Genomic DNA, 126,000 nt, shown 5'->3' with positions numbered 1-126,000 from the left:
CCCTTCTTTTACACATGCACAAATGATAAGTATTTAAGAAAGATATCATATGCAAGATCATCATATAAGTCAATATAGTGTGAACAATAACTTGGAGCAATTTGACCTTCTTCTTTAGTTCATTCCTTCAAACCACTGTGTCATTAATATCCGTCTTCCCCATTGTTGTAGTTTTTACTGGACAGGAAATATTTCCTGCAGTTCAAAGAGTTCACAAGTTCCATTCACATATTATTTCTGGCATCTGATGTTAGATTTCCACAGTTCACCACATGTTCTCACATTAAATCTGGAACAACTGATACGGGGACTGGAAACCGGCATTTATCTTACTGGTTCCCAGGATTTATCAGGCTGCTGTATTCTAGCTCTCTGACCTATTTCTAAGGGCTCTAATGGTTTTGACTGTCTGTCATAACATGACTTGTCTTTTTCTTTGCACAGCCTTATGTTTTCCTTGACCAAGTTATTGGGTATTAGTGTTGGCTGCAATTTCTCTCTAGAGGTTGGGAGGAATGAGCGCAGTTGCCGTCCTGTTGCCAACTGTGCAGGGGAGTAACCGTACTCCAAGGGGGGAATTTCGGTATTCAAGAATCCCAATTAATGGATCACTTTTGCTCTCTTTGGACTTAGTAGTATTCTCTTGCAAACTGAGACATACTTCTCTGCAAGGCCATTGGACTGGCTGTGGTAAGGACTAATGGTTTCATGTTTGAAATCCCAGTTTTTGGCAAACTCAGCAAATTCTTGGGACCTGTAACAAGGCCCATTGTCTGAAATGACCTTTTCACTTATTCCCCATCTGGCCAGTTACCCTTTTATCTCATTATTGACTGCTGTACTGTTCATGCTATTGATTTGTTTGGCCTCAAAATACTTGCCTTAGTAATCAACTACAATCAAGTAATTCTTGTTTTCCCAGGTGAATAAATCAGTGCCTATAATTTGCCATGGATAATCAGGAATCTCTATGAGGATTAATGGTTCTTTTGGGTTGGAGTATCTGTGATTTAAACAGATTTCACAATTTGTGACCATGTCTTTGATACTGCCTGATATGTTGGGCCAAAACATTACATCTTTGGCTCTGCGGAGGCATAAACCCTCAACAATAGTGAGCTCATCCCTAAAATTCCAGTAGGGAAGAATGTGGTCAGAACATTTGTTTTTCACATCAGGCCAACCATGAAGAATTGTTTCTTTCAACAGCACTAATTCTTCATCTTTTTCAGTAAGGGATTGGATGTCCTGCATTTTCCTGTCAGATATGGGTAGACTTGAGATGACCAAATGCACTTGCATGACCATCCCAGCAGAAAGGCCAGGAAATGTAGCTTTCAGGAATTTCCTACTGAGAGTGTCTGCGACTGGGACCTGTTTTGAAGGGTAATGTTTAATGTCTGTCAAGGTCATTCCTTTGTAACCGAAGAGCCATTCTTTTGAGTCTTGCAGGAATGGCACTGATGGGCTTCCTGAATATGGAAATTAATGGGAGGTGGTCTGACTGCACAAGAACCTTTCGGCCATAAACAGACTGATGAAATCTCCTGGCCCCAAACACTATCGTAAACATTTCTTTTTCGATTTGTGCAAAATTAACCTCCTGTGGGGTTAATGACTTGGACGCATATGCCACCGGCTTATCCTCTTGTATAAGCGCGGCTCCTAGTCCATACTTGCTCGGTAAGGTTCTTACTGGGATCATAGTATGCAAGTACCAGACCAGGTGTAGTGATTATTTGTTTCATAGTTTTGAATGCGTCACTTTGTGGCTTTTGCCAGCAGAACTCTACATTTTTTGATAATAATTGCTCTTTGGAGCGGTGACCTGAGAAAGGTTGGGAGCAAATCGGGACAAATAATTCACCACGCGTAATATGGTCTCAAGTTCTGCCTTATTCGAAGGTGGCTGCATGCTTTCTACTGCTATGACCTTGGCCGGGTCGGGTTTCAATCCATGTGTAGTCAACAAGTGACCGAAATACCCTACTTCGGAAAGGCCAACCTCAAGTTTGCTTTCATTAAATCTGATGCCATTCTCTAAGGACCTTTGTAAGCCTGCTTTAAGATTTTCACCGTGTTCGAGTCTTGTTTTTCCGTAACAAAGGATGTCGTTTACTATCAGAACTACGCCCGGTAAATCTGCATACAGTTCATCCATTCTACGGACGAACAAGTCCCCACTAAGTTTGAGGCCAAAGGGTACCCTGAGATATCTATACCGACCGAATATGGAATTGAAGCATGTGAGCAGGGAGGACTCATGGTCAAGATTCAAGGCCCAGTATCCAGATCTGGCATCTAGTTTTGTAAAATATCTGGCACCTGACAACTGTGTCAATATGCCATCAAGTGTCCTTAATGGATAACGAGGGCGTAAAATGGCTTTATTAAGGTCCCGGGGGTCCAAACAAATTCTTATGTTCCCATTGCTTTTCTCTGTGACAACCATGGAGCTGACCCACTCTGTTGGTTCAGTTACCTTGCAAATGACACCTAGCTCTTCCATTCTCGATAGTTCAGCTTTAATCTTGTCATGAAGTGCAAGTGGTATTTTACGGGGAGGGTGTATGACAGGGGGGACTGATGGGTCAGCATGGATTTTACATTCACCAGGGAGGTTGCCGATACCCTTAAACACTCGAGGATATTGTTTCGTGACTAATTTTTTTGTGAGATGTAGCTCAGACTGGTTTACCTGGGTTCCACTGAGTAAGTGAGCTTGATCAAATTGAATTCAATACATGACTGGAGCCCTAATAATTAGGGTGACCTTGTATCGACAACATGAAACAGCACATCACTGCTTGAACCAGTGACAGGGTGATTGCATTGTAGCTTAATGCATCCCATAAAATATAACTCATTTCCATTGTAAGCAGACAATTTGATTTTGTATTTTTCAAGGACAGTGCTTATTCCAAGATTCTGAAATACCCTGTGTGGTAACACATTTACCTGGCTACCTGTGTCAAGTTTAAACCTAACAAATGTTCTTGAAGGACCTACCTCAAATTCTGCAAATACCTGCCCATTTATCACACTTGATTCTACACAATCAATAAACATATCATGAGTATTGTCATTATCCAAGCTATATTTTTCTGACATGAGAATTTCATTAACACTGGATTTACATACAGATCCAAAATGGTTCCACTTTTTACATTTAAAACATTTTTTCCCTTTAGCAGGGCAAATTTTATCATGTGTTTTTCCACAATTGTAGCAGTTTTTCCTGGCGTTGTTTTGCTGCGTGTTTGGTCGGTATCCTTTCCTCTCCTGGCCTGAGGCATTGTGACCAGGCTGGTCTGAGGTGTTATGACCATATTGGACCGGACTGCATCCACCGATTGGCTTGGTGACTGTGCCATTGTTTGATACAGGCTCATTTCCTTGAGTTGTTCCTGAGCGTACTCAAATGACTGACAGACCTGTGTAGCTTTGTCTAAGGTGAGTTTCTCACCTTAACTTATTAGTTTTTCTCTTATTTTTTTGTAAATTGACTCCAAAAACGATCCTGTCTCTGATCATTTGATCCCTGTCCGCATAGTCGCAGTCATTAGCTAACATTTTAAGCTTGGTTAGAAACTGTTCAAATGTCTTTTCACCCTGAACTTCGTTATTGAAACGATATCTTGCAAATACTGGATTGATTGGTGGCTGTAAGTGTTTTTTCACTGCATCACATGTAGGCTTTAACTTTTTCCTGTTGGCTTTTGAGATGGTTAATGTTCCCACAATGTACCCTTTTCACCAACCCACAATAACAGATATGTCACTTTGACTTCTTCATCTGTGTCTTTCATGGGCCTCTTAAAAATGAGGTCACAATGTTCTACAACTTTGCGCCATCTTTCAGCCAAGTTTGTACTCCTCCAATCCATGCAAGGAGTTGGGACCCCAGTTAAGTTTTTTTATAGCTGGAGTTGTGGCTTCCCTTGACATTGTGAAATTCACTCATAAATCCATAATTATAAATCCATTAGAAAATTAAATGAAATTATTCTAGTTGAATGTTCACAATTAAATGGTGTGCAAGTTCATCAGTCTTTCTTACACCATGTAATGATATGATGTAGGACTTAATATAGAATGACAACACTTGTATTCTAACTACTTTATTTACTATGACTGATGCCTACTGACTGAGCTGCAGTGAGCCAGTGCCTGGGTATTATATACAAGATAAGAGAGGCTACCTCTGTAGAAATGCTACCTAAGCATATCATGTTACAGGTTAGAAGTAAGTTTTGCAAAGCAACTTCTAGCAAAATTATAAATTGATCAAATTATAAATGTTTTTTTTCTGATGCAGCTGACCACTTTTGAAGTGATCTGAATTTGCATAACGTTTGTTGACGTCGCTAGGAGCATAGCTTAGCAAGATTTCGCTAGGGGACAGGCTCGGGCCCGTGCTCCCCCTCCCCACCAGACCCCTCCACTTGGCTGAGAAGTGACCTATACTCATCAAAGTCGCACCCAACTAATTAGGCAAAGGAATAATATTTCCTTAAAGTTTAGACCCAAAAAGGACGAAATTGCACATTTGTCGTGTGTTCGTGTCGGCGGGTCGAAGTAACGAAACGAAAGAAGGGCGACAACACGAAGTTTTGATACCCGCCGACACGAAAAGTGATAAATACAAACGTTCGTGTGTTCGCCTCTGAAATTTCGTTATTTCGCCTTCAATGTTTCGTTACTTCGTGTATTCGCCTCGAATGTCGAAAGGCTAACACACGACAAATAAGCAATTTTCGACCTTTCGTGTCTTCGACATTTCGACCCGCCGACACGAACACATATGCATTATTTAGACCTTTCGTGTTTTCGTTACTTCGACATTTCGCCTCGCCGACACGAACACACGAAATGGCAGAAATCAGCCACCATATGATAAGAATTAGGCAATTTTAGACATAACATTTTGCAAAACTATTTGTGATTTATGTTGCAAATCTGGAAAGTACACCGCATCCACGAGATGAACATTTGGGATTGTTTGTCTGAAGAAAACAACGGCTAACTTCAACATTTTTAAGTCATGGCACCTAAGTAAGTACGATTTGATTTCATTTCAAGAATTCGTTCTAGTCATTAGTACCGTCAAATATCTCCATCATAAATGAATAGGAACACTACAGTTTTAAGACGTCTTTATCGACGTCTAAAATAATTGATTTCTGCTACATTTTCTCTCATCCAGAGCAAGCTCTTTCAAACAAACAAATTAATAAGATGTTCTGATCACAATTAAAAAAAAAAAAACCTATTTGTGGTAGTTAAAGAAGCACGTCGGATTGGGGAACAAATTTCGTCGAGACTTTAAAGAACTTTTTTTTCAAATGTCAAATTAATGCTTTAACAGCAACTGTATTCACGAAGTATCTTGGAAATTTTCTTAGATTTCACTAAGAAATTTCTTAAGTTAAATACTTTAACTTAGTAAAGAAATTTTATTAAATTTGTATTCACAAAGCAACTTAGAAAACACGCTTTGGGAAACCAGATCAATAACGTATGATCTCGGATCAAATGAACCGGTTTTGGTGGTTTAATTAAAGTTAAATGTCCCATCCCTTCGTGCGCATTTAAGACAGATGATCTTGCGCAGCAATACTGACAGCACATGCAATGGTGCATGACACACCGCCTATCACGTCAAATAATGTAGAAAAGTAAAACTACCTACAGTGTTGTCTCTAGATACGAGTGAACAATGGACATACTTTCTGGAAAAAAATACAAGGACGCCACATAAATTGCGGGAAAATAACTTCTTATCCAACTTGAATGGTGTGTTGATACATTACATAGAAAAATACATAAGACGATCAGCTGGTGGTTTTCTTGCTGACAAGTTAGAAGATGATGTGCTCAAAACTATTCGGGCTGCGAGAGAGGGAAACACAATGGTGGATCGGGTCACTTCTTGACTTAGGATCGTGATAAAACTGTCCGTTAATTTGGCGCTAGAATACGTGGACAGGCAATCCGTTGTTGACGCTGACGGAAGTAACGATACAGCAAAGTAATATTTTACACTGTCCAGGTAAAAGGTATAACGTTAGAATACAAATATTCTATTGACCTATTTGTGGTCTGGTGTTAGCTAAAAACTTATTTCCACATATTATTTTAACTTTGAATTAGGAATGTAGGTTGATTTCGGAATCCGTGTTTGACGCTGACGGAACTAGCTCTACAGTAAATTTAAATTATACACTGTCATGGGCATTGGTGTTCAGTAGACGTACTTACGATAGGATGTTTAGAAACAATTGTTTCTTCATGTGACACCCTTTGGACTATAGTTTGGTTCCGGAATCCGTGGTTGACGCTGACGACAGTAACGATACAGCAAAGTAAGATTTTACAATATCCAGGTCAAAGTTATAACGTTAGTGTAAAAGTTTTCTTTTGACCTATTTACAGTGGTGTGTAAGCAAATAACTGTATTTCCGTATGTTTTACCCTTTAATTTGGACTGTAGCTTGATTTCGGAATCCGTGGTAGATGCAGACAGAAGTAGCTATACAGTAGAGTAAAATTATACACTCTCCATAAATATGTCAAAAGTATTTTACTGACCTATTTACGGAAGGGTGTTAGGAAACAACTGTATTTTCATCGTGTACCCTGCACATTTGACTACAGTTTGATTTCGGAATCCATGGTTGACGCTGACGGTAGTAGCTATATACAGCAAAGTAAATTTTGATACTGTCAGGGATAAGCTATAACGTTAGTGTAAAAGTATTCTATTGACTTATTTACGTTGGGTGTTTGTGTCTTTATGTGTCTTTAATTTGGACTATAGTTTGATTTCGGAATCCGTGGTTGACGCCTACGAAAGTAGCTATACAGCAAAGTAAAATCTTACAATATGTAAGTAAAAGTTATGACGTTAGAGTAAAAGTATTTTTGACCTAATTTCGATGTGGTGTTTGCAAATAGCTTTTATTAATATGTTTAACCCTTTAAATTGGACTGTAGCTTGATTTCGGAATCCGTGGTTGACACTGACGATAGTAGCTATACAGCAAAGGAAAACTTTACAATGTGTAGGTATTCTTTTGACCTATCTACAGTGGAGTGTTTGCAAATAACTGTGTTTCCATATGTTTTACCCTTTAATTTGGACTATAGCTTGAGTTCGGAATGCGTGGTTGACGCACACGATAGTAGCTATACAGCAAAGTAAAATTTTATAATGTCTAAGTAAAAGTTATAACGTTATAATAGTGTAATTTAAGTATTTTTACCTATTCACGGTTGGGTGTTTGCAAATAGCTTTTATTAATAAGTTTAGCCCTTTAAATTGGACTGTAGCTTGATTTTGGAATACATGGTTGACGCTGACGGTAGTAGCTATACAGCAGAGAAAAAGTTTATAATGTCTAAGTAAAAGTTTTAACGTTAGTTTCAATGTATTCTATTGACCTATTTACGGTGGGGTGTTTGCAAATAGCTTTTATTCATATGTTTTACCCTTTAATTTGGACTGTAGATTGATTCTGGTATCCGTGGTTGACGCTGACAGTAGTAGCTATTCAGCAAATCAAAATTTTACAATGTGTAAATAAAAGTTATAACGTTAGTGTAAAAGTATTCTGTTGACCATTTTAAGATTGGGTGTTTGCAAATAACTTTAATTCATACGTTTTATTCGTTAATTTTGACTGTAGCTGACGGTAGTAACTATACAGCAAATTAGAATTTTACAATGTCTAGGTAGAAATTATAACGTTAGTTAAAGGAGTTCTATTGGCCTATTTACGGTGGAATGTTTGCAAATAGCTTTTATTCATATGTTTTACCCTTTAGTTTGAACTGTAGCTTGATTTCGGAATCCGTTGTTGACGCTGACGGTAGTAGCTATACAGCAAAGCAAATTTTTACAATTCTTTTGGTAAAAGTTAAAACGTTATTGTAAAAGTATTCTTTTGACCTGTTTACGGTTGGGTGTTTGCAATTGCAAATAACTGTGTTTTCACATGTTTTATCCTTTAATTTGGTCTGTAGCTTGATTTCGGAATCCGTGGTTGACGCTGGTGGTAGTAACTATACAGCAAAGGAAAATTTTACAATGTGTATAGGTAAAAGTTATAATGTTAGTTTAAAGGTATTCTGTTGACCTATTTACGGTGGGGTGTTTGCAAATAACTTTTATTCATACGTTTCACTTTTTATCCCCCGACGAAAGTCGGTGGGATATAGTTTTGGCGTTGTCCGTCCGTCCGTCCGTCTTTTCCGTTCGTCCATCCATCCGTCCGTCCGTCCGTCCGTCCGGAGCTATATCTAGGAAATGGTTGGGAATATTTATTTAAAACTTCATTTACGTGTTCACCACTATGAGTTCTTGCGGCCCGTCAAGTTTCAGTCAGATTGCCCAAGTAACACCACAGTTATAGCCCTTAGAAGTTTCTAGTGTTAACTACATAGGGTACTATAAATATGGCAATTTCTGCATCATAACTTTTGATATATTTGACCTTGAACTATGAAACTTTAACAGAATTAAAGCACTAAAATGTGGTTGTGCACACACAATTTCGTATGGATTTCTTTTGTAACTGCAGAGTTATTGCCCTTTAATTGTCTAAAAATCAACATATTTGTACATAACAAACTTGCCATTTGGCAGAATTTCATTAAATTTCTTTCATTTTTTTTCTGTGAACATTTATTATAAACATGTGAAGTTGCGCAGCCCTAGAGCTTAGATATTTGATTTGTAGCATTGCCTAGTGGACCTCTACTAAAGTTGTTCAAATCATGACCCCAGGGTCAAAATTGACCCCGCCCCATGGATCACTTGATTTTACATAAGAAAATCTTCAAAATTTTTCTAAAAATAAACCAGAAGACCTAGAGCTTAGATATTTCACATGTAGCATTACCTAGTAGACCTCTACAAAAATTGTTCAAATCATGACCCCAGGGTCAAAATTGACCCTGCCCTAGGGGTCACTTGATTTTACATAGGAAAATCTTCAAAAAAATTCTGAAAATAAACCAGAAGGCCTAGAGCTTAGATATTTCACATGTAGCATTGCCTAATGGACCTCTACAAAATTTGTTCAAATCATGACCCCCAGGTTCAAAATGACCCCCGCCCCATGGGTTACTTCATTGTACATAGAAAAATCTTCAAAAATTTTTAAAAATAAACCAGAAGGCCTAGAGCTTAGATATTTGACATGTAGCATTGCCTAGTAGACCTCTACAAAATTTGTTCAAATCATGACCCATGGGTTCAAAATTGACCCCGACCCAGGGGTCACTTGATTTTACTTAGGAAAATCATTAAAAATGTTCTTGAAATAAACCAGAAGGTCTAGAGCTTAGATATTTCACATGTAGCATTGCCTAGTGGACCTCTACAAAATTTGTTCAAATCATGACCCCAGGGTCAAAATTGACCCTGCCCTAGGGATCACTTGATTTTACATAGGAAAATCTTCAAAAAAATTCTAAAAATAAACTAGAAGGCCTAGATCTTAGATATTTGACATGTAGCATTGCCTAGTAGACGTCTACAAACTTTGTTCAAATCATGACCCCCGGGGTCAAATTGACCCCGCCCCATGGGGTTACTTGATTGTACATAGAAAAATCTTCAAAATTTTCTAAAAATAAACCAGAAGGCCTAGAGCTTAGATATTTGACATGTAGCATTGCCTAGTAGACCTCTACAAAATTGGTTCAAATCTTGACCCCCAGGGTCAAATTGACCCAGCCCCAGGGGTTACTTGATTGTACATAGGGAAATCTTCATTAATTTGCTAAAAATAAACCAGAAGGCCTAGATCTTAGATATTTGATATGTAAAATTTGCTAGTAGACTTCTACAAACTTTGTTCAAATCATGACCCCCGGGGTAAAATTGGCCCCGCCCCAGGGGTTACTTGATTGTACATCGGAAAATCTTCAGAATTTTCTAAAAATAAACCAGAAGGCCTAGAGCTCAGATATTTGACATGTAGCATTGCCTAGTGGACCTCTACAAAACTGGTTCAAATCTTGACCCCCCAGGGTCAAATTGACCCAGCCCCAGGGGTTACTTGATTGTACATAGGGAAATCTTCATAAATTTGCTAAAAATAAACCAGAAGGCCTAGATCTTAGATATTTGATATGTAAAATTTGCTAGTAGACTTCTACAAACTTTGTTCAAATCATGACTCCCGGGGTAAAATTGGCCCCGCTCCAGGGGTTACTTGATTGTACATCGGAAAATCTTCAAAAAAAATTCTAAAAATCATCAGTTTGACATTAGAAACATGTAGCTCATATTACTCAGGTGAGCGATCCAGGGTCATCATGACCCTCTTGTTTTTCATTTTTAATTTTCCATCAATATTTATAATCAACATGTGAAATTTTGTTTCCTCTCCCGTTTCCCCGCACCCCAACACCCTTAAAAAATAAATATATATACATAATTATATATATTTCCATTCCTTCTTTTTTTAAAAAAAAAATGTTCAAACCTTCAACATGTTAAGTTGTGACTGCACAAGCCTTGCCCTCAGTCATATTCAAGATATCTTACCAGTGTTCTCATAAGGACATCTGTTTTTTTTAAGTTCAAATGTACATGTTAAACAACAACACCTGGTGCCAAACCACTCAAAGACAATATTTCGTTCCAGTTAAACTTCAAGCTCATATTTCAATTAACTGCATTTAATTTTAAAAGCTAAGCTTATTACAGTAAGCATATCCCATTCAAAATAAATTCTTTAGCCAGGATCAAAGTATCATACATTTATTATGTACTCTTTAATTAAATATTTGTTTTCTGTTAAATTGATTTTGACTAATGAAATTATTTGCTTCTTAACATCCTTAACTTTTTGCCGGATATATTTTTTTGCCATTCCTCACCACAAACCCTTTCGGCGGGGGATACCAATTCATCGAATTTGCTTGTTTTATTTGGTCTGTGGCTTGATTTCAGAATCCGTGGTTGACTCTCACGAAAGTAGCTATACGGCACAGTAAAATTTTACGATGTGTAAGTAATCGTTATAACGTTAGGATTAAAGTCTTTTTTGACCTATTTACGATGGGGCGTTTGCAAACAACTGTGTTTTCATATGTTATACCCTTTAATTTGGACTGTATCTTGATTTCGAAATCCGTGGTTCACGCTGACCATAGTAGCTATACAGCAAATGAAGATTTTACAATGTCTAGGTAAAAGTTATAACGTTAGTTTAAAGGTGTTCTATTGACCTACTTACGGTAGGGTGTTTGCAAATAGCTGTTATTCATATGTTTTACCCTTTAATTTGGACTGTAGCTTGAGTTCGGAATCCATGGTTGACGCTGACGGTAGTAGCTATACAACGAAGTAAAACTTTACAATTCGTATTGTAAAAGTTATTACGTTATTGTAAAAGTATTCTTTTGACCTATTTACGATGGGATGATTGCAAATAACCATGTTTTCATGTTTTATCCTTTAATTCGGACTGTAGCTTGAGTTTGGAATCCATGGTTGACGCTGACGGTAGTAACTATACAGCAAAGTAGAATTTTACAATGTCAAGGTAGAAGTTATAACGTTAGTTCAAAGGTGTTCTGTTGTCCTATTTACGGCGGGATGTTTGCAATTAGCCTTTATTCATATGTTTTACCCTTTAATTTAGACCGTAGCTTGATTTCGGAAACCGTGGTTGACGCGTATAGTAGTAATATGTTTACCTTACCATTTAATTTGGACTGTAGCTTGATTTCGGAATCCGTTCATTGACGCTCACGAAAGTAATTATACGGCAACATAAGATTTTACGATGTCTGGGTAAAAGTTATAACGTTAATGTTAAAGTAATTTTTTGACCTATTTACGATGTGGCGTTTGCAAACAACTGTGTTTTCATATGTTATACCCTTTAATTTGGACTGTATCTTGGTTTCGAAACCATAGTAGCTGTACAGCAAAGGAAGATTTTACAATGTCTGGGTAAAGGTTATAACGTTAGATTAAAGGTATTCTATTGACCTGTTTACGTTGGTTGTTTGCAAATAGCTTTTATTCATATGTTTTACCCTTTAATTTGGACTGTAGCTTGATTCTGGAATCCGTGGTTGACGCTGACAGTAGTAGCTACACAGCAAATTAGAATTTTACAATGTGTAGATAAAAGGTGTAACGTTAGCGTAAAAGTATTCAGTTGACCTATTAAAGATTGGGTGCTTGCAAATAACTTTCATTCATATGTTTTACCCTTTAATTTGGACTATAGCTTGATTTCGGAATCCGTGGTTGACGCTGACGGTAGTAGCTGTACAGCAGAGAAAAAATTATAATTTGACATATTTACGGTGGGATGTTTTCAAATAGCTTTTATACATACCTTTTACCCTTTAATTTGGACTGTAGCTTGAGTTCGGAATCCATGGTTGACGCTGAAGCTAGTAGCTATACAGCAAAGTAAAATTTTACAATTATTTTGGTAAAAGTTATAACGTTATTGTAAAAGTATTCTTTTGACCTATTTACGGTGGAGTCTTTGCAAATAACTGTTTTCATATGTTTTACCCTTTAATTTGGACTGTAGCTTGATTTCGGAAACTGTGGTTGACGCTGACAGTAGTAGCTATACAGCAAATGAAGATTATAGAATGTCTAGGTAAATGTTGTAACGATAGCTTAAAGGTATTCTATTGACCTATTTATGATGGGGTCTTTGCAAAAAGCATTTATTGATATGTTTTATCCTTTAATTTTGACTGTAGCTTGAATTCGGAATTCGTGGTTGATGCTGACGGTAGTAGCTATACAGCAGAAAAATTTATAATGTCTAAGTAAAAGTTATGACGTTAGTTTAAAGGTTTTGTATTGACCTATGTACGGTAGGGTGTTTGCAAAAAACAATTATCTATATGTTTTACCCTTTAATTTGGAATGCAGCTTGAGTTCGGAATCTGTAGTTGACGCTGAAGGTAGTAGCTATACAACAAAGTAAAATTTTACAATTCTTTTGGTAAAAGTCATTACATTATTGTAAAAGTATTCTTTTGACCTATTTACGGTTGGTGTTTGCAAATAAGCGTGTTTTCATATGTTTTATCCTTAAATTTGGTCTATAGCTTGATTTCGGAATCCTTGGTTGATCCTGACGGTAGTAACTATACAGCAAAGTAGAATTTTACAATGTCTAAGTAGAAGCTATAACGTTAGTTAAAAGATGCTGTATTGACCCATTTACGATGGGATGTTTGCAAATAACTTTTATTCATATGTTTTACCCTTTTATTTAGACTGTAGCTTGAGTTCGGAATCCGTGGTTGACGCTAACGGTAGTAGCTATACAGTAAAGGAAAGATTTGCAATGTCTTGGTAAATGCTATAACCTTAGATTAAAGGTATTCTATTGACCTTCTTACGGTGGGATGTTTGCAAAAGCCTTTATTCATACGTTTTACCCCTTAATTTGGACTGTAACCTGAGTTCGAAATCCGTGGTTGACGCTGACGGTAGTAGCTATAAAGCAAAGTAAAATTTTACAATTATTTTGGTAAAAGTTTTAACGTTATTGTAAAACTATTCTTTTGACCTATTTACGGTGGAGTGTTTGCAAATAACTGTGTTTTCATACGTTTTACTCTTTAATTTGGACTGTAGCTTGATTTCGGAAACTGTGGTTGACGCTGACAGTAGTAGCTATACAGCAATGAAGATTATAGAATGTCTAGGTTTTACCCTTTAATTTGGACTGTAGCTTGATTTCGGAAACTGTGGTTGACGCTGACAGTAGTAACTATACAGCAATGAAGATTATAGAATGTCTAGGTTTTACCCTTTAATTTGGACTGTAGCTTGATTTCGGAAACTGTGGTTGACGCTGACAGTAGTAGCTAATCAGCAATGAAGATTATAGAGTGTCTAGGTTTTACCCTTTAATTTGGACTGTAGCTTGATTTCGGAAACTGTGGTTGACGCTGACAGTAGTAGCTATACAGCAATGAAGATTATAGAATGTCTAGGTAAATGTTGTAACGATAGCTTAAAGGTATTTTATTTACCTATTTATGTGCATCTGTTCACAACGAAGCACTGCAGACCCTGAGGACTATGTATTGGAAAATATAAGAGTGAACTAAGTGTTGACTGAAAAAGGGCAATATTTATTTTGCCGAACAATACCTTAACAAATATATATTTTCACATATCAGGGCGAAAAATACCGCCTTTGCCGAACAATACCTTTACAAATATATATTTTCACATATCTGGGCGAAAAATACCCGAACAATACCTTACCAAATATATATTTTCACATATCTGGGCGAAAAATACCGCCGAAAAATACCTTAACAAATTCATATTTTCACATATCTGGGCGAAAAATACCGCCCTTAACAAATAGATATGTTCTCATATCTGGATGAAATTACAGCCCAATACCATAACAAATATATATATTCACATATTAGCGCGGATAAAACCGCCGAAAGCATATCAAGGAAAGTAGATGAATTTACACAAATCTTTCAGAGTTAGAAAATTGTCACTTGAAAGAGGAGGTGGAATGGGAGGTGGTGGTAAGATAAAACCAGAAATTAGCCAAAATAAAATTAAAGAAAGAAGCGTGCTATTCACTCTTGAATGTTGACGAAGAAGGAAGATGCCGTTTCCTGATTGGTCCAACGGTATCACGTGATAAAAGGAATTCCCTGATTGGCTTTTACCGTAGTACATAAATTAACATAATTCAGAATGGGACCGATTCGCCCAAATGTACAACAATGACATAAATAATTTTATCTACCTATACAATTCATTTATGTGCATCTGTTCACAACGAAGCACTGACCCTGAGGACTATGTATGGGAAAATATAAGAGTGAACTAGTTGACTGAAAAAGGGCAATATTTATTTTGCCGAACAATACCTTAACAAATATATATTTTCACATATCTGGGCGAAAAATACCGCCACGAAAGACCAGGCAACAAGTAACCTGGGATGCCAACCAGAGACACAGTGACAGATGCTTGAGTGTAACAATTATTAATAGCTTAAAGGTATTCTATTGACCTATTTATGATGCGGTGTTTGCAAAAAGCATTTATTGATATGTTTTACCCTTTAATTTTGACTGCAGCTTGAATTCGGAATCCGTGGTTGACGCTGACGGTAGTAGCTATACAGCAGAGAAAATAATTATAATGTCTAAGTAAAAGTTATAACGTTAGTTTAAAGGTTTTTGTATTGACCTATGTACGGTGCAATGTTTGCAAATAACTTTTATTCATAAGTTTTACCCTTTAATTTAGACTGTAGCTTGAGCTCGGATTCCGTGGTTGACGCTGACGGTAGTAGCTATACAGCAAATGAAAAATTTACAATGTCTAGGTAAATGCTATAACGTTATATTAAAGGTATTCTTTTGACCTATTTACGGTGGGATGTTTGCAAATAGCTTTTATTCATTCGTTTTACCCTTTCATTTGGATTGTAACTTGAGTTCGGATTCCGTGGTTGACGCTGACGGTAGTAGCTATAAAGCAAAGTAAAATTTTACAATTATTTTGGTAAAAGTTATAACGTTATTTTAAAACTATTCATTTGACCTATTTCCGGTGGAGTGTCTGCAAATAACTGTGTTTTCATATGTTTTACCCTATAATTTGGACTGTAGCTTGATTTCGGAAACCGTTTTTGACGCTGACAGTAGTAGCTATACAGCAATGAAGATTATAGAATGTCTAGGTAAATGTTGTAACGATAGCTTAAAGGTATTCTATTGACCTATCTATGATGGGGTCTTTGCAAAAAGCATTTATTGATATGTTCTACCCTTCAATTTTGACTGTAGCTTGATTTCGGAATCCGTGGTTGACGCTGACGGTAGTAGCTATACAACAAAGTAAAATTTTACAATTCTTTTTGGTAAAAGTCATTACGTTATTGCAAAAGTATTCTTTTGACCTATTTACGGCGGGGTGTTTGCAAATAACCATGTTTTGATATGTTTTCCCTTTAATTTCGACTGTAGCTTGAATTCGGAATCCATGATTGACGCTGACGGTAGTAACTATAAAGCAACGTAGAATTTTACAATGTCAAGTGAGTTATAACTTAGTTTATAAGATTCTTTGCTATTTAGGATTTGAATAGCTTATATATGTTTCTATTTGGCGTACTGATTCGGAACCGGTTGACCTGACTTATGTATAGCAGAAAAAATTTATATGCGAATTATACGCTCTTAAGTATTTGACAAGTAGAGGTATATAAATGCTTTATTCATAGTTTTACCCTTTAATTTAGACTGTAGCTTGATTTCGGAAACCGTGGTTGACGCTGACGTGTAATATACGCAGAGAAATATAATAGCTAGTAAGTATACGGAGCTAGGTATCTGACATAGTAGACGGTATTATAAATAGCTTTTGTAGTTTTGCCTTTAATTGATGTACTGTTCGAACGGTTACGCGACGCTGTTATACAGCAGAGAAAAATTAAATAGGATTATACGCTGCTTAAGTACTACATAGTTATGACGGGGTATTTATAAATAGCTTTTATTGATATGTTTTGCCCTTTAATTTGGACTGTAGCTTGATTTCGGAATCCCTGGTTGACGCTGACGATAGTAACTATACAGCAAATGAAAATTTTACAATGTGTAGGTTAAAGCTATAACGTTAGTTTAAAGGTATTCTATTGACCTGTTTACGGTGGGGTGTTCGCAAATAACTTTTATTCTTATGTTTTACTTTTTACTTTGGACTGTAGCTTGCATTCGGAATCCGTGGTTGACACTGACGGTAGTAACTATACAGGAAAGGAAAATTTTACGATGTGTAGTTAAAAGTTATAACGTTAGTTTAAAAGTATCCTATTTATGATGTGGTGTTTGCAAAAAGTAACTTTTATTCATATGTTTTACCATTTAATTTGGACTATATCTTGGTTTCGAAATCCGTGGTTGACGCTAACCATAGTAGCTATACAGCAAATGAAGATTTTACAATGTCTAGGTAAAAGTTATAACGTCAGATTAAAGGTATTCTATTGACCTATTTACGTTGGTTGTTTGCAAATAGCTTTTATTCATCTGTTTTCCCCTTTAATTCTGGAATCCGTGGTTGACGCTGACAGTAGTAGCTGCACAGAAAATTAAAATTTTACAATGTGTAGATAAAAGTTGTAACGTTAGTTTAAAGGTATTCTGTTGACATATTCAAAACCAGTTTCGGGGACTATAGGAATGCGCTTTTCCGCCCGTCCGTCATTCCGTCTGTCTTTCCGTCCGTCCGCAATTTCGTGTCCGGTCCATAACTCTGTCACCCATGAAGGGATTTTAATATTACTTGGCACAAATGTTCCCCATGATGAGACGACATGTCATGCGCAAAACCCGGACCCCTAGCTTAAAGGTCAAGTCACAATTGGAGGTCAAAGGTCAACAGGGATTTTTTCCTGCCCGGTCCATAACTCTGCCATCCATGGATGGATTTGAATATTACTTGGCACAAATGTACCTCATAAAAAGACAATGTGTCATGTACCTAGCTCTAAGGTCAAGGTCACACTTGGCAGTCAAATGTTAACGTGGCATGAACAGGGTCTGTTTCGTGCCAGTCCATAACTCTGCCATCTATGAAGGTATTTTAATATTACTTGGTAAAAATGTTCCCCATGATGAGACGACGTGTCATGCGCAACACCCAGAACCCTAGCTTAAAGGTCAAGGCACAGCCGCTTGAAGCTCTATCAATAGATATATGCATTACCATACCCCACCCACCTAATATACTCAAAAGATCTAACCTGCTTATATTTTTTATTGATTGAGCTTCAGACACCTGTGGTCAAGGTCACACTTGGAGATCAAAGGTCAGTGGGACATTTTTCCTGTCCGGTGTATAACTTTGTCATGCAAAATAGGATTTGAATATTACTTGACACAAATGTTCACCACTAAGGGACGGAGTGTCATGAGGAAGAACCTTGTCCCTAGGTCAAAGGTCAAGGTCACACATAGACGCCAAAGATCAGATACAAGAATGACTGTAACTTGGACTATAGATTGATTTCGGAATCCGTCGAATCCGTCGTTAACGCTGACGGAAGTAGCTATACAGTAGAGTCAGAGTCAAATGTTACACTGTCCTTGGATATGTTATAACGTTTGTGTCAAAAATATTCTATTCACCTACATGTATTTAAGTATTTCATGTTAATAATAGCGAACGAAAATCAGTCACGGTCAAGGTCACAGTCACCAAACGTTGGGATTTAAATATATGTCATTATCAGTCTAGTTTCGTCACGATGGAAATATCCTACATAAATGTGCTAATAACGCGTGATTAACAATGGAAACAGTCCAGTACGTTTACCCACTTTCCACTTGTAAAAATTATAGCAGGAGCTAAAATGGATAATTGCATAACTTTAGGTATAATTTACACTTTAATCCGTATGTATGACGCTGTTGTCTAGTGTGTGCAAAATAAAACGTTGAACATTTATTTTATATTAGTATTGATGGCTGTTCACATAACATGCAGTCGAGCGAGGTAAAGGGGGTAACTGCAACTTACCTTATAATATAATCGTATTAACCGACAATTAGGGTCATTCTTACCGACATACGTTTTGGCTTAGTTTAAGTTTAACGCCGTGTTTCAACACTATTTCAGTCATATACATTACCTTACCATCTCTCTATGAAAGGACCGATACTAGACTCGCAACTTTCTTACATAAAGATTCATGGTCGGGTGTGAACACAAAGCCCTTTTCAAACGTCAGTCAAATAGTGTTCGCTATAGAAATTGTGTTCGTTATACAAACCTCGGTTACAAGGAACTAGTTCGCTATACCACGCCATGAACCCGGATAATCTTAACTCTGTTCAGCGACCCTAACTCAGTGCCAAAATGGCTGGCAGAAAGACGATGTATACAGTTAATTTCCTTGTCTTTTTTCATGTTTTTATGTCAGTATGCAATGTTAGCGTAAAACTTTTGATAGTCATAATATCCTGTATTGATAACACGTGTTGTGTACTTAATATTTCAATCGAAATGTCACATTATGTGGCTGGAATTCATTTAAAATGTACTCAAAAATGTCTTCAAAATGAACATGTTTTATGTTTCTAACTATTTTAAAGTACCAGAAATTGCAGTAAGACCTTACTTATTAAACGTATTAGTTCCATAAATTTCTCTTTGACAATGTTTAACAGTATCAAAGTTTGAAATTGATTTTTAGAGCTTAAAAATTGTATTGATTATGAGGTAAGTTTAAATTTGGGGATAATTCCTAACTGGTATAGGAAACAGTGCTGGATAAATACAAACTTAGAACGGAGAAACACCTAACCAAACGAAAACGGCTGTTCGTCTGTGCTTTTTTATGGACTGTTGATGCTCGAAGTTCTTTGATCTGCCCACCCCTGCAGGGATGTGGGATTCCTATGTCCAACTTATCCGACTCGTGATTTTTTGCCGGCGGACAAGTGAATTTTTCATTCTGCGTGTCCGCGGACAAGCATACTTTTTCAGGTATAAAATGAGAAAACATAAAATATCATTTAGGTTGTGTGTTGCTTCAAGTGTATGGAGGTGATAAAGATAATGGATTCTTTGACTAGGTCTCGCGCACGCTGTAACTTGGTGACTATGATAAAATATCAGAGAAGATTTAGATACAAGAAGATTTATTTAACGTCGGATAAGTATAAACATATAACACTAGCTTAAAGCTATTTTCCGACAAACACATGTAAATAAGCTCAACATAAGTAAAACAGCTGTAATAAATTGCAAATATGTTAAAGCTCATTAAAGCAAATAAAGCATCTGGCTCTAAGTAGATAAGAAACAAATCACAAATTATCACATACATGTTACAGCGCATTAAAACAAAATAGCACATAGGTACTTGCAATTAAAAGGAAAAAGTAATTTACCACATACAGATTTAGCACTTTTAAAGCAACATAAAAAAAGATTAGCTGACACTACACAAAAATAAGAAGAGTCACATTTTACAACATGCATTTAAAAAAAAACATAAAAGAAGAAATCATATACATGCTCAAGGGAACATAAGAACTACTTAAAGTAGCTGAAGAAAAATATTTGCATCATCAGCATATAGCATTCTGTAACTAAAACTAAAAAAGTAAAACAAGGGTTACACAGAGAACTAAAAGGACAATTAAAGACATCAGAAACGTAAACAACTTAAAAAGGTATTATGACAAGTTTGTAAGTAGAATTCCAACTGCTGAGACAATAAGTCACTGTCAAAGGAAATATTTGAGCCAGTAGTCAGCCAAATTAAAATCAAAAGCACACAGAGATCGCAAGTAGGACTAAAATAAGTTGGAACGTTTCAAGAGTCTTTCTCTGAATTCATCTGGCTTTGCACCATTGCGTGGGCAGTGTTTCGGGCATGACCTCAAAAGATCCCGAACACTGCTTACGCGATTTCAGACTTTTATAAACGTTAAAAGGCAAATATTTCAACAGCTTATTTTTACCACAGTTACTGTGATATGCTTTTCTATTTTATTGTCCTAAATAAAGGACTCGATCTCCAGTCTATTTGCGCTTTCACGAAGGTTTAATATTACAAATCAGAGCAAGTGAAATTTGACTATGGACAAGTGGATTTTTAAGTGTCCGTGGACAAGTGAAAAATGTAAGAATACCCACACCCCTGTCCCGTCAGTCCATGCATCACTCCCCCACCCCACCCCACCCCCGCCACACCACACACACACACACACACACACACACACACTTTTCTTCCATATTTACCGTCTGAAAAATATCATATTTAATAATTAATCATAAATCTAATCCAATTTAAACAATATCAAAAATATTCCATTAGCACCTCTATAAAAATCTCTTACACTATACGATATACAAGATTTGAAACAAACACAATTCTTCTGAAACAGTGTGTGTGTGCGCGCGCGCGTGTGTGAGAGAGAAATGGAGGGAGAGAGGCTTGGGGACTACAGAACTTCGAACATCGGTGGAATTAAATAATTATTTATATAAATATAATAATTTTGACTTTTATACTGAGGTATTTTTGAGGGTTTATCCAGATTTTTCCAAACATTGCTATTTGCATAATATTAAAATTATGAAAAAATATTTGACTGTAGTGGGCATACATATAACATCTTGTAAAATTAATGACAAAGTTTGAAGACAATACCGCTTATAAAGTAATGTTTACAATAATCAGACCATGTACATGTCAACTCATTCATTTCTATAGAATACTAGTCAGTTAGGTGTTTATCCGTCACGCAATTTCGTGTAAGTTAGGTTTTTATCCATTCCTCATGTAAACTGAGTTCGGTTTTTATCAAATCAAAGTTAGGTTTTTATCCCTTTTCTCACTGTAAGTACATTTGAATATGTTTGTGTCAACATGTAGTGGGTTAACAACATAGTGTAAACGGGCCTATAAAGCAGTATATCTTTGCTTTCAAACAACAAATAGTCGAGGTATCAAAAAGCATAGAAGTATTTTTAAAGATTTTTTGTTAAAAGTTTTCATTGAAAAAGTTGCCTTGTTCGTCGTTTTTCAACCTGAAAACACAAGGATTGATATATTTAACATGATACATTTTGAAATAAATATACACTTGATCAATGGAGATAGATATAACAACAGAAAATTCCTTTATACATCGTAATTACACAGAAAACAAAGTTGTATCGGCTTTACATCCGCCATGTTGGCACTGAGTAAGAGTCGCTGAACAGAGTTACGATTATTCGGGTACATGGCGTGTATACGGATATAAGGAACCTCGGTTATAAGGAACACTTTTTAGAGGTCCCAAGCTGTTCCTTATAAGCGAAGTTTACTGTATTTATTGTTCGGTGTTAGCAAACAACTGTATTTTAATTTGGAACAGACTGTGTGTCGAATTCGGGATCCGTGGTTGACACAGGCTGAAATGTTTCAACGACTTTTCACAGTTGATAACCATATTCTGAAATGGCTTTTAAACGTAAACGGGCTGGGTTTAGTTTACTGTGCAATATACTTATTTACTTATGAAAGAAGGGTGGGATGCATCTAAATATAATGTCATGTTGGCAATACAAGCAAGTCAGAATCCGTAACTGACGCCGATAGAAGTAGTCCTTCAGTAAAGTAAAATAGTAAAGAGTCCTGTGACAATTTTTGACTTATTAACGGTTGGGACTGTATGTTCGTATGTTTTATCCTGTAATTCGGACAATAGTTTGATTTCGGATATCCGTAGTTGACGCTGACGTAAGTAGCTCTAAAGTAAAGTAAAAATATACACTGTCCAGGGATAAGTTATAACATTGGTTTAAAAGTATTCTGTTGACCTGTTTACGGTAGGGTGAAACTGTGTCTTCATGTGTTACCCTTTAATTTGGACTATACAGTAAACTTCGCTTATAAGGAACAGCTTGGGACCTCTAAAAAGTTTGATTTCGGAATCCGTGGTTGATGCTGACGGAAGTAGCTAAACAGTAAAGCAAAATTTTACAATGTCCAGATAAGAGTTTTACATGTAATGTTAGTGTAAAGTATTCTGTTGACCTATTTACGTTTGGGCGTTAGCAAATAACTGTGTTTTTGTTTGTTTTGCCCTTTAATTTGGACTATACCTAGATTTTGGAATACGTGGTTGATGCTGACGGTAGTAGCTATACAGCAAAGTAAAATGATACACTGTCCACGTAAAAGTTATAACAGTAGTGTCAAAAGTACTGTATTGAGCTTTCTACGTTCGGGTGTTGGCAAACAACTGTATTTTCATATGTTTTAACCTGCCATCTTGACTAAATCTTTGGTTTACCCTGATGGATGCAAAGGGGTCCGACACGTGTGGGTCACCTTAATATGGCATAATAAATAGTCCTATGGTATTGGGGGCAAAAACATTGGTCAATAGATATATAACTGTGACCAGGGAAATTGCTCTCTATGGGCCCTTCAACTACCTCACTCTACAAAACCCCCAAAATTTTTAACACGCTTCGTTGCATCAATTGTTTCTCTCTGTGAATTACAGGGCTATGCAGTGCCACTCATGAAAACACACAATTTAATCCATGCCTTAAACGATGTTCATTTTGTCAAGCTTTGTATGTCACAATAACGAATAAATTTCGATCCATTTACACGCGTTCGTACACACGGAATGCATCAGTAAAATGACTCTTGAATGCAAATTGTCGGTAAAAAATTGCTACAGTCCGATAAAACAAACATATTTACTAAAACTCACCACTAATGTTATATTTATATTTCACTTAACACAGACGAAAATCAGTTTCAAGTAAATTTTAAGAATATTTCCCCCATCATCCTCCATCTTTACTGGCGCGTGCTATTTGACAGAACGGGTGATGTAGCAAGTGATTTTAAAGCGCTTAGCCAGTCAAATCATTTGTTACATCACCGGTTCTGTCAATAGCATGCGACATGGAAAATGGAGTATGTTGGCGAAAATGTTTTGAAATTTACTTGGAACTGATTTTTGTCTATGTTAAGTGAAACAGAAACATTTCAACAGTGGTGAGTGTTAGTAAAATATGTTTGTTTATCGATCTGTAGCTCTTACTCGCCGATAATTTGAATTTAAGATTCATTTTACTGATGAATTCCGTGTGTACGAACGCGTGTAAATGAATCGAAATTTATTCGTAATTGTGACATACAAAGCTTGACAAAATCAGGACGTCAAGTTACCTATATTTACCTATATTTTCCTATATTTTAGCCCTCTACCTGTAATAACCTATAAAATCCTATATTTTGCCAAAATACCTATAAATACCTATAATCTGGAAGTTTTGTGGTAAGCAAGGAATACAAAGGTCGTTCAAACCATTAAAAAAGAAGTAATTCTATGATAATTGAGTTCAAAATATGCTGTTACCTTTTAGGCATTGAAATTTGTATTCCTTTCAGGTGTAGCGACCCTGCCCAGCCCAGCTTTAGGAAAGCTTTAAGTAATGGAAGTTCTTTTTTCAGTTGGAATATTTTCCATTTCTTAAAGCTTTCATGTATAAAAATGTGAATAGGAAATGCATTTTGATGAAAATATGACTGTTAATATTGTGGATGAATGGAAGGTATATCAAACAGAAGATGATTTGAAAGAAGAAGATAGAATTGACCATTATTGGAGACAAGTGTTTGTGAAGAAGCTTGATAGTGGGCAGCTCAAGTACAGATTTTTACCCCAACTTGTCAAGAAAGCTCTGGTATTACCACATGGAAATTCAGAGGTTGAGAGAAGTTTGTCAGTGAACACTAGTGTAGTGACTAAGGACAGAGTTGCCATGGGTGAGAAAACTGTTACTGCCATCAGAACTGTGAAGGACATAGTTAAGTTCAGTGATCCTGTAGATGAGCAACCTCACAAAATACCATTAAACAGTGAAATACTTCTGGCAGCAAAAATGGCCCATAACAAGTATAAACAGAGGATTGAGACAGAAAAGAAGAAAGAGAGAAAAAGAAACAGGAGAGAGAGAAAGAAAGGCTTGAAAGAAAAAGACTGGAAGAACTTGCAACAGAAGAGAAGAATAAGACCTCCTCCATACTTGAAAAAGAAAAAGCACTGCTTAAAAAAGAAATGAAGATTCAGACAAGGTTGACTGTAGCAGAGGAACTGTTAAAAGATGGGAACAAAAAGCTTTCTAAAGCTGTTGAAAGTAGTGACATGAAAGGTGCTTCTGTAGCACAAATGATGATAGCAACAGCCACATCAAAGATAGAGGGTATAAGAAAGGAAATGGACAGGGTACGTGAAAACCAAAGGGAAGTTGAGCAGCAAAAGAGACAGTTACTGGTTAACAGACTAGATAAGTGCAGTTCTAAATCATCAAGCAAAGGAAAGAAACAAGAATCAGCCATATCAAGTTCCAAAAGCTCTGCCACTGCTTCAACAAGAACTTCAAAATCTGAACCAGACAAGCAAGCTGCCTGTTCTTCCAAGTCAGTCATGTGTTATCATGTTTACAGAGATCATGGTATTCATAAGTATGAAACTGTTGTAATTTTGTTCTGTAGATGGTTTGATTATAATTGTTTTCTTTTTCATTCATGTACAAATGCAGGCCCAACACAATATTTTATACTTGTATTAACAATGTACTGATATATGTTGTAAGCAATATGGCTTGGTTTGCCTAATTCCCTGTTAAACTGATTTGAGTACCAGTATTGGTAAAGTTTTGTCTGTTGGTGAATTAATAGTTTATTATGAAAGTAAGATATATATGTTAAAATGTTATTTGTTTAAAATCATAAAAGTAGCCACTTTTTCTGTTCCTTTGTATTTTATGTTTAATAAAAGAGAGTGCTGGTAGGTGGTGAAGGAGGATAAAACACTTGTCTGACTTGTTTTCTTCATTATAAGCAACCTATATAATCCTATATTTCTGGCCCCCAAATACCTATATTTCAGGATCCTACCTATATTTTTGACTCCCAAAAGCACTTGACGCCCTGCAAAATGAACATCATTTAAGGCATGAATTAAAGTTGTGTGTTTTCATGGATGGCAATGCATAGCCCTGTAATTCACAGAGAGAAACAATGGATGCAGAGAAAATACATGTACAAAGATTCATTTAAAACTTAATAAAAACCGCAATGACATCACATTGCTTTATTTTAAAATCGCATTTCTATTTACGTTCACGAGGTCACGTAACCTATTCTGCCGCACTAACAGAAATCTGTTTGCCAAAAATCGTTTTACTCTATGTATTGTAATTGCTGCCGCTTTTTCATTATTTAAGATTTTTTTTATTCTGTTTTTTGTTCTTTCTGGTCAAAAGTCTGAATTTTATGCCCAGAGTATTCATCATTTATTTACTTTTCGAAAGAAATAAGTAACTAAGATCGCGCTGTTTGAATTTATACAAATGATTATATGAAAATTCGACCGTTTTTATAGAAATTTGCCTACATTTCTGTCGATATCTTATTAAAATCATTATAGAATCAAATAGTATTATTTCTCAAGAGGTGTTGAAAACTTGAAGCGAAAATGTTAAAAAATGAATGCACTACGCACGGTTTTTGTGTACGTGTCGATGTAAATTAGATATTTAATACGACAGGTCGCACGTGCTTGTGGAATGGAAAATTACAGGCATGACGTTTTGATATCTTTACGATTCGCGGGTAAATTCCAGTCAATCCAGGTAGCGACTGAACCATCACAAAGTTTGTTGAGGTTTTGGAGTTGTAATTTCTGAATTTTGGCCCGATCGGTCGAGTATACAGCGAGGTCCACTCGTCCTACTCAGACTTTAACTCGCCAATGCGAGCGGGCGAGTGGAATTTTACACCCTGTCAGTAAAACGTTAAATTGTTACCTTTGAAAAAGAGGCCATTGTCCGTTCTACATTTTTTATCCACAGTGGTGACTAAAGGAGTTTACATGCAACATAAATATGGAGTCTTAAAGAAAAAATTTGTTTACGTTATTACTTTTCTGTATGTTTTCCGTCACTGGTCCAATATAAAAATTTGGCCTTTCAGTGGAACATTTACATAAACTGATATTTCTTTATAAATTAGATCTGGGTCCTAAATATAACTAAAAAATACAGAAATGTTAACAAAATTATTTAGGAAAACCCAATATTTCTATTTCTAAACGGTCAAGATAGTTTTTGTAACTATGAACGTATTTCAACGCAAATATTTCGAGTAGTAGACATCTAACCATTTTATGTTTAAAACATTTTTTTTTCCTTGTCCTGTCCGTTCAGATTTAATGTGACGTGATTGAAAGGGAATATCCTGACGGACTGCGAAGTTTAGTTTCCACTTTTATTAATTAAATCCATAAAAATACTTCCGGGAGGTAATATCTATCTAGGTCACATCCACAGAAGTCAAGTTATATTATAATTTTCCGGTCTAACAACAGAAAACATAATATAAGAAGAATACCCATGTGTTATTAAAATATCGAGACGCTCGCACGCACATTTGTTTTTAGAATGCCATTGATTTTTGTGTTTGTTTCTTTCTATTTTCTTATTTATTTATTTATTTATTCATGTTGAGGTGGCCTGACATGAATTCCCCAAGAATTAGCATAATACGATAACAAACACAGTATTTTCAAATATTAACTCGGGCGTTTTAATTTTGAGTTGACCCCTAGTTTGTTGCGCTACGGACGCCGCCATATTGGAAAGTCGACGTAACGTCATATAGCATTACGGCCTATGGGGAAAAAAGAAAAATCCAAGATTATATCTTTAAAATACACTTTATTGAAAAAATGAAAAAAAGGTCTAGAGATATTGATGAATGGTATATAAATATGTTTTTTGGACGATTTTATCGATACTGATAATTCAGAAACGAGGTAAACGTAATAGGTGGAACAGACTTTAGTTCCATAAATTTCTCTTTGACAATGTTTAACAGTATCAAAGTTTGAAATTGATTTTTAGAGCTTAAAAATTGTATTGATTATGAGGTAAGTTTAAATTTGGGGATAATTCCTAACTGGTATAGGAAACAGTGCTGGATAAATACAAACTTAGAACGGAGAAACACCTAACCAAACGAAAACGGCTGTTCGTCTGTGCTTTTTTATGGACTGTTGATGCTCGAAGTTCTTTGATCTGCCCACCCCTGCAGGGATGTGGGATTCCTATGTCCAACTTATCCGACTCGTGATTTTTTGCCGGCGGACAAGTGAATTTTTCATTCTGCGTGTCCGCGGACAAGCATACTTTTTCAGGTATAAAATGAGAAAACATAAAATATCATTTAGGTTGTGTGTTGCTTCAAGTGTATGGAGGTGATAAAGATAATGGATTCTTTGACTAGGTCTCGCGCACGCTGTAACTTGGTGACTATGATAAAATATCAGAGAAGATTTAGATACAAGAAGATTTATTTAACGTCGGATAAGTATAAACATATAACACTAGCTTAAAGCTATTTTCCGACAAACACATGTAAATAAGCTCAACATAAGTAAAACAGCTGTAATAAATTGCAAATATGTTAAAGCTCATTAAAGCAAATAAAGCATCTGGCTCTAAGTAGATAAGAAACAAATCACAAATTATCACATACATGTTACAGCGCATTAAAACAAAATAGCACATAGGTACTTGCAATTAAAAGGAAAAAGTAATTTACCACATACAGATTTAGCACATTTAAAGCAACATAAAAAAAGATTAGCTGACACTACACAAAAATAAGAACCCAGTAGGCATTTGACGTCGGTTAGACGTCGTATAGACGTCGGACCCCGACGTCGGATTAACGTTGGATTTTGGTTGGATTTGCAAACCGTTTAGACGTCGGATCCTGACGTTGGCTAGACGTCGCAATCCGACCCTTTTCCAACCTAAATCTAACCGCTTTTCAACCAAAATCTGATCAAATTTTCAACGTAATTTGCAATCAAACAAGTAACCAACACATGTATTTTATCATCTTTATTTCATATTATGGCGACGTAAGTCTAATACAATAAGTCCAAAAAGTAATGCAGTAATTGAAACTTTCAAGTTTCGTCATTTTTGTATGATTCTTCAACTCCGCCAACATTTCCACCTGAAATGTATAAAATTTGACAGTTTCATTATTTAACATATACAAATATACTAGTGCTATTACTAAGAACATAATTAATACGTGCCAAACAAATATGTAATATTTTAAATTCTATGAATAAAATATTCTATAACTTCGTAAAATGTAATTAAATGCAATTGCTTTTTTAAGGTAACACACAAAAATAAGTCATCTTTTTTTTTAAAAAAAAAAACGGAATAAAAACAGTATAACTTTCAAAATAAGTATAATTTTTAAAAATCTGTCACTCACGTTGCGGATCCTTCTCTTTGTGTAAAGTATTTATAAACTTGCTCTATCTTATCCCAATAAATATCAAATTACAGGAAGACTGTGTAAACCGATGCAGGCTTATCTCGCGAATGTGTGACTGGTAGACAGCACGTGTAGAAGAGAAGATCTTTGTGAATTTAGAATAATCTATACATGTGTATAGAATGCATATTTATCTTGAACAGTTTAAAGTTCGTGAAAAGAATCCGACTCCGAAAGCAGACAATCTCAAGCGATATTGTAACATTTATATTAATTAAATTAATATAATGTTTGTTGTGAGAATGAACTATTATTAATAAGTGCATGTCCAGGCCTTTATGAAAAAAAGTAAATATCTTTAAACTATACTAGCAAAAATTATACCAGTTAGTTTTATAACTAAAAACATTTATCAGACTTTCTATCCAACCTTATTCCAACGTCTTCTAGACGTCTAAGTCTGACGTCTATTAGACGTCGTGGATATGACGTTGGTTAGACGTTGGATCCAAGTCGCCGACGTCGCGACCAAAATCCAACGTCTAACCAACGTCGGTACGACGTCAGGTGTTTACTGGGAAGAGTCACATTTTACAACATGCATTTAAAAAAAACATAAAAGAAGAAATCATATACATGCTCAAGGGAACATAAGAACTACTTAAAGTAGCTGAAGAAAAATATTTGCATCATCAGCATATAGCATTCTGTAACTAAAACTAAAAAAGGAAAACAAGGGTTACACACAGAGAACTAAAAGGACAATTAAAGACATCAGAAACGTAAACAACTTAAAAAAGTATTATGACAAGTTTGTAAGTAGAATTCCAACTGCTGAGACAATAAGTCACTGTCAAAGGAAATATTTGAGCCAGTAGTCAGCCAAATTAAAATCAAAAGCACACAGAGATCGCAAGTATGACTAAAATAAGTTGGAACGTTTCAAGAGTCTTTCTCTGAATTCATCTGGCTTTGCACCATTGCGTGGGCAGTGTTTCGGGCATGACCTCAAAAGATCCCGAACACTGCTTACGCGATTTCAGACTTTTATAAACGTTAAAAGGCAAATATTTCAACAGCTTATTTTTACCACAGTTACTGTGATATGCTTTTCTATTTTATTGTCCTAAATAAAGGACTCGATCTCCAGTCTATTTGCGCTTTCACGAAGGTTTAATATTACAAATCAGAGCAAGTGAAATTTGACTATGGACAAGTGGATTTTTAAGTGTCCGTGGACAAGTGAAAAATGTAAGAATACCCACACCCCTGTCCGTCAGTCCATGCATCACTCCCCACCCCACCCCACCCCCGCCACACCCACACACACACACACACCACACACACACACTTTTCTTCCATATTTACCGTCTGAAAAATATCATATTTAATAATTAATCATAAATCTAATCCAATTTAAACAATATCAAAAATATTCCATTAGCACCTCTATAAAAATCTCTTACACTATACGATATACAAGATTTGAAACAAACACAATTCTTCTGAAACAGTGTGTGTGTGTGCGCGCGCGTGTGTGAGAGAGAAATGGAGGGAGAGAGGCTTGGGGACTACAGAACTTCGAACATCGGTGGAATTAAATAATTATTTATATAAATATAATAATTTTGACTTTTATACTGAGGTATTTTTGAGGGTTTATCCAGATTTTTCCAAACATTGCTATTTGCATAATATTAAAATTATGAAAAAATATTTGACTGTAGTGGGCATACATATAACATCTTGTAAAATTAATGACAAAGTTTGAAGACAATACCGCTTATAAAGTAATGTTTACAATAATCAGACCATGTACATGTCAACTCATTCATTTCTATAGAATACTAGTCAGTTAGGTGTTTATCCGTCACGCAATTTCGTGTAAGTTAGGTTTTTATCCATTCCTCATGTAAACTGAGTTCGGTTTTTATCAAATCAAAGTTAGGTTTTTATCCCTTTTCTCACTGTAAGTACATTTGAATATGTATTGTGTCAACATGTAGTGGGTTAACAACATAGTGTAAACGGGCCTATAAAGCAGTATATCTTTGCTTTCAAACAACAAAATAGTCGAGGTATCAAAAGCATAGAAGTATTTTTAAAGATTTTTTGTAAAAGTTTTCATTGAAAAAGTTGCCTTGTTCGTCGTTTTTCAACCTGAAAACACAAGGATTGATATATTTAACATGATACATTTTGAAATAAATATACACTTGATCAATGGAGATAGATATAACAACAGAAAATTCCTTTATACATCGTAATTACACAGAAAACAAAGTTGTATCGGCTTTACATCCGCCATGTTGGCACTGAGTAAGAGTCGCTGAAGAGAGTTACGATTATTCGGGTACATGGCGTGTATACGGATATAAGGAACCTCGGTTATAAGGAACACTTTTTAGAGGTCCCAAGCTGTTCCTTATAAGCGAAGTTTACTGTATTTATTGTTCGGTGTTAGCAAACAACTGTATTTTAATTTGGAACAGACTGTGTGTCGAATTCGGGATCCGTGGTTGACACAGGCTGAAATGTTTCAACGATTTTTCACAGTTGATAACCATATTCTGAAATGGCTTTTAAACGTAAACGGGCTGGTTTAGTTTACTGTGCAATATACTTATTTACTTATGAAAGAAGGGGATGGGATGCATCTAAATATAATGTCATGTTGGCAATACAAGCAAGTCAGAATCCGTAACTGACGCCGATAGAAGTAGTCCTTCAGTAAAGTAAAATAGTAAAGAGTCCTGTGACAATTTTTGACTTATTAACGGTTGGGACTGTATGTTCGTATGTTTTATCCTGTAATTCGGACAATAGTTTGATTTCGGATATCCGTAGTTGACGCTGACGTAAGTAGCTCTAAAGTAAAGTAAAAATATACACTGTCCAGGGATAAGTTATAACATTGGTTTAAAAGTATTCTGTTGACCTGTTTACGGTAGGGTGAAACTGTGTCTTCATGTGTTACCCTTTAATTTGGACTATACAGTAAACTTCGCTTATAAGGAACAGCTTGGGACCTCTAAAAAGTTTGATTTCGGAATCCGTGGTTGATGCTGACGGAAGTAGCTAAACAGTAAAGCAAAATTTTACAATGTCCAGATAAGAGTTTTACATGTAATGTTAGTGTAAAGTATTCTGTTGACCTATTTACGTTTGGGCGTTAGCAAATAACTGTGTTTTTGTTTGTTTTGCCCTTTAATTTGGACTATAGCTAGATTTTGGAATACGTGGTTGATGCTGACGGTAGTAGCTATACAGCAAAGTAAAATGATACACTGTCCACGTAAAAGTTATAACAGTAGTGTCAAAAGTACTGTATTGAGCTTTCTACGTTCGGGTGTTGGCAAACAACTGTATTTTCATATGTTTTAACCTGCCATCTTGACTAAATCTTTGGTTTACCCTGATGAATGCAAAGGGGTCCGACACGTGTGGGTCACCTTAATATGGCATAATAAATAGTCCTAAGGTATTGGGGGCAAAAACATTGGTCAATAGATATATAACTGTGACCAGGGAAATTGCTCTCTATGGGCCCTTCAACTACCTCACTCTACAAAACCCCCAAAATTTTTAACACGCTTCGTTGCATCAATTGTTTCTCTCTGTGAATTACAGGGCTATGCAGTGCCACTCATGAAAACACACAATTTAATCCATGCCTTAAACGATGTTCATTTTGTCAAGCTTTGTATGTCACAATAACGAATAAATTTCGATCCATTTACACGCGTTCGTACACACGGAATGCATCAGTAAAATGACTCTTGAATGCAAATTGTCGGTAAAAAATTGCTACAGTCCGATAAACAAACATATTTACTAAAACTCACCACTAATGTTATATTTATATTTCACTTAACACAGACGAAAATCAGTTTCAAGTAAATTTTAAGAATATTTCCCCCATCATCCTCCATCTTTACTGGCGCGTGCTATTTGACAGAACGGGTGATGTAGCAAGTGATTTTAAAGCGCTTAGCCAGTCAAATCATTTGTTACATCACCGGTTCTGTCAATAGCATGCGACATGGAAAATGGAGTATGTTGGCGAAAATGTTTTGAAATTTACTTGGAACTGATTTTTGTCTATGTTAAGTGAAACAGAAACATTTCAACAGTGGTGAGTGTTAGTAAAATATGTTTGTTTATCGATCTGTAGCTATTACTCGCCGATAATTTGAATTTAAGATTCATTTTACTGATGAATTCCGTGTGTACGAACGCGTGTAAATGAATCGAAATTTATTCGTAATTGTGACATACAAAGCTTGACAAAATCAGGACGTCAAGTTACCTATATTTACCTATATTTTCCTATATTTTAGCCCTCTACCTGTAATAACCTATAAAATCCTATATTTTGCCAAAGTACCTATAAATACCTATAATCTGGAAGTTTTGTGGTAAGCAAGGAATACAAAGGTCGTTCAAACCATTAAAAAAGAAGTAATTCTATGATAATTGAGTTCAAAATATGCTGTTACCTTTTAGGCATTGAAATTTGTATTCCTTTCAGGTGTAGCGACCCTGCCCAGCCCAGCTTTAGGAAAGCTTTAAGTAATGGAAGTTCTTTTTTCAGTTGGAATATTTTCCATTTCTTAAAGCTTTCATGTATAAAAATGTGAATAGGAAATGCATTTTGATGAAAATATGACTGTTAATATTGTGGATGAATGGAAGGTATATCAAACAGAAGATGATTTGAAAGAAGAAGATAGAATTGACCATTATTGGAGACAAGTGTTTGTGAAGAAGCTTGATAGTGGGCAGCTCAAGTACAGATTTTTACCCCAACTTGTCAAGAAAGCTCTGGTATTACCACATGGAAATTCAGAGGTTGAGAGAAGTTTGTCAGTGAACACTAGTGTAGTGACTAAGGACAGAGTTGCCATGGGTGAGAAAACTGTTACTGCCATCAGAACTGTGAAGGACATAGTTAAGTTCAGTGATCCTGTAGATGAGCAACCTCACAAAATACCATTAAACAGTGAAATACTTCTGGCAGCAAAAATGGCCCATAACAAGTGTAAACAGAGGATTGAGACAGAAAAAGAAGAAAGAGAGAAAAAGAAACAGGAGAGAGAGAAAGAAAGGCTTGAAAAGAAAAGACTGGAAGAACTTGCAACAGAAGAGAAGAATAAGACCTCCTCCATACTTGAAAAAGAAAAAACACTGCTTAAAAAAGAAATGAAGATTCAGACAAGGTTGACTGTAGCAGAGGAACTGTTAAAAGATGGGAACAAAAAGCTTTCTAAAGCTGTTGAAAGTAGTGACATGAAAGGTGCTTCTGTAGCACAAATGATGATAGCAACAGCCACATCAAAGATAGAGGGTATAAGAAAGGAAATGGACAGGGTACGTGAAAACCAAAGGGAAGTTGAGCAGCAAAAGAGACAGTTACTGGTTAACAGACTAGATAAGTGCAGTTCTAAATCATCAAGCAAAGGAAAGAAACAAGAATCAGCCATATCAAGTTCCAAAAGCTCTGCCACTGCTTCAACAAGAACTTCAAAATCTGAACCAGACAAGCAAGCTGCCTGTTCTTCCAAGTCAGTCATGTGTTATCATGTTTACAGAGATCATGGTATTCATAAGTATGAAACTGTTGTAATTTTGTTCTGTAGATGGTTTGATTATAATTGTTTTCTTTTTCATTCATGTACAAATGCAGGCCCAACACAATATTTTATACTTGTATTAACAATGTACTGATATATGTTGTAAGCAATATGGCTTGGTTTGCCTAATTCCCTGTTAAACTGATTTGAGTACCAGTATTGGTAAAGTTTTGTCTGTTGGTGAATTAATAGTTTATTATGAAAGTAAGATATATATGTTAAAATGTTATTTGTTTAAAATCATAAAAGTAGCCACTTTTTCTGTTCCTTTGTATTTTATGTTTAATAAAAGAGAGTGCTGGTAGGTGGTGAAGGAGGATAAAACACTTGTCTGACTTGTTTTCTTCATTATAAGCAACCTATATAATCCTATATTTCTGGCCCCCAAATACCTATATTTCAGGATCCTACCTATATTTTTGACTCCCAAAAGCACTTGACGCCCTGCAAAATGAACATCATTTAAGGCATGAATTAAAGTTGTGTGTTTTCATGGATGGCAATGCATAGCCCTATAATTCACAGAGAGAAACAATGGATGCAACGAAGCGTGTTAAAAATTGTGGGGGTTTTGTAGAGTGAGGTAGTTGAAGGGCCCATAGAGAGCAATTTCCCTGGTCACAGTTATATATCTATTGACCAATGTTTTTTTCCCCCAATGCCTTAGGACTATTTATTATGCCATATTAAGGTGACCCACACGTGTCGGACCCCTTTGGATGGATGCAGCTATACAGCGAATTAAAATTATATACTATGTCCAGGTAAAAGGTAAAAGTATTCTATTTCCCTATTTATGGTAGGGTGTTAGCAAACAGCTGTAATTTCATATGTTTTACCCTTTACTTTGGAATACTGGTTGATTTCGGAAACCGTTGTTGACGCTGAGGGAAGTAGCTATACAATGAAGTAAAATTTGACACTGTCCAAGGATAAGTTATAAAGTTAGTGTAAAATTATTCAATTGACCTGTTTACGGTTTGGTTGATCTATATTTAGCAAACAATTATATTTTATATGTTTGACCCCTTAATTTGGAATGTAGCTTGATTTTGGAATACGGAAGTAGCTCTAAAGTTAAGTAAAAGTATACATTGTCCAAAGATGAGTTATAAAGTAAGTGTCAAGCTCAAAACTGAGTTACCATAGGTCAAAAACTAGGTCACTAGGTCAAATTATAGAAACACCTTATTGACATTCTAGAGGCCACATTTTTTCTACTTCATCTTAATAAAACTTTGTCAGAATGTTTGCCTTATGTAATTTAGGTCAGATTTAAACTGTGTAAGCAGGTCACAAGGTTAAAGACCACATTATATATTTGATTATCATAAATCTTTGTCAGAATGTTTTTCTCTATAAAATTTAGGTCAAGTTCAAAAATGGGATGACTGAGATCAAAAACTAAGTCACAAGGTTAAATTTCAGAAACACATTGTTAACTACCTAAAGGCTACATTTTCTACCGTCTCTCTGTGAAATTTGGTCAGAATATTTGTCTATTTAAAATCAAGGATAAAATTGTAACTGGGTAAGTTAGGTGAAGAACTAGGTTACTATGTCAAATCATTGAAAAACTTAGATAATGATCAACCTGATTTAGGTTTAAAAAATAGAGTGCTGGTCTCTATGAAATTTAGTTTAAATAATTTCACAAAAAGTGTTCCTTGGGTGACCCTACACTAAGTTTGTTCAAGTATTCATTTTTGTTTTCGAAATTGTAGTATTTTTATATGCATATAGTAGAAACTTTCTAACAAAATTCTTGTAAGAAAAGGCTGGCCCAATTTCAAAATTATTTCACAAATATTTTCCATGCTCGACCCACGACCAAAATTGATCAAGTAACCTGTGAAACTCAGGCGATCTATGGATATTATGACCCTCTTGTTAAATAAAAAGAGTTACCGCGCCACTTGACCTTGATATTTTAGTATCGGGCTGTGTAGGATAGAATATCATTTCAAGGAAACGAATTTTTAGCGGAAGTGTTGTTTCGTCCTGCTCAGCCTTAAGTTCGATTTATCTAAACGTGGAATTTCGAGCTGGTATAGCGAATTTTCAACACCTTGTACATCGAAACTAAATTCTGAATTTCGAGCTGTGAAAACGAATTTCAAGCTATTTCTTAGATCGGAATTCAACTAAAACGCTGAATTTAAAGCCAGCTCTGAAATCGAGTCATCTTAAAGAAATGACAAATATCGAGCCAAAGCGCTGTTTGAGATCGCTGGATGAGGCGAACAGATCGAATTTAATCTGCCGTATATCGAGCTGACAGATGTGATATCGAAATCATTCGAATTGCCTAGAAGTCGAATTTAGAGCTGGAGAAGAAATCCCGAGTTAGGAGCGAATGTCGATTGAGTTCTAACAGAAAAAGATGAATTGTTGTTAAAAATCAGTTATCTGTGACAGTCACAATGGATTCAACTTTTCTGATAGCAAAAATTCGAGAATGCTGCAAGTTTTGAAGAAGTTTGAAGAAGTGGTGAAATTGAACTTGTATGAGCGGGGAACAAAGTGATTGAAATGTGTATAGATATACAACGTTAAAAGGGGAAAGAGACGTGTTTAGAATAAACAAAAACTTGACGGACCAGTTGTCTTTCGTTGACATATGAACTATTAATGTAGTCGAACTTCGGGCTGTTGCTGCTAATATAGTGTTTGTTGTCGTTGTAGCAGTAGCAGCAACATCGTCGTCATCATCATCGTCGTCGTCGCCGTTCTCTTCATACTCGATGATAATATATTATATTATAATGATAACATTATTATTGTTGTTGTTATTATGATTATTATAAAATTCCACATCATCAAAATCATCATCATTAGCATTTCATCACTGTAATCACTAATTCTGTAATAGATATATTATTACTATTTATCATCATCATCATCATCATCATTACCACCTATAAAGCAACAAAAACACCATATATTGTAGAAACAGATCCGCAGTCGGAAAAGATTTGTAAACTTCTACATGTTCTATATTTTTGTTACTATTTTCATGTATTTTAAAGCAGATTCATATTTATCAGACCGTTGCATATTTCAGTTGATAACAGATCACGAAATATTACGACATTGGCGTATTTTGTTTCAAGGTAGATATATATATATATATATATATATATATATATATATATATATATATGTACTATTTTAAAGGATACAATACCACAGTATATAACTACGTAGAATGCGTCTATACCGTGAACATTATTTTTGACACGAACATTGTAATGGTTGAATGAGGGTAACCCCCGACTAGGAAGTTTAAAAGTTTATATTTACGTCAGGGAATATTATGACAAAAGTCATTCATGTTTATCAAGTTGACAGGGCTACATTGGTTTAGGTGATGAAGTTAAAGTGAAGAGATAATCCTAAAGAAAAAAGAAGATTTCATGATAAGGTAAGATTAGATTTTAGTTCGTCTTTTTAAATACTATTATTAATATTAAAATAGTAGAATCTAAAATATGCTGTAACTACTTTTATTAATTAAATACTTATTTAAAGTACTCATGTAAATGTAGGTAATCGATATGAATATTGAACTGCTAATTGTAATAAACAGTAGTTATATGAATAGTCTTCAAATAAATTCGTCTTAACGACACGCAGCAACATAAATTCATTTAAGAATGGTTCATAAAGTTGTGCAGATTATGTTTATAGTTTGATCCTAATTTCTCTGCTGACAATGGAGTCTGTACATAGATAATTTTCTATGGTTATAACAAGTTTGTTCGTGAGAAACAAAAATTTCCTAAAACATGACACGCTAGAAATCTTCGTGAAATAGATCTTACGTTTCAACTAAAATTTGTCCTCGACTGAATGTTTTGACATAATAATTATATCTTAATTGTCCAAGGAATAGCCTAGAGTTAAAATGAATCTACGGATTTTTTTTTTCGTGAAATGTTCAAATTTCGTTCGTATCTTCGTAAAACGGACCCACGGACAGAAAAAGATTTAACGGGTTCATACCATTCGCACCGTTTTAGAATAATGGATATCTTGGACCAGCACTTAGATTTACACAACTTCTACCTTTTGTAAATATTTGACCGCATCTGGAATCGTACTCTTATAATAAATAACACTTAAATTAGCATCAGCATCATCATCTGCATCATAACAACATCTTACCATTATCATCTTCGTATACATTAAGAACAACTACATCATCATCATTTTAATTATCAGCAACAGCAACAACAGTACAGGATGTCCGTCATGGCAATATATAGTCCGTCAATATCATACTCATCGTCGTTGTCATTACCGCCATCATCATCGTCGTCATCGTAAGAGTCACCACCATCACCACCACTAACAACAACAACAACAACATCATCATCATCATCATCATCAATAGCAAACAACAACCATCATCTGCACACTGAATTTATACGATTAGTATTTATGGTACTAAATGGCCAATATAGAATTTTATGGTTAACTTGTTTAAGCTGTTTTTGGTTTTCCAAGTTTTATTCAATAGTCAAGGAAGTTTAGTCTCTCTCATCCTTTCATTATATTTACACAAAAGAAATATACAATAATTTCAATAAATTCGCAATAAATTCTCAACTGAGATTTTACTTCCTGATCGTGATCGACAAATATTATCTATGTGAAAATCAATCCAATAGGGGCATAAAAGTTTATCTTTTATGACTGTTTTGCCAGTTGTTTTTTTTTTTCTATTCTTTGATAAGGTAAGTATGTTATTTGAACAAATATCGTTTTTTTATAACAACGATCTGTATTATCAGTAGGTGCATGTTCAAGTGACGGTTTAACTTAGATCTTTTTACTGCCGACGTAATAGGGTAGAGTTATCATTAACCCTGTGTGATTATGAATTTTCCTTGTGAATTAGTTTTTCCTTGCAGTCAATTAAAGCCATAAGCACAGGATATAAGTAATTACCTTCAATAAACCTAAAGAGCAATATTTGATCGGGTTAGCAATTTTCGAATTCGAAATGACATACTAAACATTTTTGGCATAAGCATATGACAACACCGGTAGTTATCCTTTCTAAAACAGCACGCCATCTGACTGTCGGACTTTTTTGGTTGCGGGTTTATCCCGCTACCAAAGTTAAGTGTATTTCTGACAATCATAGCATCTTTATTTGATTCCAAATCACATCTAAAGGATGTTCATGTGCTACACAAAGTAGTCCCATTCATGAACAATGCGGATGAATTATCAATGATCAAGCAGTTCTTATTAATCCTCTATCCATTCACACTGGTCATTTAGATTATATAAGACCTGTTAATGATTAGGTATTCCAGCCCATGGTTATGTCACTGACTTCCAGCTGTTCATGCAAGGTCAGGCAGAGTTTATCTTAGATATGAGGCACATTAGTATTTGTTTCTTATACATGTATATTTAGAGATTGGCATTTAAAATGAAAATAAATCTAGCAAAACCCGCAACCACCAGACATCTCAAGGCTTTGATTTATCTTTAATTTTGTTCACGACATTCACACGGGGAAATTATGAACGTCCGCAATCTTCTGTCGTCTTATTTTTTAAAAAAAGCACTAACCACCCCCACGACTCCAAACTTGCTACAGGGACAGGAACTATACTTGTACAGGGATGCGTGTATATGCATTTCTAATGTACTGTTTCTTCAAGGGGAGGGTACTTGTCTGTCAGAAACAAATTATGTCCCACTATACACCCTATCTCTGATTTACAAACACTTGGAGCGCACACACATTTGTTCAATTTAGTTTAAAATTTAGAAGGCTACTAAATTTTCATTTTGATTTGTCATTGTTAAATAAACAGTGATTGCAAGATTGTAAGGAATATTTGTCTGTTTGTGCACGAGTATGAAATTGTTAAGGAAAAAGTTATTACAATTTGAAGATGTCGTTTATAGTGTAAGTTCCATACTAAGCCTTGGTGAATATGGATACGTGTAACTGTCTAGGGACTTGTGTGACGCCTGTACATGTACCCGGTGTCCCAACTGTCCTTTTATTTTGTCAGTTAGTCATTTTCTTTGTTAACGCCATAATAACAATGCTTTCATTGAAGTGTAATATTTCTTTTTGAAGCTGGTTAAAACAACAACTCATGACTGTCCCCATAACTAGTTACATTGTAGTCAAAGAACAGTTTACTTTTTTACTGAGGTCTGAACGCGATCACCCCTTAAAATGGTTACAGTGATTTCATTCTAGTTATTTACAGTCATTAATAACTGCAACAGTATCCCTAAACGGGATGATAAAGATCGCATTAAACTGTAATGTCTGTTGTCACATTCACTCACCTGTAATATGATAAAAACCCCACGTTTAATTTGTATATGATACTAATAAGAACACATTTGCTTTTCTGTCAAACGGTGCATGTGTGTAATACGCAAGCATCTGGTACATTGTCATTGTAGCCGAGAAAGGGTGTTTATATTTGAAAGCTCCGCTGGCTGTTGTAAATTGGATCGCAACCGAATAAATGTTAGTGGAAAATTGTTTTAATGTTTTCCTGTGATAATCTGGAAGTCCTGTCATTTCAGGTGCCAATATAGTTTACTTTGTTTGAACAGTTCGTTTAGACAAATACAGTTTCTATTTTTGCCCAGGAAAGCAGAGGGTTAATCAAAAATCACCAAGGCGTTTCGTATTTGTTGTCCAGCAACAGTACGTATCTGAACAAAAAACTACTTACAAAAAAAAAAAAAAAAAAAAAAAAAAAAAACTTTGCTGTTTTAACTTTTGAGCAAATATCTGGTATTACTATAAGATTTGTCATAAAATCGAATTTGAGACCTTGGGTCACAGAAAACGTAGGTGCATATCAATACTGATTTTGCGAAAAATGAAGAAGTTGATATTGTTCGTCAGGGTACAATAAATAGGGATTGTCCGAGAAGGGTTTTAGAGATAGTAAATCATACCGAGTAAGAAAATAACTGCATTTTGTTGTTGTTGAACAAACGGCCTGGCTGCAAACGCACGTGCGCGCGAACACATTGGTTCGCTAGTGGCTGCAAATGTTTTATATCCTTCTATGCACGTTGCTCGAAACATAGAGACTCAGCATGGATTTTGCCATTATCTGTTCAGTTTGCCAACGAATAAATTCAAAATGTAAACGACTGAAATTTGCAGTGCAAGTTGGATTTTTAGCTCACCTGAGCAATGCCCAGGTGCGTTTTTGTGATCGCTCGATGTCCGTCGTCTGTCTGTCTGTCTGTCGTCTGTCAACATTTAACTTTCGTATGCGATAGAGGCTGTTTCTCTTCAACTGATCTTCATGCAATTTGGTCAGAATGATTATCTTGATGAAATCTAGGCCGAGTTTGAAAGTGGGTCATCTGGGATCAAAAACTAGGTCACTAGGTCAAATCAAAGGAAAACCTTGTGTATGCGATAGAGGCTGTATTTTTCAATTAGTCTTCATGAATTTTGGTCAGAATGATTATCTTGATGAAAAAAAGACCAAGTTCGAAAATGGGTCATCTGGGATCAAAAACTAGGTCACTAGGCCAAATCAAAGAAAAACCTTGTGTATGCGATAGAGGCTGTATTTTTTCAATTAATCTTCGTGAATTTCGGTCAGAATGATAACCTTGATAAAATCTAGGCCAAATTTGAAAATGGGTCATCTGGGATCAAAAACTAGGTCACTAGGTCAAATCAAAGAAAAACCTTGTGTATGCGTTAGAGGCTGTATTTTTCAATTAGTCTTCATGAATTTTGGTCAGAATAATTATCTTGATCAAGTCTAGGCTGAATTCGAAAATAGGTTATCTGGGGTCAAAAACTAGGCCACTAGATCAAATCAAAGAAAAACCTTGTGTATGCGATAGAGGCTGTATTTTTCAATTAATCTTCATGGTCAGAATAATAGCCTAGATGAAATCTAGTTCCAGTTTGAATATGGGTCATCTGGGGTTAAAAACTAGTTCACTAGGTCAAATCAAAGAAAAACCTTGTGTATGCGATAGAGGCTGTATTTTTCAATTGATCTATATGAAATTAGGTCAGAATGATTGCATTGATAAAGTCTAGTTCAAGTTTGAATATGGGTCATCTGGGGTCAAAAACTAGGTCACTAGGTAAAATCAAAGAAAAAACCTTGTGTATGCGATAGAGGCTGTATTTTTCAATTGATCTTCATGAAATTAAGTCAGAATGATTGCCTTGATGAAATCTAGCTCAGGTTTGAATATGGATCATCTGGATTCAAAAAGTAGGTCATTAGGTCAAATCAAAGAAAAACTTTGTGTATGCGATAGAGGCTATATTGTTGAATTGATTTTGATGAAATTAAGTCAGAATGATTGCCTTGGATTGCCTTGCATTGCCTTGATGAAATCTAGGTCAAGTTTGAATATGGGTCATTACAGTCAAAAAGTAGGTCACTAGGTCAAATTAAAGAAAAACCTTGTATATGTGATAGAGGCTGTATTTTTCAATTTATTTTCCTGACAGTAAGTCAGAATGATTGCCTTGATGAAATCTAGGTAGACTTTGAATATGGGTCATCTAGGGTCAAAAGTAGGTCACTAGGTTAAATCAAAGAAAAAAGCTGTGTATGCGATTAAGGCTGTATTTTTCAATCGATCTTCATGAAATTTTGTTAGAATGATAGCCTGGATGAAGTCTAGGTCAAGTTTGAATATGGGTCATCTGCGTTCAGAAACTAGGTTACTAGGTCAAATCAAGGCAAAACCTTGTGTATGCAATAAGGGCTGCATTTTACACTGGATTTTCATAAAATTTGGTCAGAATGGTTGTCTTTATGAAATCTGGGTCAAGTTCGAATATGGGTTGTCTGGGGTCAAACACTAGGTCACTAGGACAAATCAAAGCAAAACCTTATGTATGCGATAGAGGCTGTATTTTTCAATTGATCTTCATGAAATTTGGTCAGAATGATAGCCTTGATGAACTATAGGTCAAATTCGAATATTGGTCATCTGGGATCAAAAGCTAGGTCACTAAGTCAAATTAAATAAATACCTGTTTATACTCAAGGGTTTTGTTCCAATTTTAATGACAATTGGTCAGAATATTTTTTTTCAGGAAATCACTAGGTCAAACATGTTTATACTGTTATGGTGTGTTTCTCAGGTGAGCGACCTAGGGCCATCTTGGCCCTCTTGTTTGTTTAACCGGCTTAAGTTATTTGCTTAACTTATGATAAAGTTATAACAAATTTCATAAAAAAAATCCTCCATATCCAATTTCACGACGATGTATAGAACTTTACGGCATTTTCCAGTTAATAACATTGTAACTGCGGAGTAGCGTAATCTCGTTTCAGTCATTTACGTGAGCGCTCGAATTAAAAAAAATATCAATACTTTTACCGTAGGCTTTTGTATTTTATATGTTTCCATAAATACTAGAAGAAATTTGCTACCAAATGATTGTTCGGGAAGTTTTTTTTTTGGGGGGGGGGGGGGGGGGGGGGGGGGGGGGGGGGGGGTTTGGGCAATTATCTTCGTCACTTAGGTTATCGGGATTGTGAATTAAAGCAGTTCTATAGTTTAACAAAATCATGACAACGCCTTTAAAAAGCTTAAGGACAGTAAACACATATAAATAAATGCGTTTATTCCTTCATTTAGTTTCGTAAGTTTCTTCTGAAAAAATCGAAAATATGTTAAACGAAAATTTAAATCAGTTGATATTTACATTTTGTTTGAAAAACAAACGGCGGGAAAAAGCAAAAAAACATCGCTACGCCTCTTCCGAGCAAACTGTAGATGACAGAAACGTCAAGATATAATTCAGTACTGTTTATGTTTTGCAATATTGAGTCTTAATGACGTATAAACAAGAAATGTCTTTAAAAAAGACAAACGGCGTAGAGGAAATAATGTTTAGCGCATTGAAAATGCAGAATTAAACAGGATGTACAGACAGAAAAGATGTGGATATGCATCTATGAACACTCGATTCATTTGCAAATATTTCAACTGAGCAGCAAAATTTTAATTGGTAGACGGTCAAACTGTGCTGATTCGCAAATAATTTCATGTTGGGTCAGAATCCCCCATAAGTAACCCACAAGCACAATATCTCGGCCCGCATTTATTAGTTGGACTAGGAATAAAAATAAAACGCTAGAAGCTTTTGAATAACTAGTGACCCAAACAATTCTAATTACTTGATAAAGTTCTCAGTTTTTATAAAACTTAAAGCAAAAAAAAATCAAGTTGAATTAGTTGAACATTTGCAGGTTGTGAGAATTTCAATAACTGTTGAAATCTTTTTTTATTTGGGCAAAGTAATAGGTAAATACTTACATATGTGATGGAATAGTGATTTTTCAATTTGATTTGCACATTGTTGTTGTTTACATGGTCACTTTTCATGAAAGCTTACCTAAGCGAGGTGCGCAACCGGGGAAGAAGTTTACTTTTGATTTCTCTTGTGATGCATTACTAAAGACTAAGAATAAATCATTTTAGTTTTCGGATATCAAAACTACTAAATATCCTCTATTTAATATGTGCCCCGATTACAATACAATATAGGTCAATTTCCACATTAGTAATAAATGGTTTATCTTTTCAGCGAGCACCTGTTTCGTGTCCCGATTATTATAGAATATAATGTCAAAATCCATGTTATGCAGCTCCTTCCATAATACGTCATGCAAGGAGTAAATGAGGGATAAAGCTTCACGTTTTTCATTAATAAGACATTTTCACGACGTCCTGATTCACATACACATATCTCCCCCGCCAAGAAGCCAGTTTTCTTTTTTAATTTCTACTACAAAGTTTAGGGAATTTATGAACGCACATTTAAAAAAGAATGCACCGGGAAGCACGTGTATCCCTGTGGACACACACAAAAAGTAAACTTAGAAAAATTCTTCAAAAGCTAAGAATGAATATAGAACGTAGACAAGAGCAGAATATCAATAGATATCACTGTACGAAACAGGTTATCTATGCAGTCTCTAGTCTGTCCAATGAAAAGAAACAGGAAGATTTAATATCGCATCTTTATTGAATACAGTGAATACTGCCTATTTATCAGTTGCATCTTGTATGTCGCGGGCGGAATTTTTGTACGTCAGGTTGTTGCTGTCCGCTTCAAAATTTGTCAAATTCTAACTTAAAAATTTGATTGACTTTTATAAGGCATCAGTCACAGTGACGATAAAAATAAAACTCAGACATTAGCTTCAAACAGAAAAAGTACTTATACGAATTACAGATTTTGGGAGTTGATTAATGACACACTTTAGTTTCATAGTATCTTGATAGTGTACCTAATTTCTTGGTCAGAAAAGGAGTTTCTTTTGAAGTTTTCAAAGCAAACGAATATATGTAAGGAACACTTTCTATTGATCCAGTTGAAACTTCAGTGTCGGAAAACAAAATAATGGTTTATACCTTTAACTACTTAAACTTTAACTGATTTGATAGAAGTAATTATAAATTGTCCGACTGATTTCAGTGACAAATGCGGATATTTTGACAGCTGCGTAAACAAAGAAGATGGAATCACGAGTGTCTATATTCTACGTACAGCCGGACGGCGAGGTTTGGGCCGACTACCTTTATCAGAAACTGATTGCCAAAGAGTATGAAATAAACTGTGAAAAAATAGAATTTACCGGAAAATCAGAATCTAGCTTACATTCTTCAGTATTTAATGTGTTTTTCGTCACACCAGATTTTCTGGACACACAAAACTGGAAATGGTCGAACAGTGTTGATACGAGCAGGTGTCTTCTGGTATTGACTGGCACGGAGCATGATGATTTGGAAGAGTCCGCGAGATATCACGAGTGCGAACATGTGAATGAGTTCTATATTCATGAACTAAAGGAAACAGAAGAGTCAGTTCGAGATCTCCTCATTATTATTATATCAAAATATGAGGAAAGTGATCATCATCATGAGTCCCCGTCACCCCCGACACACCAGTCTCCTCGCGAACCTCTTCACTACAGGGGCAGTGAACCCAAAAATTTTAAATATAAAGACAGACTATCAGCAAAATCCACAGGCAGAGCTTATACTGGTATGAGAAATTCGCCAAACGTTGTAAGAAAGACTATTAGTGAAGGTCAATACGACAGGCTGCCAAACTACCAACGCCAAGTGAATGGTGTTAGAGATGTTGTCTGTAAGGTATGATAAGCTTTTTATTAATATCATCGTTTAGATTACTTTCTATGTTACTTTCAGAACTCAACATTTGATTGGTTGATTCTGAAATTGACAATGGCAAGCCTGCATCATATTACTGGCTTTCCAACTCATTTTCATAAGCGTAGACCCTGGATTTGACCCATAAAGGGTTCAAACACGTGCCCTCATGGTTAAAGAGCGGACGCAGTGGTCCACTGGTAACACTGTCTGACTACGAAACCAGGGATCGTGAAGTCTAGCCCCCGCTCCTCCAACTAAACATTACTAACATTGGGATAAGAGTCCCATGTATGGGTGCTTTACACCTGGCATTCTAAAGAACCAGGGAAGCTGGAATCAGTATCTTGCATTATCCTCCCATTAAGATTACTAACAGTCTTCTGGAGGAGTCGCCCATACGGGTTACCGGTGGCGGCTATAAATAAGCTTACATATACAAACAAACCTCATCGTTAACTGATCAACAACATATCCACCGAACCATCCGTTCATTTCCTTCCAGGGTTTTTTTTACGTTAACCTTTTCTTTGCAAAGCTGAGAAGTAACCTAGACTCTTTAAAGAATCAGTCGAGTGTATTTGTTGCCGTATTTGCGTAGATAATCCTACTTCATGTAGGCCTATAATAATGTTAGTTTCATTATTTTAAATATCCTGTGAAATAGACTAAACGGATTTTAAGTACTGTAACTATTAATTTGTCTGGGCCTTTTGTACTTGGTCATATAAATTCATTTGGTATTTTATTAAATTTGTTTTATTCAGTCGCGTTCTGAGTTGGAAAATATTTGCAAAACGTTTCGACAATACGCTTTTTACATGTCAGTGTTAGATATACACAAGTTTCCATCATTAACATAAAAATAACAAAAGTGTTAAAACCACACTTCTAGAACGGTATTTAGGCTTATAGTGCCCCATTCATGTATATACACTTTATACGTGCGGTAATAGCCGTTTGGAGGCTTTTCTGGAACGTCATTTTCTTTGATATGTTTGTAATGAAAGTATGTAATTCAAGTATATAAGTATATAAGAATAGATTTTTTTTTTCATTTTTTCTACACGCATGCAAAATATTTCCTTCTATTTCAACAGAATGGCAAGCTGTTTATTCTGTTATGGAGGCAGGCGGAGGGCGAATTGAAGGTCAGGCTACAAGACAAAGATATAGTTCCAGTGGATACACACTGTGCTGTGTATGAAATTGCTTATGAAGGTAATATAATCTATTAAGAACTTTTTTGTCAACATTTTTAAGCGTCCGAAGAGGTAACTTTTGAATTGTCCTTAAAAGGTTATTATTTCTAAACTAATAATGTACCAGATTTTTAATCGGCAATCAAAGGGTCCGGCAAAATTATTTAAAATTCCATACTGCTCCCTAGTCTAGGAGTAGTCGTAGTAGTATGAGATTTTTAATTTTAAGACCCAAAAATGAGTCATAAAATTCGATCCATCCATATTAAAACACAACGCACCCATGTACCGGGCCCCTCTATCGGCAGTACAAAAGAGCGTATAGATCAGAATTGTTACTTAGTACACAAGCAAATGATCGCGCACCATTGTGCACCATCGCCCCCGGGCTTCCGTACCCTCGCAATAAAAGTAAATGCATGTACATGTTATAAGTATGATAAAATGCGTCTTTCTGGAAAGAAAAAAAAACAACTTATGATTGTTAAATAAACTGAGGACATCAGGACTATTACGATGATTCAGATATTAGTTACGGCTATAAAAGTATCAATATACCATATACAGTCGTAAATTATTCAAAGGCATAAGGTTCACAAAAATGTACCGGAAATATGATACCTGTCACATCATGAGCCCGCATATACAATTTCAGTTGTCGTCTGCAAACATGAATTTTGGTGTGAAAAAATCAAAATTAAATTCATAGGGCAGTCATAAATTTGTTGCCCTGAAAACAGACGTTGAATTGTTTTGTGATTGCCTGACTCATCGTCCAGTCATGACGATGACCCGCCCGTGAACTTCGTCGACAAGATGACCTTCCGGGGTCAATCATACAAATTATAAGGGTATGCTCAATGTTCCCCAGTAACTATCTGTTCCGATAGCAATATTATGTGTGATGCTCGCAATAAGTGTGTTACTTTTTAATTTAATTGCATTCCTGTTCTTTTAATTAAGTCTCCCATTGGGCTCGCAATATTTAAAGAATAGGCCTTATTACTGATAACCAGGAATCTGAAATGATGATTGTACTTTTCTCTGAAAATCACTGTTATTCCTAAATTCATCCCAACAGTAACTAAGTGTACCATGATGTTCTCAAAGGGAACTTGGGAGAATTTTTTAAAAAACACTATAATATATTGATGGATGGTAGTCTTCAGTTCGGGTAACCCTCTTAGTGTATCCAAAGCAACTATTTTTTGCTTACTGCGTATCCTGAAACAAACAATTACAGTACAGCGAAGGCAATGGGATGGGACCCAGGTTCTTACAAACGTTACTCTTTCGCCCCACCCACCGCCTTTTAGTTATTAAAACCGCAACAAGTTACTAATTGTATTTAATTGTATTTAATTGTATTAGTAGTGACAGAGATGATAAATACAGTATACGACTTTTATATCTAAATGTGAAATTACAAGAGGTGGAAATTTCAAAACACCTACGCCATTTTTTGTCGATTAAAACACGGAGTGTTTCGCATTTTACATGAGACACGAGTCAGTAATACTAGGTCAGACCCGGCAATATGACGTTTAGTTGAATAAAAGCACGAGATCAACGTGCGCTATTGACTTAAAATTGTTGTGGTTCATGTCGACTAATAGCATCATACGAAAAGCTTCCGGTAGATAAGCTTTTCCTTTTACGTGAGCTAATTATACTAATTTAAACTGGCAAGATATCTGAGTGAAAGTGTTTTAATACAATTTGGTAATTAGAGCATTATCTTAAAAACATAAAACATGAATCTTCCTTGTCATGTTTCTTATCAAGGATATAAATATTTTCGAGAACGAGTGCATTTTTATTAATTAAATGTTATCTTTGGAAACAAATAGCATTAGAACTGAATTAAAAAGAAGATAACTCAAGCAAGTTTCATTGGTACTTTACAAATCATGTGACGTGCATTAATGAGGAAGCTGGTTCATAGCAGGAAATGCAGTGCAGCATAAACCCATACATGACCGCGAATACAAATGAGCAAAAGTGGTCTACAATTTCAATATAGCCTGTATTTCTTCAATCTACATCCGCAGAAACTTTAGGCTAGGCTAACAAATTGCCTGTAATATACATTTGTAAAATATCTTATAGTCTTAGAATTAGCATAGAATTTTTACACAAATCACATTTTTAAAGGATATTTTATAGTCTCAAAATTATTAAGGATCAACAACGAAACTTTTTGTTAGACTGGTTAATGCCAATGACAAGTTGTTGTTTTTTTCGTCATGATTTTTGCTTAAGAACCACACAAGAGCTATCACCTAAGGTGATGTCATACCCCCGCCCCTGAAAGGTTGTTTGTCCTATCATTTGTTCATTGAATTAGCTGCCACTACATTCCCTTACGTGGCTGAAAATTTCTTGTCTGGACAAAAGTGTAAACAATTCAAGAGGAAATACGTTTATACTTATTCAAAAAAGGGTTATGGGTCTTCAGATTGTCACTTCCTTTGTCACATTGCATTAAGGTATCAACTAATGTGTAAGGTCATTCAGCGGAGTCAAATTAATTGCATTTAATGTTGAAAATTGCAAACGATTAAAACAATGGGGCGATAACTTCATAATTATTCAAGGCAGATATTGTTTGTGTTGTTTTTCAATTCATTTCTTGCGGTGAACGACAAGAAGAAGAAGAAGAAGAAGAAGAAGAATTCATTTCTTGCAATATATCATTTTATCAAGTTTCAATGAATTCAATTCCGTGAATTAAAAGGGTTATTTTCTTAAATTTTGAAAATATGAGAAATTAGTTTCAAATAGGAAGATAACTGTTTATGTACTGAAGAAAGAGTTGTGTTTCGTGTGCTCTATATATCCTCCGATTGCTTTTCAGTTGAGTCAAAGTTATTGTCCAATATATTTCTTGTTGGACGGATTTTCATACAAAACTTTTCCATTGTTTGAAAACAGAGGAATTACCACCTATGTAAAAAACTTTAGATGTTAAGGAATGATTTCAACAATCGTTTTGTATTAGGACGTTCACTCGGACGGACAGACGAAAAGGGATTACAATTCCCATCCCAATGCCCGACTTTTGTTTGGTTTGGGTTACACAAATATGTTTGAATTTCAGGAAAGCAGTCTGCAAATTTGTCGGTTATACAGGATGGGGATGTAATAGGCCAACACCTTGTTCAGGCCCCTACTTCCGCAGTCGACGGTGCACCAACTGTGATTGAAAGTACCAAGTTACCTCATCCAACCAGTGTGTCTGTGGAAACCCAGACGGACGAATCAGATATCAACGAGGGTCGGTCAATAATTTCAAAAACATCTCGCGATTCGTTATATGTAAACATTGACGATGTTTCCCGAGAAAGTTCCGAACCATGTCCGGAAGGCATCTCGAAAATGAGCCGGGAAAACAAACTTGAATATATTCGAAAAATTTTGGAGGATGAAACGGATCCTGAAGAGCTTCTGTGCCAATGTCTTGGTATAGATAAGGGCGTCAGACATCTGGATGAAAAAATGACTTCAATGGTTCAAAGTGTAGAGACGCTCAGACATTTATCGTTTTCCGGTAGACAAAGTAGCTCAGATGGTATGCATATCACTTTAATCATTTTATATCGTATATATTTCATTTTCGTGGATCATATTTTCTATCTGTTTTCATAGCATAAATGAAAATGATAAGCGTTTTTGAAAGTGTCAAACAGATCTTTTTTCATACAGGTGGTTTAAACAGCATATATTATTGTGTCACCCTCAGGGTTGAACGTAAAAACAAATAAATGTTTGAAAATCACGACTGGTGTAAAAAGTAAACTCAAACATCTTTCCTGAAGAACAAAGTAGGAAGGATAACATTTAACCTTTAAGGCATAAGGGTTAATTTTCCTTTTCACATAATGTTTACTTTTAATAAGGAAGAAAAATGAACTTTCGGTGATAATTTAACATTATCTATTGAACAATTTTGCCTGATCCACACCAATTGGGTTACAAATACTACCAGGAAGATTTCTTCTAGATCTTTAAAAAAAGTCCCGTAACTTTCCATTCAAAAAAGGTACGCATAAATGTATTTTGTACTGAAGTTAACAACAGAAAAATACAAATGCCCTTGAAATTGATACCCTTTTCATGAAATGAAAAATTGAGAATGATAAAATTGTAATTAATTCAAATAGTAGATTTCAAAATGTCGATGTAATACTTGATCCTGTGTAAATAAGCTATTGCTTGGGATGATTAGAGGCATAATTTTATTAAGCTTGAATGCATTTCAAACAAATGCGTATTATTTCAGTATTTTGAGTTTTTAGCTTCATAGCATACTGCCGAGATCCAAATTGTAAAATTGACTCAGATATAAAGATTTGGGGTCCTTTGCCTAAAAAATCACATTTTGTAACTAACGACATTAATTGTGAACTTAATATTACAACTGAAATATGATAGTACGCACCTTATTGCAGAAAAAGAAAGTTCAACTTGGCCGACGCTTGTACATTTTGGCGCCCAATTCAACCTCCTCAACTTCTGTGATGTGTTGCTTAGCAACCCATTGATGTATGGCGCTTGCGTTAGAAAGAATAAAGACGGCAACATGCCACATGACATTGCACGAATTCACGGTCATAAGGAACTAGCAGAAATGTTAAAACATTTTTCAGAATTCGTTAAAGCCGGTAATTACCATATGTAATTAACTGTTAACAGTAACACAAATGCACTACAACATTAAGGAAACCTAATAAAAACCACAACATTCTTTGATGTGTTACAACTTATACGATCGGGGAAGTATTTCTACTTTATGTTGCTAAATATATAACATGCCTATAATGCTGAAACTGACCAATTATCTTTCCTATCACACAGGCTTTGTTTCAATTAGTTCTACGTAATTAAACGTTCTTTAAAACTTAAAAATGTTTTTTCTGGGATGGTGTTTTCTTCTTCTGTTTAATATTTCATCTTCTGACTACATATTCTGTTGCAATAAATCGACATATGTAACAATTCTTTGAAGATGGTGTGTTTTTAAGGTGTTGCATAATCCTAAGACGTGGTTCCTTCATGCAGTCCTTTACCAAAATTTAAGTCAATATCAGTTAGTTGGCAAGCGTTTTGTAGAAAAATATGTTATTCGAGTTTCATGTAAAAACAACTGTGTCTGTCTATGATTTTCCCTTAGATTTTCACTCTATGTTTGAACGAATTCCTAATTAGGCTTAATTGTTTTAACATTTCAAATTTTAAGAGAGGTGTAAAGTCAACTTTAGATAATGCGATATGTAATTTCATTTTAATTTTCGTTTAAATGGTATATAATTCCACTTGATACTAAATACAGCACAATTACATGTACATATTTTGATACAATATAATGTATTTACATTTTACTAAACATTTAGAACTGCATATTGTGAAATACAAAACTTCTATACCATAGATGTTGATATCATTTAGAAATATAAAACCTGCCACCTATATTGCTTACTTGTGTACGCGTATCCGAGCATATCCGGCTTTGGGGGCGTTTGTGATGGTGTAGTCTCAAATATTGCACGGAAGCGACTAACAAATAAGCGCAGCTGCTGATGTGAAAAAGTAAAAATGAATTACGAGGCAACTTATTTATCCAATAAGTTGGACAAAAATCTTATATTTTCAAATATCGGGGCTCCTACTTTCTCTGACCAAATACATCTTATGTAATATATCAAACTTTGGAAATTTACTTAGCACTGTAACGACCTTCTTAATTCTGTGTTGAAGTATCAAACATAGAATATTGTTGGATTCGCTCTAGATATTAATGATAATACATATTCGATTCTAACAGAGAAAGAACGTGACAGTGGAGTATCCGGTTTATCTAGCACACCTAGATTGTCGACCATAAGTGGGGAACCACCCCCGCCTCCGCCCCATAGAACACGTAACAGTGACAATAATTATATCGATATGAGCGGGATACACGTCCAGGATGACTATGTTAATGAAAGAGGTAAAATACCTTCGTTATTCGAATACATGTTAAAGTTTGACAGCCACAGCTCGGTTTTGTCACGAAATTTGATTTCATTGAACTCTCTTAAGGGGCGGGCACACGTCAGGAGTTATGTAAAATTATGTTAATTTTAGGAAGCTTTATTGCGTTAGTTACTCAAACTTGACGAATTTACTGCATTAGTTACGCAGCAGTCAGGATAAACTATATGCAATTGTCTGGAAAGCTTTATTATGTTAGCTATGCAGTTACCAGGGAAGATTTACAATGTAAGCTATGCAGTAGTTAGGATAGATTTATCACCTATGCAATAGTCAGTACAGCTGTATTGCTATAGCTATGCAGTCAGAATAACTTTATTCTTTTGACCATGCTGTAGCCATTATAGCTTTATTTTATTAGCCCCGCAGCAATATGTGCAGCTTTATAATGTTAGCTTTGTTGCATTAGTCATGCAGTAGTCAAGATAACTTTGTTCTGTTGGCCATGCAGCAGTCAGGATAGCTGTATTACATTAGCAATGCAGTAGTCAGGATAGCTTTATTACATTAGCCATGCAGCAATCAGGATAACGTTTTTGCATTAGCCATGCAGTAGTCGGGATAACTTTATTTCATTAGCCATGCAGTAGTCAGGATAACTTTATTACATTAGCCATGCAGCAGTCAGGATAGCTTTATTACATTAGCCATGCAGCAGTCAGGATAGCTTTATTACATTAGCCATGAAGTAGTCAGGATAGCTTTATTACATTAGCCATGTGACAATCAGGATAACGTTTTTGCATTAGCCATGCAGTAGTCAGGTTAACTTTATTACATTAGCCATGCAGCAGTCAGGATAGCTTTATTACATTAGCCATGCAGCAGTCAGGATAACGTTTTAGCATTAGCCATGCAGCAGTCAGGATAACGGTTTTGCATTAGCCATGCAGTAGTCAGGTTTACTTTATTGCATTAGCCATGCAGTAGTCAGGATAGCTTTATTACATTAGCCATGCAGCAGTCAGGATAACGTTTTTGCATTAGCCATGCAGCAGTCAGGATAGCTTTATTATATTAGCCATGCAGCAGTCAGGATAACGTTTTTGCATTAGCCATGCAGTAGTCAGGATAACTTTATTACATTAGCCATGCAGCAGTCAGGATAGCTTTATTACATTAGCCATGCAGCAGTTAGGATAGCGTTTTTGCATTAGCCATGCAGTAGTCAGGATAACTTTATTACATTAGCCATGCAGCAGTCAGGATAGCTTTATTACATTAGCCATGCAGCAGTCAGGATAGCTTTATTACATTAGCCATGCAGCAGTCAGGATAGCTTTATTGCATTAGCCATGCAGTAGTCAGGATAACTTTATTACATTAGCCATGCAGCAGTCAGGATAGCTTTATTACATTAGCCATGCAGTAGTCAGGATAGCTTTATTATATTAGCCATGCAGCAGTCAGGATAATGATTTTGCATTAGCCATGCAGTAGTCAGGTTAACTTTATTGCATTAGCCATGCAGCAGTCAGGATAGCTTTATTACATTAGCCATGCAGCAGTCAGGATAACTTTATTGCATTAGCCATGCAGCAGTCAGGATAGCTTTATTACATTAGTCTTGCAGTAGTCAGGATAGCTTTATTATGATTAGCCATGTAGCAGTCAAGATAACTTTATTACATTAGCCTTGCAGTAGTCAGGATAGCTTTATTACATTAGCCATGCAGCAGTCCGGATAACGTTTTTACATTAGTCGTGCAGTAGTCAGGATAGTTTTATTGCGCTGACCATGCAGTAGTCAAGTTAGCCATGTACTAGCAATAAATGTATAATAGAAGGTTTTAGCTTATTATTTATTATGTATGCTTATGTATGATTGTATATTTTGTAGACGCTGCTCTCTATTCAAAAAGAGATGGCGTGTGCATCATAATACCCTTTCAAACGTTTGCCATGGTACTTGCACCTTTCACTCTCATATAGCATGCTATTCTTACCAGTTGTAATATGAATAGGTTTTATTTTCGCATTTAATGCAGAACTGAAAAACGTTACGGTTGTTCAAGAGCTTCGTGTACCTATGCTTTATTTATACAAATTCAAAATGAATTTCATTGGCAGAATGTCTTTATATTCCGGGTTTTAAGCTTCTGGTAAAATGAACTTATTATTCAGTGACATACATCGTTCTAAGTAAGAACGTTAAACGTTATGAATGGAAAGATTTAGTTTTCTGATCAACACAATGAAGAAGTGAAATTAATTAATTATTTCACGTTTCAGAGGCTGAGAAACTGCGCAGCCATCCACGTAAACACCTCAGAGAAGTTTCAGCAGATGGAGGCTTTTGTGGTTCACGTAAGGGGAAATTTCTGTTCTCTTTAAATTGATCATTTTTTGCATATCATAAGTATTTTGTTGGTTTCTGATTAGACAATACTCCTAGTGAAATGACTGGTTACAGTAGAATACTGTTCACAGTTTTATTAAGGATTTACAGTACTCAGATCCTCTGATTTTTCTTCTCTTCTTGTATTAACCTTTACCCCGCCAATTTCTAAAATGGACTGGTCTATCATTCAATTTGGGCATAACCATTTATTATTCGAAGGGGTGTTCACTGAAAATTTACTGGCTGAATAGCGAACAGCACGGCAGGCTGATCTTGATCTGTACTGGTCGCAAAGGCAGAATCCCATACCGCCAGCAGGCTAAAGTTTGAATTAATAAAGTTCTTTGACGCTTTAAAGAGTTCATACATCTTTGGCAAACAAATGTATGATCATGCAATAAAATATGACTTTATCCGCGACAGTATCCACATAATTATTGTATTTTATGCTTTTTTTGCGTTCATGAGTGTTCTTTTTTATGTTATGCATGGAAGATATCATTCCGAGTGATGAAAGCGAAAGATGTCTGTCTACTTCGTTGTCTGTATGCATTAAGACCTTTCGTTTTCATCCATCGATTTTATAAATAACCTAGTGAAACGGTGCGAATTCTAAAATTCTAACAGGTCTGTTTTTTTCTTATTTCAGTGGAGGCTTCTGATGACGATGATTATCTCAACATGTCTCAAAAAATATCGCCACTTGCGACAGGTGAGTGGCTTCTTATATATTGTTTAAATGTTTTATGTTGTGGGGTTTAACAACACACCGACACAATTATAGGTCATATGGCGACTTTCCAGCTTTTGACGGTGGATGGAGACTCCAGGTGCCCCTTCGTGCATTACTGCATTATTTCATCACTTGCGGGCACCTGGGTAGAGCCAGTGAGCTTCAGTAAGCCAGCTGGATAGTTTTCTGACATGAAGAATTCAACACCCCGAGCGAGGCTCGAACCCACATCGGTGAGGGGCAAGTAATTCAGTCAGTGACATTAACCACTTGAGCATGGAGGTCCCCAATGCTGTTTAAATGATAACATTGAACAGGAGTTAGCTGTGAAATTTCAAGGCACGAGAATCATACTTTTATCAGGAAATAATTTTCTAACACAGTTCATATTTTCTTATTACATGTTATTTTCATTTTGAATGTATTATCAAATATAGTCAACCATTTTTCCTATTTGCCAAGTGTGTATTGAAAGTTTTGCGTCTGGCATAAGTCAGTAAAACAAGATAAAGTAACGACGTTGTCCATACTATAAGCATCATGGAACATGGGCGAAGTATGTTCTGTTTTGGAACGTATGTTTTAGGCAAGGCTTCATTCTCCAACAACACGTATTTAATAACAAATATGATAAAAATCTGCATTTATAATTGCAGTACACACAACTTTTGAGTCTCCTCATAGTTCACTGACTTCATCCTTCCACGATCTCATGCATAGTCATGATTCCGCTGTGTCTGGTACGTACATAAAGGCTCAAACATTCATTTGGCAGCCAGATGTTAGTAAATATCAATACTTGAAATAAATGAAAATGGAGATACCTTTACACAAATCAGAAACATACCGTATGTATCATTTATTCATACCTCGTTTGTGTCATTTAATTATACCTCGTATGTATCACTTACTCATACCCCGTATATGTGTCATTTATTCTCATTTATTTATACCTCGTATGTATCACTTACTCATAACCGGTATGTGTCATTCATTCTCATTTATTTATACCTCGTATGTACCACTTACTCATAACCCGTATGTGTCATTTATTCTCATTTATTTATACCTCGTATGTATCACTTACTCATACCTCGTATGTGTCATTTATTCTCATTTATTTATACCTCGTATGTATCACTTACTCATACCTCGTATGTGTCATTTATTCTCATTTATTTATACCTCGTATGTGTCACTCATAACCCGTATGTGTCATTTATTTATACCTCGTTTGTGTCACTTACTCATACCCCGTATATGTCATTTATTCTCATTTAGTTTTACACCTTATGTGTCACTTATATGTAACCATGTTTGTTTGTCTTCCCTGTCATCGTCCCTCCCTGCCGCATTCATTCGTTCGGTCGGTCGGCAAGTTCGTTCATTCATTCATTCATTCATTCATTCATTCATCCATTTACATTCATTCAGACATTCATTCATTCATTCATTCATTAATTCATTAATTATTTGTCTATGTTTTCGTTTGTTCATTGTGTAACAGGCTGTATGTAAGTTTTCTCTTCTGCATTATCATCAATCCCTGAACTTCCATGGCAGTGTTTCTTTAAGTGTTATATATTATATATACATTTTGTTCTGTTACACAGATCCCGAGAGACGCACGTTAATTGGCACAGACGATGAAAGTGACCCGGATGTACCACATCACAAAGATGTGGTGAACATGCTGGGTATGGAGGTAAGCAGTTGCACGTAATATTTACAGTTCGAATGCCTTTCATTGTATCTACTGCATTATAATTTCTGGTGAATTACATTGATATTCACGGGATAAGAATACCCAATTGTGTGCGCTTGTTTACTACATCCTGCGTCTCGTACCAGAAACGTTCATTTTATCAGGCGTTGACAGGTACGATATTGATCGATATCTGAAAAGTGAATGATAAGACGAAACTTTAAATATATGGAACGAATGGGAGTTATATCATTATAATTCACCAGATTTATATATCATAGCACTGTTCTTCATGACAAACACGTCCAGAGGCGCTTTACAAAAGCAGCCACTTTTTGTGCCAAGTTCACCTAATACTGCAGTAACTGAGCGAGTGTAAATTTTTAGATACAGACATGTCCGGCTAACTTCGCGTTTTATTCTGAAACGTGCCTGGTGTGTAGAACCGGTCTTTTCCCAGATTTCTTAGTTGTTTAATATTTAATTCATGTAGAGGCTCGTTAATGTCATAAACTCATTAAAATAAGTTCACCATTGTTATGGCACATTTATGCGTAATCAGGCGAGGGAAATGTTATTTCCTATTATCATGTCTTATGTTATTTGTTTCCAACTTGTATATGCTTCACGAGAGAAGGTTTTCAGTCACTTCTGGGGAATAGGTAAAACTGATAAGAAATCCAGGAACACTAGTTCTATTATCTGGTCGCCAAGTGCATGGTTGAAATAATTATTGAAATAAAATAAACAAAGAAAACAGTCATTTTTGTTTTGCTTTCATTCAGCAGCCGATTTCTCCTGATGACACGAGGAAGACCAAAACATCTAAGTTGAAAAAGTTGTTCTTTGGAAAGAAAACCCGGAGCAAATCAGAGCCAGCGATTGATATTTTATCCGTCAAAAGATCAACGGTATTATATTCATTTTTCTCCAGCCTAGCTTAAACGATTTAATTTGATCTTTTTGTCTTTGCTTTTACATATATTGGTAATAGTTAAAAATCTTAACGAGTCTCTTTCCGTACCAAATTTAGTTTAAACGATTTGAATAAAACAATATAAAACAATAAAATTCAAGTCTGTCGAGCATTTAATGGATTTTATCAAACGAACTTATAAAACTTAACGCTTCAACTTCACTCCCACAACATCATACATTTAATAGACTAGATGCCGGATGTTTAAAAGAACACACACGTTTCTCCATGTATATATTCTTGATAAGACCGGTTTTGTAGCAGCTAGAACATGGAAGTCAAGGTTAACTTGTACGCTGAAAGTTTGGATAGTGATATGTAGATTTGATTTATAAATTCAAAGAGCCATAACTAACTTCCATTCAGCTGTTAAACCAGTTATATGTGCGTAACTATAGATTCGCTACTGCACATTCTCAAGAAGTTCCATTCAAATTTCACCAGTAGGTCAGGAGTAGTCCGAATACATTTTATTCAAAGGCCGTATCTCCGCATAAAAATCCTTACGGGACTTTCCCACGATTTGAACAACTAAGCTTTATGCAGGTAACACCTGCAAGGGGTTTTAGAAGCATTGGCAAGCTATATGCGGACAGACCGTCACGGGACAGACAGACAGACGGTGAAGTCCAAAACAATATGTCTGCCATGAAATGCTGAAATATATTGATCGAAGTAAACGGATCCGTTTTAACAGATTTCCCGAAAACAAAAATTATTGGAGCCTTTTGTCGTTTTTGTTAGTTTTTTGGTAAGCATTATTATGGAATGACTTTACAGTAATAATTGGTATTTTAAGACAACCTAGATATCATCGTTGTGACTTTTGAAGGTCTGTTACCGTTCTCATTTCATTTCCAAAGCTGTCTTTTCTTCATAGGATGCCACCGTTGATTTTATGCTTAGTTATCTTGAAATGTTAATAAAAATTAAACAACTAAATGCCGAATATATGGAAGTAATCCAATAAGAAACGGATTTCTTTTTGCAACCCATTAAGGTAATGATAAATAATCTAAACATTTTCATTTAAAAAAAAATACTCAAACACCTGTTACGGAATCCAATCTTTGCAGAAAACACGTGCACTAAATTGTGCATTTGTGAAGACTGGATAAAAATGTCGCTTGAAAACACAAATAAATTCCCTTGGACTTTGTTTAATGAGGGGATTCATATAAAGATTTTATTTCAAATAAGCATTTATTTCAAGTATGCAAAGTGCGCAAGTTACTCTACTACAGCAATATTAAAAGTGAAACATTTGCCAGATAATTGTTTTTTTACACTGTATGTGTTTTCCTTTCAGAATTCCAAGTCATATTACCGGGACTCCGCACGCTCTAGTAAGTCTTCTTAAGTTCTTAGCAAATATGAGTTGTAGGTAATTTTACCTACATACAAAATGTCCAATATAATCGGCATTTCAAAAACTTGTCCATACTTTCATTCAATATATGCGGATACTTCTCACAAAACTCTATTGTATGCATCTTCGATATGTTTTGGTATGTTAGTTGATACTAATAACCCATTAATAACTGTAAAGGTATGATACTACTAACAAAAATAATTATGTAAGTTTAAAGTCGTTACAGTCCGAGCTTCAACATATTTACTTGTAAGCTGATAGTCAAACTACTTCCAACATTAAATCGAAAAAATGTCAGGTCTGAAGTCATGTGCTTTCATTATTAAAGGTCCATTACTAAAACCCGAACGAGTATTATATGAAAACCAGAGTTTGTAGCTGAGACTTCCTATTTACTGAAAATATGGCCCACTGCATTGGTTCTGACCAAATAGTCATGAATATGTTCAAGAATAACTAACAAATAAACAAAAAATGTTGCCTATGTCAAACCGAAAGTATGCTTTCCGACTGCTTACGAACCCGTCGAGCATCTTCGGACTTTTTCGGAAGAATCCTCCGAAACGAGGCTATAATTTATAAATAGATGGTAAATATATCATATGCCCAAACGATAACGTGATTTTTACAAACTTAGCACATGGAATTCAACAATTTTGTAACTCACAAAAACTTTATGAACATCATTCTTATAATACAGGTAATATACAGCTATACTACAAGTTTTCATAAGGACAATTCAGGCCCTTCCCGAATAAAAATGTTTTTACAACTTCGTCTGTAAACTTTTTCAGTTAATCTCTTTTCAGTATAATTTTAAGAATATAAATGAGTAACTGTCTTACACTGCAGAAACAAAGTATGATTGAAATTTACCTAAATACGCTTATTTATGTACACATGGCTACATTAATCTAATAAGATTTTAGACATTAAACACATTGTCTTGGCCTAATATATGTCACTGTCAATTTTAAATTTAAATCTTGTACATCTCATATTTTTCGTGCAAGTCGTGCATAATTACCATCATGGAAATACAGTTATTTTGGTGCGCGTCTTAAATGGATATTCGTTTGAAGCAATTTTAAAATCACGTGATCCCGAAGAATTTCCGACTGATTACGGAAAAGCGATAAACACGAAAGTAGGACAAAATGACCCCCATGTCAGTCTAAGAAAATACAGAAACAATCATTTGTTTCTCTGTACATGTGTTGATTTCAAGGGAATATTGCACGGCTATCGTAATGTTTAGTACTATATTTCAAAATGTGTAGTCTTTTTTAAGATTTATGTCTATTCATTTGTTTTATTTTGCACCTTTAAAATACTCTAAAGTGTCCGTCTTTAAAAATGAATGCCATTTGTAGAGAAATAGAAATACACAATTGGTAAACACTACGTTCCGCCTAGATATGTGAAATTTTAATACTGGGGCATTGCATCAAAATCAAGATAAATAACTATTCTTTAAAAGTGGTTAGTTTTTTAAAGCGTTAAACAATCCGAAAATCTGGTAACTGTACTGATAATTGTTCTGTAAAATGATATTCATGTTTATATGTTTGTAATTTTCTTTCTGCAATTTGGTGTTGTTTTTTTCCCCATTAAAATGTAAGGTTAACCGTTAAACACGTAGTAAAAAACTTTTCATTTGGATCCTAGATGCATCGGCGGCTCTAGTTATTGTAGACAGCCAAACAGTAGTAAAAAGATAATATAAAATATCTCACTTCAGACATAAGGGAAATATTTTATGTATTTTGTTTACATTTATCTGTAAAATTGCACCAAGATGGGATGTTTCCCGTGAGCAACGGTGTGACACACACACATACAAAAAAAAAAAAACAAGATAAAGAAACCCGCATAAACAAAATAAGTACTGACGTAAGAAATGTTCATATCTAAAACAATAATGTTGATAAAGTAAAAATGTCTTCCTGTTTCATACGATTAGGTTAATTGCGTTTTTGTCGATTTGTTTTTTTTTTATCTAGGACGACTATTGTAGCAAAACTCGAAGGATTGCATCTGGGTACATTTAAACACCCGTTCTGCATTTTTGTTTCAAATTAAATAGGTATACAGCAAGAAGCGTGTAGGTTAAAGAGGAGAGTTTAATTTGAATACCCGAGAGATATGAAATCCCTGGGAAAAGCAAACAAAACTTTTAAATATAGTTATGCAATAATTACACGTCAAAATTACAAAATATTAGGTTTTAAACAATTTTGTAGTCATATCATGTAGACAATTATATGAAATAAATAGGTATTAGAAATATTTCCATGACTTTTTAGTTCACCTGTCACATAGTGGCAATGTGCGCTTTTGTGATCGCCCTTCGTCCGTCGGCGTCCGTCCGTTCACAATTACTTTTGTACATGATAGAGCCAACATTTTACAATTGATTTTAATCAAACTTTCACACAACTTGTATTGGCATAATATCTCGATTCCTTTTGAAAACTGGCCAGATCCCATCATGGGTTCCAGAGTTATGGCTCTTTAAAGGACCAAAATTTGCTGTTTTGGCTTGTAATCATGACAGAGACAATGTTTTGCAATCGATTTTAAGCAAACTTGCATACAACTTGTATTGTCATAATATCTCGGTCCCTTTCGAAAACTGGCCATATCCCGTCATGGGTTACAGAGTTATGTCCCCTTAAAGACCCGAAATTTGCTATTTTGGCTTTTGCAGCCATACAGAGGCTTCATTTATGGTTTGATTGATACAAACTTGCAAAATGTCTTGAACAACAATAGCTGTTAGATTCCATGATGAATCTGTCAGATCCAATAGTAGGTTCTAGAGTTAGGTCCCTGAATGACTCTTGAAAAAGCCAAAATTTCGTGTTGTTTTTTAACCGTGTGAACATGATAGAAGTGACATTTACATTCGGCTTTAACCACACTTACACACAATTTGAGTCACAATAAGATCTTGGTTCCTTTCGAATACCGGCTAGATTTCATAATTGGTTCTAGAGTTACTGTCCCTGAAAGGGACAAAATTTTCTTGTTTGGGCCTTTCAGCCGTATAGTTTTCATTTATGCTTTGATTTAATACAATCTTGTAAAGAATATTTATCCTGATGATATCTAGGCAAGATAAGAAACTGGGTAATGTGGGGTCAAAAAAAACTAGGTCACAGGGTCAAATCAAAGGAAAAACTTGTTATCACCCTAGAAGCCACATTTTAACATTTATTACCCTATCTTTATGAAACTTGGTCAGAAAATGTTTATCTTGATGATTCCTACGCCAAGTTCAAAACTGGGTCATATGGGGTCAAAATCTAGGTCAAGTCAAATTAAAAGAAAAGCTTGTTAACACTCTTGGGGCCACATGTAATACCTTATCTTCATGAAACTTGGTCAGAATGTTTATCGTGATGATTTCAAGACCAAGTTTAAACAGGTGAGCGATATAGGGTCATCATAACCCTATTGTTTAAAGATGTTAATATGACTGGTAAAATACAGTCAAATAATTGAATAAGACAGAAAATGCACGATATTTCCGTGATATCAGTCTGTACATAAAATTTCGGTAGTGCTACATGCCAATGACTAGTTTACGGTTTGTACTCGTGAATATCGTTAGAAGTAATATATGTCAATAACTCGTAAGAATTCTGACACAAGTACTCCTAATACCCTTATACATATATACATTTTATTTATACACAGTTCCATATTCATTTGATAAGAATAAGTAGTGAAGGCAATCCTATGTAATAAATGGCCAGTGAAACTACGGGAAACTCTGAATCAAGGAAGAACCATATTAGGTGTTTTACTAAATTTATGCTCCGCATTAATTTAAAACTTTTTCATTTAGTTTTAAATCTTCCTTTTTTAAAAATAATAGTCGTATTCTTTCATATTATACAGTTTAATTATATCTGCTATTCAAAAATTGCTTTGCAAAAACAATGAATAAGGAAAAGGTAGACTTAAGTGTATGAAGTTTGCTTTTTAAATTTTCTCATTAGATGCATAGATATTTAAATAATTCGTTTAGTAAAAAAAACTAGTAGTTATGTCATATTCATCGTAGTTTGGGTTTTCCCTGTGGTATGTAAGGTATAAAAATAGAACTATGGGTTTCCGTAAATAATGTTGATGTTTTTTTTTTTTTTGGGGGGGGGGGGGGGGGGGGCGCGGGTTTCCACTTGGTATGTGGTATATATATATATGGTTAAAAATAAAACTGTCTCAAGTTTTTTTTTTTTAATCAAAACAGCAATTATTGGTTTCTGTTACCTAGACCGTAAATAGATGGCAGAGGTCAATATTGTATTCTGGTGAATATCGACTAAACAGTCGATGATAATAAAATTATTGTATTATATCCTATAATATTTGAATATAATGGTATCTCTTCAGGTTCAAGCACTGCCTCAACATATTCGGACTCTTCCTTTAGAGATGAAGATGGCTCAGAGGTAAAGATCTTTAACGAATGAAGTATCAATAACTTTTTCTGTAAAAAAAAACCTTAAATAGGTGTGGTTTCTATTTGCAAGTTTATTTTTGATTGTGCTGGTTTAACGTCACACCGACATAGGTGTCTAAATGTAGGCCATATGGTGACTTTCAAGTATTTGATGGCGGAGGAAGAGCCTATGTGCCCTTCCGAACATCATTGAATCACAGCCAGGCACCTGGGTAGAACCACCGACCTTCCCTAAGCCATCTTGATGGCGTCAACACATGAAAGAATTCTACACTACGAGACGGTAGGGAACAAGAGATTTGAAGTCAGCGACCTTAACCACCCGGCCACGGATATCCCTCATGTATTTAAGTGGTACAAGGCTTATAATTATGATAAGTAAATGGTTAAGCATAAAATTAATATCGAAGAAATCAAAATATATCATTCAACTTTTTAAGGTTCAGTTGAGAGGAGACGGAAAAAGTGGGAAAAAAGTCAAAGGCTTCTTAAAGAAGGCAAAGGTACGTACCAAAATCATTCTGCTGATTTTCCTTTTATTTCCTGGAAATGTGCCTAAAAATACCTAAGTTTGGTAGATGATTGAAGCAGTTCTTTAATCTTACATTTTGTAACTGAGATATTTAAGAAATAATAAGTTCCCAAACGTGGTTTATCGTAGAATAACCCGAGTTTTTCGTTCTTATGCGTAAGAATATATCACGAAGGCCGTAGGCCTGAGTGATATATTGTTTCGCATAAGAACGAAAAACTCGGGTTATTCTATGGTAAATCACATTTGGGAACTTATTATTTCGATTCTTACACGACATACTAGTATCAAAAATGTTAGAAAAAAGTGGTAACTACTTTTTACGACCATACTACGCACCTGGATCGGATGACGTCATTGCACGCGAGTGGTATATTGCGAATAACCCGAGATAGATTTTGCTCTACATGTATATAGGTTATTTGCTGGTCGTGTTAGAATTAACGGTATTTGCACAATTATGTATAAACTATAGATAAATGAATTCTCGCTGGACAAAACGGCATAAAATAACACCAGATACTGTATTGTTTTGCGTCAGTAGCAAAGCAGATTGTATAATTACATGACTCTTTATTTAAATCGCCAGTTCATAGTTTGTGCAATATGATCGGTCTCTATCAAGTTCAACACATTTTTGTGCTAGGATAGTGCCAAAACTTGCAAAATATCTGTGACAATTTATTTCTGAAGTAATGTAATTAAACACTTCTTGATCATGAATTAACATTTGGACTATTTTATTGCCCAGTAAATATTCTATATATTCCTCTGACCATGGGGAATAGTTTTGACCATTGACCGACAAACCATACAATAAGTGTGCAATATTGCATAATTAATAAAAATAACTAGATCTAATTCATTTGGCCAATGAAAATACATATTGTACAGCGTAAAGGATAATAATTGTATATTTTTGATTTATATTTGGTTTAAACATTATTGTATTTACTACATTTTCTCGTTATTTTCTTATAGCGGCGACAATCTCAACGCGTGAAGCAAGCAATGGAAGATAATCAAATCAAAGCACCAGCACTCCCCTCCCGATCTGAAGTGTTTTAGATATGACTGGATATTATGTAACATGTATAGCATCTATTTTCTTTTCTATGCAAAAGGGATGCGGAAAGAAAACCTCTTCGATTTTACTTGTTGTTCCCCTTCTGTGAGGACAGAGAGAGATCAAAGATCATTTGTGAACTATGGCTAGACCAACCGTCATTTATGAACTAGGGTATTGATTATTTGTGAACTTGACTAAAACAATCGATCATGTCTTAACGGGACTATCAGTTATTTGTGAAATAGATCGGTCATTTGTTCACGAACCCAATGAACATGTTTTATGAACTATCGTGATTGTGTGAATGCGGCCATTGATTATTCGGAACTAGGCAATCAAACATTTGTGAACGAGACTATTGATCATTGTGAACCAGGTCATCGATAATTTGTGAACGAGGCCAGTGCACATAAAACTTTTGTGAACTAGGTTATCGATCATTTGTGAACTAGGCTATTGGATCATTTGTGAACTAGGCTATCCATCATTTGTGAACTAGGCTATCCATCATTTGTGAACCAGGCTATCCATCATTTGTGAACTAGGCTATCCATCATTTGTGAACCAGGCTATCCATCATTTGTGAACTAGGCTATCCATCATTTGTAAACAAGGCCCTTGATCAATTTGAATGTTTATCCCAGGTCTTTACATTCATAATTTGTTCACTTTTGTATTTTATCAGTTTTACTGAAGTTGATCAGGTGATCATGGGGGTGATTAATAAAATGAATCGTGAAATGTGGGCGGAATGCATGCTTACGTACGTATGTGAATTATAGTTTTTCAAGAGCATTTAATGCTTTCATCAGTGGAGCTGTGCAATACCCAGTATATCAGTTTGTAAATTACAAAAAAAAGAGCAAAATAATGATACACGTCACACGGCGAACCATTTATATTTTCTTTCAGTTATAAAACTTTTTTTTTTTGTAAACCTGAAGCTTTCGTGGTTGGACTTATGTAAATAAGTGTATCCTGTATAATAGTGTATATTAGTTTACAAGTGGCATTTAATTACATTTATGTGATAGCACTTGTGTATAGTGCATTTAATGGTATCAGATCATCATAATTTGCATTTTGTATTTACGAAGATTTTCACTTTTTAAAATAGCTTGGTTTTCTTATGTTGCATATATTATAAAATTACGAAGTTTTTCACTTTTAAAAGTAATTTTTTCAGTGAAAATGGAGGTTTTTACCCGCCAATTCCCTGTATTTTGATGTAGAGTTTAGTATATTTTTCAGTATTATCATGGACACATTTCAAACAACTGTACATAAAAACAGGAATTAAGAATTTTACATACTATTTGTAAAAATACGTGTATATATGCTATCGGTATCTGGTTGTGATTATTTATTTCATTTTCGCATATATTCTTCCGTCTATCATCTCTTTCTTTCAACTTGACAAGTTCATTATCAAAATATATTGTTAGTATGACTTTACACCCGGCAATTGTTTCCTATTTGGTGTGAAATTTAATCTTTAAATAGAAAAGTGTCTTTAATTTCCCTACATTGTTTTAGCTTCGTGTTTCAACATATTCGTTAGATGTTCAGTTTTTTTTAACACGAAGATGATCGTTTTTAGATTTATTGAGTATATACTTTATTCAAATCGACCTTTTGCGACTTAACAGCGTTTAAACTGTGTATAAAATTATGTCTCTAATATTCATTTTACACTTTGATTAAAATTTAAAATTTTAAGTCATATTTTAACTTCATCAGCTTTACATTAAGCAGTAATGTAAATAAAGTATTTTAGTATTTTACTAGTATTTTTAACCAAGTGTCTTGCTAAGCAAGAAGGGGTCAATCAAACAGTGTTAAAACATCTGTATAGCAATCATTGAAAATGCTTTTGCATTTTTATGCAACTGGCCTTATAATGTGCTTTTGTTAAGACTTATTTATTTTGATAAATAAAATAAAGAAAACTGATCTTCTATTACGACATTTCTTTATAGAGTAATGTTTCTGTCATCATAAGATTCAAGGGAAAGACAGTAATTTCTCGGAGGTCATGACAAAAACCCCCAACAAAAAAAACAGTCACCCTAGCAAGATTTGACCATTTGGTGTCCTATTGTGACACAATTCTAACTCACTTTCATAAACTGCACTTTAAATCCACAGATATTTGGGGTCTGGACCAGCTACGACCCTGCATTGGTCTAAACTTCGGTCAAATGCAACAAAGAAAGAGATCAGTGTGTATTTTTATGATTTAAAAAATGTGGATTGATTTTGATTAAATTGTTATTTTTGGAACTGTTATGATGTTGTTCAATGGTCTTTGTTGCATTTGACCGAATTCTAGACCAATGCAGGGTCGAAGCTAGTCCAAACCCCAAGTATCTATGTTTAAATCCGGTGATTCATAGCAGATACTAGAACAACAAGAGCTGTCTCCATAGGATTACACATGTCCCCAATGGCACTTTGAATGAATAGTTATGGCCGATGTTAGAGTTTAGGACTTTTGACCTACGGAGCTGGGTCATGCGCGCGAAACGTTGTCTTACTGTGTCACACATTCATGCGTAGTTATTTTAAAATCCATGCATGAATGACAAAGATATGGACCAGACACGCCCATCAATGCACTATCATGAAAAATGACCTTTAACGTCTAAGTGTGACCTTGACCTTTGAGCTACGGAGCTGGGTCTTGCGCATGACACGTCGTCTTACTGTGGTACACATTCATGCCAAGTTATTTGAAAATCCATCCATGGATGACAAAGATATGGACCGGACACGCCCATCAATGCACTATCCTTTAACGTCTAAGTGTGACCTTGACCTTTAAGCTACGGACCTGGGTCTTGCGCGCGACACGTCGTCTTACTGTGGTACACATTCATGCCAAGTTATTTGAAAATCCATCCATGGATGACAAAGATTTGGACCGGACACGCCCATCAATGCACTATCCTTTAAAGTCTAAGTGTGACCTTGACCTTTGAGCTACGGACCTGGGTCTTGTGCGCGACACGTCGTCTTACTGTGGTTCACATTCATGCCATCGATGGCAAAGATATGGACCGGACACGAAAATTGCGGACAGACCGACAGACGGTTCAAAAACTATATGCCTCCCTTCGGGGGCATAAAAAGAACCAAATGTAATATTCAGCAAGGTGGATAATTTATAATCTTGTTTTCATGAGCACAAATCAGGCAAAACTCATTTAAGCATATATCAAACAGATTTGACTAACCTTTAATACATTATAGGTTTATAAGTATCTTCCAAAAATATCTATGGCATTTATGTATTTATTACTTAAATATCTGTTTATGTATTTATTACTTTAATATCTGCTTTGAACAATTTGACAGATCAAATTTCTTTACCCACTCGATGTCTTGTCTGATATGGATTGAAATAAATTACAACGGTATCTCGGAATGCCTTAGGAAAACGTTTGCCTTTGGCAGTACTGATAAACTATGAACTGTATAATGCTAGCATTTGCTGTTATTCTATCTTTCTTAGAAAGGAATAAAGGAAGATAAAAAGTACGTAAACAAGCTCAGATACAAGGTTGCCTGTCATATGATTTAAACCATTCCCTAGGTAAATAAACAGTTTTGAACACTTTAAAGTGAACCGAAAAATCTCCACACTTTTGTGATCTCAAATCAGATATGAGCATCATTATATTCAGTTGTAGGTTAAAGCACTTAGTAGTTTAAGTGAAGCTGTCAATCATTTTCACAATAGATTAAAAATCAGTTGTAAACAGGAATACACTTCACATACAGTACAAGGAAATGTCCTCTTTTAAAAATATCTCAGTCAGACATATTTATTTATCATATTCTAGATAAAGTTTAACAATACTTAGAAGCAGACTTTAAGTTTTATAAAATGTTCTAATGTTTACGATAAAACATATCCTGTAACCCCCAACTGATAAACAAAGATCCGACCGTAGGCATTCGGCGCATTTGTTTGGTCAATAATGATGATACATATTATAAAAGAAACATTTATAGAGAGTCCAAGATCCAAAAATAAATCCAGCACCCATTTACTATACAATAATTGAAATAGTTCGTCTTGCAAATGACAAATCGGATTTCCTCGGTGTCGTCTGCGGCTACCTTCATGTACACTACCCCGGGTTCGCTTGATGTGAAGCGGAAGTGATAATATTTGGAAATGTTTGGCACTTTTTTGAACCTATCACCGAGGAACATCTTCCAGTCTCTCCACTCCCACCCATTCTCGTCGTATGTAACCGGTACATTACTGTGTGCCGACTTGTGTACAACATCTACCACGTGCTGGAGTGTGTCACAGTTCGAACGCCGATACAACTTCTTAATAGTACCAAACCCGGCGTCGATCAGGCACCTGCACAGTAAGAATATGAAGACGTATCACGCTGTATGGTTATGATTGATCATGTAGATAACTAATTAGTGTTTTGATGCTAATGTATAAAGTTAAATACCAGTAACATTATCACTTGCAATCTTCATAGGTCTAAAATCACATTGAAAATGTGTGTCAAAATTAAAAGCAATATAGATTCTAGTTTTTACTATACTCAACTACGCATTGTCGTTTTTTTTAACATTTCACAACGTGCATTTGCTGGTATGGATCGAAATCTTTAATCTTTTAGTCTTTAACTGAAAACTAGATTTAGTTCAAATGATCCCCAATACAAATATTTGGAACTGTTGCACTGAATAATTAATTATGACAACCTTGTGTGTCCTGGTAACTGCATCATATATCTGATTGTTCTGTGCCGCCCAGTCATCGTGCGCCATGATAAGTACGCCAGCACGTATCTGTTCTTGTTCTGACCTGGTAAACAGTTGTACATAAACATTATTTATAATAAATATCATAGTCAGAAATAAACTAGCTCAAATAAAACACAAACTTCAAGATGTAATCGCCGTTTACTTTCAAATTTAATACGGTATACATGTACATTTTTTATGTCATACATATCACACATCGTTCATATGTTTCGACATAGATATTTTTTTCTTTTTCTGAACACACAAACAAACTAAAAATAACATCACATCCGTTAGTATGGTGCATCATATATATATGAGCCGCGCCATGAGAAAATCAACTATGTTGGTTTTCTCATGGCGCGGCTCATATATTCTTGAAACTGGACAGACATAGAACTGTAACAATGTAACACAAGAATAAATCTTTACTTAAGCTACGATATGTCAAGGGGCTTTTGTGACCGTCAACAGCAGCTTTCATACAGAATGAAATTATAAAAACAGGATATTAACTACACGAAACGTTACGCTAGTCAACGAAAAATACTTACCGAAACAATTATCAGCATGAATACCACATTCCGTCTCTCCAGTACCGAACGTGTGGAAGGCGTGATCAATCATTGATATAACAGAATCCGGTCCGTGTACATTCTGGCCATCTTTTCCTGAGAAAAGTTAAGAAAAACTGTTATTAATATGAGAAATATTTTGCTGCACGATTTTCAAAATTATGTAATATCCGTTATGTTTTTAACACAACCATCAAGAATCTTAACACAATTAACTATAATTACAGACATGCAGTATAATTCGATCAACGTGAAAGTTTGCATTTTAATGGGTAATTTTTCCTAAATTTAACAAAATGCCGTGCCAAAATGATAAAAAGATAATGAACTGATTTACCAATGGTTTGGTCCTCGTCGATGAGATAGTTGTACTGCTTATAGCCATCGGCCCGGAAACCAAATATCTGAAGACAGATAAAGTGCTGGATATTACATGGTCACATGACTAAAAAAAACAAGCGCTGTTTCTATACACCCCTCCCCGTCCCCGACCCCAACCCCAAACACACACACCTCACATACACGCATATAATAGCATGTCGTTATTTTATATGTTGTAACCTGAAAAATGTCTAAAGGTATTTAACAGAAACCGTTTTCATTCTCAAGGTCACGGTGATTGACCTAATGACCCTAGAAAAAAACTTATCCTATGAAGTATGATCATAGTGAGACCAAACATTCACTCGAAATCGGACGGAAACCAATTTTGTTTCACCTAACGACATACCGGCAGGCAGATCGACTTACAATGAGTAACAAAAAATAGCCACTCTTCTTCGAAATATGGCATAAAAATATGAAATTTAAGAACGAATTTGAAAGGATATAATGTAACTATCTTGATAATGTTGATTGTGAAAAAATATTATAATTTTTTTTTTTGTATGAATATACTACCATTATTTCCATTACAGAAACAAAGCAAAAGTATAATTAATTTATTTGTAATACCTGCACTCTTCTTGGTTGAATGAAGAATGTGGGTCCCTTTTCTTGCGCATGGTGAGGCAACTTGACATACTGACTAAAGTCGAACGTGTAATGTACGTCGTCTGTCGAAAATACATCTCCCGCAGCCTGGTCTTGTTGTGCCCGGTTAACAAACATTGCTGTTGACCTTTCCACGCATTCTACGTATAGTTCCCTTTCTTTCCTGGCTTGGAGTACATGATTGTGGTACTTCTGTGTTGCAAGTATTTTGTCATTTTCGCTCATGGCAAGCTTGATATCCTGCTTACAGTCCTCGCATACTTTGCACACATCTTCCTTTGGAGAGGCTATTTTTATATGTGGCAAACAATTTTTCCATATGTCTTTAAATGTTGTTAAACCAACATACCTCTTTTCAGCTTCCATACAACGTTTTACATACTCACTGTGTATGGACTGCTTTGTGTCCGAGGATGGTAAGTAAATTGGGGCCTCGTCCTCTCGCCCTCTTGGTGCCGCAGGCTGAGGGAGTCCCTCTTCGTTTGCGTAGCTCAGTATATATTGCACTGCGTCCTTAATTACTTCAGGAGGAAATGCGTTGGGGGCACGTCTACCGCTGTGGCCGTGAACACGAGGCTGAGCACCATGTTCTTCCATGTGATGTTTAATGTTTCTCAGTTGTCTGTCTTTAATATCAAACACCACTAGAAATGTTTCATGGCACACTGTTACACCCTCAAACACATATTCATATCGTGAACGTTTACGATTTCCCTTACATCTAGCATCAGAGATTATCCTCTTTAGAGTGCCCATAATTAGCATTTCCTTTTCACTTTTTGTCATTTCCCTTACATTAAGAATGTTCGATTCAATCTGGGAAAAAGTAAAGTTACTGAAGCAGTTTTTTGTACATTTGCATCCACTGTCATAAATGGTTTTCACATTGTTAATATCACACTGTGGATCTTCACTATTTACATTAGTGTCTTCATTAACTTGATTTTCTGATTCATTACCGTATTCCTCTGCAAGGGGGGTAGCAGTGTAATATCTTTGAAGACGGGATTCAATGCTAACATCTTGCACCTCATCAATATCAGTATCAGTATCATAAGTTGCTGCAGAACGGCCAATGTTAGTTTGGTCTGTCAATCCAAAGCATGACAGAAGATCATTTAGCTCCTGTGCAAATGAAAAATAAAACATTTCGTAATTGAGGCATGCCATTGAAATATATTTAATGAAAAAATACTAAACAGGAAAGAAAAAAATAAGTTGGAAAAAAAAAGTTGACAAGATGAGGTTTCGAACTCGAAAATTTCGTCTTTGTAGTCAAACACGCTAACCACTCGACCACTGCGACGATAAGTATTTGATCGATGAAAAATTAGGTTGATTTAATTTTTCGAAATCCGTACCATCCAAGGTCGTTGCAACATATATAAACGGGATGATTTTTTTTATTGAATATTTGCTAAAGCATCTAATTGGCAACATATTCATGTTTGCTTCCGCATTGCTTTCAATCTAAATATGTTCCTATGCATAGAATCTTCGTAATACAGCAGATCTATGCATGTGCATTTGCAAACAAAAATCAGTATTCATATCTGCCTTGTAGAGATGTGTTTAACACTTATCTTATATTCCAGAATGACATAAGTTAATGAGCAATCTAACAACATTATTTATACAATCTAAGCATTTTGACCGGTCCTGACCTTCGACTTTGCTTGAATATTGTATGATTATAGACGTAGATCTCTTGATATTTTGAAAAGTTATGTGGGAAAATCAATTTGAAAATACTTTCTCTGTCATCATTACAAATAATTCTACAAAATATTACCTCGAACGTATCCATTTCTTGAAAGTTTCTTCTGTTTACAAATTGTCATGTGAAAATACGGGCGCCGCCATTTTGTTACGTCATTTCTAACATTTGACGTCATATTACTCGGAACAATTAATTTAACGATAACGGCTGTTTATGCTTGACGCGGCTCAGTCATAGAATCGTCTATATAGAGTAAATGGGTGCTGGCTTTATTTTCGGGTCAGCACCCATTTACTATATATAGAATTGTCTATATACAGTTAATGGGTGCTGGATTTATTTTTGGGTCCTGGACTGTCTATAGATGTTTTCTTGACAGAATGATTATCATCATTGTTGACCGAATGCCTATGGATCTGACCAGTCATAGAACGCAGCCATTCGTCAAATTCAAAGCTGAGCTCAAAAACTCTGTTTAAAAAATATGACCTGTGCATCAGTTAATCGGAAGAGCGGACATAGAGGTCCAGTTTTTTGTTTTGTTTTGTTTTTTTGTGTGTGTGGCGGGGGGGGCGGGTTTAAGTTGGAGAAGGGGAATAGTATGGATTGTTGCACACTGCACATCGTCTTACCGTCACAAACCTAAATATAAAGTTTGAAAGCCAATACCTATCATCTCATCGACATATACATATATGCCAAGTATAAAGTCCATATCCTGAATGGTTATTAAGTTATACTCTGAACACACAGACAGACAGATAGACGCATGCGCCATAACGTAACACGTCCGGATTTTCCATACGGGCGTATAAAAGTTATTAACATTGGCATACGAGTCCTATGTATGGGTCTTTATCACCTGACACGCTAAAGAATCTTGTATCATAGCTCGGTGTTTTTTCTTAACAAATTTGGTGCAGGTAATTCGTATACTCTGAGTACAGGGTGTGGTAACTAAAAGTGTGCAGGTATTTAATACCCGCACGCTAGTTACCGCACTGTTAGATAGGAAAGTATGCCAGCGTGTCTGGAACAGTAGACAGCAGAGTGTACTTTATTGATTTTCTGCTCTAGCATTGGTTTATTTTACCTGGGCTTTACACATTTGTAAAGCAAGGATTTTAAGTACTCACTGAACTGCTGTATATATGGCAATGTGGACCGCCTACAACTACCATATATGGATGGCTATGATACAAAACACAAAGAACATTAAAACTCTCGGGTAAACGATTTAAACTCGGGGGCTACGCCCCCTCGTACAAATCGTTTACCCTCGAGTTTCAATGCTCTTTCTATTACAAAGAATTTTCTAGAATCGGAGCCTCGAAGATGCACTATCCTCCTAAGTCTTCCGGGGGCGAAAATAAATGAATCTAAGTTCTACAAACATCAGTCAATCGCATGTTTCTACAGGTTAATGCAATTGACATGTATCAATATTTTAGAAAATCAAAATCAGAAAAAAGAAATAAAGAAAAGCAAAGTTTAAAAGATTTTAAACCAAAGAATAAACTATTAAAGCACGTCGTTAAATGAATAACATAACGTAAGTAACAAAAGGTGAATAAAGTACGGATGGAAAAATACACCATGCTTTACAAAGACAAGACTTTCAACAAAATGTACATATTAATAAACCTGACATGGAACACTAAAATTAGGTAAACATAAAGTAAAATGAAACAGATCAAAACATTTACCAGGGTTCATTTGAAAAGGTTGCATTGTAATCTATGTCGAAAGCATAACATGCTAACAATACAAATAAGAGATACGTGAACGAAATGTCGGTTAAAAGATATATCAACAGAAAATTTGTCAAGTTATCAAACAAAAAAAAGTTCTCACAACTTCCTAGTTCGACGTAGTAAATGCATGAATGATTCTAAATATCGCATGTGCATTACTTCATCTGCTGAATGAGCATATTGGTTCAATTGATTTCAAAATTGCTTCGTTGCATTTTATTACAATTTAGCAATTCAGAAAATAAATTAATGAAAAATATTTGATACAAAATCATAAAATGAACGCAGCAGAGTTTCACCACAACAATGTTTTTGTTGGATTTAACGGCGTACCGACACATGATAGGTCATATGGCGACTTTCCAGCTTTAATGGTGGAGGAAGACCCCAGGTGCCCGTCCGTGCAATATTTCATCACGAGCGGGCACCTGGGTAGAACCACCGACCTTCCGTAAGCCAGCTGGATGGCTTCCTCACATTAAGAATTAAACGCCCCGAGTGAGGCTCGAACCCACATCGATGAGGGGCAAGTGATTTGAAGTCAGCGACCTTAACCACTCGGACACGCTTCATGAAAAACCGATGACCTGTGTTTAGAACTACCGTTTTTAAAAATTTGTTATCAAAACTGAACGACTTGTCGACTTATGACTCACAATAACTAACTTAAGTGTCTGAAATGACCTCTTTGATATATTTTATAGCGTCATGTAATGTGATTACAGCTGCTCTGAAAGTGTCTAAACACCAATGCTAAAAATCGGTAGTTTATACTAGAAAAAAAAGACTGTACGCGAGAAACCATTTCCTCACAACAGAAATCACATCTTTACTTACTATTTATATGCAGACGCATTAGTGTAAACTGATTCTACACACAAAATGAAAATAAGACACAAAAATATATAAATTATAAAAATTAACAAAGGGTTTGATCAGTTAAAAGAATATCAAAAATATATCTAATGTTACGACGTAAAAATGCTGCCGAGTGCTTATGAATATTAAAATATACAATAAATGTTCACATGCAAAAAGTACCGTTAAATACCCGTTATTATTTTTGGATGTAAAACTGTGACTATTATACTAGTAATATCAAAGGTATATATAACGTGAAAATTATAAACAACAAAAAATGAACAGTTACTAGCAGATCTTGTTTCCATGGTGTCAGAAAGAGTATAGGAAAACGGCTCTATGATAGGGCACATAACTACTTTTGTTAAGGTGGTTCCAAAATAGATAACAATACCTATGTGATGGATGGATCCGGCAATCGGAGAAAAAAATTTTTTTCAAGCACAGCAAAGATGAAACTGATCAAATCTTGATCTTTTGTGAAAATTGAAGTAAATAGTTTGCAATCATACTCATATTTAGGCAGGTTGAGGAAACAGAAACGACACTTAGCTTTCCCTCAGTTAGGTATAAACAATGGAATAAAATACCCGAGTGGATTAAAATACATGTGGGCCAACAACATCAAAACAAAATAAACATATAATGAAAAATAAGAAATAATAATGGCACTTGTTTTAATGGAAATCTCTTACATTTTCTCAGTGTGTAGCAAGCAGTATTTTCGTTAAGCATAAGTGAAAAGCTAACTGAGCAATTACAGATATTTTGTTCTTTTTTTTGTTAGTTATAGCATCAAACCTATATTATTTAAGTCATATTGCGACTTTTCCAGCATTTGATAATTGAGGAAGTCCCTAAGTGCCCGCCCGGGCATTATTTCGCATACGAGCGGGAACCCAAGCAGAGCTACCGATATGGATGGCGTCTTCACATGCTTACACCCTAGGTGAGACTTCGAACCTACATCAATGATATGCTAATGGTACGAAGTCTGTGATTTTAAGCACTCGGACGAGGAGACCTAAAGAAATTTATGACTTTGTAAGTACCTAAAAACTCGTATACGCTCTTCCGTGTATACATATTCTTAAACCCAGTCTTTCTATTTAAACATTCTCAATAAAATGGCAAAATCTAAAAATCGACGTAAAAGTGTATTAGACGTACCCTTAAACAATAAACTTACACGAAACTATGAAACAAATATTCTCAACAACTCTAAAAAAATAGGTCTCGTGGTACTGCAAATATTTGATTCTTCCGACTTGTTTTAAGTACATGTACTTTGACTTATTATATGCATATATAGGGTTTCCAATGCCTATTGTGACACAAAATACGAATTCGTGTTGCCTCTTCAACATACAAGTATATTCTTTAAATCTATAGGCATTGTTTTCAATTCCTCTAAACTACACGTAAAATAAACCCTAAAAAACATAAATAACACAACTTTAAACAAGAATTTTGCATGAAATATGAGTTTATATTACTACTACCATGAACCCCTTCCTCATGTGGCACATATATCAACTGGTCACTCAAAACAAATGTGTCAAGTCAAAATGGAGCATATATCAATTGGTCATTCAAAACAATGTCATGTCAAAAAGGCCATCTTTCAAACAATAGCATTTTGGTGGAAACGGGGTCGAAAGTGTATAAATGTCATTATTATCCTAATACAATCTGAGATTCATATCCAATATCTTGACCCCGAATTAATCCAAACAAATTAGAACACATATTTGGAAATTGTCTGTTTGCATTTCCACTACCGTCCATGAACAGGCTCAATCAAACCGAGCCTGCAACATTTTCGTTTTTGTTGTGTTGAGCGACCTGTGGAGATTCCACATTTTCTATTTTATACATACATATTATATCCGAGGACGAAAAGAATAATATATTCAACCATTTTCTTTTCAAAGTCAAAAGATATCAACAAGAGTAATGCTGCATACGCCTGAATTTTTTTATCAAAGCCAATATATAACCATGAGCTGACGAACCAGTTAAACACATAACTGGGAATAAAGTAAAGCGACGTGGGTTGTTTCATTCTGCACATCGTCTCATTACCACTCGCTTATGTTCGAAGTTTCACGCGAATATGGTGAATTCTTGCGAAGAAATGCTCCGGACACAAAATATCAGATTTGACCTTGGAGCTCAATTTGTGACTTTAACCTTTGACCTACTGACGCGATTTGACATTTGACTTCTATCTGAGACCTTAATTTTACCAAACCGGTTTCTGCGCTGTGAACACTATATCACAGCCTGTTACCTCTATGAAAATTTCAAAATCAACACCTTGACTGGTTTCAAGCTATGCTCAAATCACATGATACGTCCCATTTCTCCAAAATGAGCGTATAAAATAACTTTATATTGCTGAGAATAGATTATTCATTTTGATGAAAGCTAAAAACATTAAAATGTTTATATATGAACAAAAGCAAACAGAATAGTGAATAACTGTCAATCAAATTAAACTTCCTGCATGCTCTATCATAGTTTAATGAATTGATTATCGTCATTGCTTTTCTGTAAAACAAAACATGGTACATGAAAGACAATTAATTATTTATTTCCGAACTTTAACATACTAAATATTAATTTTCCTGTAATTTATGAAACTGTGAAACTGTGATTTATAACCCTGTACAAGTAGAGAAAATCTACGTGTACCGACGCCACGAAATCTAAATTATTTCTCTAACATCAAAGAACATCTTACAGCAATAAAAGAACATTTAATGATCGACCTAAACGGTTAAAGTTAGACAAGGAGGCCCTGGTTTGGTTTTGAAACAAAAATGCTTTCTAACAGCATCTAATCTAACTAATCTGAATATTTTTGACAATATCTTTCATAATACTAAAGTCTCTCGGACATTTAGACAAATATGTTGGTAATATCATTTCAACAAGAGCTATCACTAACGGCGACAAATGCCCCCGTAGCGCCTTGACCTTTGACCTGGTGACCTTGACCTTTGACCTGTGACCCCAAAGTCAGTAGGGGTCGTGTACTCAATAAGTACTATCAGCATGTGAAGTCTGACGGTCCTGGGCGCAGTGGTTCGCGAGTAAAGTGCCTTCATGCAAAAAGTTAACGTTGTGACGAACGAACGGACGGACAGTTGAAAACTAATATGCCTCCCTTCGTGTGCACACAAATTCAATCAATATCGAGTAGAACAAAGATACATTTCACCTCTATACATGTTTCAATAGACACAAATGTACAGATAAATGTTCTATTTCTATCAAGGAGAAAATATCAGTTACAAGAATATTGAATTTTCACTGATAAAGGTCAAATATCAGTGCGAATTTAAATGTAAATCGCCAAATGGCCTATTATTGTGTCAATGTTTCCTTAAATCAAACAAAAGTTAATTTGCTTAAAAAATTTGACAAGGTAAACTATTTTGTTTTGTCAAGATTTCCATGCCTTATAACGAAATTCGCTTGTTTGTAAATTCTACTCATTAATGTGTAACTTGTGACTTTGTTAAACTGGGTTGCGGCCGTAAAATAGAAAATAAATCATAGCATTACTTAATTTTGATGATTTTTTTTTTATTTAATGACTACATATCTTTCTAAATATGTGCAAAATTTCATAAACGTACTCTTTGTACTATGAAAGAAATTGCCAAAAAATTTCAAGTTCCAATTACTAATAAAATATTTCAAATACATGGTCTTAGTTACACAAAAATCTTAATACTTTATTTTTCTGATATATCACAGCAACTCTAAAAAGCAACAAAAAACTTTTAACTATCACTAAACTGTTCAAAATATATATACAATATTTTTACTACATAACCGCACAGAAATAAGTACATGTTTTATCGTTACTATTGCATAAAATTAGTGAATGACGATTCTATTGAGAATCCTAATAACTCTATACTAACGAGACCTAATTACTGGTTCTTATCACATTCTATACATTTAACATTGCAAAGCAGCAGTATGCTTTTATTAGAAGTAAACCTAATGAAAGATGAAATAAGAAAAACTACACTGGACTAAATAATTATGTCTCTAAAATATAATGAATCATGTTCAAAATCAAGTACATGTCAAATTACACATCTTAAAAATAAAAATCAAAATTTAAAAAATCTCTAAAATGCTACGACTTTAAGACAAAAATTCATTTATCGCATATCAGATAACTGAAAAAAAAACTTATTTCTACTGTAACTGTTTTACTGCTGTGTCCGCTGGACAATGCTTTGTTGAGTTTTGAGCGACACTAACATTCCAGGTCAGCAACTTTCCAGCTTTATATGATGTAAAAATAACCCAACTGCCTCAACGAGAATTATTTCAGGCACGGGCAGATACCTGGTTAGAGCCAACTACCTTCTAAAAGCCATTTTGGGGGCTTTATACCTAGCAAGGCGCGAATGGTTAAGTGATTTGAAGGCAGTCACCGTAACATGGCCGCAGGTGCCTCTCAACATCAATAATGAATATGATCATCATACGATGATTGCATAAGAGTGTATGATACTGAGTCCTACGCAAGCTTTGTCTCATTTTCACATTCAGAGTAATAATGTTATGGCACATGTTTTGAAAGTTCACAGATACTGACCATTACACATTGACCCTTCAACATTCAACTCCTTAGTCAAAATAGAAAATCTCCATAAGACCTGGCGGCTATACCCTATCTTCAGTAATATCAAATCAAATATTTAATCTCGGGGGTTAAAAAGGTAATCCTCTTTCTCATTTGAACTTCTATGTGATCTATTAATTGTTAGTTTTCTTTCTTAAGGTTAGGATGGTCGTGCTCTGCAAGCTGCCTCAGTGCATACAATAGCGTGTCTGGGAAGTGATGGGCAATCATACGCTTACTCAGTACTATCTCGCGAAAAGTCTGACAGTCAGTCCACTCCGCGTAATACTCTGGCATTACATTCCACGCCCTGTAACAAGTTAAATACATTTTATTCTTTCCATAGAACATAATTATGCTATTATGACAAACTAAGGCTATAATGAATAAATTGAATATCTGATTCACAGTGGTCCATTTTAAACTTTTTGGGATACATGCGACACAACCTATCAAGGGCCATACCTCTGGTCTGACTTACTGGAATACTGAACAAAACCCCAGGTGCACAACTTCGCATGACCCTGGTTCAAGTACGTTTTCAGATACACGCAACACAAACTTTTATGCCCTTTTATGCATATTTTTGACTAAGTTAAAGGCCATAACTCTAGTGTTACTGAATGAAGTCTCTAACAAAACCCAAGGTGCACAACTTCACATGTGTAATATTTCATACTACGGTCAAATATTTTTGAGATACATGCGATACAAACTTTTAGGCCCATTTTATGTTCATTTTTTACTCTGTCAAGGGCCATAACTTTGACATGGCTGTATACAATCCAAATTAAAACATCAGGTGCACAACTTCTCATGGTCAATAACAATCCTGGAGGTCCTATGACACAATGTGCAATACTTTTGTAGATATGAAAGGCACAAATTCAAACAGACGAACAGACAGATGGGAAAGGGCAACTCTAAGTGCCCCAACTCTAAAATAAAATTTGGTGGGACACAACAAACAAGAGGGCCATAATGGCCCTATATCGCTCACCTGTCATCATTGCACTTAAGGACAAGAAGGTCAAAAAATCATAATCAAGATCAATTAAAAGAATCATGAGAAAATACAGTTGAAATTTTCTTTAAGGTACAGATATGTCAAAAAACACCTATAAATTGGAGGTACCATCCATGTTGTACCACAGGAAAGTGGTCTCGGTTTTTCCCTACGGCCAATAATAAAAAAAGTTACTAAATAAGCTATTTATAGTAACATAAAAGGGAAGTAATTAAAAAAAAATAAAGGGAAGTAATTAAAAAAAAATATTGTAAGTGAACAAAAGAAGGATCTGCCAAATAAAAACAGGAGCACTTCAATGCAACGCAAATGCAGAGCAATATACATACAAAACAAAGTCATATGACCTTTGACCCCTAAGTGTGACCTTATACAAGTTGTGTGCAAGTTTGGTTAAAATCAAATCATAAATAAAGCTGCTATTGTGCAGACATGGTCAAAATAGCTAATTTTGGCCCTTTCAGGGGCCATAACTCTGGGACCCATAATAGAATCTGGCCGGTTCAAAAAAGGAATCTAGATCATGTGGTGATACAAGTTGTGTGCAAGTTTGGTTAAAATCAAATCATAAATGAAGCTGCTATTGCGCAGACAAGGTCAAAATAGCTAATTTTGGCCCTTTCAGGGGCCATAACTTTGAAACCCATTATGGGATCTGGCCAGTTCAAGAAAGGAACCAAGATCTTATGGTGACACAAGTTTTTTTGCAAGTCTGATTAAATTCAAATCATAAATGAAGCTGCTACTGTGCAGACAAGGTCAAAATAGCTAATTCTTGTCCTATCAGGGGCCATAACTCTGGCACCCATAACAGAATCTGGCCAGTTCAAGAAAGGAATCAAGATCTTGTGGTGATACAAGTTGTGTGCAAGTTTGATTAAAAACAAATCATAAATGAAGCTACTATTGCACAGACAAGGTCAAAATAGCTAATTTTGGCCCTTTCAGGAGCCATAACTCAGAAACCCATTGTGGGATCTGGCCGGTTCGAGAAAGGAATCAAGATCTTAAGGTGACACAAGTTTTGTGCAAGTTTGATTAAATTCAAATCATAAATGAAGCTGCTATTGTGCAGACAAGGTCAAAATAGCTTATTTTGGCCCTTTCAGGGACCATAACTCTGGAACCCATAATGAGATCTGGCCAGTTCAAAAAAGGTATCAAGATCTTGTGGTGATACAATTTGTGTGCAAGTGTGGTAAAAATCAAATCAAACATAAAGCTGCTATTGTGCAGACAAGGTCAAAATAGCTAATTTTGGCTCTTTCAGGGGCCATAACTCTGGAACCCATGATTGGATCTGGCCAGTTCAAGAAAAGAACCAAGATCTTATGGTGATACAAGTTGTGTGCAAGTTTGGTTAAAATAAAATCATAAATGAAACCACTATCGTGCAGACAAGAAATTGTGGACAGACGAAGGATGAAGGGCGATCACAAAAGCTAAAAATAAGTACTTTACCTGAAAATTGTGATTTAGTGTAAAGAACACTGAATAGCCAGTCACAAATTACTTAATATAATGTTTAAAAGATAACTGAATATCTATGTTTCCATCAATTAATACATTAAAATCAGGCATTTGTTTATATTGTACATTTTTATAATATAAACCACTTGATATATGTTTGTTTGTTTGTTTTGGGTTTAACACCGTTTTTCAACAGTATTTCTGTTATGTAATGGCGGGCAGTTAACCTAACCAGTGTTCCTGGATTATGTACCAGTACAAACCTGTTCTCCGCAAGTAACTGCCAACTTCCCCACATGAATCAGAGTTGGAGGACGAATGATTTCAGACACAATGTCTTTCATCAAATCATCACAGAAAACATACGACCCGCCTGAGGATCAAACTCACGACCGCGCTATCTGTAGATCGGCGCTCTACCTATTGAGCTAGGCGGGCTGTAATATGAAATATAACTGTAAAATGACTCTATCAAAATATCATAATAGCAAAAACTTCTGCAATAACTACATTGAAACAAAACAATTAAATTTGACATAATTCTAACTATTAACAATTCTATAATATTAAAAAGTAATATATTAATCAGTACAACTAAAAGATATTAACTTAACAAACCTTTTATGATCCTTTTTTTCTAAAACATGCAAAATCTGTCCAGGAGGGTAAAGTGGCTCAAAATCTGTAATGACCTTCTCCTTTTCCATGGTTTCCTCTTGTATATATGCCTAAAATGAAAACAATCAACATTTTTGATAAAGATGACACAAGCCCTCATGATAGCTTGAGATAAACAAGTTGTTGTTTACTTATCTGCTTGTTCGCTAGGTAAAACATCTTATTTCAACAATATGTCAATTACACACACAACTTCTCTTTAACAGTGTTTCTGCTTTCCTAACTAGTATGAAAATGCCTTCTGCCATGTAACTGCATATATCCCACAAAGAATCAACAGTAGAAAAGACTGATCTTAGACCAGTCGTCGTTCTTCAAGAATAACTAAAACATTAACCTTGCAAAGATTCCAACATCAAGATTGGAAGTATTTTGCTATATCTCTTCAACAAACTGAACAGACCCAAATAACTGAAGGAAGCCGGAACAAGTATGAGAAAAGTGGGCAAAATTGTTTTCTTGCCAAATGACCTATAGCTTACAAGTCTTTAGGAACTGAAAATGACATCAAGAAGCAAATGTATTAAGCTAAATATCTCTCTTGGTGTCACTGTAACATCCTGATTGAACTAATTCCCAAATATCTACAGAGGTAATCTAGTCATAAGGAGTTTATTTCTGGCATTTCAATGCTGAATTAAATTTACTGGCTTAATCTATTTTTAGTCTTATTTATGCAATCAATTAACTCTGTCAATACTCACTGACCTCAAAATTTGTAGTGGCCATCTAACAACAACAAACAGTTTGGTAAAAAGCGTTATTAAATTGCTGACCAGAAACCATATCAAAAACCATACAAGATTTTTCAGGGCTATGTAAGTGTGTTGTAAAACTGCACCATCTTCTCAGGCACAGACCTAACAAAAGATCTATCACATATACATGTAGTAGCGTTACTTACATCAAACCATTGAGCATTTTGTAAGTTGGTATATACACTTGGTAGATGCTCCAAGTCAGCTTTTCCAAATAATTTTGTCCACCATCTTCCAGCTATCACTTGGTGCTAATTAAAAAATAAAGAAAACATGTGAACAAAGTACAAACATGTGAACTGGCAGGAGACTAATTACCCAAGTGCCACATAATCTAATGATTTGATATAACCCCAAATGGGGCAATAATTTTTGCAAAAAGCAAGATGGAGTTATGTTTCTTGCTGTACAGAGTCAGCTATTGATTGTGAACAAGTGTTGCAAGTTTTAAAGCAATAGCTTTGATAGTTTAGGAGAAAAGCTGACCTTAACATAAAACTTAACCAGGCAATGCCAACGCAAACGCCGATCATGTAATGACAATAACTCATCATTTTTTTCAAACAAAACCTATCCGTAAGACAGCCAAGCTTGACTATTCGAAATATTGTCCCAGAAGCAGGAAAATATTACCCAAAAAGATTAAATATCAAAAGAGTTTTAAGTTCAAAAGGGGACATAATTTGACCAAAATGCATATCAGAGTTATGGGACTTGCTGCTATCAACTAGTTTTATAACCCCGAAAGCATATGAAGTTTCAATTCAATATATGCATTAGTTTTGGAGATAGTAACTTGCATGTAAAACTTTGCCTTTTAGTTATAGCTGTATGTACTTGCATGCAAAACTTTAACCAGGATTTTCTAAGTCCTAAAGGGGGCATAATTTGCCCAAAATATGTCAGAGTTAAGGGACTTGACCCAGTGAGGTTGATAATTGTTCTAGAAAAAGAAAAAATAAGTTTCAAATCTATATGCCCTTTAGTAATAGCTGTATGTACTTGCACCCAAAACTTTAACAAAGATTTTCTAAGTCCAAAAGGGGGCATAATTTGGCCAAAATGAAGGTCAGAGTTATGGGACTTGCTGCTATCAACTAGTTTTATTACCCGAAGACAAATGTGAAGTTTCAATTCAATATCTGCATTAGTTTTGGAAACTTTAACCTGAATTTTCTAAGTCCAAAAGGGGGCATAATTTGCTCAAAATACATGTCGTTGACACCGACGCCAGGATGAGTAGAATAGCTAGACTATTCTTTGAATAGTCAAGCTAAAAATCAGATGAGCTAAAAATTGTACAATATCATCTTCCAAATAAGGTAGGGGTTTTCTTATATGAGTAAACATATACATAGAATATCTTCCGCTGGTTGTAAGTGCAGATGGAAATAACTGCTTGAGGGTAACTGTATACAGGTTAACAAAGGTAGAGCTGTCCAATGACAATGTCTTCCACTATCTAAAGCTCTTTCCCCTTATACTAGCTTTAGCAAAACTCTCTATGTCGAAAAAGGAACTGTATGCCAGAGATATGGTTCCTGGTTAAATATGGTCATTTCATGATGCCATGAGTTTGAAAGCAACTGATAACACCAAAGACATGGGTAGAATTTGAAAATATTTGGTCATGTAATTTATCAGAAACAAACTTATACAAAATCTATGTTAAAATGGGACATATTTCTAACAAAATAAAAGTTAGAGTTATTATGTACCTTGCCTGTGACGTCATCTCAAGATGTCAAGACTTGTGTGGAGTTTGAAAGCATTTCAACCAGTTAGGTTTTGAGAAACCTGCTTTCTTGCAGAACTTTAACTAACCTTTCTAACTAGAAAAGGGGACATACTGACAAAATAAAAGCTAGAGTTATATAAATTATCTTATCTGATCGTCTCATGATGCTGAAAACAAAAGTTTAAGAAAAGCCTACTTTGTACTTACATGCAAAATTTCTGCGATGTGGATGCTGATGAAAGGGCGACAACAAAAGCTCTCATATGAACATGAATATTTGATAAAATGTAATCTTTCAAATTTGCAAATTTTCAAGAAAGCATTTTTCAGTAGTTTATAACTTTAATGCGGATGTTGTTTAGTCCCTCCATTGTATAAATTATAAATACAAAAGATGTAAATTTTTGAAACTGAAAACTGGCTAAAATGACTGATTTTAGACCATCCATCAAAAAATGTGTTTTTGAGGGTGAGGGGCAGTACACTTTGGTTGTACCACATGTTAATCTGATCTTGATATTGACAGCAAAATAACTTGAATCTTAATAAGGCTATGTGTAATATCTTGAGAAAACAATAATTTTGATAAATAGATTGAAACATTGAAAACTAACCTTCGGTATTGTGCAGTTCTTAATTGCATCTAAAATATCAATTCTAAGTTGTGCCGCTTCTACAAGACCAAGCCTGGGTACAACATCATAACCAAGGGCAACAGTACAAACAAATTCTTCAGTATATGGTAATAAACTATCACTGCAAAGTAAAAAGTTGATAGATTTATTAAGCTTTATAATGTCTACAGATTCATGTGTGAAATTAGCTCTTTGTTCATAACTGATATCATTACTGTCAAATATATACAAAGTAATTTAAATGACAATACATGATACAAATGCGTATCTTTCACAGTAATTTGATCAATTTAAGGTCTGATTTTATTCAATGATGCTGTGTTGTTCCCCTAAGCTTAGACTCTGAATTCGTTTGTTTAACGTTCAATATTTTATGTAAACAAGAGCTGTCACTAATGGTGATGAATGCCCCCCGCAGTGCCTTGACCTTTGACCTGGTCACCTTGACCTTTGACCTGGTGACCCTAGTCAATAGGGGTCATGTACTCAATAAGTACTATCAGCATGTAAAGTTTGAAGGTCCTGGGTGCAGTGGTTCGCGAGTAAAGTGCCTTCATGCAAAAAGTTAACATTGGCCCCTGTGAAACTGACCTTTGACATTGTGCCCCAAAGTCAGTAGGGGTCGTCTACTCAATAAGTACTATCAGCATGTGAAGTTTGAAGGTCCTGGGTGCAGTGGTTCGCGAGTAAAGTGCCTTCATGCAAAAAGTTAACATTGGCCCCTGTGACCTTGACCTTTGACCTGGTGGCCCCAAAGTCAGTAGGGGTCGCGTACTCAGTAAGTACTATCAGCATGTGAAGTTTGAAGGTCCCTGGTGCAGTGGTTCGCGAGTCTAAGTGCCTTCATGCAAAAAGTTAACGTTGTGACGAACGAACTAATGAATGGATGGACAGCCCCTGTGACCTTGACCTTTGACCTGGTAACCCCAAAGTCAGTAGGCCTCGTGTACTCAATAAGTACTATCAGCATGTGAAGTTTGAAAGTCCTAGGTGCAGTGGTTCGCGAGTAAAGTGCCTTCATGCAAAAAGTTAACGTTGTGACAAACGAACTAACAAACGGATGGACAGTTAAAAACTAATATGCCTCCCTTCGGGGGCATAAAAAATCTGTTTTATACACTCTATTGCCTGTCTTTCCTTCTTCTATTATCTCACAATGGTGGAAAGTAGTAGCTGATTAATTAAGGCAGAGGGTCTGTAATGGCGATTATGTATTCTTGCATGGTGTTTCTGCATTCTTCAAACGTTGCAAGGTTCATACCAACACCAGACTCTCTGTTCATACCGGAGAATGCCGAAATCACACACCGAGATTCAGAATACAGAATCAAACAGAAATTTTAGAATATCAGTATTGGTCTACCATCTTAAAAGCTGAAAGTTTCAAAAGTATTAATTAATCAATATCTAATGTGTACATTGCAGCAAAGTTTTAACTGTGCAAACAAATTTTATAGACACGTACTGGTTTACTTATAACCTACCTGACTAGTTCACCTGGTGTAGCAAAAGCAAAACAGATCAGATCTGGAAAACTGGGGCGTAACTCCAGAGCAAGTAATGCAGCCACACCTGCTCCGAGACTGTGACCTGTTATTACCAGCCTATATCCCTGAAAATGGGTAGCGGGAGGTAAAAATTAGGACCATCCTGTTAGTCAGAAAAATATGCCATACAACTCTTGAAAACAAAGGCATTTTAAAATACGGAATGCAGTAAAATATTTATCTTAAAATTTTCATTTACACATTTTGTAGAAAACTACAGCATGGAACATGTTAAATGTTGTTTTTAACAAAGTGTAAAAGGCGACATAATACAAGGATCTTCCAGTGTCTACCCACTACACAGCGTTGTTATATTTTCTGGTCCTTTGGAATCATGGAGTCCATTGAATGATTACAGATAAAAAGAGTTCTATTGAAGCTGGTGCTAGTGGGTGTGAGATGTGTTGCACATTCCAATACCTCTCAAGAACAACTCAAACCGAATCTGCTATCATTTTTGGTTGGTTGCATTCTATGCTTCCAAAAGATCTTCTTACAGATCTTATTGGTATGATAATTCAAATATTTTTATCACAACAGCAGTCTTTCAGTGCTGTGTGGCTGTAAAGTCTCCTTGTACTTTGTTATATTTTCTTGTCCTTTGGGATCATTGAGTCCATACAATGTTTAAGAATAATAGATGGTGCCAGGGGGCATGAGAGGTGTTGCACTTTCCATTACCTCTCATGAACAGACTCACTCAAACTGACTTAGACTGCTATTATTTTTGCCAGGTTGCATTCTATGCTTCTAAAGGATCTTCTTACAAATTTTTTTGGTATGATAATTCTGTATTTCTTTATTCTTACAGCAATAAGCAAGTTATACACTTTCACTTTTAAAATAAGTAAAAACTCAAACTGTTGTCAAAATAATGCAATAGCATACTAATGAAACTTTTCCTGTGTCATACACACAATAGAAATTATCTTCCCTTACTGATACTACCGATAAGAAAACAATTTTCGCATGTGAGTAAAATTTCCTTCCTTGTGTGTCAGTAAATTATGTTATCATTACATGTTCAGGAAAGTATGACAGTTGTTTTAAACATTCTGCCCAATTACTAAGATATCTCTCACATGATAATGGTACTTGAACCCCAAAATCTGCAGTCATCACTATAAAAAGGTTATAACTATTACATTAACCAATAATCATATTTCTCAACTTGCAAAACAAACTTACTTACCTCAGCCCTCCAGAAATCCTTTTCTGGAATACACTCAGTTATCAGATAGGTACTTATATATTTAGCAGACTGGAATAAAACTTAACTAAGCCCCCTGGAAAGCCTTCTCTAGCATACACTCATTTATTAGCCAATTACTTATATATTTAGTAGAATGGAATAAAAGTTACCTCAGTCCTTTGAAAAGCCTTCTCTAGAATACACTCACTAAAGTTACTTACATATTTAGCAGACTAGATCGAAACTTACCTCAGCCCTCTGAAAGCCTTATCTGGAATACAATCAGTTAGCAGACTGGAATAAAACTTACCTCAGCCCTCTGGAAAGCCTTCTCTAAAATACACTCACTAATCAGCTTGTTACGTATATATTTAGCAGACTGGAACATCCCTGTATGAACGAAACCTTCCACCCCGCCAAAACACACTGGAGCCCTTTCAACAACTAGGTCTGTCAGTATATCCTATTATAAAAAACAAGAGGGTCTTGATAGCCCTAGATCGCTCAATTGTATTTCACAGATTGCTTGAACAATTTCAATAGATGGTCATGCATGGAAAATATCTGTCTAATTATTTTGAAACTGGGCATGCAGTTTCTGGCAAGAAGAGTTTTTTTTAAATTTCCACTCTATGCTTATAGGAGATACTATATACATATATAAACAAGAAGACCAAATGGTCCTAGGTCACTCACCTGAGAACAGCTTGATCAAATTTTTAATGAATATCTTGCTTAAAATGTGACTCCTTTTGCATAGGCAAGGTATTTCTTTGATTTGACCAGGTGACCTAGTTTTTGACCCAACATGACCCATATTTGAACTAGACCTAGCTTTCATCCCAAGACAAACAATCTGATCAAATTTCATGAAGATCCACTGAAAAATGCAGCCCCTATTGTATACACAAGGTTATTCTTTGATTTGACCAGGTGACCTGTTTTTGACCCAACAAGACCCATCTTTGAACTTGACCTAACTTTCATCAAAGTAAACATTTCCATCAAAATTCATGAACATCCTGTCTAAAATGTAGCCCCTACTGCATCCAAAAAATTTTCTTTGATTTTACTGGATGACCTAGTTCTTGACCCCAGATGACCCCTATTTAAATTTGACCTAGATTTCATCAAAACAAACATTCTGATCAAATTTCATGAAGATCCAGTGAAAAATGCAGTCCCTATTGCATACACAAGGTTATTTTTCAATTTGACCACGTGAGCTAATTTTGACCCAAGATAACCCATATTTGGATTTGACCTAGATTTTATCCAGACAAACATTCTGATCAAACTTCATAAAGATCCAGTGTAAAATGCAGTCCCTATTGCATACACGAAGTTTTTCCTTGATTTGACCTAGTGTCCTAGTTTTTGACCCCAGATGACCCATATTCAAACTTGACCTAGATTCCATCAAGGCAATCATTCTGACAAAATGTCATGAAGATCAATTGAAAAATACAGTCTCTATCGCATCTGCAAGGTGTTTCTTTGATTTGACCGGGTGACCTAGTTTTAGACCCAAGATGACCCATATTCAAACGTCACCTAGATTTCATCCAGATAAACATTCTGATCAAATTTCATGAAGATCCAGTGTAAAATGCAGTCCCTATTGCATATACAAGGTTTTTCTTTGATTTGACCTAGGGACCTAGTTTTTGACCCTTGATTACCCATATTCGAACCATTCTGACTAAATTTCATGAATATCCAGTGTAAAATGCAGCCCCTATTGCGTACACAAGGTTTTTCTTTTATTTGACTGGGTGACTTAGTTTTTGACCCAAGATAACCATATTTGAACCTGACCTAGATTTCATCCACACAAATATTCTGATCAAATTTCATGAAGATCTGGTGTAAAATGCAGTCCCTATTGCATAAACAAGGTTATTCTTTGATTTGACCTAGTGACATAGTTTTTGACCAAAGATGACCCATATTCAAACTTGACTTAGATTTCATCAAAGCAATCATTCTGACAAAAATTCATGAAGATCAATTGAAAAATACAGCCTCTATAGCATACACAAGCTAAATGTTGACAGACGACAGACAGACGCCAGACATTGAGCGATCACAATAACTCACCTGATCAGGTGAGCTGAAAAGTGACTGCCTCCTCTGGCAGCCATTTTTTCAAAAACTGAATAAATAAAACAAACTTGGTAAAGGGTCACAGAAGGAACATTTTTTGTAATTTTTTTAAACTAGATTCTATTGAGACAAGCATTCTGTTTGATAGTTTTATCTAGATATGTAAATTGAGAAGACCATTAACTAAGTTTTATCTATGAAATTATTTCAAAATTGGGCCAGTGTTTTCTGACAAGAAGATTTTCATAGTTTCCATAATATCCTTATAGGAAAAACTGTACACATAATATATGAAAAAAATCTACCCATTATGGAAGCCATGTTTCCGACAAACTCCAATATTTTGAAAAAGAAATTGGAATTGGGTCATCAAAGGAACAGTTCTGTGATATCATTTAAGGTAAGTTTCACAGAGACAAACATTCTGATCATTTATTTTGGAGATATTATGCCAACAAATATTATCTGCAAGTTTGTGGAAGATCGGATGAAAACTGTTTGACTTAGAGTTGACAAGGCTAAATTCGCAGTTTTTCAAGTACTTCAAGGGCCATAATCCAAGTACCTTGGGGATTTTGGCTGGTTATTGAACTTGGCTGAGATATTATGCCCACAAACATTGTCACCAAGTTTGGTGAAGATCGGATGAAAACTGTTTAACTTAGAGGGGCGGACAAGGCTAAATTTGCAGATTTTGAGTAATTCAACGGTCATAACTCAAGAGTGCCTGAGGCAATTTTGCTGGTTATCGAACCTGGTCGAGATATTATGCCCACAAATATTGTCACCAAGTTTGGTGAAGATCGGATGAAAACTGTTCGACTTAGAGAGCAGACATGCTTTTGGACGCAACCACCCGCCGCCCGCCCGCCACAAGTGTTCACATAATATGCCCCGCTCTTCCAGAGATGGGCGTATAAAAATCCATGGTGGAAGTAAAATAAATTCATGTTATTTAACAATTCATATGTATGTTTCCTACAATTATGTATGAAAAAATCTAAAACTTCAGAAATCTGTTTTACTAGAGCTTTCAAATAAAGTACATGTAAAAATCATTAACTTAGGGTGTTATTTATGTTGGCTAGTTTACTGAAATATAACAGTAAAATGACAGCGCTTCAATTGTCTGGTCACAACTGGTTCCTAAACTTCTAACAGGTGTTACAACCTAAGGTATTATGATGGTGGTGGTCAAATGCCAATCCTGACAGACCATTACCATGACCTGATGCTGCACCAGATAAATCAATAAGGAAAGTATTCACAAGTGAATATACCTCTAGGGATAGAGTTCCTCTTACAGCTACTACCACAGATTCACTCTCATTGTCTATACACACATAAAATGGAATTGCATAGATCTGTAAAAAAAGAATATTGTTTTGTTGGGTTTAAAATCACACTGACACAAGTATAGGTCATAACACGACTTTTCGGCTTTGATGGTGGATAAAGACCCAAACTGCATGCCCCTCCATTCATAATTTCATCACAAGCAGGCACCTGGGTAGAACCACCAACCTTCCATAAGTCAGCTAATTGGCTTCCTCACATGAAGAATTCAATGCCCAAAGCAAGGCTTGAACCCACATCAGTGAGGGGCAAACGATTTGAAGTCAGCGACCTTAACCATTCCACCACAGAGGCCCCCATAAAAAAAGAATACAAACCACTCCACCACAGAGGCCCCCATAAAAAAAGAATACAAACCACTCCACCACAGAGGCCCCCATAAAAAAAGAATACAAACCACTCCACCACAGAGGCCCCTATAAAAAAGAATACAATCAACAATTCAGTAACCTGTTAATCAGTTTACAAAACACTTAATTTCTACACATTCGTATGCATGCAAATAACAACTAGCAACAAATAAACCATCAAGAAATTTAATCATTAATCGCCATAGATCGCTCAACTGAGTATCAAAGTCTGCTTGAATAGGTTTGGTAGAGTCACACAAGAAAATAATTGTGAAATTATTTTGAAATGGGGCACGTGTTTTCTGTCACAAGCTCCCATTAAATAAGTACAGGTGGGTAATGTGTGTGTAGGGAGTAGGGAGGTAATGTGAGGATGAAAACATAATACTACTAAGAAACATCATTAAGAAACACATGAAAGTCCATCTAGAGAAAAAAAGCCCCTACCCATGGCAGCCATTCTTTGTAACTAAACAGAATGATCTGAAGGAATTAAAAAGAGGTCATTTAAGGAATACTGTTGTGCAATTATTTTGAACTCGATCAAACAGTTTCAGAGGTAAAGTTTTTCAAGGTTTTCCCTACAACCATTTAGGGAAAACTGTCCCAACCCACCTGATGGCCATGTTTTAAGGAAACAGAATGATCTGAAGAAGGTTCATTTAAGCAATAATGTTGTGAAATTATTTTGTAATTTAGCAAGATTTTTAAAGTTTTCAATATATACATATAGGGGAAACTAGCCCCATTCCATGACAGCCTTAATGAAATGGAAAACAAAACTTGAAGGAATAAAGTTGACAGTCACCCAAAGAACTTTTCTTTGTGAAATTATTTAAAAATTGGGTCAGCATTTTCAGAGACTTTTTTGGTTGCCAACGACAACCAGAATTTTGCATGGATGACCTAGTTTTAAAGGAACATAAAAAGGGACCATCCAAAAAATAAAATATTCCTGAGGAGTTTGGCTGAAATTGGTTTTCTGGTTTAGAAGATGTCCTTCAAAGAAATTTTGGAAAAAGGATGAACGACTGATATCTAACAATCCTAAAAGCGCATCATTAACACTTAGTGCTCAGTCAAGCTAAAAACTATACCTCATTAAGGAAAGATGCACAGACTAAATCATTCACAGAGCATCCAGTTTGTAAATGGAAAGCCGCAGTGTTAGCTAGCAGTTTGCCATCTTTCTCAATTTGGGGTGGGTATTCTTTCATACTCCAACTGAAATACATTTATGCATTAATATGTTATTGTAAAATCATAAATATTACGAGGAATAAATTTTTCTTACTTCAGCTTTTTTAACTATTTTGCAAAAATTATCACTTGCAAAAACTCAGATTTTAAATGGGAAGTAGGAAGAACAGATTTAACCATGCTTTATTTCATAGACTGATATTACACACATTCTCTGCAAGTTATTGCCAGTTTCTCCATATGTATAAGAGATGGACGATGAAATGACTTCAGACTCTTATGTTTTCTATCAAATCGTCACAGAAACCAAACACAGAGAATACATGCCATGCTTTTTGCTTTGTTTCATGAAATATTCATGTGTTCTGCAGTGGAAATGTTCAGTACAATATCTTTTTGTTAAAGAATGAGAGTACATTTCTTGATGCATCTATTCTTATCAATATTATATATAATATATGATACAAATGTTTGGTTTAGTTGCAGTAAAAGTGAAAATATTGCCATCAATGAACTTTTTAATATAACCACACACATTAAAATTATGTCATCTGCAACATCACACACACAATATGAAATCTGAACATTAATATGGAAAATACTGATATTTTAGATCCTAACATAATAAAGATTGAAACAAGAGCTATCACAGGAGACAGTGCACTTGACTACTTCAATGCTGGATAGTTTGTTTGTTTTGTTGGATTTAACGTCGCACCGACACAGGATAGGTCATATGGCGACTTTCCAGCTTTAATGGTGGAGGAAGACCCCAGGTGCCCCTCCGTGCATTATTTCAACATGAGCGGGCACCTGGGTAGAACCACCGACCTTCCGTAAGCCAGCTGGATGGCTTCCTCACATGAAGAATTCAACGCCCCGAGTGAGGCTCGAACCCACATCGATGAGGGGCAAGTGATTTGAAGTCAGCGACCCTAACCACTCGGCCACGGAGGCCCCCTCAATGCTGGATAGTGAAACTGGGCACATCTGAGGAAGCTGGAGCTGTCACTGGAGTGTTTAATGACTCCAGTGGTAGATGAAGATACTGCACAATAGCTTGAGTCCGTGTAAAAAATATTAAGTTATAAGAGAGATAAAGATAAAGTGTATCAAAACACTAAATAAGTATAATTCTAAGTAAAAGGTGGCATAATTCATGAAAAATTGGTGCCAGAGTTATGCACCTTGTGTCATATGATGTGGGTGATAAGGTGGAACAACTATTTTAAGTTTGAATCAAATCCATTTAGAAATAACTGAGATAGAGTGATAGTGCACCAAAACTTTAACCTGAAATTCTAAGTAAAAAGGCGAGATAATTCATGAAATACTGGTGCAAGAGTTATGGCTCTTTTGTCATATGATGTGGGTGATGATGTTGAACAACTATTTTAAGTTTGAATCAAATCCATTTAGAAATAACTGAGATAGAGTGAAAGTGCATCAAAACTTTAACCTGAAATTCTAAGTAAAAGTGGGGGATAATTCATTAAATATTGGTACCAGAGTAATGGACCTAGTGTCATATGATGTGGGAGATGATGTGGAACAACTACTTTCAGTTTGAATCAAATCCATTTAGTAATAATTAAGATAGAGTGAAAGTGCATTAAAACTTTAACCTGAAATTCTAAGTAAAAAGGGGGGACAATTCATGAAATATTGGTGTGAGAGTTATGGCCCTTATGCCATATGATCTGGGTGATGATGAGGAATAATTATTTTAAGTTTGAAACAAATCCATCAAATAATTACAGAGATAAGGAGAAAAAAGAGAAAGTGTAAAAAAAACTTGAACCAAGGTGGGGAACGCGGAAGGACACTGACGCCAAGTAGAGTAGGATAGCTCTCCATATACTTTGTATAGTCAAGCTAAAAAAACATGATTTTTCAGCACATTAATAATGTTCACTTACTTGAGTTTTGGCAACAGTTTGCATGTAGCCACTACTGGGTTGTTGAGACCAATGAAATAGAACCAGCCATAGCTACCAAGTGCATACTTCATAAAATGTGCTGCCTCGCTGAATGTCATCCAAGGTTTACGAGATGTGGAAGGGGAAGGCACAGTTTTATGTGGTTTACATCTATAAATATATTTGAACTAGATGTGTGTCCATAACAAACAGGTTCCCTCTTTTGGAGGCAAAAATTCTCATGTTTATATTTCATTTTATATAATACAAGTACTTATACATTACAGTAATAGCAAACAGGCTGGTTCACAAAGATATCCATTAACAGTAAACTATCCTCCCTGAGTGAACAGTAAGTTATACACAACATATACATGTAAATTATACGCTGTTCTCTTCAAGGTTTAAAAGCAATCATGATTAACTATAAAATTTATGACATCATATGTTGTATGATGTCACTGTAATGGTCTGTTATGGTCTGCTTTGTATTATGTTTCCAATCAAATAATTTGTATACCAAATGTAATACATGAACTGGTTGGAATAGTGAGAAGATACATCTATCATGCTAACTAAGTTGTAGCAATGAGGAAATCCAATCTCTGGATTCAGATTAGTCCAGCAACCAATTAAAACCTCAATTTTGAACTTAATCTCAAGCTGAGAAAAGATTATCTTATCCATAAATTGGTGGATAGATTCACTTTGTCTACAATGTGTTGATGGTCTCTAGTGTGATATTTTCTGCATCTAAACTGGTTACCTTAAAATCAGACCATATACATTCTACATAAGAAGGATGCTAGATGGTTTGGTTTTAAGTCACACCAATACAGTCAAGATAGAATGGCTATTTCCAGCTTTATAAGGCTAATTACACAACATGTAGTTGTTGCCACTGGTGTTCCCTGTAGATATATACATACAGCTCTGAATTCGCCATCCCCTATCCTGTCTCAATCAGACAGCAGCCTCTCAATACATGTGATCAGCTGTTTAGATGGAATAGAAACTATGGTGATGTACTATGTAGCTTCTGTACCTAAGTCTATGGTGATGTACTTTGAAGTTTATGTTCCTAAGTCTATGGTAATGTACTTTGAAGTTTATGTTCCTAAGTCTATGGTGATGTACTTTGAAGTTTATGTACCTAAGTCTATGGTGATGTACTTTGAAGTTTATGTACCTAAGTCTATGGTGATGTACTTTGAAGTTTATGTTCCTAAGTCTATGGTGATGTACTTTGAAATTTATGTTCCTAAGTCTATAGTGATGTATTTTGCAGTTAATGTACCTAAGTTTATGGTTATGTACTTTGCAACTTACATACATGTATGTAAGTCTACAGTGATGTACTCTGCAGTTCATCTACCTAAATCAACGGTCATGTACTTTGCAACTTACTCACCAAGTCTATGGTTAAGCTTACTTACCTAATTCTACTGGTTAGGAGTGGGGCATCTACGACATCTAACTGTTGTCTAGTCTGATGCTGTTTATGGTAAACCAGTATTAGGCCAGCTAGAATATCACTTGCTACCAGTTCTTCTTCCTTCTACAATATATTAAGTCCATAATTCAGAACCGAAATGCCACAAAGCTCTAATTGCACGCACTTATGTAAAACTAGTATAACCTTCAAGCCTAGGAGGAAGGGAGATAATCTTACAGGTTTTCCAAACACCTTTTTGTTCTAAGCAATATATGATATAAATTTCTTAAAGCCAAATATTGTATCCAAGTAGAAAATACATTACCTTAAATATTTGCATACATAGCCTGGACAATGTAGAAAAGATGTGTCTATTTTCGTCTGAACTAAGACAACAGAACAATCCCTTCCATCTGAAATAATCAATAAATTATTACTGGTCTACATTTTGTTACATACTGAAAACTTCTAGAGGAAGAATAATAAGAAAATTTTGAAGTCCAGACACTGAATACAGTATTTAAATTACATACTAATGATTTGGTTTTTTTTAGTTTGTTAAGGGTTTAATGCCTTTTTAAATGGTATTTCTGACAGGTAATCGTGGGCAGTAAGTGTGAACTAGTGTTCCTGGATTCTGTACCAGTACTAACCTGTTCTCTGCAAGTAACTGCCTACTTCTCCACATGAAATAGAGGTGGAGGACAAATAATTTCAGACAGAGTCCTTTTTATCAAATCATCACAGAAAACACACTAATGAAACAAGTATAATGTCGAGCTTGCCAGCTGTCTAAGTGTGACCTTGACCTTAGACATAGGGATCTGGTTCTTGCGCATGACACTCCGTCTCATAATGGTGAACATTCATGCCAACTTACATCAAAATCCCACCATGCATGAAGAAGAAATGCTCCGGACAAACTTCAATCTGACCTTTGACCTCCAACTGTGACCTTGACCTTTGAGATAGGAACATTGGGTTTGCGCATGACACTCATATAAACATTCATGCTAAATATAAACAAGATTGGTCCATGCATGTCAAAATTATGGTCCGTACAAAATTGGATGCACACGCACACATACACCGACACGCCAAAAGTGGGCTTGACAAAAATGGTTTAAACAAGTCCCCCACCCACCCAATAAGTAATTTATTTCATTTTATCATAATTATCTAAGATGAATAATGAAATCAATATGATCTTTTCGAAGCATATAATGCAACCCAGCAAAATAACAGCAGACTCGGTTTTGACTGTTCACAAGGGGTAATGGAATGTGCAACACCCCTCATGCTCCCCAGCACTGGCTTTAGCAGAACTCTATTCCAAAGATATTGAATGGCCTCCTAGACCCCCAAGGACCAGAAAATATAACAACACTGAATAGAATTTTCATGAATATATTGAATCTGTAAAGAACTAAAATTGTGAATTCAGTGAGGCTGACCCAAGCTATTCTTGTGGTCCCTGACCATTTTCATTATATACTTTATGTTCGGATCACTCGAAACCCTAGATAACTCATGCACTTTCCTTATCCCTTGCGAATTCTAGTGATTAGTGTTTCAACATGTATCCAAAACTGAAATTCTCTCAAAAAAGTATTTTATATAAAACATACCTTTTCTCCCAGTCATGTTTACTGATGATAGCTTTACTTCCTCCTGAACTAAAGTTAAATGCCACATTGATGAGCACTCCCTGTATCACAAGTATAAGCCAACCTAAGGCCACAGCAGCACAGGCTAACCAGTATACTCGAGGCTGGCTATCACAGACAGGCATGAGTAACACTATAGATGCTGTACCTGAATTTATAAATATAGAGACTGTTGTGAGATAATACAACTTGATATTTCTACAAAGTCATGTAAAATAAATCAAAATTTTGAATAATACTACCAACAACTAAAATGATTTTAAATAATAACTTTTGCAACTTTGTCAATTTATGTAATATCTCACAAACAGAAATACCTATTGCTGTTGTACTTGCCTCTTTGTTTCTTAAGATACAATTTAACTTTTTTCCTGGCCAATAACCAGTTATTGGACTGCTCTGGATGTGTAGCATCATTTTTAACATCATTTTACTTTGTGCCATTTTTAACACTGATATTTTCAAATTATTAAACAGTTTAAATGATCGAGTACTTGCCATTGTGTATAGGCATAACACAACTAATTTAACAGCAATGAAATGCCAGACATATTTACTAGCAATCCTAAGCCTATATTGGCACTTGGGTTATGCCCTTTTGCAAATGTAAGCTTAGTTGTGCTAGTAACCACTGAGGACACACCAATGCCATTTAATAAGTGTATAACATTTACCATAGATGGTCCAGAAAAACTCTGTAACAAGCACCATAAGCCTGGTGTACAGGAATGTACCAATATTCTTCCTGGGGCTGTCATCAATCATTGTGCCTCGCATGCTCACCCTTACAATCAAGTAGTCTACAACCACCGTCAGTGCGTGGAACACCATCAAGCCTGTCAGGTAAGTGTGCACCAAATGACCACTGCTACATTCAAAGTCATGGAGATACCGAACAAACTCAACTAAAATGACAATGAGTCTGAAAAAAAAGAAATAGAGTAAAATCATAATTATGACCGTACATAATACATTGGTGTGATAATTCTACATTAACTTTATCTAACATAACTTTGCCGTTTATACCATAATTTGGGTAATGCCTATATAATATATAAGGAAAGGATGTTGGTGTCTCTGTGCACAAAATGACTGCCATTTACTTCATTGATACTTTTTAAATGGCAGTATATCTTTTTGGTTTGTAATCGGATTTCAATAACTTTTTTTTGCTGATTTTAATGCATCTGGTCACAGGTGAAGCCACTAGGCTCTTCCAAAATAAAAATATTGTCAAAAGTATATATTCCCTTCTTTATATACTCTCTTTAAACACAATAACACATATTCAAATTATCTTGTTTTCACTTTAAGGTAGTGAACATGTAATGATATTTGGCTATTTGCATATTCTACATATGAAATTTCAGCACTTTAATATACCGCTATCTCAGCAGTTCCTGAACACAATGTCAACAGCGTCACTCATCACTGCCAACACTAAGATGCTTCTTGAATAACAATAGATAATATTAAAAATAACTCATCTTATACATTCCAGCAGTATTTCTAGAGAACCTGATAACACAAAGACCTATCTGCTGACATTCAGATGCTTCTTAAACAACACTAGTTTTATCATTACCCGTCCAGTACATGTCAGCTGTTTCTAGACAACTAGAGAACACAAAGTCATCACTGCAAACATTACGATGTTTCTTGCATATCTTGATATCAAACAAGGGGCCTCCATGGTCGAGTGGCTAAAGTCGCTGGCTTCAAATCACTTGCCCCTCATCGATGTGGGTTCAAGCCTAACTCAGGGCATTGAATTCTTCATGTGAGGAAACCATCCAGCTGGCTTACGGAAGGTCGGTCGTTCTACCCAGGTGCCCACTTGCGATAAAATAATGCACGGAGGGACACCTGGGGTCTTCCTCCACCATCAAAGCTGGAAAGTTGCCATATGACCTAAAACTGTGTTGGTGCGACATAAACCAAACAAAATAAAATGAATAATATCAAACATAACTTACCCAATACATCTCACCAGTATTTCCAGAGAACCAGAGAACACAAAGTCATCACTGCCAACATTAAGATGCTTCTTAAACAATACAAGTTTCGGCATTCTGTTCTGTCCTCTATTTTCCAGGTAGTTTTACTGCATCTTTCTTACTAAAAGGAAAAAAGTCATGGTGACCTTGGACTGCTGACCTGAGATTCATAGCTCAAAAACGTTTCTTTGTTATAATTCATTATGATTTAATTATTTTGGTAGTGTCACGCAAGGAAACACTGTGTGAAATCATTCTGATTTCGAAAAGTTTCAAACAAGATAATTTTCAAAGCATCCTCCATATACTTATAAGCTCAGTACATGACTGTCATGGTTTTCAGTAACCAGGACAACCATCTGTGGTAGAAGTTCACCAAAGGAGCATTAAATGAAATAAGATTTAAACATAAAACTTACTTCGTAAATGACTGAAATTTGGCATGTTGGCATGTTAACTGTCAAGTGTATCAGCTACATGTTGTATATATCCTGAGAAGTACTTTTTTCATTATGGAAAATCCATTACATGTATGTGGTTTTTGAGAAGCTAAAAGTTGTCTAAATTAATGTGTCTTTTTTCTATTTTACTCTAAAGGTAAAGGTAAGCTTCATTTAATGTCGTGACTCTTGTGATAATTAAGTGCAGTCGCACAGAATCAACTGGTCAAATTGAGAAAGATCTATCAAAGGATGTTACAGACAAAGTTTGGTGAAGATCCATTCAGCGAAGAAGTTCTTTAAAGTCTGTTTCCCTATTTTTAGCTCTGGCTGCCCCCAGGTGCAAGAAAGTGAAGCAATTTGAAATAATCTGAGAGAGGTCTATGCAAGCACAATACAGACTAAGTCTGACGTAATTCTATCCAGTAGTTTCACATGAGAAGATGTTTTAGTAAAATATTACACCAATGGACACAAGATGATCACAAATTAAGGGTCACCTGAGCAATATGCTTAGATGAGCTAAAACAGGTATTAAATATATTTAGATATTTAAATAATGGTAAAATCATTGTTACTTAATTGTTCTAGAGTATATGAACACTGTAACCTTTCAATCTATATATATTAAGTTTTATAATATTTTATTGCAACTATTACAAACATGAATGAAAACAATACATATGTATACATATATATAGTGCAAATGGGTCGGGCTACAAGTTTTAACAACATTAGCGACAGTCCTCCCCAAAACGTCACAATGTCACATATAAATCTGTTCCGATACTTGTCTTGCAATTATTGTATGGTAGATCTATTACAGCGTAGAAAATGTATAACTACGTAATGACAAGATAAATTAATTTTGAAAATGAAAGTAGGAAAAGAAAAAAAAATGAGGATTAGATTGTCTGTTTGTCAAATGCCCCCTTAATACTGCCGAGCCCTGGTTTAAGCGTTTGTTGGTGACAGAGTTCAATACTCGAGGCGATAACGATAATTTTAAGGTACATTTGTACTCTTTTAACGACATAAACTGGTTTACGGTAACAAGTGTACATGTAACTTCCTTGTTTTCAATCTATATCTAACCTTGGACTAGCCTTACTCATTTGGCTTATCAGGATGACTTATTTTATGATCTGATGTTTTATAGTTGTTATCCCTCTAACGGGACAGCCACAGTCAAAAGTTATCACGCTGTCCCGAAACCTTCTAATATTTGGACTAACCTTACACCTAATGAGCTTCCTGATCTTTTAACAGTCTGCCTCAGATAAAGCACCTCTCAGTCTAGCCTGGGATTCAGGCGTTGATATTTTTTGCTTTGTCATAACATACGCGCTATTTCATATACGTGAGCAAGTTGCTGTTACTGGCTCGTTTAGTTTCTGATAGTGTCAATTTGCAGAACAGAAACAAATAAAAAATCGACAGACTGGAACCTAGGCTACTCTCAGTCATACTTGACAATACACCAGTAGGTGCAGAAAATTTTTATCAATTGTTCACTATTACATGCCAAGAAAAAATTGCTAGCAGTTGTGTATCTTATAAGACTAAATCAGTGTAAATCACAGGTGGCAGTAACGTACCTAGGATACAGATATATGGTATGAATTTATAAATGACACAGTATTACTTTGTATATATAATCTACACACTGCCAGTGATCACAATATAGAATGATCTCTCTAGGTCACAACTAGATTTTGCTTATATGATAGTCTAACAGTCTAGTTCTTCTTTGTCACAAAGCATCCTGTAACTGAACACAAGTTTTGTAGTCTTTTCAATCCCAAGCCTGTTTCTGAGTTTTTGTCTGAATAATACCAAAATTTGAAAACACCCTTTCTGTTGATGCAGAAGATGCCAGCATATCTAGAATGTTTTTGGCTACAGTACCCTACAGAGTGGTCTAAGGCTGATCTAAAACCAACAAACTGCAACAAGTCTATGAGCTTTCAGTCTAAATTTTGGTACTAACCACAGTGTCACAGTCTTTACATTTTGCAATCTGTTTTAATCATCCTCAGTAACATTAAAACAATTCCACACAGGGTCCGTAGGTTCCATGGTTACAGGATAGAAATTCATCAACATTGTGATCTAAATTGGAAAGTTGATTTTCATGAGTAACACCACAGGTGGCACTAACGTACCTAGGATACAGTATGGGTCCATGAGTCATATGCACTTAAATTTACTACAATTATAATGTTTTCTGAGGAAAAAATGACAAAAAGCCATTTTGAAAAAAATTTGGCTCCTCATTGTCACAGGAGCAAAATTTTTTTCAAAATCAGTGAAAATGGCTTTTTGTTAGCAACATTAAACATGCTTCATCACCTTCATTTTATAAAGAATAAGTGTGTGTATTTAATTGAATGTAACTTTATTTTTTGACAATGAATGATACGGATGCTTTGAATAAGGCCTAAAAAAAAAAATTCTTTGTTTCCGGTAACATGCTCAAAAAAATTAGGGTAGGTAGGTCGGAAAAAAATTTTTTTTTGGAATTTTTTTTTATTAAGGGAGACTTTTCGGAAATTATTTTTGTGTCAAAAAATTAATACAAATAAGGGGGTCATGCCTTTAGAGCATCAGGAAGTTGATTTTTAACATCACTGACCATGTTTAAAGCATAAAAAGTGCAGTTTGGCAACTTTTTGTCAAAAAGTTGAAAAAATTATTCTCCAAGGCCATAAAAACATTTAGGGTCGGGCCAAAAATTTAGGGTAGGTCGGGATACCGGAAACAAACAATTTTTTTTTACGCCTAAACCAAAAAATACATAAATTTTACTTGACAACTTCTGGACTCAAATGACAACAAAAGTGATTGTCACAGATAAGATTTTTACACAGTGCACCAATTAAAATGGCAGCCTCCTTGCGGAATGTCACTCGTTTGTTTTTACAAGATAAACGACCGATCTGTGCTATGTAATTTTATTCGTTTAACTATTTTAGGTTTTACAGGTTTACAGAAAAATGACAAATGTTTAATTTCCAGTTATTCAACACCGCACTGAAGGTTTATCTGGCCCATCTGCAGTCGTAAATTCGGACAACCTGTTTTCGGATATATTTTGCATTTGCACATCTAAATCTTGTTTTGCTACAAAAACTTAGGGTGTACATCCAATAACAGAACTTTAATTCTGTGTTCAGACTGTTTGGTAAATTTTGCAATACTGCACAGTGCTCGAATTTATGCTTGCTAAGTTGCTTACTTGCAAAATGCACTGAACATTGGAAGTTAAGATTTCATTACCTCACTTGCATTTTTCGTTGCAAGTGCAGATTTTTTTGCCAAATGATCCACAATTTTAATTTGCAATCTCTATTACTGCTCTTTTATTGATAGATCATGGTCGTTTCAGTGTATCAGAATGGTTAGTGTTATTAAAGGAAGTTGATAATACCTTGTATAATGCATGTCAGTTTATTTTGTCACTTGAGTTGACAAGTACTCACAGCAATACTGATGATGTTTACTATATGTACTTGTTTTTGGTAATCAGTAGTTATAAACAGGTCTCTTTCAAGTATGCGGCTGAGTAAGCACTGTGCTTTAATGTTGCCACAGTGCTTAAAGTTTTCTCCACTGCATCTTAAATTTACCAATAGCATGTGTATTATCGATTAAGGGTGCACAATGTTTCGTCGAAAACCATTTTGTAGATATGACATTTCATGGAATATAATATATTGTCGACATGACATTCTGCCAAATCATGATTTACACAAGAATTTTTCCCTAATCATAAGCTTAGAAGGTTGAGGACAATTATATTATCGTATCTTACTAGTTTATAAAAGTCAATACAATTTACAAACATATAAAATATTTCATTAGGTTGAAACTTTTGGTCTGAGACTTTGCTATTCATGAAAGAGACATTTCTATAATAGTCACAGTTGGAAACAATACTTTGATGATGCAGTGGGTTAAAAGAGACATTAGTTAAAACATTGTAGTTTGGTTTTGAACAGATGTTTGTTTTATATATTCAGTTTGAGCAATCATTAGGTTTATATACATTTAGTTTGTACTAGACATTAGTCTGAGACTTTGGTTTGAAACTAATAAAGTTGAAATCAATAGCCAATGAAGTGATTTCATATAATTCCTGTTCTGTCACTGAATTTTGAAACATTTAATATATTGTATATATGCTTGGCAAAAAATGTTACACTGTCAGTTCTGCTGCCACTTACTGTATCCCCTCCATTGCCTTGCCACTTGGGCAAAACTCTTGAGAGAACCCATAGAAACCATTTATAATTGTGCCAGTTTAAACAAGTTACTACTGGTTTTAATTGGATTTTTGGTTCCCTAGATGCAAGTGTTGTTTTTTAGCTCACCTTGTGATCACCCTTCGTCCGTCTGTCGTCCGTCCACAGTTTCCTTGTGAACAGGATAGAGACCATATTTTGAATTTGATTTTTTATTAAACTTGCACACAACTTGTATTGCCTTAATATCTCGGTTCCTTTCGAAAACTGTTGAGTTATGGCCCCTTAAAGGGCCAAAATTTGCCATGTGTGGCTTGTGAACACGATAGAGACCACATTTTGAGATCAACTTTAATAAAACTTGCACACAACTTGTATTGGCATAATATCTCGGTTCCTTTCGAAAACTGGTGAGATCCCATCATGGGTTCCAGAATTCTGGCCCCTTAAAGGGCCAAAATTTGCTATTTTTGGCTTGTGAACACGATAGAGACCACATTTTGCAATCAACTTAAATAAAACTTGCACACAACTTGTATTGGCATAATATCTCGGTTCCCTCTGAAAACTGGCCAGATCCCATCATGGGTTCCAAAGTTATGGCCCCTTAAAAGGCCAAAATTTGCTATTTTTGGCTTGTGAACACGATAGAAACAACATTTTGCAATCGACTTTGATCAAACTTGCACACAACTTGTATTGGCATAATATCTCGGTTCCTTTTGAAAACTGGCCAGATCCCATGGGTTCCAAAGTTATTGCCCCTTAAAGGGCCAAAATTTGCTATTTTGGCTTTTGCAGCCATATAGAGACTTCATTTACGATTTTTTTTATACAAACTTGCAAAATATCTTCAACAACAATAAATCTTTGATTCCATGATAAATCTGTCAGATCCAATCATAGGTTCTGGAGTTACGGCCCCTGATTGACCCCTGAAAGAGCCAAAATTTGGTAATTTTTACCTTGTGAACATGATAGAAGTGACATTTTATATTTGACTTTAACCACACTTACACACAACTTAAGTCACATTATGATCTCAGTTCCTTTCGAAACCTGGCTAGATTCCATCATGGGTTCTAGAGTTATTGCCCCTAAAAGCGGCAAAATTTTCTATTTTGGCCATTTCAGCCTTACAGAGGTTTCATTTATGCTTTGATTTGATACAAACTTGCACAGAATGATTATCATGATGATCTCTAGGCCTGGATTGAAACTGGGTCATGGCGGGTCAAAAACTAGGTCATCAGGTCAAATCAAAGAAAAAGCTTGTTAACAACCTAGAGGCCACATTTATGACCCTATCTTCATGAAACTTGGTCAGAATGTTTATCATGATGATATCTAGGCCAATTTTGAAATTGGGTCAGAAAGTAGGTCATAAGATCAAATCAAAGGAAAAGCTATTTAAAATTCTTCAGGCCACATTTATGACCCTATCTTCATGAAACTTGGTCAGAATGTTTATCTTGATGATTCCTAGGCCAAGTTTGAAACTGGGTCATATGGGGTCAAAAACTAGGTCACTCAGTCAAATCAAAGGAAAAACTTGTTAACACTCTTGTTCATTTGATGTGCATGAAACTTGGTCAGAATGTTTGTCTGCATGAAATATCATATGAATTTTTATCTGGGTCATGTAGGGTCAGAGACTAGGTCACCAGGTCAGCTAAAAGAATAAGCTTGTTTACACTCTAGGGGGCACATTTTTTATTCTATTTTTATAGATGGTCAGAATGTTTATCATGAAGTCTTGGACGAATTCAGATCTGGGTCACGTGGGGTCAAAAACTAGGTCACTAGGTCAAATCAAAGGAAAAGCTTATATACACTCTAGAGGCCACTTTTTTTCTCCAGTCTTCCTGAAACTTTGTCAGAATGTTTGTTTTCATGAAATTTTTGACAGTTTTGAATCTAGGTCATGTGGGGTAAAAATCTAGGTAACTAGATCAAATCAAAGAAAAATGCTTATTTACACTCAAGAGACTACGTTTTTTGGTCCAATCTTAATGAAGATTGGTCAGAATATTTGTCTCCATGAAATCACTAGGTAAAACATGTTTACACAGTTATGGTGTGTTACACAGGTGAGCGGCCTAGGGACATCTTGGCCCTCTTGTTTTGTTTAGTGAGAAGAAAAAAAATACGCAAAAAATGTCTTTCAGTGCTGACGATAGAACATATAGTCTTTGTCAAATTGCTTAGTTTATATGTTTCTTACTTCAAATGTTCAAAGTGAATGCTTGGTTTGTCTGATATTTCAGTCATCGTTTCATACATATTTGTTCATAATATTAATTTATGTCTACCTTTTTAAACCTAGTTACCTACACTACATTGAAGCATAAATTTTGAAAGAATTCCTATCAGCATTTGAAATCTGATGTAACCTGAGGTAAAAAAAATGTTGCATGTGAATTCTGAATAGTAATTGCTTGTTATGTCTGACTTTTACTCATTTGTGTACTTGAATGTTAGAAGAATATAAGTAAAAAAAAATATAAGTCAACCAAGACTTATTTATAACAGTTAATGAAATATTCTGTCAACTTGGTATATTCAAAGTAGCCAGAAAGGATTGCCTACACTTTTTTATAACCCTTTGCATTAATCCTCTTGCAAATTTTATGACAATGTTTTTTTCAGATGTGTAAGAAACTTAAGATATGACAGCAAGTTTGTAGAGAGTACAAAAACTCTGGAAGCTTTAAAGGAACCACTAGCAGAAGATGATAGTCGTCGATTCAATAAGATAAAAGCTGCACTAACAGACGACAACACATTCACAGATTTTGATCCAGTTGTACAGTATGTTTTGAACAAGCATTTTAGTTTTACATAGTGCAAAATTTGATCTAATTTAGGACATTGAGCAGAGTTTAGAAGCATCTAATAGACAGCATCAGAGCTTTGCAATTAATAAGCAAAACTTCACATTAAGAAGGGGTTGATCCCTCTAAACTTAAAGAAGTTGGGAAAAGTACTTCTAGCAAAAATACTGAATCTTAGTAAAATTAAAACAATGCATTTAATGGAAATTTTATGAACCAAGCATCCCTCTCATACTTAGGATTATCAATTTTTCATTATGCAACATGCATAGTAAATATATGTATTAGAGGTGAAACCTATGAATCCTGTTGACATTGATGTGGATTTAATTCTAAATCAACTTGGAGTCATATTACATTTGCATTACCTGTCTGTCCATCTGTCTGTCCACCCAGCCATCACACATTCTTGTATATTCTACTCCTACAGTTTTATTTGATATGTTTCAGAAAGTTTACAAATATGGTGATGGAAAGTGGACACAAAGTAGTAGCAAGAACTATTGTTGCCAAGGTAATATGTAAAATCATGACAGTTTTTTTTTCTTATTCAGTTAAACATAGGAAGTATCATAGGCTTTCTTCAGCTCATGTCAACTGGAGGTTCAGGAAGAGCTGTTAGTGAAGGTGGATGATTTGGCATCTATTGTCTGTAACCCTTCGTCCACAGTTAATGTAAACATCTTCTCCTCTAAAACTGTTGGTCAGAATTACTCCACACTTGGTCTGTAGCATCCAGGCAAGATCTTCTTTCAATTTTTTTTTCAAATGATTTGTCTGACCCCTTTAAGGGGTCGCTAGAGCTATAAATAGAAAAAGAATTAAATAACGTTTTCCTATGAACTGCATGATACGGTAAATGTTTATCTGATTTGGTCTGTAGCATCATTACTTATATATGGCCCTCTAACAAATTTGTTTAAATAGGGCACCTATTTTAGGGGCTGCTAAAGGTGAAAATAAAAATATAACAGGTTCAATAATTTTCATCAAACTGTAGCATTGTTACGAGGTCCTCTCTCAAATTTGTTCAAATGAGGGGACTTGGCCCCTTGAAAGGGTCACAAAAGCTAAATATAGAAATATCTTTAAATGACTTCCTGTCATGAAGAACTTGATGTATCTTCATCAAACTTGATTTCTAGTATTTATATAAGGGGCTCTCTCAGATTTATTCAAATGGGGGCACTTGGCCACTTTAAAGGGCCGCTAGAGCTTAAAATACAAATATACAAACACCTTTAAATAACTTCTTCCAGGGCTCCAGATAAGATGCGTATTAGCATAAATTACGCTTTGAAATAATGCATATACGCATGTCTGATAATTTTTAAGCGTATAAAACATATATGAAATTACAGAAACGCACCTATGACAAAACCTGAATCCTCAGGATGCTTAATGTAACAGAGCATGGTCAGCATTAATTCTCCCACATTGAACATTCACATGCATTGAATGGTACTCTATAAACCTAGGTTAAACGATAATATTATACACTCAGTGTGTGCATAAATTAAACAGTTGTGAATTATTATATTGATGGTACAGTAGTGTATTTTAAAGCGGTGTCCATTTAAAATATCAACTTCTGGTGCGGAGTAAACAACAAAAATGTCTCTTTCTTAGAATGTAAAAAGTGAACAAACACTCTACACATTCTTTAAACCAACAAAAATTTATCCCCAAAACAGTTAAAGGTATATTGAGTATTTTCTACTGGATTCGGTAGTGAGTGTGAAGCCAAAGCAAGCTAAGGGGGAAAAAAAGAATCAAAAACCTGAATGCTGAATTCATAACTTTAACATGTCCAAAATATTGCAGAATGATACTAATTTTACTTGGGTAATGATTACATTTTACTTGGACTTTCTCATAGACTCTCTGTGTAAAATCTCAAATTTTAAACTAAAATAAAGGTATTAAATCCAATAAGATTTCAATGAAACTTTAAAATTTTGTTGTTTGTAGTATCATCTGGGGCATTTGCAGTGAAAAATCTTGATTTCTAAAATAGTGTATATTTATTTCTAAAGTCACTATGTTCATTGTAAATATATTTCGTTATACTCAAGTGGAAACTGGTAGGTACTCTAAAATGCAGCTCTGTGATTGGTCAGTTAGGACCCCTGATGTACGATGATGTCATGATAAAGTTATGAACTAAAATTGAACAGCAAACAAATTCATGGGTGTTACACCCAAGAAATATGTTATAAAACTGATTTCTGTTCTTTTATGCCCCCGAAGGGAGACATATTAGTTATTAACTGTCCGTCCGTTAGTCACAATGTTAACTTTTTGCATGCAGGCACTTTACTCGCGAACCACTGCACCCAGGACCTTCAAACTTCACATGCTGATAGTACTTATTGAGTAATTATCTGGAGCCCTGTTCTTCTCATGAATCGTTAGATGGATTTCCTTCCAACTTGGTCTATAGCATCATTTTAAGGTCCTCTCCCAATTTTTAGCTTGACTGTTCGAATAATAAGGAGAGCTAATACACTTGCCACAGTGTTGACATCGGCTCCTGCGTTAGTTATACTTTTTATGAAGTCCAATATCTTCTTCATTTATACTTAAAACATTCATTTTCAGACTTACTGTACTTTTATGAGGCTGTTTAGTGCTCATATTAAATTGATGCCTTTGAGTTTAAATCCTTGCACAACATGCATAAATCGATCATAATTAAGCAAAAATCGGCAAATTCTTATCAAAACCATACAGTATTTCAGAAAAAAAACAGAAATTCAGATAAATTAATACACAGCACGATAAAGTGAGAGACATTATTATGTCTCCTGCATGTACTAGGGGAGATATATTGAATTATTGCTGTCTGTCAGTCTGTCCATCATGGGGTTTGTCCACATAACTCTTCCAACACCGCTGGTGGGTTTACTTAAAACTTCCGAAGAGTGATTATTGCCAAGCCTAGTTGTGCATGACTTCGCCATTTTCAGGTGCGATGATTTTTAGTGGAGTTATAGCCTTTGATTCATCAAATTTTATGATGTTCTGGCCACTTCTCTAATATTACTGGACATATTTCCACCTAACCTAACTGGAGTGATCAGTGCTGAGCCTTGTTATGCATATTATTAGCATGTTCCGGTTCATTAATTTTAAATTGAGTTATGACCCTAGATTTGTTGAAATTTACCTTGTCCATGCAACTGCTATAATACCTGGAGGAATTACTCCAAACGTTACAGAAGTGATCATTGCCAAGCCTAGTTGTGCATGTTATTAGCATGTTGCAGTTCTGTGATTTTCAGCAGAGTTATGGCCCTTGATTTGTCAAATTTATTTTGATTTGGCCACTTCTCTTGTATACATGTAATAGGGTGGATTTCCACCAAACCATACAGGAGTGATTAGTATCAAGTCTTGTTAACAAAGTTTGTGAGTGACAAGTGTGAAGTGTAATTTTGTATATTATTGGCATGTTCGGGTTTAATTATTTTTAGTGGAGTCGTGACCCTTGATTTTTCGAGTGCATTGATGTCTGTGCTACTTCTATACCGCTAGATGGAATTTCACCGAACAGTACAGGAGTGATCACTACCAAGTTTAATTGTGTATATCTCTGGAATGTAATGGTTCATTAACTTTCCTTTGAGTTATATATGGCATTTTATAATATCTAAGAGGCAAGTGGTGGAAGACATAAGTTGTTTTGTGAAAAACAATCTTTCATTGTGTATATTGTTGGAATGTTACGATTCAGTGATTTTCTCTGGAGTTTTCTCTATAATTTCTGCTTATTAAGTGGTTGAAGACACATGTTTTTTGGATTACTCTGTTATAATACTTTTCTGAAATTACTCATTAAAAGATGTTTAGAATCAGATAGTTCAAATGATTTTATAAAATAAGTTGCATTTGATATTGTAAGAAATTTTCGTATTTTCTTTATGAAATATTCATTTTTTAATAATTTAAGGGAGAAAAATTCCTAGTTTAACTACAGTGAAACACCGCTCGCTCGAGGTCGCAAGGGGATGAGCAAAATGCTCGAGTTATCCATGGTTTCGAGCGACCCAAACATTGACCAACATACGAAGAAAAATTGAAGTTTTATTGTATCAATTGTCATCGGGACCATTTGCAGAGGAAACGGTGATGCATAATAATAACAAACCCGTGACATTTAAAAAAAACGTATCACAAAGGTTATCTATGATATAATAAGTAATAAAATACTTGCTTTCATCTAAAGCAGATAGTAATTGATCAGTATTTGATCAATAAAACTTTTCTTTAACCTTTCATCAATAATTAATCTCATTATCAGATCAAATATAACGACAAACAAACGTTTAAGATAGTCGGGGAATAGACAACGCAATTTTCACAGCGTGCGAAAATTTTTAAATAACCGATACATTCTGATCGCCGAAGCTGCGAAATATTTTGACACCTCTGCTCGAGTTAGCCAGAAGCAAACAAGAGTAAATCAATCCACAGGGACCAGGTGTCATGCTCGAGCGATCGAGTTATCGATGCTCGACCCAGCCATGGTAATTTCACATAGAAAATAGAAGGAAATCGGCCAGGACCACATGAATTGCTCGAGCGAGCCCGGGTGCTCAAGTCACCGATGCTCGAGCGAGCGGTGTTTCACTGTAGTTTTATATTTCAGACTCCAATGAAAATTTCCAGGAGAAGATAAGAGTAATGATTATTGCTTTATTTAGAGAACAAAATGTGTAAAAACATAATTATGCATTTGGCAAAAATTATGAAACCCTATGTTAATATATGCCTTCTATCTAAATGTTTATACAAGCACGAGGCAAATATTGCCAAACAGACTAAAATAGGTGGGCTGCAAGACAAAAATACTGGTACATGTAGCCCAATTTGCAGTTTTCTGAAACCCTATATATTGTGATACATATTTCTTGCACATCACACTTGGAATTCCTATTATTTTGCCCATGCCAGCAAAACCAGGCTGGCAGAAGTTAGTGCTTTAAATAGTGCGTCTGTTAGTGCGGTAAATGCTTTTAATGAAAACTTTGTCTTGAAGGCTTTTGATTAGTGAATTGGACTTATTTCATCCAGTTCATTGAAAAACATTTTGACTGAACCAAGCTTGAAGTGAATGCTGCTTTTGTGATGACTGAAATCTAATAAGCAGGAAGTAATACCATTTTTAGCTCGACTCTTTGAAGAATAAGTAGAGCTATCCTACTCACCACGGCGTCGGCATCGGCATCACACCCTGGTTAAGTTTTTCGTACCAGTCCACTTTTTGACAAAGTTTTTTGAGATAAAGCTTTGAAACTTTCAACACTTGTTTACCATCACCATGTCCAGTTATAGGCAAGAGTACGTAACTCCATCTAGGATTTTGGCTGAATTATGGCCCCTTTTTGACTAAGAAATCTTGGTTAAGGTTTTCGTACCAGTCCACATTTTGACAAAGTCTTTTGAAATAAAGCTTTGAAACTTTCAACACTTGTTTACCATCACCATGCCCAGTTGTAGGCAAGAGTACATAACTCTGTAAAGCATTTTGACTGAATTATGGCCCCTTTTGACTTAGAAATCTTGGTTAAGTTTTTTGTACCAGTTCATATTTTGACAAAGTCTTTTGAGATAAAGCTTTGAAACTTTCAACACTTGTTAACCATTACCATGTTCAGTTATAGGCAAGAGTACATAACTCCATCAAGGATTTTGGCTGAATTATGGCCCCTTTTGACTTAGAAATCTTGGTTAAATTTTTTGTACCAGTTCATATTTTGTGTAAAGTGTTTGACATATGGCTTTGAAACTTTTATAACTTGTTCATTATAATAGTCTCTATCAGTAGACAAGAGTATATAACTCTGTCATCAATTTTGGCTGAATTATGGCCCTTTTGGATTTGGAAATTGGTTCTGTTTTCGTACATGTCCATGTTTTGTCAAAATTATTTGACATATGGCTTTTAAACTTTAAACACTTGTTTATCATCATGATTTTTATCTGTAGGCAAGAGTACATAACTCTGACAACTATTTTGGCTGAATTATGGCCCTTTTTGAACTTTGAAATTTGTTCAGGTTTTCTTACAAATCCGCGTTTTGTCAAAACTATTTGAACTGTGGCTTTGAAACTTTTAACACTAGTTTATCAACATGATTTCCATATGTAGATGAGAGTACATAACTCTGTCAACTTTTCTGACTGAATTATGGCCCTTTTTGGACTTAGAATTGGTTAAATTTTTCATACAAGTCCATATTTTGCCTAACATATAACATAACAGATTTGCCATCATGGTCACACATTGCCATTTAGTGCAAGACTAATCAAAATTCACAAGTACAGGAACATTTTTGTGTTTAATCCATTATTTCTTTTTTCTGAAAATCTGTGGTAATATTTTGACCCCATTCTTCAATCAATTTTTCGAATAGTCGTGCGCGCTGTCATCCGACAGCTCTTGTTTTTCATTTCTATATATCATGTTTTTATTGCGTGTTTATTTTTTGTCCCTTCTGTTAGTCTAAATTTAATTATGATTAATGATAAACATCATATTGATTTGTACGCGGAGCCACAATGTCTTGTGACAATGACATATTGACCTGTGTGAAAATCTTCACAAGGGCACTTGTAAAGGTATGATTCAGAAGTCATGTCAGAGCATTGTGTTAACAAGTTAAAGCCAATGCACTGGATCATAGTGATTGGCACAAAAAAAACCTACCAACCTTGTTAAATGTTTTGGCAATTTTCTGGGTCAGTATCACTACTTTCAGTCCGATGTATCTTTAACTGACCCACAGGCAAATGAAAACATTTTTTATCTCGATTACTCTTTCATGATTGTTTCTGTACATTCTGCAGGCATTTGAGAATGTGAAAAGAGCACAATTAGAAAGATATCATAAGGCAAGTGAGGAAGAGAAAAGTACAATAGAACTTGATCCAGTTATTGTGTTCCGTCAAGCTGTAGAAAACGGCAAACCTTTACTCATCACAAAAAAAGTTTTGAAAGGTGGTCAGTCTTATCAGGTATATTGTATTTGACATTTTCCCTATTAATTAAAGCTTTCTATATCTTTATTACTGTTTGATCTGCCAAATCCATTACAGGATTTTTGACCTTAATTTGCAGATTTGGGGAAAAGTAAATTATATATTATTCTAAAGGTCTCCAAGGGTGATAGTAGGATATGTTTTTAACTTTTTTTATATCTTTTATTATGTCAGTTTTATAGTCAAAGATGCGTTTTTAGCTCGACTATTCGAAGAATAGGGGAGTATCCTACTCGCACCGGCTTCAGCGTGAGCGTCACACAAATGTTAAAGTTTGCGTACCACCCCAAATATTTTCAAAGTCCATTGAGATATTGCTTTCATATTTTGCATACTTGTTTACCATCATGACCCCTGTCTGTAAAAAGGAGGAGGCAACTCTATCAAGCATTTTGACTGAATTATGGCCCCTTTTCGACTTGGAATAAATGTTAAGTTTGCGTACCACCCCAAATATTTTCGAAGTCCATTGAGATATTGCTTTCATATTTTGCATACTTGTTTACCATCATGACCCCAGTCTGTAAAAGGAGGAGGCAACTCTATCAAGCATATTGACTGAATTATGGCCCCTTTTCGACTTAGAATATGCTTATTGTAATGTTAAAGTTTTACTCATTGCTTATATTATACTATCAAGCACTGAGAATAGTCAAGCAGGCTGTCCACTGACAGCTCTTGTTTCTTTGTACAATTCTGGCCAATAAATTATGGTTTAATTTTTTTAATGAAAATATTTTAATGTTGCTTTCATGAAAGCTTTTGAACAATCATGAAACTTTTAAAGAAAAATCAAGGAAAATGCTTGTTACAGAAAAGGAAAATTAATTTTATAACAACCATAAAAGTCTGAAAATTGTTATTTTTTCTTTTTTGTTGTCATTGGAAGTCTCTTTTGCTGTGATGAATTTATTTGATAAAATGATGATTTAAAATACCTAACTGTGAGCAACTATTTAGGAGCTTAAGTGGTAAACCACTGTATTGTGATTAAAGTTTGCTTTATTATGGGGATGGTGCTATGTTGAGATGTATAGTTAAATCCTGTTAGTCATAATCATTTAAGGTTGGTAGACATTTACGTACCATAGAAAATAACAAAGGACTGTTTGAGTTTCTTTAACAAGTAGAAAGGTATTGGCTAAAGTTGGTAGTCATATTGAGCACTGTTTCAGACATGATAAGTAAATTTACTAATCTATGTTCTTGTTCTCACCTTTAATGGTGACTTTTTACCAATGTATATTATCATTAAGGTTGGTAGACATTTACGTACCAAGTCATAATCATTTAAGGTTGGTAGACATTTACGTACCAAGTCATAATCATTTAAGGTTTGTAGACATTTACTTACCAAGTCATAATCATTTAAGGCTGGTAGACATTTACGTACCAAGTCATAATCATTTAAGGTTTGTAGACATTTACTTACCAAGTCATAATCATTTAAGGTTGGTAGACATTTACTTACCAGTCATATCATTTAAGGTTGGTAGACATTACGTACCAAGTCATAATCATTTAAGGTTGGTAGACATTTACGTACCAAGTCATAATCATTTAAGGTTGGTAGACATTTACGTACCAAGTCATAATCATTTAAGGTTTGTAGACATTTACTTACCAAGTCATAATCATTTAAGGCTGGTAGACATTTACGTACCAAGTCATAATCATTTAAGGCTGGTAGACATTTACTTACCAAGTCATAATCATTTAAGGTTGGTAGACATTTACGTACCAAGTCATAATCATTTAAGGTTTGTAGACATTTACTTACCAAGTCATAATCATTTAAGGCTGGTAGACATTTACTTACCAAGTCATAATCATTTAAGGTTGGTAGACATTTACTTACCAAGTCATAATCATTTAAGGTTGGTAGACATTTACGTACCAAGTCATAATCATTTAAGGTTGGTAGACATTTACGTACCAAGTCATAATCATTTAAGGTTGGTAGACATTTACGTACCAAGTCATAATCATTTAAGGTTGGTAGACATTTAGTACCAAGTCATAATCATTTAAGGCTGGTAGACATTACTTACCAAGTCATAATCATTTAAGGCTGTAGACATTTACGTACCAAGTCATAATCATTTAAGGTTTGTAGACATTTACTTACCAGTCATAATCATTTAAGGTGGTAGACATTTACTTACCAAGTCATAATCATTTAAGGTTGGTAGACATTTACTTACCAAGTCATAATCATTTAAGGTTGGTAGACATTTACGTACCAAGTCATAATCATTTAAGGTTGGTAGACATTTACGTACCAAGTCATAATCATTTAAGGCTGGTAGACATTTACTTACCAAGTCATAATCATTTAAGGCTGGTAGACATTTACGTACCAAGTCATAATCATTTAAGGTTGGTAGACATTTATGTACCATAGAAAATAACAAAGACTGATCTAGTTTCTTTAACAAAGTAGGAAAGGTATTGGGCTAAAAGTTGAGTAGTTCATATTGAGGCATCTGTGTTCAGACATGATAAATAAATTTACATTAATCTATGTTCTTTGTTCTTCACCTTTGGTTAATGGATCTTTTTCACCTAAATGTATTATTACTGCATACATGTAAGCATTTTTCCCCCAGATTGAGCAACAAAGGTCACTGCATATATGAAAAGGAACTAAAATAAAAGTTGCTGTAGAAAATAAAAAAGCAATATATTAAAGACAATATAATAGAACTAGTGAAAAGAAATAGATGTGATATCATCACTGTTTATGCATATACAAATGAAACATCAGTTGTTTTCTGTTCACTTTAGGTTCCAATAGCAGCATCAGCAGCCAGGCAGAATTTCTTAAGTTTGACATGGTTGATTGAAGTTTCAAAAGAAAAAGATAGGTCAGTGCGCTTTTATGACAAACTTGGCGAAGAAATTGTGGCAGCTTATTACAATAAAGTGAGTATTAATCATTTTATGAGTCATCAAGCTGACTGGCAGATAACCATTGTGTTACTCAGGCACACATGTTAGCCTGACATAGGCATGGGGTCTTTTACCTCTGCTATTAAAGAAGGAAAGTTATCCTATGACATTCCTCCATCATTTGACATTCCTCCATCATTGAAGCAGAAACATTATCATATGACATTCCTCCATCTTTAAAGAAGGAAATTTATCATATGACATTCCTCCATCATTAAAGAAGGAAATTTATCATATGACATTCCTCCATCTTTAAAGCAGAAAAGTTATCATATGACATTCCTCCATCATTAAAGAAGGAAATTTATCATATGACATTCCCCCATCATTAAAGAACGAAATTTATCATATGACATTCCTCCATCATTAAAGAAGGAAATTTATCATATGACATTCCCCCATCATTAAAGAAGGAAATTTATCATATGACATTCCTCCATCTTTAAAGCGGAAAAGTTATCATATGACATTCCTCCATCATTAAAGAAGGAAATTTATCATATGATATTCCTCCATCATTAAAGAAGGAAATTTATCCTATGACATTCCTCCATCTTTAAAGCAGAAAAGTTATCATATGACATTCCTCCATCATTAAAGAAGGAAATTTATCCTATGACATTCCTCCATCTTTAAAGAAGGAAATTTATCATATGACATTCCTCCATCATTAAAGAAGGAAATTTATCATATGACATTCCTCCATCTTTAAAGCAGAAAAGTTATCATATGACATTTTTCCATCATTAAAGAAGGAAATTTATCATATGACATTCCCCCATCATTAAAGAGGGAAATTTATCATATGACATTCATCCACCATTATAGAAAGGAAGTTATCATACGACATTTTTCCATCATTAATGGAAAAAAGTTATCATATGACATTCCTCTTCCATTAAAGCAAGAAAGTTATCATATGACATTTCTCTTCCATTAAAGGAAGAAAGTTATTATATGACATTCCTCCATCATTAAAGCAGGAAATTTATCATATGACATTCCTCCATCTTTAAAGCAGATAAGTTATCATATGACATTACTCCATCATTAAAGAAGGAAATTTATCATATGACATTCCCCCATCATTAAAGAAGGAAATTTATCATATGATATTCATCCACCATTATAGAAAGGAAGTTATCATATAACATTTTTCCATCATTAAAGGAAAAAAATGTATCATATGACATTCCTCTTCCATTAAAGGACGAAAGTTACCATATGACATTCCTCTTCCATTAAAGGAAGAAAGTTATCATATGACATTCCTCCATCATTAAAGCAGGAAATTTATCTTATGACATTCCTCCATCATTAAAGCAGGAAATTTATCATATGACATTCCTCCATCATTAAAGGAGAAAAGTTATCATATGACATTCCTCCATCATTAAAGCAGGAAAGTTATCATATGACATTCCTCCATCATTAAAGCAGGAAAGTTATCATATGACATTCCTCCATCATTGAAGCAGGAAAGTTATCATATGACATTCCTCCATCATTAAAGCAGGAAAGTTATCATATGACATTCCTCCATCTTTAAAGCAGGAAAATTGTATAACATTCCTCCACCATTAAAGCAGGAAAGTTGTCAAATAACCTTGCCCTTCACCATTTAATCGGGAATCTTGCCATATAATTGCATCAACCATTATTAGCAAGAAAATTGTCATGTGATATATTGCTGGAAAGTTGCCATATGATTTTAGCAACCATAATAGTGGGTCATATGATATATTGCTCCACCATTAAAGCAAGAAAGTTGCCATATGATCTTAGCAACCATTACAGCAGGAATGTTGTCAAATGATATATACTCCACCATTAATTCAAGAAAGTTGCCATATGATCTTAGCAACCATTATGGCAGGAAAGTTGTCAAATGATATATGCTCCACCGTTAAAGCAAGAAAGTTGCCATATAATCTTAGCAACCATTATAGCAGGAAAATTGTCAAATGATATATGCTCCACCATTAAAACAAGAAAGTTGCCATATGATCTTAGCAACCATTATAGCAGGAAAGTTGTCAAATGATATATGCTCCACCATTAAAGCAAGAAAGTTGCCATATAATCTTAGCAACCATTATAGCAGGAAAGTTGTCAAATGATATATGCTCCACCATTAAAGCAAGAAAGTTGCCATATGATCTTAGCAACCATTATAACAGGGAAGTTGTCAAATGATATATGCTCCACCATTTAAGCAAGAAAGTTGCTATATGATCACAGAACTAATAACACTTTTTACAGGTCTTTTCCTCAAGCATGTTAAAACAATTACATGTACTTGTTCTAATAATACATATTTCAATCTATTTCAGGGTGGTTTAATCAAGAAGAAACAAGATATGCACAAACTTTGTGAAACAAATAAAGCCTTTGCACATCTTGCAGGCTGATTTTAATGCTGTGTGATACTTTTTGTTTACTTCTGAAATGCCTCATAGGAGGTAATGATTGTTTTTATTTGCTAAAGATATTCACAACACAATTTTCCTTGAAACAGACAATATGATTTCTTTGAATCAGACTACATATATGAATTGGTCAGGATGATGGTGATGATGGATATAAGTCTGACTGATGGATCTTGTTATATTTATTTCACTGTTATAGGTGTAACTGACATCTTAAACATTTTTTTGTATTAAGAATGATGTTTTTGGTACATCTACTGAGAAATTCTGTTTTACTAAAACATTAGTATGAGTACAATTGTTCAGACAGCTGGAAAATTCAGTTGAAAACATTGGAAATGAAGTAAAGTTTTTAGCTGCGAGCTTGACTTACAATTAAGCACAAGCTGGACCTTATTACTGTTTCTGGCATTTTTTAGCAGGTCAATTTAGGCATCTGTATTTTTATTGCCATGTGATACCTAAGAATATTAAATGGTTGAAAACCTGATTTCTTATGTTATACATTATAGTATACAATATGATTTGTTTTAAAAAGTAGCAAACCTGTGTGTTAAGCTCATCTGCTGCAGGAAGTGCTAAGGTTGAGCTGTTGTGATCACTCACCATTGTCGATCCGTCCGGCTCCGTGCACTTTGAATGTGTGAGGTGTGTTTCTACCCAGAACTTGAAGCCCATGCCCCAAGCTGTTTCATGTATAGATGGAGTGAGCTTGTTTCACAGACAATGTCTCGTTTGTCTGTAGTATTATTTAAGAAGCTGTAAAGGAGATTGGACCTTTGTCTCCAGCCAAAATTAAATGTCACTTGATAGTTGTTAAGAACGTGTGGGTGAGTGTTTCAGCAGAATTTAAAGTCCATAGAAAGGTATGGCGAGATCAGACTGTGCCCTCTAAAATTAGTTGATGCTAATTAAGTTCACAATGTTGAGTGTTTCAGCAGAATAAATATATTTTAAGTCTCTTGATCAAGCTATTTCATTTCTAGAAAGAATGAGCTTGTTGCACAGATAGTGTCTAACTTAATTAATTTTTCTCTGTAAGCGTTTACTTACAGTAGCTACTGAGGTAAGATACGATCTGTGCCTCCTGCCAAAGTTGAATATTACTTACATGTAAATGATTCTTTCACCAGACCTTTAAGTCGAGACTTGAAGAGAACAAGCCATGAATTAGTTTCTTGCATAGAGTATGATGGACTATTCTAACCATAAGCCTAATTTACAGAAACTGCTATGGAAAGGTAAGGTATGTGCCTTCTGTCAAAATTGATGTTACTTATGTGTTTCACCAGAATTTAAAAAGTCTACGGCGAGATCAGACTGTGCCCTCTAAAATTAGCTGATGCTAATTAAGTTCACAATGTGTGAGTGTTTTAGCAGAATAAATATATTTTAAGTCTCTTGAACAAGTTGCTTCATTTCTAGAAAGAAAGAGCTTGTTGCACAGACAATGTCTACTCTCTTGTCTAATTTACAGAAACTGCTGTGGTGAGATAGAATCCAGATAGAATGGGCTATAGTTGTACTAACTAGAATTTCTTTCTGTAAGCCTAATTCATATAAGCGACCATAGTAAGATCAGATTTGTGCTTTCTGCCAATATCAATGTTACTAAATATTATAGGTATTGAAATTGTGTGAGTGAGTGTTTCACCAAAACTTAAAGCCCGAAGAACAAGCCAGTTCGTTTTTAGAAAGAATGGGCTTGTTGCAAAATGTCTTACTCATGTAGCTTATCTATAAAACCTAATTTACAGACGTTGAGATGGTAAGAAAGGAACTGTGCTAGGCTTTAAGAATACTAAGTATGTGAGTGAGTGTTTCACTAGGACTTGCAGCTCATGGAACAAGCTGGTTCATATCTAGAAAGTATGAGTTTGTTGCACAGATACTATCTCACTACAGTTTCTGTATAAGCATATTTTACAGAACTTGCTATAATAAGATAGAATTTGTGCCTCCTGCCAAAATTAATTATTACAAAGAAGGGATTAAAATTTAAAACACATGGAAGAAGCTGGTTCATTTCTAGAAAGAATGGTGTTGTTACACAGGTGATGTCTAACTAGTCTTTCTCTCTGTAAGTCTTTATGTACAGAAATGACTAGGTTAAGATGGGATCTGTTACCCGGGAATTAAACGTAAGTAAGGGCAAAGTTACAGGCACTGACTTGTGTGAAATGGGCTGTTGTAAATCGGTGTATGGATTCAAGACATTATACGAGAGCCATAGAAAATGCATTCAAATCCGCGGTGATTACGTTGAAAAAGTGTGACTGAATCTTTTCATGGCGTCACTTATACGCTGGCACGCTTTACTGTGTTATTGTTATTTGCTGTAACTTATTTATTGTTGAATAATTTTACCTGATATTTACACATGGACAAAATATATCAACCTTCAAGAATATATATTTCAACATACAGAGTTGCATTCAAGTTTATTTTCTAACAACAGTCTACGAACTTCCCGATCATCCCTCGTACATTAAAAGGACGTGAAGTCTTACAAA

At 35.2% G+C, this 126,000-nt stretch overlaps 4 protein-coding genes and 1 long non-coding RNA gene across 11 annotated transcripts; 2 read left to right on the top strand and 3 right to left on the bottom strand.

Annotated features, from left to right (window-relative positions):
• Positions 1–28,477: 28,477 nt before the first annotated feature.
• LOC128548594 (uncharacterized) lies at positions 28,478–29,411 on the bottom strand. Its single transcript, XR_008367183.1, has 2 exons — positions 28,884–29,411; positions 28,478–28,610 (listed from the first exon to the last, which is right to left on the bottom strand). It is a non-coding gene; the product is annotated as an uncharacterized LOC128548594 (long non-coding RNA).
• An 8,316-nt stretch (positions 29,412–37,727) lies between these two features.
• LOC123564593 (uncharacterized) lies at positions 37,728–69,086 on the top strand. Of its 5 annotated transcripts, none has more exons than XM_045358290.2 (15): positions 37,728–37,943; positions 46,002–46,681; positions 47,800–47,920; positions 51,002–51,472; positions 52,353–52,565; positions 53,726–53,890; positions 56,167–56,241; positions 56,925–56,987; positions 57,665–57,748; positions 58,622–58,713; positions 59,502–59,624; positions 60,999–61,035; positions 65,463–65,521; positions 65,973–66,035; positions 67,046–69,086. In XM_045358290.2, the coding sequence occupies exons 2-15, from the start codon at positions 46,043–46,045 to the stop codon at positions 67,130–67,132; spliced, it is 2,292 nt and encodes a 763-aa protein (XP_045214225.2). In that variant the 5' UTR covers positions 37,728–37,943; positions 46,002–46,042; the 3' UTR covers positions 67,133–69,086. The 5 variants fall into 5 exon arrangements, with proteins under 5 accessions (XP_045214225.2, XP_045214224.2, XP_045214228.2 ...); XM_045358289.2 differs by having other exon boundaries at positions 37,730–37,943; positions 59,499–59,624; XM_045358293.2 differs by lacking the exon at positions 52,353–52,565 and having other exon boundaries at positions 37,730–37,943; positions 59,499–59,624.
• A 1,141-nt stretch (positions 69,087–70,227) lies between these two features.
• On the bottom strand, positions 70,228–75,388 carry LOC128555284 (uncharacterized). 2 transcript variants are annotated; one of them, XM_053537243.1, is made up of 5 exons: positions 73,442–75,388; positions 72,825–72,891; positions 72,467–72,577; positions 71,871–71,973; positions 70,228–71,511 (listed from the first exon to the last, which is right to left on the bottom strand). In XM_053537243.1, the coding sequence occupies exons 1-5, from the start codon at positions 74,648–74,650 to the stop codon at positions 71,145–71,147; spliced, it is 1,857 nt and encodes a 618-aa protein (XP_053393218.1). In that variant the 5' UTR covers positions 74,651–75,388; the 3' UTR covers positions 70,228–71,144. The 2 variants fall into 2 exon arrangements, with proteins under 2 accessions (XP_053393218.1, XP_053393217.1); XM_053537242.1 differs by having other exon boundaries at positions 70,231–71,511; positions 72,467–72,583; positions 73,442–75,387.
• Positions 75,389–76,686: 1,298 nt separating this feature from the next.
• LOC123562374 (diacylglycerol lipase-beta-like) lies at positions 76,687–106,834 on the bottom strand. Of its 2 annotated transcripts, none has more exons than XM_053537241.1 (15): positions 106,793–106,834; positions 103,524–103,665; positions 102,222–102,469; positions 101,509–101,695; positions 100,206–100,293; positions 99,882–100,003; positions 98,446–98,616; positions 96,424–96,550; positions 94,901–94,984; positions 91,825–91,977; positions 90,260–90,387; positions 88,755–88,896; positions 86,549–86,653; positions 85,585–85,694; positions 76,687–82,779 (listed from the first exon to the last, which is right to left on the bottom strand). In XM_053537241.1, the coding sequence occupies exons 2-15, from the start codon at positions 103,616–103,618 to the stop codon at positions 82,611–82,613; spliced, it is 1,929 nt and encodes a 642-aa protein (XP_053393216.1). In that variant the 5' UTR covers positions 103,619–103,665; positions 106,793–106,834; the 3' UTR covers positions 76,687–82,610. The 2 variants fall into 2 exon arrangements, with proteins under 2 accessions (XP_053393216.1, XP_053393215.1); XM_053537240.1 differs by lacking the exon at positions 106,793–106,834 and adding an exon at positions 105,220–105,517.
• LOC123564592 (28S ribosomal protein S7, mitochondrial-like) lies at positions 106,822–123,977 on the top strand. The gene is made up of 6 exons (XM_045358288.2): positions 106,822–106,932; positions 110,878–111,039; positions 111,513–111,576; positions 117,915–118,082; positions 120,894–121,031; positions 123,392–123,977. Exons 1-6 carry the CDS (start codon positions 106,868–106,870, stop codon positions 123,467–123,469), a joined length of 675 nt encoding a protein of 224 aa, XP_045214223.2. The 5' UTR covers positions 106,822–106,867; the 3' UTR covers positions 123,470–123,977.
• Positions 123,978–126,000: the final 2,023 nt, after the last annotated feature.

Source organism: Mercenaria mercenaria, chromosome 2 (genome assembly GCF_021730395.1).
Source record: "Mercenaria mercenaria strain notata chromosome 2, MADL_Memer_1, whole genome shotgun sequence".
NCBI classification, from domain to species: domain Eukaryota; kingdom Metazoa; phylum Mollusca; class Bivalvia; order Venerida; family Veneridae; genus Mercenaria; species Mercenaria mercenaria.
The sequence above is the reverse complement of the archived record's forward strand: the minus strand, read 5'-3'. Positions and strand labels throughout refer to the sequence as shown.

Coding starts and splice junctions, on each gene's coding strand:
- LOC123564593 (XM_045358289.2), top strand. CDS start 46,043: ATGGAATCACGAGTGTCTATATTCTACGTACAGCCGGACGGCGAGGTT. Junction 47,921..51,001: donor GTATGAAATTGCTTATGAAG/GTAATATAATCT, acceptor TTTGAATTTCAG/GAAAGCAGTCTGCAAATTTG. Junction 56,988..57,664: donor AATATCGCCACTTGCGACAG/GTGAGTGGCTTC, acceptor TTATAATTGCAG/TACACACAACTTTTGAGTCT.
- LOC128555284 (XM_053537242.1), bottom strand. CDS start 74,650: ATGGCATGCCTCAATTACGAAATGTTTTATTTTTCATTTGCACAGGAG. Junction 72,892..73,441: donor TTCAACCAAGAAGAGTGCAG/GTATTACAAATA, acceptor ATCTGTCTTCAG/ATATTTGGTTTCCGGGCCGA. Junction 71,512..71,870: donor CAGTTACCAGGACACACAAG/GTTGTCATAATT, acceptor CTTACTGTGCAG/GTGCCTGATCGACGCCGGGT.
- LOC123562374 (XM_053537241.1), bottom strand. CDS start 103,618: ATGCCGAAACTTGTATTGTTTAAGAAGCATCTTAATGTTGGCAGTGAT. Junction 100,294..101,508: donor AAACATGACTGGGAGAAAAG/GTATGTTTTATA, acceptor TGATTATTTCAG/ATGGAAGGGATTGTTCTGTT. Junction 88,897..90,259: donor ACACCAGGTGAACTAGTCAG/GTAGGTTATAAG, acceptor TTTACTTTGCAG/TGATAGTTTATTACCATATA.
- LOC123564592 (XM_045358288.2), top strand. CDS start 106,868: ATGGCAGCCTCCTTGCGGAATGTCACTCGTTTGTTTTTACAAGATAAA. Junction 106,933..110,877: donor AAACGACCGATCTGTGCTAT/GTAATTTTATTC, acceptor TGTTTTTTTCAG/ATGTGTAAGAAACTTAAGAT. Junction 111,577..117,914: donor CAAGAACTATTGTTGCCAAG/GTAATATGTAAA, acceptor TACATTCTGCAG/GCATTTGAGAATGTGAAAAG.